Source organism: Phascolarctos cinereus, unplaced genomic scaffold (assembly GCF_003287225.1).
Source record: "Phascolarctos cinereus isolate Bilbo 61053 unplaced genomic scaffold, phaCin_HiC Scaffold_4;HRSCAF=312, whole genome shotgun sequence".
Classification (NCBI taxonomy): Eukaryota; Metazoa; Chordata; class Mammalia; order Diprotodontia; family Phascolarctidae; genus Phascolarctos; species Phascolarctos cinereus.
In genome coordinates, this window is record NW_027555847.1 from 492799643 (window position 1) to 492943821 (window position 144179).

Sequence of the window (144179 nt, forward strand, 5' to 3'; positions counted from 1 at the left end):
ATCTTACCATATAGGGAAGTTACCTATTTATGCTTCGATTGGGTCTTGATATTGAGGTCAAATTTTTGTTTAGTTTTGGTCTTCTCTTTAAGAAGGCTTGAAATCCTTCTGTTTAGCTGAATAGCCATTTCCCCCCTTGATATCTTATGCTTAATTTTACCTGGTAAGTAATTTTTAGTTGTAGTCCTAGCTCCTTTGCCCTCTAGAATATCATGTTCCATGACCTCTGATTCTTTAATGTTGCAGCTGCCAAGTCCTATGTGATCCTGATTGTGACTCCCCAATATTTGAATTGTCTAATACTTTTTTCTTGACCTGATAGTTCTGAGATTTGGCTATAATGTTCCTTGGGGCTTTTATTTTGGGATCTCTTTCCTGAAGTGACCAGCGAATTATTTCAATACCTATGTCACCCTCTGGTTCCAGGACATCAGGGCAGTTTTCCTTAATAATTTCTTGAAAGTTGCTGTCTAGCTCCTCCATTTGATTATGGCTTCTAGGTAGTCTCATGATTCTTTTTTTTTTTGAGTTAAATGATTTATTTAAAAACAAAACAGTTCTATTGTCTTTATACTTCATTATTTTCTCACCCTCTGCCCCTGATTCAACCCGTCATTTGTAACAGAAGAAATAAAAATCAAGCAAAAACACCCAATACAAAAACCTTGTTTGACAATACATATATGGCTCCTGTTGTTGTGCCGTTTTTCAGTTGTATTTAACTCCTTATGCCCCCATTTGGGGTTTTCTTGGCAGAGATACAGAAGTGATTTGCCATTTCCTTCTCCAGTTCATTTTACAAATGACAAACTGAGGTAAACAGGGTTAAGTGACTTACGAGGCTTACAGAGCTAGTAAGTGTCTGAGGCTGTATTTGAACTCAGGAAGATGAATTTTCCTGTCTGGCATTCTATCCACTGCACCATCTAGCTGCCCCAAAAGTCTTACCCTTTCTGTTATGAAGGAGAAGATATGTTTCAACATTTTTTTTCCTGAGCCTTCATTATTTTTTTCCCAATTTCCATGGTGATCTTTTAATTTACATTGCTATAATGGCTAAGGGTTTTGCTCAAGGATACATGGATGGTAAAGTGTTTGATTTAGAGTCAAGCAGACCTGGGTTTTAATCTGCTTGTATTGGGGTTCATAGGCACCCCAAATGTTGGGGTGCACCAGAATAATGAGGAATAGATGCATAGGTCGCAGTATCTTGAATGAATTTTGTCAGAACTTCTTTAAGTTAAATAAAAGGTATTTATTAGGGTGATGTACTCAGTGGACTTTGTTCCTTATGTGAGGAGTGGGCCTTGTTCCCTGTGGGGGACAGAGCACCACTGGGCCTTGATCCCCACAGGAGACAGAGTACCAGTGGGCTCTGGTCGCTATGGGAGGCAGTAGTCTCATGATTCTGATACTGTGTCTCCTAGATCTATTTTTCAGGTCAGTTGTTTTTTTTTTTTTTTCCCTGGGTATTTTATGTTTTCTTCCATTGTTTTCATTCTTTTGAATTTATTTCATTGATTCATGACATCTCATGGAGTCACTAGCTTCCATTTGCCCAATTCTAACTTTTAAGGTGTTGCTTTCTTCAATTAGCTTTTGTACTTTCTTTTCCATTTGGCCAATTGTACTCTTTAAGGAACTGTTTTCTTCAGTGGATTTTTGTGTCTTTTTTCCATTTGGTCATTTCTACTTTTTAAGCAGTTTTCTAAGCTGTTGAGTCTTTTTTCATAATTCTCTTACATCCCAATTTTTCTTCTACCTCTCTCACTTGATTTTTAAAGCTCCTTTTTGAGCTCTTCCATAAATTCTTTTTTGGGGCTTGAGATCACTTCTCATTTTAATTTGGGGTTTTGCCCATAGGTGTTTTGACATTGTTGTCCTCTTCTGTGTTTGTGTCTTGGTCAAAGACCCTTCCCTTCCTATATTAACTTTCAATGGTAAGATTTTTTCTTTGTTGTTTTTTGCCCTTTTTATTTTTATTTTTTAGCCTTCTTTTCTTTTAAATTTGATATTTGCTCTCAGGGTGGAAGGGACTCTGTCTCAGGCTTCTTATGCAGTGGCTGTAGGCCCTAGCTGTTTACCCAGTGCTGCACTGATGTTGCCTTGAGACTCGTGGGGAACTCTAGTGTCTGGTGCTATGTTGAGGGGGTGTGGGGTGGCTCACACTGCTGGAGGCTATAGGGGTCTGGCAGCTTACCTGGTGCTGAGCTGGGGTCCTAGTGGTGATATCTGGTATATGCTGAGGCCAGATGGGGATTTTCTGTGTTTCCCCAAGGCTATCCTGAAGCTGGTGGAGGTCTGGTTCCTGGAGGATACCTGTTTGCCCTGGGTTGCACTGAAGCATGTGGAGGTCTAGCTGCATGAGGCCATTTGCCCTCGTGGGGTTACACTGAAGTATGTGGTAGTTCTCTGAATTGGGGTCTGCCAGTTCTCCTGGCTATGCTAAGACAAGTGTGTGTGTGTGTGTGTGGGGCAGGTCCTGGTTTTGGTGTTTGCCTGCTCCACTGCATTAGGGCTCAGGATCTCCTGCTGGTTTGCTGAGGTGGGGCTTACTGCTGGCTTGCTGAGATACTTTCTGTCCTGGAATTTGCTCCCTTTTAGGTGAGTGAGATAAATCTTTCTTGCGATCCTCTGAGTCTGCGGGGCTAAAAGTTCACTTCACCCTGCCTTTCTGCTGGCTCTGCTGTTCCAGTATTTATTCTGGGTTGCTAATTTGTGATTGTTTGGAAGTGAATATGGGAGTGCTACAGCAATTTACTGCTTACTCTGCTATCTTGGCTCCCAAGGAGTTCTTTCTTAAGTGGCATTTCCAGTATACCCAGTAGCCAGGATGAATGTTAGGTTTTGCTTTCAGGGATAAATTTGTGGAGAAAGACTCAGACACATATTTAGGTAATGCAGTTACAGTTTGGGTCAGCCCCCTGCAGTAAGAGGACAGGGTAGTCTGAGCACTAATCCTTTGAGTCCATGGACACATTGGCATAGGCCTTTCTGTTATTATTTCATAAGGTGAGAGTTTATGGAATCCAAAAGATCTAGCTCTAAGGTTCATAGAACTAGGAGGAGAACCCTTAACCAAAGCAAAGAAAACTGTCTGTCAGTTTCTACAATTACATTTTAATTCTCCCATTGGTTCACTCCACTGATCCTGAGGACTGTGGGTGGTAGGCACAGTGGAGATGCCACAATAATGGGGAAGAGGCAAGCAGACCAGTAAAAGGCTGACCTGGGAAATGAGTACATCAATCACTATGTATTTCCTTGAGAATCTCCCAAAAGGGAATTTTTTTTTCTAATAAGATCTTAGCCACTGCAGTGGCAGTAGACTTCTGAAAAGGAAAATCTTCTACCCACTGAGAGAACACACAAACCATAACCAGAGCAACCTACTGCAAGCAGGGAGTTCAACAAAATCAATCTGCCAGTTCTCAACAGGTCCTTTAGGGAGAAGGAATTTCCCCAGAAGTGGATGAATGGGTTTGGAAGGATCATGGTGTTGGCAGGCCAAACACAGATCCTCCATTTGCTGGGCAGCCTTTCCAAATCTTCAATATTTTCAAGCCAGATCCTTCAGTTTTTTGGGACCTTAGTGATTAAATTGGTGCAAAAACCTCATCTTTGGAAAAGCAAGAACATCAGTGAGTACTATCAGTCCTTTAGGTCCCTTCCACAATCAAGTTTTAGGGTCCAAAGTCCCTCCTTCAGATTTGTCTATTGCTGGTTTAATTATGGTCAATTGGGCTTCCCCGATGTCTTCAAGTGTAAGCGGTTTGATTCCTCCTCAAATTCAGCTGTAACAAAAACTGTGGTGGGTTCTGTGGCATTCTGTGCAGCTTCATCAGCCAAAGACATTTCCTTTGACTTATTCAGTGTTCTCTTTAGTATGTCTTTGGAGCTTTACTATGGCTACTGCTATAGGCAGAAGTAGACAGTTAAATATCTGTTTATTTATTCTTTGTTCTTTATGGGTTGTCCCCTAAGTCAAAAATCCCTGGTGTTTCTAAAGCATTCCAAAGTCGTGAGCTACTCCCAAATGCATATCTGCTATCTTTATAGATGTTTACTTTCTTACCTTGGGCCAGCTCATTTGCACAAGCAACAGCTTCAGTTTCAGCCTGTTGAGCCGACTTGGAACGAGGTAAGTGTCCTCTCTCCACTACCTTGGTGGATGTCACTGTTCCATATCTTGCAACTAATTCACTTTTAGGTTTCCTCAGATGGGAACCATTGTGTACCACACAAAATCTACTTCTTCCAAGAGTGTTTCACTTAAATCTAATCTGAGAGAAAGAATACTGTAAAGAAAGGTCCTACAATCATATTCCTCATCATCATTCTTCTGTGCTTTATCAGGAAGAAAAGTTGCAGGATTGAGGGTCCATACCTGCTCAATAGTTGTATTTGGGTTACTCAAAAGTCCTGCTTCCAAATTATCCAATTGGCTAGTAGAAAAATTTTGAGAATAATGGCTTTGAATAATGCCTATACTGCATAAGGGACTAACACTGTTAAGTGGGAGTCTAGAATCACATCAGCTACAACACCAAGTTCTGCCCTTGCCACTACTGCTCTTAGCAACTAGGAAGTCCTCTTGTTACAGCATCAAGAGTCTTAGTATGATATCTGAGATGGCATAAATGTCCTCTGCGTTTTGAGTTCATACCCTGCATGCATTTCCTCCTTTTTCAGAAACGAACAAGAAAAAAAGGAAGTTTTTAATTTGGGAGACTGAGGAAAGGGAGGAAGATGAAAGAGGATGTATGAAGGCAGCCTTTAAAGTTTGGAAAGCTTCATAGGAGGAGTCAATCAATTTAAAAGGCTCCAGCTGGTCATTTTTAAGTAGATCATAGAGGAGGTGGGCAAATCCATGGATCCATAGGTGACAATATCTGTCAAGTCCCAAAAAGGCACTAAGTGGCAGCTTAGTGGTTGGATGAGGAAATGGAAGAATGCCTTTAAGATGGTCAGAGTCTAAATGAAGTCCTTCAGAAGTAACAATATGGCCAAGGAATGTAACAGAAGTAGAAGAAATCTGGCCCTTCTCCCTGGAATCTTTATTGGCCACTGAGGTTAAAAAGTACAGTGAGTCTTTAACACACATGCCAAATGAAGGGGAACACAATAATAAATCATCAATATATTGGAGAAGATTGGATCTAGAAAAGGATCTCTGTCCATTGTTCCTCATTCTAGTTTCTGGAGCCAAGGAGAACAAATTGATAGTTGATATTTTTAAAATTCGTTGGTAGGGCATAATTTCTATCATTATTAAATTTCTTCTAATTAGTTTGAACCTAGTGTGCTAGAATGTTAAAATCTTTCTGGATGCTGCTTCTGTCATCTTATGCAATAGCTATTCTACCAAGCTTTGCAATATTTGTTAACATGATAAGCACACCAGTTTAAATAGTCAATATGACTATGTAAGATGAAAAAATAACTGTCAAAAGCTTTTATTTGGGGAAGGCTTTGATTTCTTGGGAATCGGAGGCCACTATTGCTTAATGAGAAAACTTTACCTAGTCCAGCTCATGTGAACTCTGATTCTTACTCAACTATTCTTGGGCCAAATCTACACTGCAGACATTTTTCTGGAAATGTGACAATTCTCAGAATTATTCAGTTATCCAAGATGGCCCAACTACTTACTGGAATATTTATGAGGAAAGTTTTAAAGCTGGGCCATTAATACCTGTTAGACAAAAGAAAGTACTTTCCTGCAGTTATTTAACTAAGAGAATGTGAGTCACTGCCTTGCATTCCTCACAGACTGAGCAGAAAAGAAATATAAAAAAGAAGAAAAAAGCCATACAATGACAACAGAGACCAATTGGGTTGTTTTCTCTTCAGAATTTTCATAGACCTAATTTAGTTGGGTCAGAGAGAATTATTTCTAAGGTGATGAAAATGATACTTTACTTTTGCCTAATCCTTTGTAAGACTTTCACATGTTATCTTATTTAATCATCAAACAACCAGATATGTAGCATGTATTATATGTTATGGGCAGTGTGGTACAATAGAAAAAATTCTGGATTTGGGGGCTGAGGACCAATGTTTAAATCTCGACTTTACTTTTTACCAACTTCATGACCTTGGGCAAGTCACTTAACCTCTATGGGCCTCAGTTTCCTCATGTATAAAAGGGAGGGTTAGAGTAGATAACTTCTAAGGTACTTCCTAACTCCAAATCTCCATTTTACAGATGCGGAAACAGGCTCAGAAGCAATAACTGATGATAAGAAATACTGACAGGAAACTCTGAGTTACTAAAAGTACCTCCCATTATTAGTATGAACTCATATTGTACAATTTTGCAATAATAATAATTTTCTCAATGAGTATTCATCTTTTTTTTTAAAGACAGCTGTAACTCTTCCCAGGAATCTTAGACCTAGGATACTGAAAATAAAGTAAAATTAAAAACACACACATACACATGAAACAAATATCTCCTCTGAAACACGACTATCTATATACACAGACACACAAGAACATACATACAATATATATGAATTTAAATGATCTAGATGAGAAAATTGGAGCTCAGAGAAATTTATACAAGTCTATTTCAATGTTATATAGTCACCCAGTATTGAAGTTATATTATTGCTTGAAATTTTAGGAGCTATTCATCATTGCCAGACTGCAAACAATAGGCAATTAATGCTGAAGTCATACAGGAAAGGTAAGAGTAGTTAGCTGAAAGTAAAGAAAGAGTTTCAATTAACTTTTTTCTCCAGTTGAATAAAAAGTGTTTATATAAAGCACTTAAATTCCCACAGCAAAATGATTTTTTTCTAAATAAGCAGAAATTAAATTGGAGTGGTTAAATTCAACTCTAAGGAGAAAACTGAACAGTTTAGGACAGAAGGCTCTTTGTGTGTAATAAATTCCTTATTCTCCTCTGTCTAATACAAATTACTTTCTCATTTTCAATTACTGCCTTCTAGTACTTTCTACATGAGGTATATCTAATAAGATAAGTCAAACCTAAAAATATATCATAAAGCCAAAAAAATGTATTTTGGGGAACTTTTTGGAAGAGCATGATGTCCTTTTGAAAGACAGCAAACAAAGCCTGGAATGTATACACACCTCTGCAGTCTAAAAGTTAAATATGGCATTTTTTCCCCCTCTGTTTGATCAGTTTTGAATGTGTTTTTAATTCTTATTCTGGAGATTCACATATCCTTTCTCTCTGCCCTCTTAGTCCAGTTTTGGAATCTAGAGAGGGAAAAATCCAGAATTTGTGGATTGAATAGTTGTTTCTTAAACGAAGTATGGAAGAATCAATTACAATTTGTTAAAGAAATGAAACAAACAAGAACTGTGGACTTTTTTTAAACAAAGTTTTGTATTTTAATAGTACACTTCTAAAGTACCAGGATGGCAGACCATTCATGCTCAGCTCCCTGCGGGAGTTGCACATCTCACAGAAAAAGGGATTACTATCTGGAAAGTCTTTCTCACCTGGAGACAGTATTCCAGAAAACTGGTCAGGAGCTCAATGGGAGGGACCGCTGTTCCTTTAGTAGATATGTTCTTGACATCAAAATATATGTTGAGACAACGATCCCTTCAGGCAAACTTATTTTTTGTCAGGGTAGCAGAGTGCCAGAAAAAAGGAGGATCTAAGGGAGTCTTTTGTACACCTCTGCTCCATGAAGGGCGGGTTAGTAATAGTGCCCTAAAGATAAACGGGGTGGTGAGAATTGGATTCCTCTGCCTCTGTGAAACAACTGCCCTGCTCAGTTTAATTAAAAAAAAAAAGCGCCAGGGAGAAGATGGCAAGCTGAGACACTTCTTTCCTACCACTACTTTCTCTGTGATAAGACTTGAGAAATCCCTAGGAGGGGCCCCTCAGTGTCTCCTGGGAGTTCTGATGGCTCCCGCCTTACGTCAGAGGGGTGAAGTTCCTGGGGCAGGAAGGATTGGGAAAGGTGAGAGAAACTGAGAAGAGAAGCAACTCTTCTGTTCCTCCTCCTCCTCCTCCTGCAGCTGCAGCCACTTCTCACTCCTACGCCACACTCCCAGTTGGGAAGCCGCAGTTGTGGTCCCGGCTGGAGATTCCACTCGGGGTGACCTCTCTTGCTGTCCCACTTTGCTTTATATTCTGTGTCTCCCCCGGAGGCAGCAGCTTTTCCCTCCTCTGCCCTCGGATCCTGATTCCAATGGCCACAGACTGGCCAGGACGATCCCGGGCTGTAGCCAACTGCCTGAAATTCCTGCTGATCCTCTTGGTGAGTATGGCCGCCGGTTAGTGCACTCCAGGGGAGAAAGGAGCCCATTGCCCCCAGGTAGCCAACTGGGCAGCCCTCCCAGGGAGGGTGGGGTTGGTAGCCCAAGGGCGGGGGATCAGCCTGGACTAGGGGTAGGGGTCAGCTGGACTGGGCGGGGGGAGTTGGGAATGGAGGGGATGGATCGCCCATGCGAACTAGAGGAGCCTGTTGGGGGAAAAGGCGACTGGGGGAAGAGAAGAAGAAGAGCAACAGGCTGGGAACAGAATTTCAGCCTGGGAAGCTGACGGGCGTTTCTCGTAGCCTTCATTCCTAAACTGTGGCCCCTGGATATAAGAGGTGTGTGCGTGCCTGCATGTGCCTAAGATTCTGAAGACTATTCCGCCACTTGGAAATCGCCTAGTTCTTCAGTCTCCCCCCGCCCCCCAACCCCCGCTAGGGTCCTAATCTGACCACTGGGGCGGTCCTGGCTCATTTTGTGGGTGGAACTGCTGAGTTCCTAGCCCTAGCCTTGGTGCCCAACAAAAAGGACACATCCACTCCCGAGATGAAAGAAAAAAGACAAAAGGATTGAGTTTCCTGAAACTTGAGAGCTCCTGGGAAATGCAGGGAGACCTGGAGCTGAGAGACTGAGGAAGAAAAGGGTTAAGGGCAGAAGAGGAAAAGTGAGAAGCTTCCTTTCTTCCCTGGGAGTAACTTAGCGTTATCCTTGGGTGGGGAGAAATGGGTGTGAAATCGGGTGGGGCAAAGCCTCCTAGCGTTCTGGTGAGATCTCGGCTTTTGCTTTAACCTTCGGGGATAATTTTCTTTCCGTCTCTCGGCTTTGCCCCTAATTCAGTGTGCCCAAGGAAAGGGGGGGAAAAAAGCCAGAGGAAAAAAGGAGAGCTTATTTTGGATGGGAAGCTCTCAGCCTAAGCAAAGAGGACACAGGAGCTGGTGGGCAGGAAAGGGAGGGAGAGAAAGGCAGCTGGGACGGCAGGAGTTTGGGCAAGTTCACGCATCCCTAATAAAACTAATAATTCACGTTCATATAGTACCTTAGGCTTCTTAAGACATTTTGCATACGTTATATCATTGTCCCAAGGTTTGAAAATTAGTCTGGTGCGGAATGCTGTCCGTCTGAGTAAGCCTTTAATGTAACATGAATTAATGAGGTGTGTGGGGAAACATTTACATTGGAGGTCAGGATGTTATAAAATAAGCATATATAAAGAGATTAAAAGTAGTTCCTCCTTGAGACTTTATGCCTACCCCTAGTACTTGTCCTGAGAACAAACAAAGCTAAATGGGAAAGTCCTGGATGTGCGCAAAGGCCAAGTTAATAGCTTCGAGGCCGCGGGTTTTCTAGTTGCGCCTAAAAGAAACTGGGGGAGAGGCACCCATAGGGAGCAAGGAAAGAGGCCTAACCTTCCTGCTTTCTTGAGATGAGCTTGGGTTTACCTTCCAGGGCAGTAGAGGCCAATGAAATGAATACCTCGTCCCCGCCAAATTTGTCTGTCTTTTGATACACACATATGGCATACAAATGCCTTGTCTCTCCAACTAAGGCTTCAGGGCAAGGATCAAGCTTGAGACTTATTAGTATTCTTCATGGTGCCTAGCACAGTGCTTTGCACGAAGTGGATAATTAAATATTTGGTAACTGATTGGCTCCTCCATAAAGCCCTTCTTGAACGCCTTCTCTGGGTGTGGAGGTGGCCCTGTTTTCCTGAAGTCTATCCTACTGGTGTGCAAGCTCCAGCAGGTCTTACCAAACTAGAAAGGCTTTGAAATGTCTGTTGTAGACTGGACTGACTAGGTTGAGAGGCTCATCAGCTGCTGGTCATTAGATGATTAATTATTTTGACTACTCTAATCACAAAATTGAAGCACGAGGGATAAAGCCACAAGGATAAAATCGTAGATAATTTGAAAATTTGAAGTTGATGGATCAGTTATTATCTATAGCTATGGAGAACAATGTTCATTTAAAAACATATAAACCTTGCCCAAGTATGAAGAAAACCTCTGCACATGGGTAAATATTTTTTTAATGCTTCCTTGCTTTTATAAATCTTTTGAAAGGTATTGAAACTTTTATTTTTTTTAAATGGTGCTTATGTTGTTATTTCTATTTTAAAGCTGGTGTGTAAAACAGGTAGGGAGTCTGGACTAGTTTGGAGGTAAGATTTTGGTTTTTGTAGGTCCCTGTAGGGAGGGTGGGGAAACAGATCAGGTGGGAATTAAGTCTTAGGAGGGCTGGTCTAGGAGACAACAGAATAATATACAGGTATTATATATTCTGGTTAGTAACTTCCCCATTTCACATTTCCTTTATTTTTTTAAAAGGTCTTAAGGATGTTCTTTACTAAATTACATTTTTTTCTTTAATCTTCTCTCACATATTTACATAATCTCTTCAACAAACACCTGCACTCCTATCCAGATTAATACATTTGCACCTTTACTAACTTTCCTCTTTCTATTAATTATATAGATCCAAATGACACAATATTCCCAATTAGAAAGTTCATTTTCTTTTTCAGTTTAATGAAGGTGGTAGTTCAGTAGCCTTAAAACACGCGCACACACACACACACACACACACACACGTATGTGGCCCTATTTTGTCTAAAAATCACTAGGACTCTGAAAAACTTAATTTTTTTTCTTGAAGAAATCTTCCGAAGGAAGCTTTTTAAAAATAGTAGCCTTAGGCTTTTAAGCTACAGTGGATTTTCTGCATTATTAGCAGATGGAATGGAAAAAATATTGTTTTTTAAATCAGATTTGAATCTCAGCTGTTCTACTTGCTATTTGGCTGGTCTTAGAGAAGTCCTTTAATATCTGTGGGCCTCAGTTTCTTCATGGGTTGTGGAGAAAGACCTCCAATGTTCCTTCCCGCTCTAAATCTGTTATCCCCTATCATCTTCAATTTGTACTATATTTCTTTTTGTAAGTTGAGGAAATTGCTAAGCAGCTTTTTCATTCTAAGATTCTTTTCCCCTAAAATTATGTTTAATATAATTTTACACCTTCCCTGTCCTCAATCTTTAAGATTTTTCCAAAAAGAAAAGAAAAAAATATTACTAGAATAGCCAACTGTTACAAAAATTGTACAAAAGCGAACAGTTGGCTTCCATTTTAAAGCAATTCCAACTTAAAACAGATATGATAAAATGTGGGAAATGGTTTGTGTTTGCTTACTTATGTCTCTTCTGCACACTTTTGAATATGAAAAGAGTTAGAGATGATCTGCCAGTTACTTCACTAAAAGGGCTGAAAAATCTGTTAATATATTTGTTTATATATCATAAAATTTGCAGCAACTCTCCAAGTGTGTACTGAGGGCTGCTTTTTTCCTTTATATGAACTATATTTACTACCTGCTGTTTGTGAAAGTGTGAGGCATAATGAATGGAATAAGCCTCAGAGCCAGGAAAACTTGTGTTCACGTGCTGGTTATGTGACCCTTAGCAAGTCACTTTACTTCTCAGTGGCCCAAGCCAATCTTTTGACTCTGTAATTTGACTTTTTATTTTGACTCTTTAAATTGAAGAATTTTCTCATCAGAAATTCACTACCCCCCAAAAAAAATGTGCAAGCAAGACAGCTGGTTGAGTGTTTTGGGGGATATTGCATTCATTCCCTTCATTTGTCACAGTAAACAAGTAAGACCGACAAAATCATTTAACCAGTAACTCTCTATAACCATGCTAATATTGCCGATCTGAATTAACGAAGGAAGTTACTAAACAAAATAAATTGTGGCATGGTATTATAATCAAACCATTTTCATATTTTCTCCCTTACTGTTTTAAAATGATATAACTCTCTTATAAAGGGTAACATTGTATATAATTGGTGATATTATATAACTTCTGCTGCTTCAAAAGATTTCATGATTTTATGGATTACTTGCTCCAGCCAAAGAAATTTGCAACTCTTCCAAGCCTCTGTTTTGTGAATTGCTACTGCCAAAATAAGTTTGGTGGCCAAATTTCTGGTAATGAATCACAGAGTGTCAAAGATAGGTGAGATTTTATAGATGACCTGATCTATCTCATTTTTCAGATGAGTAGACTGAGGCCCTCAGAGATTGTGCTTTGCTAAAGATTACAAAGCTGTTAAGTATCAGAACAAAGATTTGATGTTAATTTTTCCATCTCCTAGTTCATTGCTTTTGTTTTTTATTTATTTTTAAAATAGCTGTCCAAAAGTAGAATGAGTTGCCTCAGGAACAAGTTCTCAGATTAGGGAAGAAGTGGAGGATAGGGGATCACTTATTGGGGATAGTATAGAGGGGATTCTTGTTCGGATGTGGGTTGGATTAAATATCTTCCAAGTCTCATTCCAACTCTGAGATTTTAGGATTTAAGGGAAGAACATGTAAATTATATGTTTTTTTTAAGCACAGTGGCTTGCAAAGATTAGATGCTTAATAAAGATGTGTCAAATTGATTTTAAATGAAAAGAAGTAGAATAATCTTTAACTGGAATTTCATTAATTTAAACTCATAAATGACACATTTGTAAAGAGGTTAATGCAATAAAAGAAATGATATGATTCATTATTTTAAATACAGCTTTCAGGGTACGTCAAAGTTTTGATACAGATTTCATGTAATTTCTATCACCTATAACGCAAAGATAATGATTGTTCACAGTGACAACTCTGTGAACATGCAAAATTTTGAAGTGCCTTCTGACTCATTCTGATTCATAATTGTAAATCTTAGAGGTTACCTAGTCCAACCCTTTACCCAAATATTTATTCCCAGTTGCAATTTCTGATCTAGCAAGTGGTTATCCAGAATTTTCTTGAAGATGCCTATTGTGTCCGAGCCTAGTGCTTCCACACCCACCCTTTCCAAAAGGCACCCATTTCATTTTCAGAATACACAAGCTGTTAGGAGGTTTTTCACTTACAAGATCATGGAGATAGACCTAGATGGAGTCTCAGAAGCCATCAAGTCCAACTCCTTCATTTTACAGAGGAGGAAAATGAGATCGGAGGTTAAGTGACCTATCTAGGGTCACAAAGGTAATGTCATCTGAGGAATTTGAACCCAGGTTCTGATTCTAGAGTTGTTGCTCCTTCTATTGTATATAGTTTCTTTCTTATGCTGAGCCAAAATCCTTCACCATATAGCTTTTGGCTGTTGTTCCTAGTTTTTCCCTTAAGTACCATATAATTTGTCTATTCCTTCTTCCACATGAGAATCAAACACTTGAGGAAGCTGTCATGACCTCTATAAAAATTCTTATCTCCATGCTGCACATTCCCTGTTCTTCACCTATTCACGCATCAGTACTGAATATCCTCATTTTGGTTATCCAACTATGAATCTACTCTACTCTGCCAATGTCTCTTCTAAAACATGGTACCCAGGATCGGACATAGTTACTTAAGATGTGGATTTATAAGGGCAGAATATAAGAATACTATTACCTCCTTTGTTCTGGGCATTGTATTTCTATTATTACAGCCTAAGGTGCCATGAGTCCTTTTGGCTGTAGCATCACACTGCTTGCTCCTAATTGAGCTTGGATTCCATTAGAACTCCTAGCTTTTATTCCCTCTCAACTACTTTCTAGTCATATTTTATCCATTTTGTATTTATGCAGTTGGTTTTTTGTATCCTAACATAAGACTTTACATTTATCACTATTAAATTTCTTGCTAGCTGTAGCTTGCTCCTTCCACTAGTTGAAGTTTCTTTGGCTTTTTCATCCAGTGTATTAATGATTTCTATGAGCTTTGTGTCATATACAGGTTTGACGAACCACTACAAATTGATGAGAGTTTAACACGTGGTAAAAGCTGAAGAGATTCAATGCTTGGTTTGCGATCAGGGCATGTGAATGGTTCAGATCAGTCAAAGAACTATTTTTACACACTTCCAATATGTCATCTTTCTCCAAATCTCTCAAATAAAAATTGTTGGATAAAACAAGAGCTAAGCTGAGAATCCTGAAACACTCCATCAGAGAATGTCCACCGGGCAGTATTGATAGAGTCAACAATTTCAAAGCCACCTACTATCACCCAGTCCCCATTTCTCTGTCTCATCTGCAAGGACACCAATCAGTCAATCAACAAGTATTTATTATTATATATTAAGAACTTACTATGTGTTAGGCACAAGTGCTAATGATTTTAAAAAGGCAGAAAATGGCCTCTGTCTTCCCTGGGCTTATATTCAAGTGGGGAAAACAATTTGCACATATGTAAGTATATAAAAGCAAAGCAACTTTTGAAGTTACTTCTCCTACCCTCAGATTCAAGGATGAAGATTGTGAGTCTGTTTTATTACTACCTTAAGTCATGAGTCACAATCAACAAGCTCCTCTTCAATAGTTTAATTGTGTCAGCCAGTAGACACAAGGCAAAAGTACTTTCTAAGGCAGCATTATGAGAGTAGTTGCTGTAAAACACTCCCCTTACCATAAACCTAAGGTACATTCTTCTTTGCTGAGGTAAGGTACATTCTCCTTTGCTGAGATGCAACAAAGTATGAATTTATTCTCTGCTGCTTGTGCTAATTTTGGCCCAACAATTAACACCAAGAAAACACAAGTGCTCCATTAGCCACCACCACACCATCAGTTACTGCCAATGGAGAAGTTCTGAATGCTGTAGATAAGTTCACTTATTTTGGTAGTGTACTTTCCAGAAATGTATACATTAATAATGAGGTTGACAAATACATTGCCAGAGTCAGCTCAATGTTTGGGAGGCTCTGAAGGAAAGTGTGGGAGAGAAGAGTTATTAAACTGACTACCAAACTGAATGTCTACAGAGCTGTTGTGCTGAGCTCATTGTCATATGCCTGTAAAACCTGGTCAATACACCAGCACCATGCCAGGAAACTGAATTGCTTCCATTTGAATTGAGATCCTTTCTCAAATTAAGCTGCCAAGCATGCAGACTCTACTTCAGAGAGTACAACTCCAATGGTCTGGCCACATTGTTTGAATGCAAAACATATGCTTACCAAAAAGACTATTTTATGGAGAACTCACACAAGGCAAGCATTCACATGGTGATCAGAAGAAGATACAAGGACACCCTCAAGGTCTCTCTTAACTTTGGAATTGATTATGTGATATGGCAGATGCTGGCACAGGACTGCTCAACATAGTGTGACCTCAACAGAGAAGGTGCTGTGCTCTATGAGCAAAGCAGCATTGAAGCAGCTTAAAAGAAACACAAGATGCACAAATTTAGAGAATCCACCCTAAATGTTCACATGGAGTGTTTGTGTCTGACCTGTGGAAGAGCATTTGGAGCTCATATTAGTCCGATCAGCCACAGTTGGGCACACTGTAACTTGACTCTAGCATAGTGATGTCATTTTGGATTTCTTTGAGAACATCATCATCTATGGAAAGAAGGGGCACAAATGTATAGTATAACACTAGAGAGGCACACATGTATGAAATGCTTGTAGCCAAGGCAGCTCATTCCTTCCATACTATAGGGCTTTGAGTTCTTGCTTTACCCTGGATATAGCATCTCTTCTAAATAGGTTACTCAGCTGGGCTTAGAGTGTCTGCTCATCTCCATGGTCATCTGTCTTCTGTACTGGCAGTGGACACATTCCTTGAAGCTATTTCTTTGCTGCATGTCTGTGTACATTTCTGTCTGTAGAAAGCATGACTGATCCCTACTAGATTCACTGTCTCCTACCAGGCAGGTCACTCCATTGATGGGATAGGAGGGGGATAGAGAAATGCTCTCATCCAGCGAGTTATTCCTTCTCACAGGCCACTTCATTTCCTCTCTTTTCACTTTATTCTAAATTTTCTGCAATTAGGCTTTTGACTTCATCATCCAATTGAAACCATTCCTCCAAAGTTACCTATGGTTTCTTAATTGTCATATCTAATGACCTTTTCTCATTCCTGATCCTTCTTTGCCTCTCTGTAGCATTTGATAATGTTGATCATTATCTTCTTTTGGATATTCTCTTTTCCCTGGGTTTTCATGACACTGATTTCTCTCTGGTCTATGTGCCTGACCATTCCTTCTCAGTCTCCTTTTCTGGATCTTCATCTGTGTATCGCCTATTTAACAAGGCTTTGTCCTGAACCTTATTTCATTTTCCATGTATACTATCTCACTTGGTTATCTCATGACATTCAATAGATTCCATTATCACCTCTATGTAGATGATTCTTAGATCTACATATCTAACCATAGTTTCTCTTCAGAGTCATAGTTCCCCATCACCAATTGCCTCTTGATGGTTTGTAATCAGATATCCCAGAGAAATTTCAAACTCATCATATCTCAGAACTCATTTCCAACCTTCCCTGTTTTTATTTAGGGTAACAACAATTTTCCTTGTCAGCTAGGTTTGCAACCTCGACTGCTTACTCTTGCCACACATATACAATCAGCCACCACATCTTGTTCCTACTTTCACAGCATCCATAGTGTATACTCCTCTCCATTTACATAGCAACTACCACCTTAGTTTAGGCCCTCATCACATGTCACTTGGACTATTGTAGCTAGTTGATATTCCTGCCTCAATCTCTCCACATTCTAACTCAAGTTTCACATAGAAATGATTTTCTTAACGTGTAGGTCTGCGTTAGTACCCATACCTTAACACAATAAACTTCAGTTCATTCCTATCACCTTCAGGATGAAATGTAAACTGTGTCACATTCACAGCTCTTCACAGACTGGCTCCTTCTCACCTTTGCAATCTTTTTAAATTTATTCCCTTCCAAACAGATTAGTATCTAGTTATATTGACCTATTTGTTACTCCTTGTATATGACACTCTATATCTCATATTTATGACTCTGCACTTGTTGTCCACCATACTTTCCATATTTTTCCTGATTCTTAAAATTCCTGGCTTCCTTTAAAACTCAAATCAAAACCACCTTTCTATGGAGGTGTTTCCCATTCCCTTTCCCCGATGCTACAGGTATTCCTTTTAAGGCTATTTTCCATCTAATTTGTATATATCTTGTATTTAAATTTTTATTTACATGTTGTCTTTTATTTACATGTAAGCTTCTTGAAGGGAGTGACTGGTTTTGCTCTTTGTATTCCCAGCCATAGCAGAGTTCATGGTTTGTAGGAAGGGTTTAAAAAAATATTGTTGATTGATTGAATGTAGCTGATAAGCTCAGCCTTTTATCAGCTATTAGGAGTCTGGCCAATGTCTCTCTAGTCAATGGCATTGTCCTTTCCAAGTCAATCAAGGAGAATTTCTTTACAGTTTTCTTAACCAAAATGGATATCAGGTCATAAGGAGGAATTTGTATTTCATTAACATATCAGTTCATAATTACCTCTGTTATATTTTCCTTTCATCTTATGAATATATTAATTAGGGGAAAGGAATCAAAGACTGACTCCCCCTCTTCCCATAAGATATATAGAAAATAAATGTAAGACAACCTTAGAGGGGAAGGCAGTGGTACCTAAGGCCATGGGGAAAGACTTCCAGAGGAAGTGGTGGCAGTGGCTTGTGCTCAGATTTAAAAGGAAGTTAGAGATTCTTAGAAGCAAAGGAGAAAAGGGAAAGTTTCCCAGGCATGGCAGACAGACTGTGCAAAGGTACAGAAATGGGAATTGGAGTGTTCTGTGGGAAGGACGGCAAGTATGCCAAGATAGATGGACCACTAAGTGCATGGCAAGAAGCAAGGTTAAGGTATGAGAATAGGAAGGAAACAGGTTGTGGAAAAATTTAAAATACCAGAGTTTATTTTTGATCCTAGAGATAATATGGCACTGGTCATATTATTACAGTTGAGTGTGTGTGTGTTTGTGTGTGTGTGTGTATGTATGTATGTGTGTGGTGTGGAAGGGGACTGCACAACACCACTTTGGCAGTCGTGTAGTGAATCAACTAGAGTGAGTAGAAACTTTTGAAAGGCAAATAGAAGGCTGTTGTAATAGTCCAAGTGGCAGATCAAAATAGCCTGAACTAGGGCGTTGGCTCTGTGAGTATAGAGAAAGGAACGTGGAGATAGAAATACCAAATTTGGCAATGGACTGGATATGTGGGATGAGTGAGAAGTTGAGGATGGTGAATGTGAATGGGATGAACTCTCCCATAAAATGGAAATGGATTGCAGAATGGATTAAAAACCATAATCCTACAATATGTTGTTTACAGGAAACACATTTGAAAAAGAGTGATACATACAGGGTAAAGGTAAAAGGCTGGAGCAGAATATATTATGTGTCAGCTGAAGTGAAGAAAGCAGGGGTAGCAATCCTGATCTCAGACAAAACAAAAGCAAAAATGGATCTAATCAAAAGAAATAAGGAAGGAAACTACATCCTGCTAAAAGGCACCATAGACAATGAAGTAATATCATTACTAAACATATATGTACCAAATGGTATAGCACCCAGATTCTTACAGGAGAAGTTCAGGGAGTTACAGGAAGAAATAGACAGTAAAACTATACTAGTGGGGGACCTGAACCTCCCCGTCTCGGCACTAGATAAGTCTAACCACAAAATAAACAAGGAAGAAGTTAAGGAGGTGCATAGAACATTAGAAAAGTTAGGTATGATAGACCTCTGGAGAAAACTGAATGGGGTTAGAAAGGAATATACTTTTTTCTCGGCAGTACATGGCACATACACAAAAATTGACCATGTACCAGGGCATAAAAACCTCACAATCCAATGCAGAAAGGCAGAAATATTAAATGCATCATTTTCAGATCATGACACAATAAAAATTATATGTAATAAAGGGCCATGGAAAGATAGACTAAAAAATAATTGGAAACTAAATAATCTAATCCTAAAAAATGATTGGGTCAAACAACAAATCATAGAAACAATCAATAATTTCATTCAAGAGAATGACAATAATGAGACAACATACCAAAACCTATGGGATGCAGTGAAAGCAGTTCTTAGGGGAAGTTTTATATCTCTAAATGCTTACATAAATAAAATAGAAAAAGAGGAGATTAATGAATTGGGCATACAACTAAAAAAACTAGAAAAAGAACAAATTAAAAATCCTCAACTAAACACCAAATTAGAAATATTGAAAACCAAAGGAAAAATTAATAAAATTGAAATTAAGAAAACTGTTGAACTAACAAATAAAACTAAGAGCTGGTTTTATGAAAAAACCAATAAAATAGATAAGCCTTTGGTTAATTTAATTTAAAAAAAAAAGAAAGGAGAAGCTGAGGGTGTCATTGAGGTTGTAAATCTGGTTACCTGCAATGAAGGTGGTGTTCTCAGAAGTAATAACAAAGTTCAGAAGAAGGTAAAGTTTTCTCAATGAGTTAAGTTGATAAGCTGGTGGGATATGTGGTGTGAAATGTCCAGTAGGTAGTTTGTGATGTAAATGGGCCTGGAGTTCAGAAGACAAGTACTGACTATGTAGATCTGGGAATTATCTACATAGAGATAATAACTAAACTCATGCGAGCCAATGAGATCACCAAGTTAACGTACATGAAATAGAAGAGGCCCCAAGATAGAACATTGGAACACACCTTTAGTTAATGGGTATAGCATGGATGATGGTCCAGCAAAGGAGACTGAGAATGAATGATCAGATTGCCACAAGAACCGAAAGAAAAAGAGAATCCAAGAGATACATTTCGTTAATAGTGTCAGATGCTGCAGAAAGGTCAAGAAAAACATCTGTTTTTGTTTTGTTTTTTAGGCAATTGGGTTAAGGGTCACACAGCTAGTAAGTGTCAAGTGTTTGGTCTGAGGCCAGATTTGAACTCAGGTACTCCTGACTTCAGGGCCAGTGCTCTATCCACTGGGCTAAGAAGAACATCTGGAGCAATACTTTCTATACTGCTTTGCTCAAATCCATATTTACCTCATCCTTGGCATTATCTTGGTTTCTGGTCTAGTGATGCTAGTAGAGAAGGAAATGAGGCTAGTCTGGCATAGTTTACTCTCTTTTTTTTGCCTCCATTTTATTTTTGTTATTGATGCCTTTTGCTACTATATTACATTAATGTTTAAATACTCTACTTCCTTTACACAATAAGCTTTCCCGTCTAACAAAGATTAAATAAAAAGAAAAATGCTCAAGAAAATGGTTCAATATATTCACCATGCGTGATAGTATAAACACCATTTTCCAGGTTTACTTGCCCCTAATAAACCCATCCCATCATAATGGTACACCTCATCCTTTCTAGGTATAGTTGGTACTTTTAGCAGTCACTTCTAGAATTTCTTTAGAAATCAGGATTAAACACCCCACCCTACAATCTGAAATGAATACCTTTTTTCCCTTTTTGATAATTGGAACTCTTTCCTGTCTTTCCACTCACAGACCTCTCCTCTTCTCCCTGGATGTAGGTCATTGACAGTGGTTTAACAATTATTTTCACAAATTCTCTCGGGGATGTAGTTTATTTAGGCCAGGTGATCTGAACTCATTAGGAGCAATTAAGACCTTAGGTGGCACCGTGAATAGGGTACTGAGCCTGGAGTCAAGAAGATCTTGATTCAAATTCTGCCTCAGACACTTACTGTGTGACCCTGGGCAAATCACTGTCTGCCTCAGTTTTCTCAATCATAAAATGGAGATAATAATTCTTACCTCCCAGGGTGGTTGTGAGGATGAAATGAAATAATAAAATACTTAGCACAATGCCTAGCACAGAGTAATGGCTTAGTAAATGCATGTTCCCTTCCCCTTCTCCCCCTTTTAATTATTTTCTTATATATCCTATTTATCCTTGGTCTTGGTTTTATTCCATTTTTGCTATCAGAAGATTGTTCTCTTTAATAGAGAAACCAGGAACAAAATGGGAGTTGACCAAATTTTCTTTCACCTGTGATTACCTTCTAATTCAGGGAAGGTATGATGATCTTTATCTTGTTCCTAACAAAGCTAAAAAGCCTTTTTATTGTCTTTAGCATTTTCATAAGCTACCAGTCTATGAAGCTTTAACTATCCTCACCTTGTTTTTGATTCCCTTAATAATGAACATCCTCTATTATTTGTGTGGTATAGGGTAGTGACGTCAAATTCGAAAAAAGGAAGCATGCCATATGGGCTGCATGTTGACTTAGAAAACCACATTAATATTATTTGTGTTCTATTGTATTTTTATTTATTTTGCTAAATATTGCCCAATTACATACTAATCTGGCTCACTTAATCAGAACTGTAGTGTTTTCCACCTCTCATTATAAGGGTTAGACCATTGGTATTGGAGCAGTGTGACTCAATTCAACAGAGAACTTTGGTCTAATTACTCAATGTAGCCTCCATTTTATACTCAAAGCCTTCCACTAAAAATAATAGTTGTTTTAGAAAACCGACACTGATTCTTTGTAACATCATATTTTAATACATATAAAACAATCTCGGAGAGTCTAACTTTGTCTTTGAATTCTATAAATTTTCAAAATTAACAAAGCAAAACAATTCAACTGACTTCACATAATACATTGTAAAATTATTATGGAGAGTTGAATTAATACAAAAAATATAGTCAAAGTGTAGTAGAATGAAATCTAGCCAATTACTATTCACAGAGCATAATTCAGTTTTGTGTATGTGTGAATGTACATATATATGTATACATATACATATGTATGCATAAGTATACCTATAGAGATGTATGCATATATATACATATATATGATAGATCTTATCCATTTCATTTGATGTGGTTTTAAAAAGTTATTTATAAATCAAACCATATTTTAAATGCACTAAAGGTAGCTGTTTAATACAACCTTTTTGTTACATAATCATTCTCCTTGACCAATCAGTTTTATAAATTTTGGATTTTCTTAAAATAACCTGTTTTCATAGTGGTGCTCCTCTAATACATAAGACCTTTCCTTCTTTTTTTCTTTTTGAGGCCATTAAAAATTTCATAAAATTGTGTGGATGTGTATTCATGGGGAAGGGGGGAGAGAAAAATAACAGAACAACAAGAAACTATGACCTTTGGGAAAAAAAACACAAAACATATAATTTAGTTGGCCAGATGTGTAGTATACTTCCCAAAGTGATTACTTTGGGTTATGTTGTTATTTGTTATTGTTGTTTTATATATTATTTGTTTCATATATATTGTTATTTTCTTGGCAAAGATACTGGAGTGGTTTGCCATTTCCTTCTCCAGCTCATTTTACAGATAGGAAACTGAGGCAAATAGTGTTAAAAGACTTGCCCAGGGTCACACAGCTAGTAAGTGAGGCCAGATTTAAACTCAGGAAGGTGAATCTTCCTGACTTCAGGCCAGACACTATCTACTGTGCCACCTAGCTGCCCTAGGATTATACTTTGGGGTTATACCTTTACTTAAAAGATTGTATTATATATTTTTTGGAACCAATGTTTTAAACTGTCTTCAGAAACTATACATTCTTAGCTCAGAATTTTAGAGATGGAAGGGATCATTCTACATGAGAAGAAAGAGGACAAGAGTGGTTAAATGACTTCCTTGATATTATGCAGCAAGTTGATGGCATTATATTTTTTCTAGCAGCCTCATTGATAAATCTGAGTTTTAAAACAAAGCAATTAGATGACAAGTCAGGCCTAGTTTTTCTTCTGAGTACCAGTCCTCCACAAATTGCTTGTTGGTCTTTTCAAACTGGAAACCCTGTAGACATTTAAAATTCAACATAGTGAAAGCAGAGCTTGTCATCTTTCCTGTAAAAGCCATCCCTCTTCTGAATTTCTCTATTTCTGTAAAGAGTACACCATAATTTCAGCCAACCAGGTTTGGAACTTTGTAGTCATTCTTTTACTCCCTACTCTGACTCTACATTCCCAATCAGTTGCCAACTCTGGTTAATTGTACCTCTGTAATATTTCTCATATCCATATACTTCTCACATGGCCACCACTCTGATATATCCTTCCTCCCTCTCCTTTCTCTCTCCACACACACATATGTTTGCCCGTGTGTGTGTGTGTGTGTGTGTGTGTGTAATATGTTGTATCAAAAGTCTTAGTGCAGTTTAATAGCTAAAAATGGTACTAGGACTTTTGGAACACACTGTAAAATTTAAACTAATTAGACAAAAATTTTTCAGGCTTGCTATTCAAGTATATTATATTTTCACTTTGTTTTACTGAAGGCATTTTATTTTATAAATTAATTTGAAAGATTCTCTTGTGCGCAGTTTAAAATAACAATTTTATATCAAGAATAATTATCTCAAATAGTTTTGGTTTTCTTTCTAGGTCCTGAATTTTCCCTGTGAAGCCTGTAATGATGTAACTTTCTATGTGCCTACTAAACTAGAAGCTAATGAAATTGTTGGCAGAGGTAAGATATGCCATAATATTTTATAAATTGTTGTTTAGACTTTATTCTTTAAGCTCCCTTTTTGAAAATGGAAAACAACTATAAAATTATTTACCCTGACCATTCAGAGTGCTATTTGGAAGCAAACAAAAGTCAAAATAATATTGACGATGCTTCTGGTGTTCATAATTTTGTTAAATTTTTTATTTTTAAATCTTGGTCTGTGGTTTTGCTGCTAGTTGTGATTTCTTCTTTGTATTTTTTCCTTTTCAGTTATTATCTTTGTATTCTTCTATCTACCTGTTAATGCTTCCAGTTAAAATCTGAATTCCAATGATAGATACTGCTGTAGCAAGAGGACTAGAAGTAATTCAAGACTGCAGAAAAAGAACTCGTAGATCTATAGGTGGAAGGCACTATAGTCTGAGGGTTCATAATCTTTTTGTCCTCCCCTCCCTCCCCTGCTGTGTGGAAAAGCCCATGCACTCATCAGAATTTTTATTTTTAATGGTCTAATGCTCTACCCAGTGCTCCCTCTCTTATTTGTTTTCATTTGTATTTATTAGCTCAGGCAACATTGTTGTTGTTGCTTGTTTTGTTTCCTTTAGTCTCTGTAAGTGTGTATGGAACTGCTTTTTGTTTATTAGTCAGTTATTTGTGTCTGACAGTTTGTGACTTCATTTGGGGTTTTCTTGGCAAAAATACTGGAGTGGTTTGCCATTTCCTTCTCCAGTTCATTTTGCAGATGCAGAAACTGAAGCAAACAGGATTAAGTGACTTGCTCAAGGTCACACAGCTTATAAGTTTCTGAGGTTGGATTTGAACTCAGGTCATCCCTAGGGTTAGCACTGTATCTAATTTGTAACCTAGCTGCCTCATGGGACTATTTTAGGTCCTGGTAATGGGCATGTATCTCTTGTAGGTTATGTGATATCTTTAAGAAATGTGATTTCCTCAGGTGAATCATAATTTCAAGTCACATACATCATAGTTTAAGTATTTTGTCCTTAGAAATAGATGAAAATTCTCATTTATAAAAATATTTAAAAAGAGCATATTTAAAAGGCTAATAATTGTCTATTCAAAGTAATATGTTTTCACTTGAAATATAGCTGAATCAAAACATGGATTCCTTTTTAGAAGTGCATCTCATTTAAAAATCATTCGCAAATGATTTTTTAAAAATTGGTAGGAACATTTGATGATTCTGGTATGACTGGGTTCTTCTCTCCCTGTCTATCATTCTTGCAAAGTCGCTTGGATTTCTGCAGAAATTCATTTCTATTTTCATATTATCATGAATTTTTATTTTCATACAGTTAATCTGGAAGATTGCTTGAAGTCTCCAAACCTTATTCATTCAAGTGATACTGACTTTGGAATTTTAGAAGATGGTTCATTATATCCAACAAATACAATTTTATTGTCTCCAGGGAAGAGGACTTTTATCATATCTCTTGTGAATACTCAGGAACAGAAACAGAAGGATATAAATATTACATTGGAACATCAAAAGAAGGTATTCAAAAAGCATGATATTATTTTATCAAAAAAATACTAGTGTCTTTTAAAAACCTTCTCCCAAAACTGAAGGATAATTAAAACATCCTGTTATTGCTTCATTTTTTACTTTTACTTCATTATAAAATCTCACATTTAACATGGTAATAAGATCTAAGCATCCTCTTGGATAAATTGATTGTGAATTGATTAAGTGCTGCTGTTAAAATAAGACATGAAATCTTAGCTGATAGAGGCTGATAAATCTTGTGGGATGAAATATAATGGGGGAACACAGAAGTTTTCAGGCACTCAGATAATTTGATCCAGATAGGAGCATCAAAACTGGAGCAACATTGCTCAGAAAAGCATCATAAAAGATGATTTCTGATTGAAGAGATTAAAATTTTGTTGTGATTCCACCTGGCTAGTCTCTGCTGATTTGTCTTTGGTTACCATATATTACTGTATGCCATATTATGTGATGCAGTGGGAAGGTCCACTGTTATAGCTACGTCCTGGGCCCTTATCCCTTTTCAGTCTTTGCTGTTTCACTTAGTGAACTCATTAGCTCCCATGGATTCAATTATCATCTCAGTGCAGATCTATTTATTCAGTCTCTCTCTTTGCTGACCTTTATTCTTACATCTCCAATTCTGTCTTAGATATCTTCAGTTGATGTTTTGTAATAATCTTAAACTCAGTGGTTCCAAAACTGAACTCATTTTCTTTTCCATAATATTCTCTCTTTCTTAAACATTCCCTATTACTGTGAAGGGTACTATTGTCCTCCCAGGCCTCATTCTCACAATCTAGGTTTCATCCTTAATTCCAGTTTTTTCTCCCTTTCCTTTCCTTCCCTCCCCTTCCTACATATCCATTCTGATTCTACCTTCACAATTTCTCTAGAATATACCACCTTCTTTCTGCTGACACTAGTACCAACTTGGTGCAGGCCTTCATTATTTATTGAAATAGCCTCTAGTTGTTTTCGCTGCCTCAGGTCTCTTCACACTGCATCACATTATCTATCTACTCAGCTATCAAAGTGATCTTCCTAAAGTGTAGGTCTGGTCATATCATTGTACACACCACCCCTCCCCCTAGTAATTTCCCATGGCTCCCTATTACCTCCATGATCAAAAAAATCCTTTGGCTTTTAAAGCCCTTCATAACCTGCCTCCTCTTACTTTTACAGTCTTTTTACACCTTACTGTTCTCCACCTACTCCTCAGAGTGCCATTACATTGTCTTCTAGGACTAATTCAGTTCTGTCCTGCTAATAACAGGCAGTCATTAAGGCTGCAACTAAAGACATCCTATGTTTCACCTTAGACCCATTATCCTGCTAAACTTGTTCTCAAGGCAGTAAGTCAGATTCTGTGATAAGTCATCTATACAAATAGCTGTATTAAAGGCATAATGTGATAAATACAAAGAAGCATAACAGCTTCTTTATCTACACAAGATAAACCAACAGAATTCAAAATGATTATATTCCTACTTTATAATAAGAGAAACACCAGAGTCCAAACTTATCTCCACCTATAGTTTGTATATTCTTTAACTTATTATTCAGGGAAAGTCTGTTTCCCTGAAAAAAGGGAAAAAAAAGAAGCTGCCTCTATTTGAGCTATGTGGATAAAAGGTGGTTTTCTTTTAATACAGTCAGATTCCAACTCAACAACAACAACAACAACAACAAGAAGGATTAAAAATAATTCAGGTGTAGGATGTGAACATTCTTGTTTACATGTTGATTCCTCATTCTGTAGAATTAAAGGTAATTAATCTTGAGAAGTTCCCAGGAAGTACAGTTTATTTATCCTTAACTTCACATAGTCTTTAAAACCTGTTCCACTTGGAAAATTTTAACTAAGAATTCCTGAAACCTAAGAAGTTGTAAAAATGACAGTCTCAACTAACAGATCCTTTCCAAGTCTAATTCTACACCTAGCCCTTCCATGTTTCCATGCAGGTTATTAGAGGAAGATGATTGCTATGATGAGGGTTAAATGATCTTTTGTAAGCCTCTCTTTGGTGATGATGTTAGTCAAAGTTTTAAAAAGACTGACTTTTAACTCCTTTAACATCCTACTATTTTGTTTCCATTTCAACCCTAATTATTTGAGGATTTGGGCTTATGGATGTTTAGGAAACCAAATGCCATTGTTTTTTTTCCTTTTCTTTTAAATCTAGAAGCTGAACAAAAGAGAACTTAAAGAAACAATTCTCCGACGTGCCAAGAGGAGATGGGCTCCTATTCCATGTTCAATGCAAGAGAATTCTCTAGGCCCTTTCCCCTTGTTTCTTCAACAGGTAGAGTTTAATTGTACACACACACACACACACACACACACACACACACACACACACACACCATATCCTTTGGCTTACAAGGCTTTTATTCTCAGTAGATGTTCAGTTCAGACATTTAAAAATGAATCTGTATATATTTATCATTTTTAACAAGGCTTCATCACTTCAGGAGTTATATTTCAGGTATTTTGTGTGTGTGTGTGTGTGTGTGTGTGTGTGTGTGTGTGTTTAATCCAGTGCTAATTCCTTAAATTTCTTCTTGTTTCTGTTACTATGCTTTATACTGTGAAGATACTTATATGTATTGTATTTTTGAAATGATCTCTTTCCCATACCATAAGTATATAAACATGTACATTCAAATTTTATCAAAAAAATAACATCATTAAATTCTGACTTTTTCAAATGTATTATTTACTGTCTGTATAGGTCCAATCTGATTCAGCCCAGAAATACACTGTTTACTACTCCATCAGTGGGCCTGGAGTTGACCAAAAACCCCTCAATTTATTTTATATAGAGAAAGATACTGGGAATTTATTTTGTACTGGTCCTGTAGATCGTGAAACATATGAGGCTTTTGAGGTATGTGTTTAAATTATTAATGAGGTTATTCATGGATCATTCTGTTTGTTTCTCAGTGTTCATATGCAATCTTTTTTTTTTTCCTCAGTGTTGCTATCCCTTTGGTATATTATGATCTGAATGGGTTTTAATGTCTATTTCTCTTAGAAATTTGTATCTGCTTCCAATTGCCTCAACTCTAGTGAGGCCATATTGTCTAGTTAAAAGAACTAAGTGTATTTAGAGTCAAAAGGACTTGGCTTTAATTTCCAATTCTATAACTCAGTTTTCATGTAATCTAGAACAAAACACATCATTGTCTTAAGCCTTAATTTCCTCAGCTATAAAATGAAGGAGTTAGACTTAGGGGCCTTTGAAGCTATAATCCCACCATGTTTAAATTGAGAAGTTAATTGGCATGTGACTAAAAAGAATTGTGTATAGGACTATATTTTCTCTTATTTTCTGTAGAGCAAGTGAAGATCTGGAATTAACAATTTGAGTAATACTTGGAAAAAGCCTGAGAAGGGCAACAATAGTGCTTAAGGAATTGGGAAAGAAAAATCTATGTAGGACTCTAAAGACAAAAGAATAGGGAGGCTGAAGAAAATTGTATTTATGGTAACTAGAAAGTAAGGCCTGTGAGATACCAGTTTACTTGCCTCACTGTTCATCTTTTGCATTTTTAAAGTTATCAAAGGCTAGATTAAATGAATTCTTACTCTTCATGTTGACACTAAAAGATGGCATAATTACTTAAATTTTAACATTTTTTTGGTCATAGTTTAGTCTGTTCATCAAGAAGATCTCATAGCAACTCATGATAAATAAACATTCAATACCCTAACAAAACTGTGAAGCTTAAATACCTCTGATTCTAGCTTTATAAACAAGTTTATTGGGTAAACCTTAAAGTTCTTTCACCTCAAAAGCAAGTTTGCCAGTTTGTCATCCAGAGAACATAAGAAAATATAAAATTGGAAAGGGAGTTTGGAGCCTACATTGTATAAGCCTTTAAATGCCAGGCTAAGGATTTTGACCTTTTTTTGTTGGTCCTTTGAAAGATTTTTAGGTAATATGATATCATCTAAAAGAAGTCTACAAACTGTGTGTCATATCAGCTGTATACTAGAATTGAAGACCAATTGCAAAGATTTGTCACCTTCAAAAAAAAAGAATTTATTTGAATACATTAAAGGTAGAAAGTTATCTAGAGAATAAGTGGAGTTAATCTCTTAATTTCTTTGCAAAGAGTGGTCTCAGAGTTGGAAGTGACATTGTTGTTTGTCCTTCATTCTCAAAGAGGACCAATGACATCAAGAAAGTGATGTCCTGACTTGCAAATGAATTGGATTTAAGTGAGGTAGGGCTGTGCAAAGTCACTAGCCTCACTTTCTCCTCTGAAGCCATCTGGGTCCAGTGGCAAGATATGGTTCAAGTTGGCTAGAGATGGCCCCAGTGATGTGGGAGATGTTGGCCTTTTTAAGCTAAGGTCTTTCCCAGGTCTCAGTTTGTCTGAGGCAATGCCTATTCAGTGATTAAGGCTGAGTAAGAAATGAAGCAAAGAATGGCCTCGAAGAATTTACCTAGTCAAAAAAGAAAAAAAAATCATCTGGGAAGGGAAGCCCTCAAGTTTTCTGGCCAAAACAGAAACAATTGCTATTTATACTCACTTTGAGCCATCAGAACCCAAGCGGTGACCAAGTGAGGCTTTATATTTCTTTGGACAGACCACTCACAAGTAAGTGTATTCCTATGAGGCCAGAGGGAGAGGAGGAAGAGTTAGGAAGGAAGAAGAGAGGGAAGGGGGAAGAAAAGAAAGAGAAGGAAGGAAGAAAAGAAAGAAGAGAGGAAAGGAGGAAGGAAGAAAAGAAAGGGGGGATGATGAGTGTAGGGGTAGCTGGGTGGCTCAGTGGATAGAGCATCGGCCCTGGAGTCAAGAGGACCAGAGTTCATATCCAGCCCCAGTCACATCACACTTACTAGCTGTGTGACTTGGGACAAGTCACTTAACCCCAGTTGCCACACACACACACACACACACACACACACACACACACACACACACACAAAGAAAAAAGAACGAGAGAGAAGCAAGGAAGGAAACAAGCAAGCAGTATCGTCCAACTGGAAATGACCAGTTGAGTCCCTGGTGGGGCAACTATTACTACTCACAGGTAGTTGTTTGTCTTTCATTGTGGAAGAGATCCAGTGGTGTCAGGAAGGTGATATGGAGGTGGCATGGTCTATTGTGGGGAAGAAATTTTGGGGTTATTTTAACAGAGCAGGTGGGTGGTCAAATGATGAGGGTTTTAAATAAGTTTGCGGGGGAAGTTTTGGCAGTTGTTTGGGGAAGGGTATGCAGGTCAAATTAGAACTGATCTACCCAGCACAGTTTACTAGAACTAAAAGAAGCACCCAGGAATTTCCATGCGGTAGGATTGCAGAGACGGGGAATCTCTATAGTCAATATAGTAATCTTGAATGGAAATCCCTATATGGTATTGTCTTTCCTTTTCCTTTCCTTTTTTCTTCTTTCTCCATTCATTCTTTGGTATTCTTTCCTCTTTTTGGCCTCATTCTAGATGCTGTATAATTTGTTGCAATATATTACAACAAAACTTTATGTTTTTTGTTCTTAATTTAGAAACTAGTTGACCTATGCCTTTGTATGTTGTCTTCCTTTCCTGTCATCTCCAACTAATAAACTTAGTTGCTCCCACTGCTTTAGGAATAGGAATTTCTGTTTGGTCGAGAAGTTTCCTTGCTAATATTACAGTTAAATATTTTCTGCTTCACTATCTGAACATGGCTCTCAGTTTGAGTTATAAATATCCATCTCTCTTTCACCTTGGTTTTGCTAAGACTGTCATGAGATAAAACAGAGTCAATGTCACGTTAGTAAAGAACTCTCCAAAATATGGAAAACTGTACTTTATTTTTCTTAATTATGTGTACATTCTCTTATGTTATTCCTACTTTCTACCCAATTTCAAAAGATATATTTTATTTGCGAATTTCTTTCTGTCACAAAGATTCAAGGGTATGTTATATAAATGAACCAATGGGAAATACAGCTGGAGAATTCCAGTGTTCAGTTGACCTACTCAGCATAACATAGCTGAGTATGGGCAGAATGTAGAATAGCAGTAGAGTTCATGAACTCAAATGTCATTCTTCATCCTACTATACTAGATCTAATTGACCCCTGGATTACCCCTCTGCATTTCTAGTTTACATTTGAAGTGCAACACTTTCTAAAAATAACCTGATATCTCTCATTGTGGTTGATACAATGCCACTTCCAATTTCATGTTCTGTTAGTTGTGCTTTGTTGTGGTGACAAAAAAGATTTAATAAGGAATGTCAAGACAACATCTCCAAATTTGGTTCATTGTTATCTAATTTACATTGTTCTCTTCTGTTACAGTTAGTCGCCTATGCATCTACTCCAGATGGGTATTATTCAGATTCTCCTTTGCCACTTACTATCAAAATTGAAGATGAAAATGACAACTACCCAATGTTCACAGAAACAGTTTATAATTTTGAGGTTCTTGAAGGCTGTAGAATTGGTAAGCACATTATTAATAATAATTAAGTTTGCTGTGTTTGAGTATTCTTTAAATGTAATTTTTAACAACCAAGTTTCCTATTGATTTGGTGCAGCATTAAATAATGTTTTTTCCACTTGATATTCAGTGGAAGCCTACTCTAAAGGAATGCCTTCAATAGGCAGCTATCAGTTATTTAATCTTCACCATACAGTTTATGCTTTAAACAGATCTATTGCTTCTCTCATTTCTTTGTGTTGCTAGTGTTTCTTAGCCTCTGCAAGAAAGAATAAGAGGATTAGGTGAAATCAGGTTGCTATAAATCAGTGGTTAAACCAAAACCCCAAATATCTACTTTAGCCATTATTTATGTTGTAATTTCCATCTGCTTACTTAACTATCCCTGACAGTTTAGCAAGACATTACTTTAATGAAAATTTACTCTTCCTGCTTGGCCCATCTCTCCTACCCTTTTCACTACCTAACTAAAAAAACCAAAACCGTAATGTGGATTTTATGAAAATTCCTATTATAAATTTCTAAACTCAGTATTTTTTCTTAAATTTTTTGTTATTTTTTAAAAATTGAATTCCAAGTTCTTTCATTCTCTAGTCCTTCCCTCACCCATTGAGAAGGCAAGTGATACAATACTCATTATACACCTGAATTTATGAAAAATATATTTCTGTATTAGTCATATTATAAAAAAGCAAGAAAAATAAAGTGAAAGATATGCTTCAGTCTGAACTTGGGGTTCATCAGTTCTCTATCTGGAAGTTGATAGCATCTTTTGGAATTGTCATGGATCATTGTATTGATTAGAGTAGCTAAGTCTTTCACAGTTGATCATTGTTATAATATTCTTGTCACTATGTACAATGTTCTCTTGGTTCGGTTCACTTTACTTTGCATCAGTTCTTATAAGTTTTTCTGAAACCACCCTGCTTGTTACTTCTTATAGCACAATAATATTACATTACAATTATATACCACACTTTGTTCAGGTTTCTCCCATTTGATGGCTGTCTCCTCAATTTCTAATTCTTTGCCACCATAAAAAAAGTTATAAAAGAAAATATGTATTCTCTTGGGTTCATAGTCTTTCTATTATTTTGATTTTATAATTCAAGTCATTCCCTGACAATATAACATTGTAGACAAAATATACAGTTTTGGAAATGAATGATATAATAGTTTGAACTGTGAATAAAATAGAATGGACTGTGGTTGCTCAATGCGTAGTTATTAACTGATAATTGGTGGCTTTAAAAAATATCTTAAATTCTTCATGAAAATTTGTAATTGGCATCATGCCATAAATAACTGATTTTGTGGCCAGTAACACCTAATCTTAAATTTTGTCTCAGACGCATGCTGACTATGTGACTTTGTGTAAGTCACTTAAGCTCTCAGTGATTTTAGGCAACTCTAATACCATAAATGAAGAGAAATACCAACCTGCATAGGTGGAATGAGTTTCCTAATTTGAGAGTTGCCTAGGCCAATTAATTTACAGATCTATTCCCTATCCATATTTAGGAAAATACTAGGGGCAGCTAGGTGGCGCAGTGGATAGAGCACCGGCTCTGAAGTCAGGAGGACCTGAGTTCAAATCTGGACTCAGACCAAACACTTGACACTTACCAGCTATGTGACCCTGGGCAAGTCACTTAACCCCAATTGCCTAAAAAGCAAAAAAAAAAAAAAGGAAAATACTATCAAAATGTTTAAAGCTATTTCCCTTCAGAATTATGTATCAGTTTTTCCCCTCATATTCTCTGAGTTTTCTAAGTATAGGTCTACCCTCCCTGATAACATGAATTAGTTCTATGAAAATGTAATGTTAACATCAAATGCTATGATAGGAATAGTGGATTTTATGGAAATAATAAATCATTGTCCAATGGTGTTCCAGCAAAATTTTGAGAATTTTTGGTGTGGTTTGGTTATAACACTTGAATAGTGTTAAGGTAAAATAATATTTGTTGAGGCTACCTTATTTGGGATAAAACCATACAGATGAGAGGTATAAGGTTGTATTTTTTGTAGATACTGAAGAGGGTTTTTTTTTTCTCCAAATACTTAGGCACTACGGTGGGGAAGGTATCTGCTACAGATAGAGATGAACCTGATACAATGCATACTCGCCTGAAGTACTCTATTATGGAACAACAGCCACCATCTCCTAAATTATTTTCAGTGCATCCAGTTTCAGGTGTGATCACCACAATATCAAATCAGCTGGACAGAGAGGTAACTTTTAAACATAACATCTAATTGCTGTGTCAAACTTCACTGAAAAGTATTATTAAAAATGATTCCAATTTAAAGAAATCCTTTTAGCTGAAATGTGGGAAAAAAAGTGCTGGCCAAAGTCAAGATCATGTAAAAGAGATTGCACTGAGAAGGTATATTTTATGATTTTCATATTTTATTTAAGCTGGTTCTTTTATTACTTCATTTTAATTGTGTGGGATGTACCATTAAGAGAAAGGAATATGATATTTTGGGGATTAGTTACCAAACGATAGAAGAACAGTGCAAAGTAATCTAAGAAGAGAGGGACTGACTCATTAAAAGCATTCTTGAAACTGTTATTTTGATTTTTCTTGTGGATTGATAGGTTATTTTTTTTTCATGGGTTCAGTTGAAACTGAAGCTATGGTTATGGCTCAAATCTTTGTGCAGGTCAGTTTGTTCTGCTTTATGCAGGGCTATAGCCCAAACCAGTCCAAACCCTTAACCTCCATGAGCTGGTTTGAAATATGTGCTCTTGGTCATGAAAGGAACTGAAAGAGTGAATGTGGATGATGGACCAGCACATGCTGATTGTTCATCTTGAAAGTAGAATTCAGAATACATGTAGCATCTTTTAATATAAAGGTATCATCATCATCATCATCACCACTCAGCCCTTAAATCACAATAGACATTTTTTCCAAATGAAAAGTAATCAAAACAAAAGTAATAATACAGTCAACAATATATTGAACCCTAACTCTTCGTATTGCAATGTCCTGCATTGTGGTGGATAGAAAAAATAATGACATCTCTTCAGAAAGTTATGATTTCTTTAGAGAAAGAAAAGATGAGGATGATGAGGAGGAGGAGAAGGAAGAATAGCATTCTCTCTCCTTCCCCCATCTCTTCCTATTTGGTTTTCCCAAATGAGATAACAGTGCCCACCATATCTGTGGATAACACACCATTGGGAGAGCTAGCTAACACACTGAATAAATCATGATCCGAAAAAAAAATAGCCTGATGGATAGCCTTCAATTGGGCTAAGTATATTAAGATGTAATTTAATCAAAATAAATATAAAAATTCTACATTTTGATCAGAACTTCACAATATGGGGGAATGATGGCTAAATATGAAAAGGATCTGAGGGTTCTGGTGTGTTATAATCTTGATAATGGTACAATATGGCAACTAAATATCTTGAAAGGAATATTGTACAGAATGAGAAGGAGGCTAGAGAGATAGTTTACAGCAATGACTGCAATAAGAAGGTGCTTGAGTTAACCTTTTTGTGACTTTTAATTATATTTTAAATAACATTTTATTGGTTTTTTTGTTTGTATTTTCCTCCATATTATTCCTCCTCCCCTCTTCCAGAGAGCTATCTTACACAATAAAGAATATTTTTTAAAGGAAAAAGAGGAAGAGAAAAAATTAACAAAACTTATATATATATATAAAACTGAAAATATATGCAGTATATCTGTGGACCTTACCCCACTCTGGACAGGAGTAGGGATGGGATGTCTTCTCATTTCTTTGAGGCCATACTTGTTTTTTTTTTCTTTTAATAATTTTTCAACATATGCTTTTTATTGTTTTGTGGTGTTTCTTTCCATTTAAATTGTTGTAGTTGTGTATATTATTTTCTTGGTTCTGCTTACTTCACTGTATCAGTTTGTGAAAGTCTTTCCAAGTTTCCCTGTAGTTATCCCACTTACCCCTTTTTTTCTTTTTGGGTAGGCAGTGAGGTTAAGTAGCTTGCCCAGAGTCACACAGCTAGTAAGTGTCAAGTGTCTGAGGCTGGATTTGAACTCACCTGACTCCAGGGCCAGTGCTCTATCCACTGTACCACCTAGCTGCCCCTACACTCGTTATTTTTTATGTTGCTGTTCAGCTGTTTTTCGGCCAGACTCTTTGTGAACCAATTTAGGATTTTCTTGGCAAAAATGGTGGAGTGGTTTGTCATTTCCTTCTCTAGCTCATTTTACAGATAAGGAACTGAGGCAAACAGGGTCAAGTGACTTGCCCAGGATCATAGAACTAGTACTTGTCCAAGGCTGGATTTGAACTCAAGAAGATCAATCTTCCTGACTCCAGGACTGGAATTCTATCTACTGTGTCATCTAGCTGCCCCATCATTTCTTATAACACAATAATATTCCATTATGTTGATATGCCATAATCTGTTTAGCCATTCCCTAATCCATGGACATCTATCTTGTTTTCAGTTTTGCTTTGTCTTGGTGACTTTCAGTGAAAAAATTGAAAACAAGGCATAGATACTTGATTACAAAGGGCTGAATAATAGTGAGTGGATGATGATGCAGTGGATTATTATAAAAATGATAATTTTTTTCAATAATAATTATGTTAGCATTTATATAGCATAGTAAGGTTTGTAGATACTTTATATGTACTATCTCATTTTATTGTAGCATTTGATTACATATTGAATAAATGTATGATTAATAAGTTCTGGGAAGCGAGATGGTGAGGTGGATAGTGTCAGTCCTGGTGTCAGGAAGACTCATTTTCCTGAATTCACATCTGGTCTCAGATACTTACTAGCTGTGTGACCTTGGACTAGTCACTTAATCCTTTTGCCTTGGTTTCATCAAGTATAAAATCTTTAAGTTCTAGTTGGAGAAGCCATTATAAGATAGGAGTCAGACAACTTTCAAGGAAAGGTAGGCCCTGACATAGGGACTACATAGGGTTTGAATGGGGGGGGGGGCATATAACAGAAACCATAGTGGTAAGCAGTAATGAATCTCCTATATTTAGAGGACAGTAATCAGATAGGAGTCTAGCCAGGGCAGAATGTATATAAGAAATGAGGTAGAAGGCAGATTGGGTTCAGATTATGGAGAGTTTTAAATGCCACTATAAAGAGTTTGAATTGTATCTTATTGACTTTGAGGTATCATGGAAACATTCCTACTTACCAGGATATGAGTTGAGTAATTTAGGAAGACTAATGTATAGGATTAGTTGAAGAGGGAAGAGTGTAGAGATAGGAACATTTAGGAGACTTAGAGTAGTCTAGATTCAGATTATTTGAAAATCTGGCATAGTAGAAATAAGCTTACATTCATCAGGTTCTGGACAATCAGAATGGCAGTGCAAATAATAATTATATATAAAACATGATGAAGGATAAATTAACAGGATCTGGAAACTGATTATTTAAGAGGACAAAGAAGGAGTCAAAGATCTGCAGTTTTGAGGTTTTGGTGTTTTGAAGAAGGTAGCAGTTTTCCCAGGAACAGTTCAGTTTTAGATATGTTTAAGGTCAGGAGCTTCAGTAAAAAAATTTGTAGGTAATTCATTGTAAGGAACATTCACATTAAGGACAGTGGAGGAAAATTCAACAATTAAAGAGGCAGAGAAAGATTTTTCAAAGAGGAGGAGCAGGAGAGTATGTGAATGGTGGTCAAGAGAGTGGTCAGTGCTTCCCAATATAACAAATTATCAAGGAGAGTGAAGATTATGGAGAGGAAACTGAAAAACAGGGAAATTCTAGTGTTTATATGTTAGCTCTGTGCTGCAAATGAATAACTTAACTTAGTATGTATTTACTATTTTAATATTTAAAACATATAATATTCAAAAGTATTTAATAATTAACTTTGCTGTTTTAAAATTTGAATGTATCTTTCACATATTCTACCGGAAAAAAATGTCTGCTGTTATAGTAGCCTACTGTAAAATTTCCCAATGCATTATGAACAAGAGCTAGATCTTTAACTTTGCCTTTGAAACTTGAGCCTTCCATGCTTCCCTTTTTACCCCAACTCTTTTCCTCTTCATCTAATTTTGATGCATACCTTTTTTTTTTCTGAAATGTCCACCATCTCCCAGTACCCAATAGGTCAGAAAGGTCTCTCCTCTCCTTTCCTCGTACATATATGGTGCTGTGCTATACAAATCATGTTAATAGACCATAGGGAAATTATCATGAAAAACAAAGTAGCCTTATGCTATCTAGTGTAAACTATTCATTGTACAGGTGTAGAAACTGAGTTCCAGGAAGTGAAGGGACTTGCCTAAGCTCAAACAGGTAGTAAGCTTTAGAGGCTGGATTTGAACCATTGTTCTCTGACTCCAGAGTCAATACATTTTTTCCTTTGTCATGTCATCAACCACAGTCTGAATCAAAGGGCATAATGGCAATTGAACAAACTTTGGCCATATAGGTTTAAATAAATGATTTAGCCATGTTGTGTAAAAATAGTGCCAAAGGGCAAGATGAGGAGGTGGTAAATTGAAGAAGACATTAGAATTATATTTTTAGTCACATGAAAGCAAGAATCCAATTGTTGTTTTTATTCTTTCTAGTTAGTCATAGAAAGACTTTTTTTCCATGGGTTTTTATAATCTAATTGGATGAAGGAAAAGAAAGACCTTTCTGATCTATTGGGTACTGGGAGATGGTGGTCATTTCAGAAAAAAAAAATTGTATTCATCAAAATTAAATGAAGAGAAGTTAGGGTGAAGAGGGAAGCATGGAAAGCCCAAACTTCAAAGCCAAAGTTTGGTTTGTTTATTTTTCTTCCTCTGAAATTGAGTTGTTTAAATTCTCTATTTCTTTCATTAATTTGGATGTTTTATATTTTTGTAAATATTCACTTACTTCATTTGGCATGTAGTTGAATAATTAGATTTTAATAATTTTTATTCATTTTTCATTTCTTTTGAATTCCCCTTTTTATTTTTGATATTGGTAATTTAATTTTCTACTTTGTTTATAATCAAGTTAATTCATAGACTATCTTTTTAAAAATTCTAGTTTTATTTATCAATTCTTTTTTCTCAGTTTTGTTAATTTCTTTAAAAAAATTTTCAAAGGAATAAATCATCTTTTCCTTAAAATGATAAATATAATGTATCTATTACTTAGAATGAAAAATAATATTGAAATTCATATGGAGAAAAAAAAGGTCAAGGACTTTAAAGAAATGATGAAAAGAAATGAAAACAGAGAGCCTACCAGTGCCTATCAGTGCCATATCTCGATTTATACTATAAAGCAGTTTTTTAAAAAAACAATTTGGTAATGGCTAAGAGAGATTTATCAGTGGAAGAGAGTAGGTACGTAACATACAGAAGTAGATGTGTCTAATACCTTACTATTTGATAAACATAGGCCCTAGCTACTGAGATAAGGACTCACTATTTGAAAATGGAGAATAATGTGGAAGAAATTAGATTTAGACCAATACCTCACTGATAACTCCCAATGGACATGTGACCTAGATATAAAAGGTTACATCATAAATAAATTAGAAAAACAGAAAAAGTTGCTTATCAGATCTAGGGATAAGGAGAAAAATCTGTGCCCAAAGAATGTATAGAGAGTATCATAAAAGATCAAATGTATAATTTTGATACATAAAATTAAAAAAAAAGTTTTAATACAAACAAATCTAATAAACCTAAGATTAATTTACTAGGAAAAAATTGTACAGCAAGTTTCTCTAATAAAAGTCTCATTTCCAAGTTTTACAAGAAATGGATTCATATTTATAAGAAACCAGACCCATTTTGCAATTGATAAATGGTCTAAGAATATGAACAAACATTAGCTTTTCCCACCAAAATTAAATTTTTATTTTTGCTTTCAGGTAGTAGGCAAATACAAGTTGACAGTGAAAGTACAGGATATGGATGGTCAATTTTTTGGTTTGATGAATACATCAACTTGTATTATTTCAATAAAAGATGCAAATGACCATGCTCCCACTTTCACAAAGCCTATGGTAAGTGCTTATACTTGTTTAATGTAAAATGTATTACATCCAATTGAAACATCTAATTTTTCTTTTACCACAAATTGTGTTATCTGAATTAATATAATGTTTAACTTCTGAAAAACAACCACAAAATCACAAAATGGGTAGTATCTTTATTAAAATTCTTCCAAGTAAAATGAAAGAAAGCTTAGATGGCTGACATACATAAGAAGAAAACTGCTTTATCACTTTGATTAGCATGAAGGTTGTATTCTTTGGTCATATAGACTAATTTTTACTCTAAATGCATTATTTAAAAATGACCCTGAATGACCTGACCATTTGAATTCCTTGTTTTAAATCATTTGTGAAAACTGTGATATCAAGTGCTCTTGGAGTTGGGGGAGGGAGGAGAACTTTCACTGCCCTTAACATAGCTTTCTCTCTTTGTAAAGAAAATTACTAATGAGATTTTATTTATTTCAGTATGAAACATCAGTTGAGGAAAATACAATGAAGATGAATATTTTGCGAATAGCTGTACAAGATAAGGATTTGCCTAACACTGCTAATTGGAGAGCTAATTATACCATTTTAAAAGGCAATGGAAATAAAAATTTTCAGATTGTGACAGACCCCCAGACCAATGAAGGCGTTTTATCTGTTATTAAGGTGAGAAAAAAAGAAAAAAATCATAGCTTGGACAGTCTAAAACTTGTCATATTGACTTCACTTAAATGAACTTTGGCATTTATAGAAATAAAACAAATGTTTAGATAAAGTGTAAAAATCTGTGCTTTTCAGTCACATACAAGCACTCCTCCAGTCTATGTGTTCATGAACCTTTTCATCTTAATTAATGACTTCCAGTGCTTCAGAGCCAGAATCACTATGCCAATATGACATTAACTCATGTAATTAAATCATGCGTTTTCTGTTTTAGCAACTGATCCAATCTAACATAGACAAGAAAAGTAGAATCCATGAATATCTTCTAAGGTTATAATTACTTGTTTCAAGAAATGTGATTTTACTATTCCAGTTAATATTGAGAACATTCAGAAAACATTTTCTAGTTTTAAGTAGGCTTCCTTAGGATTTGGATACATAATTGGGAAGCCTTGATTCTTTTGAGGCTTTGCAAGTGCTAACGCAGGAAGAAAAGGGTTTCCAAAGTAAAAGGGAAACCATATTTTTTCTTTCCTTCTGGGAAGCTTGATGGAATTCCAAACTACTAGAGTTCAAAAGCCAGGGCAAGAGTTTCCCAAATCAGTTTATTTAGGTTTCAGAAAATTTCCTAGAGTACTCTCTTAGTTTTGACCAAAGGTATCAAGGAAGAGTAGCTATAGCACCCAACCTGAAATAAGGTTCAACCAATCTTCTATTAAGATCCCCAAAGTTGCTGGCAGCCTCTGTTGCTGAAGAGTGTCATGGCCTTTTCTCACATAATTTTCTGAGACTGCATGACAGCAGTGGAAAAATCATTGAATTTAGAATCATGGAGCATGGTTTCAGATTCTAGTCTGGCCTCTGATTAGCTATATGAACTTTATCAAGTAATTTGGCCTCCAAGAGCCTAAATTTCTTCATCTGTAAAAGGAGACTTGGATTAGATGATCTCTAAGGCTCCTTCTTCCTCCAAAGCAGAAGGTCTTGTGTGTGTGCATGTGATGGACCCTGGTAGTCTGATAAATCCTATAGACTTTTCAGAATAATGTTTTTAAATAATTGAAGAAAATGATAAATTTCATTTAGATGTTAGTGAAAATAATAAATGTGTTATTTTCTTTCAACCAAGTTCATGGACCTCTTGTTAAGGACTCCTGCTCTAAACCCAATGATTCTTAGAACATAAACAAAACCCCCATCGATACCTGTATTTCTGAATTAGTCTTTGTATTTTCAATAGCATTGCAAAAATAAGCATTGGTATTTGACTGTTTCTACTTCTTCATATCTGGTGGAATTCAATATTTAGAGGAGTTTCTGGCTTCTTGAAAAGGCCATGCTATTAGGAAATGATCACATTTCATGAACATACTCAGTGGGCAAAGTTTGGAACCAAACATTTATTTAACCCTCTAAATTTTGTCATACTTTAAGTAAATCCTGGAATCATAGGAACTGAGCAGCCATCTAGTCCACCCCAAACCTGAAAAGAATTTCTACTATACCATATCCAACCTCTGCTTGAAGATCCCTGAGGAAGAGTACTCACCACTTGTAGAGGCAGTCCCTCCCACTTTTGGACAGCTCTAATTATAAGGAAGTTTTGCTGTGATGTCAAGTATAAATTTGCCTCTTTACAACTTCCTCTCTTTTCTCTTCCTTCTGTCCTCTCAGAACAAACAGAACAAACCTAATCCCTCAACCACGTGAATACTCTGCAAATATTTTAAAACTATTACCATCCCCCTCTCCTTCTCTCTGAGTCTTTATTTCTCCAGACTAAACATTCCTCTTTTTTCAATTGATCCTCATGTGACATAGACTCAGAGCTTTGTATCATCCTAGTTGCTCCTTGGACATTGTGAAGTCCCTCAATGTTCTTTTTAAACTGTGGAGCTCAAAACTAAATGCAGTACTCCAGATGGGATCTGATTAGGGAAGAATGCAATGGGACTTTTACTTCCTATCCCTGGAAAATGTGCCTCTCTCAAAGTAGCCCAAGATTATATTAGCTTTTTTTTTTTTTTTAAATTTTGGTTGCAACATCATTTTGATGACTCAAAATCCCTAGATCTTTTTTTTTTTAAACAACAACTGCTATCTAGGCATATTTTCCCATCTTGTATTTATGAAATTGATTTTTGGTACCCAATTATAAGACTTTCCATCTATTTCTATTGAATTTTTATTTTATAAGATTTAGCCAAAATGCTCTAAGTCTGTCATGAACCTTTTGGAACCTGACTGTTGTTGGATGTGTTAACTATTCTTCCCATCTTTGTGTCATCTATGCAGTTGATAAATATCCACTTATACTTTTATTTAAGTCATTGATAAAAATGCTGAATAGCATAGAACCAAGCACAGATCCCTGGGGAACTCCACTGGAGACTTATCATGCAACAACTATTATTTGAATCCAGTCATTTAACCAGTTCTGAATACATCTAATTATATTGTGTCTACTCTATGGCTCTCCATCTTCTCCACAAGAACAATGTGACACTTTATTTAAAGATTTGCTAAAAAATATTAGCAAACTATAACCAAGGCATTTTCCTTATCTACTAGTTTAATAATCCTGTCAAAAAAAGGAAATGAGGGTAGCCTAGCATGGCCTATTTTTGATGAAACCAGGTTGACTCTTTGTAATCACTACTTCCTTTCTAGATACTCACCAACTATCTATTAAATAATCTGTTCTTAAGCTTCCCTTGCCAACATCAGCTCATTGTGAACTTTAGCACTTCTGACACAGTTCATGGGACTTTTGCCATGCTTTTACATTAATCCTCTGTTATCTTCTGATCTTTTGTACATTTTTTCTGATCTCTCTCCTTTACCAAATGCCTCCCATCATGCTTCCCTCCTTTGGTTCCTAGATTTTTTCATCTAATTAATACACAATGTTACCTCATCTCCCTTTTATCTACTCTGTTTCTTTTGAAACAATTATGATCCCTGCATGGATTTCATCCCTCCAAGTCCCAATGATATCTGTGAAGTCAAATTTTATTTCCTCTGTTAAGACCTTTAGTTCTCTTTGTTTCTTAAACTTTAGGCATTTACATATAAATGTTTGAGGTCCTGAGTTTTATACTACTAGTGCTTTTCCTTGGAATTTTTCTCCTGTGAATTTCTGGGTATCTCAGTTACTGTTCTTTTTCCTTTGTGGATACTCTCTGAACCATCTAACTTGGAGGATATACACAGACATCTTAATCCTCCATCACTTTTATTTTAAAGCCCTTTTTGGGGGGAAGATACTTGACAAATATCATTAGACTCTGTTAGGTGTAATCTACGATTGTCAATAAATTGTCACCTCTGTATTGGTTATATAAATATATATAATAAATATATGAATATATATAATAAATATATAATATGTAACAAATAGATAATAAATAAATATATAAGCATATATTTATATAAAATATATGCACTATATATATAAATAAAAATATATATTTATGTAAAAATATATAATAAATAAATATATGAACCATGATCCAGAAATAAAAATCCCATTCTCAGATATAACCTTCTTAGCTGACTGTTCCTCTTTCCAAATTTGTTTTTCTCTTCTGCCTCCCTTTCCTTCAGTGGACAGCAGCAAGAAAAATGCAACCTGTGTTTCTGTGGTCTTCAGTTTCTTACCCAAGACTTTACAATTACTGATATTTTTTTATGTTCCTTTTTGAAGTATCTTTTATGCTCATATGAATATCCAAATGTAGGTAGCTATCATTTGTTTTTGATTAGTTGTGAAATACTCTCTATCATATGGACCCATACCCCAGGGAGACAATAGATATCTCTATTGTTGTTGTCAGGTTGACAAATAATTGCCTCAGTTATCACTTAGAAAGAAATCTCCACCAATTACTCCTGCTATTATTCTCTTCTGACCCTTTGGCTCTAGTCTATCAGTAAATCACCAATTCCTACACTCCTTGAATGCTTAAGTATCTTGGGAAAGAGTTAAGGGGATAAAAGAAAAGGGATTCTGTATACAATCAATAAACAAGCATTTAATAGGAGCCTGACACTCTACATAGTGCTGGAGATACAAAGAAAGGCAGAAACATAGAATATCCATGTTCTCGTGCGCCCCTGCACAAACAAAACAACAACAACAACAACAAAAAACAACCCACAAACAGTCCTTGCCTTCAGAGAGGTCATATTCTAATGGAGGAGAAAATATGCAAATAGTTATATGTGTACGAAATGCATATAATGTAAAAGGGAAGTAATTTCAGAGGCAAGGGATGATTGGGGGGGAGGGGCTAGGAGAGAGGTCTGGGAAAGGCCATTTAAAGAAGGTGGATTAGTACTGAATTTTGAAATAAGCCAGAAGGTGAAGGTGAGGAGGAAGAGCATTCCTAGCATGAACACAGGGTTCAATTCTGTAAAAGTATAGAGTACTTTGAAAGTACAATTCCTTGTGAGTTTTCTTTAATTTTCTAAAACAAATAATATCCTTAATATTGATTAGCCATAGTTAACCTTCCTTATATTTGAGTAGCAGCCTCCCATAATGTCACACTGTTTCTCCCTAAAATTTGGACTTTTCGGTGTTTACAAGCTGTTCATGCATGTTGGAGAAAGAGAGAGCACATTGTAAGAATTATAGTTTAGGGTGTGCATATGATGCTAGCTAGAGCCTCCTTCAGCTAGAGAAAACTAGAAGCAGTAGTAATTGGTGATTTCCCTGTTCAGAGTCAAGGCAGCTATTTGTCAACTTGATAACAACAATAAAGCTACTGTCTTTCTGGGGCATGTGTTCATGACATAACAGAGAACCTCCCAAGACTTACCAAAACAAATGACAGCTACCTATTTCTGGTCATTCCTTTTGGAGCAACTGTACTCTTTTTTTCCCTCCTTCCTTCCTTCTTTCCTTCCTTCCTTCCCTCCTTCCTTCCCTCCTTCCTTCCCACCTTCCTTCCCTCCTTCCTTCCCTCCCTCCTTCCCTCCCTCCTTCCTTCCCTCCTTCCTTCCCTCCTTCCTTCCCTCCTTCCTTCCCTCCTTCCTCCCTTCCTTCCTCCCTTCCTTCCTTCCTTCCTTCCTTCCTTCCTCCTTTCCTTCCTTCCTTCCTTCCTTCCTTCCTCCCTTCCTTCCCTCCTCCCTCCCTTCCTTCCCTCCTTCCTCCCTTCCTCCCTCCCTCCCTCCCTCCCTCCCTCCCTCCCTCCCTCCCTTCCTCCCTCCTCCCTTCCTTCCTCCCTTCCTTCCTCCCTTCCTTCCTCCCTTCCTTCCTCCCTTCCTTCCTTCTTCCTTCCTTCCTTCCTTCCTTCCTTCCTTCCTTCCTTCCGTCCCCACAGAGATATCAGAGGATTATAAGTTTCATAGGCTTTTATAGGAGGTAGAACTGAAGCCACCTTAAAAATAATCCAATAGTCTTCTGATTTGGGATACACACACCCATACCCACACACAAATAAAATTGTGATACAGGATTTTCATATTTCTTATTTTGATGACATTACATTTGTTGTCCAAATTGAATAGTTACCATTAACCTGGCCACAGGTCATGTGGACATTTAAACTGATATGAATGTTCTTTTATAGCCACTGAACTATGAAGAAAATCACAAGGTGATACTGGAAATTGGTGCAACCAATGAAGCCCCATTCCTTAGAGATATACGGAGCATGAACACAGCTACAGTAACTGTAAATGTAATAGATCAGGATGAAGGCCCAGATTGCAGCCCAGCCGCACAAAGTGTTCGCATCAAGGAAAATGTATCTGTTGGGACAAGAGCCAGTGGGTATAAAGCACAGGACACAGAAACCAGAAGCAGCAATGGTATAAGGTACAAATAAGTCCTTATCTACACAAACAGTGTCCTGTCCTGCCTGGGTGAAGGCCAGGGCTTAGGCAAACACTGAGGCTGGGGAAGGGCAGTCCCCTGCTGAGGAGAGAGACAGGGTCTGGGTCAGGAGCCAAGAAAGTATAAAATAAAAAGTCAAGCCATGTCCTTATTAGGGTTTCTTCAGAGGTCTGAAATTCCCAGTACTGTAATCAGTTGAAAAACGGGTTTTAGGAATGGAGCTTGAGGTTAGGACGTTAGTAGTGGATGAGGAAGCAGCATACAGGGCATGTCAGAGAAACTGACCATTTGTCAGACAGACAGTCACCTCCCTGAATTTAAGTCTTTTATGTCAGCTGTTTGCATTCTCCACCCTACCCTTTACTGATAAGAAAGCTGGGTCATAGGCACAGAGTCAGCTCTGTCTTCTCTTCACTCATCCTCTGAAAGAATGCTATGAGCTCATACACCATTCCATCAGTCAGCATACCTCTCTAAACTTCTTGCTGTGGTTTGGGATAGCCTTGGGGGAAAAGTCTCTACCCTTTCTATGGCTTGTACATTTTGTGGGCTGCTTTCCATGTCCTTTCTTCAGTTCTGTACCATTGCCAGTACACAAAATCCTCAAGTTGTCCCGCTGCCTCTGTGAGGTAATGATCATCTGCACAATAGTTTTCCAATCTTTACCCAATTAACTGTAGCAGTCAAGGACCTGAATTCAAATGAACAAATATTTATTAAACACCTACTATATTAAAGCCACTGTGCTAGACACTAAGGGTACACACATTCTCATGAAGGGATTAAAAAATATCTCCCCTCAAAGAACTTTATTTCACTAATGAGGTGATTTTGCTAGACCAAAGGGACAAGGGTGATGGAAAGAGGAGAATAACCACAGCCAATATGAGCCTGGAATTAGAAACTGATTGATGAGAAGATAGCCTTTTATATTAGTTTTTGGGAAGTCTGATGGTGTGGAGATTATGGGAAAATAGACAGACTTGGTCATGGGTTTCTTTGGGGTGTGATAGTAGTCAGATTCTCATTTATGTACCACTTTTCTTGCTATATGTTTGGCCTCCAACATCCCTAGGAACTGCAGTGCATAGAGTAGATGGGTGGACAATAATGGTGGAAATCATAGTTCTTATGGAAGTGTATGTTCTAAGAAGATGAATAGATGATATTAATAACAATTGGGGTGGAACAATCATTCTGATAGGTAGTAAAGGTGGTAGTAGAGATATTTCCAGGATTCAATTCATGTTCCTCTTAGGACAATTAAAATAGGGAAAGTGCAGTGGAGAAGTAAATCCTTTCCGAATGGGTCATGAAAGCATGTAGTTGTTAAATGTGAGAGAAACTATAATGGCTGGTCTGAGGTAATGTGAAAAGGGAACCAGCAAAAAAACAAAAACAAAAACAAAACCCCAAACATATACACACACACATATACACATATATACACACACACACACACACATATACAACATGTAAAATATGTATAGTATACACACACACACACACACACACACACATATACATATATTCTTCAGAAAAAGGCAGGTGGGTTTGGCTGTGACTAGAGTCCAGCATAGGGGAAGAAATGAGGCATCTTGGTTAAAGTCAAAATGACATCTTATGTCTGGGACCAAAGGCAAATCCATGATGAGATTTTAATGCTGCCACCACCTAGAACTGGGAGGAAATGGTAGAGATTACAGCAAGATTGCTCCCCTATCCCTGTGCCCCAAGTTACTTGGCTTGGGCACATATTGGTTTGACATTCTAACATGCCACAGTTGCATTTACCTAGTTATGTCATAGTTTCATAGACATAGACTTTTCATAGACAACCAGGTAGAATGTTTTGAATGATCCCTGTGGCTTGATACTGAGCCATCATGCAAAATACAGCACTTTACACATAAAGCTTCACTAGTCAGGATATATCTAGGCAACAGTGGAGGTATAAGACCCTTTTGGATATTAAAAAATAGCCATCCTTAAGGTATGGCCTATCCATGAACAATTGGAAGTTGGATAACCAAATCTAATTATAAGTATCCTTCACTTCTGTCAGATGCATTCTAATTGATTTGTTAAGGTTTAGTGGATATAGCCTATAATAAGGGTCCAGTTGGGATTTGGCTTTTCATGACAGTACTTCTACCTTCACATTTTCATGGTCCAGGACATAAGTCACAGTGAAAGTGAATCTACTTGATAGTATTGCCCAATTGATCTGGCATTGATGGAGCTATCAAGAGGTCTGAAATTGCCCTGGGTTGTCATGGCAGAGTAGAGATAGAGTGCTAGATTTAGAGTTGGGAGACTTGAGTTCAAATCCTGCCTCAGATACATCCTAGCTGTGTGATCCTGAACAAGTAATTTAACTTCTTGTTAGGCTTAGTTTCCTCATCTGCAAAATGGGGACAACAATAGTATGCACCTTCCAGGACTGTTGTTAGGATCAAATGAGATAATAATTTTGCAAAGTGCTTAGTACAGTGCCTGGTGCATAGTAAGTGATGTATAAACGTTAGGTATTATTATTAGGAGTAGTAGAAGCAGTCAAGGTAGGCCATGGATATATCTCCTTTCGTGAATAGAAGTTATTTTCTGACCAGCAGACCTAAAGGCCCAGAAGCAAGTTGTTCCTCCTGAAGCCAGTAAATCTGCTGCCTGGCTGTTTTAACTCTAAGATGGTAAAGGGTGCACTACTTCCTTTGAACTTCTAAAGGAATCTGTCTACATTGTACAAGGTTTGAAGAGGGTGGTAATTCGGTCAGGTAGGGAGTGACTCAGAAGAAAACCTGCTCAGCTAGTCAGGATACCCACAAAGGTCACCTTGGCTTATTCTCTATGGACTCCTTAGGGGTAGGGGTCCATGAAAATTTTTCACTGGCCTAGAAGCCTTGGGAGATCCACTGTCTGCTCAATGGAAGAACCTAAGGGAGTTCCTGGTGCTGTGTAGATCTAAAGTCTACTGACTCCACCCTCTGTCTAAACTAAAATTTTACTTCTCCCTTCCTGGACCAGTAGCAAATGCATCTCACAAAATAGTGAATTATTCTGGTGTTTGGGTCAAATTTTGTTGTAGCTCTGGAGTCTCCCAAAGAAGGGACAAGCAAGTAGCTCTGCCATTGACAGCTTCAGGTACTGAGTCAGACTAAGTGTGGTATCCCAACCTGGGGAAGGCTGGATGTCATGTGCCAGGGATTAGTAAAAAACTTGGGCAGAAGAACAATACTCTTCCAGGGGAGAAAGGTGGTTTCTAAATGGAGGGCCGAGCAAGTGGAAAGCAAAAGTTCAAGTTTGGTCCCTAACCAAGGTTTGTTCAAAGAACACAGATCTCAGATGGGTGGGTTGTGGGTGTGAAACCAATTAATTGTAGGGACAAAGAGAATCAAACTTCAAAGTCAGTTCTGGATGAGATGACACATAGTTTAGAAGAACCGATCACTCAGTTTGCTGCAACCTGTCTCCCCAAAGCGTCTGTCTTTTATGATGGTCCCTTTAATTCTCTGTCCCTGCCCTTGCTGATGTGCTGGGGTGCATCCCAGTCCCATCTTCATCATGCCTCTCCTCACATCTTCACCAGTAATGCCATTATACTTTCCATGTATTTGTAAAATGGAATAGGAAAGCAATTTAATAGCAATATTACATTTTGGAATGTTTCAAGTTTTTGAGTTTTATGAAATTTTTTGATTCCTTGTTGACAGGTATAAGAAATTAAATGATCCCAAAGGATGGGTCACCATTGATGAAACTTCAGGGTCAATAATAACTTCCAAAAAAATGGACAGAGAAGCAGAGGTTGTTAAAAATGGTGTATACAGCATTACAGTGCTTGCAACAGACAAAGGTGAGACATTTATAATATTGAAAAGGAATCACCATAGAGTGATGCCATAACTCAGGTATCCAAAGTGTATTTGAGTCTTATTATACTGCTTTTTATTATTAATTTCCAATTAGGGTTTATATACTTTACTCTCTATGACTAATGAAACTTAATGTTTGCTCTGTGTTAGCCTTATTTATTGATAATGTACAAGTATCTTTTTCTCATTTCTAATTCATATGCTGAATTTTATCCCTATTAAATATCCCATCTAAGATTTATATGATAAAATATGATCTGTGTGTAGATTGTTCATCTTTTAGATTCTTGTTGTTCAGTCATTTTCAGTCATATCTGATTCTTCATTACCCTATAAAAAATTTTCTTGGCAAAGATATTGGAGTGGTTTGCCATTTCCTTCTCCAGCTCATTTTACAGATGAGAAAATTGAGGTCAACAGGGGTAAATGAGTTGCCCAAATCACATAGTCAATGTCTAAGGTCAGATTGGAACTCAGGAAGATGAGTCTTCCTGAGTCCAGGCCTAGTACTCTATCCACTGTGACACCTAGCTGCCCTCTCTTTTGGATTAGCTTAGGGAAATATATAATAATATTAAAAATATGTATTGAATTTTAATATATGTATTAGGTAAATATAGCATATATATATAACATATACAAGATATACTTATACATACATATGTGCATACACACATATAATATGTGATGCATTATGTTACAATGTGTGTATATGTATATGAGTATATACACACACATATATGTATAATATACCTAGGGAACTATCTCATGTATTTTGAGGCTACCTTCTCTTCAACTGGCAAGTGTTGAGGGAATGCATATGTTGTCATCATTAATCTAAGACAGACTTTTTGGAATAAGAAATTTTTTGTCATTCTTGGTCATAGTCAAACTCCTACATTTTATAGATGATGAAACTGAGGCCCAGAGGACATTTAATGATTCATACTTTTGGAAATTGTAACATGTGAAAATCTACTGTGGTACTTAGATGTGATGGAGAGAAATTGGCATTTGTATGGTGGGAGGAATCATTTGGATGAAAGCAAGGATCCTGAAAGTGATGAGGTAGTTTAACATCAAATATCAGTGGAGTTGATTTTGTTTTCATTAACACAGTAAAAGCATGACATGATTAGGAAAAGCAAACCAGGGCTTAATTCTTTTTTTTTAGCTTTTATTTTCTAAATGAATATATGATCCATTTTTTTTCTTTCTGATCCTTATAAAAATTATCACCCTCACCCCAAGTAAAACATTTTATATGTTCATGGTGGAGTCATTTGAAAACAAACATTATATAAACAATTACATTTGATGAAGATAAAGAATAAAAATATGAATTGTACTAAAATTTTAGATTTAATATTCTTGCTTTGTATATATTTACATGTTGTCTCTCCTATTAGATTGTACATTCTCTGATGGTAGGGACTGTCTTTTGCCACTTTCTATATTGCCAGTGCTTAGCACAATGTCTTGCACATAGTAGGTGCTTAATAAATGTTAATTGATTCCTTGATTTATAAAGTCACTTCTTTTTGAAATGAAAACAAGAATTTTTTTAGCTTAAAAAGTTTTCTCCTTTTAATTAGCTGTGTTTTAAAAGCTTGTAGTGCTTTTTCTCTCTATACTTCGGCCAGCAAACTAAGTTGAAAAGGTATCTTCTTTCTGGTATAACAAACTTTTCAGATAAAAGATAGTAAGAAAATTGCTATCTATTGTCCTATGTAATGCTTTGCACTTAATTGTTTACTGGCTGGTTTCATCCTAACAGAGATTCTTAACCTTTTTGTGCGTCATAGACCTTCTTTGCTAATATAGTGAAGCCTATGGACCCCTTGTTAGAATAGCGCTTTTTTTTTAATTTATTTTTTTTTAGGCAGGGCGAAGTAACTTGCCAAGGGTCACACAGCTAGTAAGTGTCAAGCGTTTGGTCTGAGGCCGAATTTGAGCTCAGGTCCTCCTGACTTCAGGGCCGGTGTAGAATAGTGTTTTTAAATGGACAAAATAAAATGCAAAGGATTGCAAAGAAAACCAATGGTCAGTGAAAATAAAGATATAATTTTTTTCTGATCCAAGTCCAAGCTCCTCCCCATCCCCATAAACTTTGAAATCTACCTATGGTTTTGTAGACCTAGGTTAAGAAACACTACTTTAGAATGTTCCTTCTCATGATTATGGATGAAAGGCATAGTTAAACTAAAGACTCAAAATGAGAAGACTGCTCATATTTCTTAGCAGATATTCCACTACCTTGTTGAATAGAGATAGCAACTGGATAGGGGACTGGATCTGTGACTTCATTGGTATAATGAACTTCAGAGTGGGGAAACATCTACCAACTTGTTGCCTACTGAAAATAAAAGAACATTGCAGTTTAAATGTACATTTTCCCACATTTAAAAGTGTTGATAATAAGGCATATCCTGACATGTTTTATAGTCAACCATCCTATAATGTTTTACATTTTATACATCATTTTACATGTATTATATTAAAAAAGATAAAAGGAAATAAGGAGACATAACTCTAAACCACTTATTATTTCCAAAGCTATGACTTCACCATAGAAGCTATGCCATCTTCTCCTTTTTTCCTCTCCTACTCCCATCCCTGACATTATTTAAAACTTATCCTGGGCTTTTATACTGTACTTCTACTCCTATGAAGTGAATTACTACATAAACATATCTTTTATACAGTATGTGGAAGTAATTTGTATCTCAGTAGACCAGCAAGGTGAAGAGAAAATACAGTATCCATAGCAGTTTATTAACTACTTTGCAGACCTTTTTAGATTGTTATTATCCTAAATGAGGTGTCACCTATCCAGGGTAATGGTCAGCTATAGACTAATCTTCAAAATTACTTGCTTTTCCAGGGCACCCTCTGGCCATGGGCTTCCTGTTGTTCATTTAAGTGCCTATTAACAATGCTTGTAGAAATGGAAAAAACAGAACAAAGTGTTCAAAATAAACTTCAGTATTGCCTTTAATAAGTTCTGACAAAAAGAGGATTTTTTTTGGGGGGGGGATATTGGTAGGCTCAAACAAGAATTTTGAATTATAGGGGCATTCCCTCTAATTCCCCAAATGTGCTTGTATTCCTTCAAAATTCTTTTAAAAACATTTTCCCCAATTACAATGTAAAAATAATTTTTACATTCTTTTTTTAAAGTTTTGAGTTCCAAATTCTATCCCTCCCTCCCCTTCACCCTCTCTGAGGGGTAGGCAATCTGATATAGATTATACATGTGAAATCATGTAAAACATTTCCATGTTAGTCATTTTGTGCAAGAAGACTCAAAAAGAAAGAAAGAAGAAAAAAAAGAAGGAAAAGTAAAGAGAAGAGAAAAATGGTATGCTTCAGGATGTATTCAGACAACATAAGTTCTTTCTTGGAGGTGAATTGCATTTTTCATCATGAGTTTTTTGGGATTGTCTTGAATCCTTGCACTGCTGAAAATACCCAAGTCATTTATAGTTCTTCATTGTACAATAATGCTGCTACTATATACAATGTTTTTTTCTGGTTATGATCTCTTTACTTTGTATTAGTTCATGTGCACATCTTTCCAGGGTTTTTTTTTTAAGCCATTCTGCTTGTCTTTTCTTATAACACAATACTATTCCGTTACAATCATATACCACAACTTGTTCAACCATTCCTCAACTGATGGGCATCCCCTTAATTTCCAATTGTTTGCTACCATGAAAAGAACTGCTATAAATATTTTTGTGCAGATAGGTCCTTTTCCCTTTTTTAAAAAATGTCTTTGGGATATAGACCTAGAAGTGGATCAAAGGATATGCACAGCTTTATAGCCCTTTGGACATAGTTCCAAATTTTTCTCCAGAATGATTAGATCAGTTTACAGCTTCACCAATAGTGCATGTGTCTCAGTTCTCCCACATCCCCTTCAGAATTGATCATTTTTCCTTTTCTCTCATATTAGGCAATCTGAAAGGTGTGAGGTGGTACCTCAGAGTTGTTTTATTTGCATTTCTCTAATTAATACTGGCTTAGAGTTTTTTTTTAATATAACTATAGAGAGCTTTGCTTTCTTTGTTTAAAAACTTTCTGTTTATATCCTTTGATTATTTATCAATTAGGCAATGGCTTGTGTTCTTATAAATTTGAATCAGTTCTCTACTTATTTGAGAAGTAAGTCCTTTATCAGAGACAGTTTTCTGCTTTCCTTCTAATTTTGGTTGCATTAGTTATGTTAGTGCAAAAACTTTTAAATTTTATATAATCAAAATGATCCATTTTACATTTTGTAATGCTCTCTTGTTTGGTCCTAAATCTTATCTATAGATCTGATAGGTACACTATTCCATGCTCTGCTAATTTGCTTATTACTCTTTATGTCTAAATCATATACACATTTTAATTTAACTTGGTATATAGTGTGAGATGTTGGTCTATACCTGGTTTCTTTTCCAGTTTTCCCAGCAGTTTTTTGTCAAATAATGAGTTTTTGTCCCAAAAGCTTGAATCTTTGGGTTTATCAAACACTAGATTACTGTGGTCATTTACTATTGTGTATTGCGTATGTAATCTATTCTACTGATCCACCACTCTCTTTCTTAGCCCATACCAGCTTGTTTTGCTAGGTATTGCCAGGCCACCTTCTTTAATATTTTTTAATTGATTCCCTTGATATTCTTGATTTTTTGTTCTTCCAGATGAATTTTGTTATTATTTTTTCTAGCTCTATAAAATAATTTTTTTGGTAATTTGGTTGGTTTGGCACTGAATAAGTAGATTTAGACATATTTGTTATTTTTATTATATTGTCTTGGTCTACCTCTCAACAATTATTACTTTTTCCCCTAAATGTTTAGATCTGACTTTGTGTAAAAAAAAGTTTTGTAATTATGTTCATATAGTTCTTGGATCTGTCTTGGCAGGTAGCCTCCCAAGTATTTTATATTGTCTGTAGCTATTTTAATGGAATTTCTCTTTCTATTTCTTACTTCTGAACCTTGTTGGTAATATATAGAAATATGACAATTTAAGTGGGTTTATTTTGTGTCCTGCAAATTTGCTAAAGTTGTTAATTATTTCAAACAGCTTTTTTAGTTGAGTCCCTAGGATTCTCCAAGTATACCACCATATCATCTGCAAAGAATGATAGTTTTGTTTCCTCATTGCCTCTTCTAATTTCTTCAATTTCTTTTTCTTCTCCTATTGCTATAGCTAAGCATTTCTAGTACAATATTGAATAATAGTGGTGATAATGGGCATCTTGCTTCACCCCTGATTTTATTAAGAAGGCTTCTAGTTTATCCCCATTACAAGTAATGCTTGCTGGTGCTTTTAGATAAATATTACTTATCGTTTTAAGGTAAGCTCAATTTATTCCTATATTCTCTTGTGTTTTTAATAGGAATGGGTATTGTATTTTCTCAAAGGTTTTTTTCCACATTTGTTGGGACAATCATATGATTTCTGTTGGTTTTGTCATTGATATGGTCAATTATGCTGATAGTTTTCCTAATATTGAACCAGTCCTACATTCCTACTGTAAACTCCAGCTGGTTATAGTGTATGATCCTTGTGATATATTGCTATAATGTCCTTGCTAGTTTCCTTCACCACTCAATCAGAAAGTAGCTACTTCAGTGGTAAAAGTTGAAGTGATTTAGAATAGTGGTCAACTCAAATGATATATTTTAAATTTATATAACTAATGTGTTTACTGCATTATCATCTAAGTCTTTGTTTCTTTTCATAAAGTCTTGTTACTCTGTGGAGACACAAACAGCTGCATAAGATAAAAGTGAGAGTGGGGGGTGGGATACAAGCTCCCAGATGAAATAAAAGGTTTAAGATTCTAGGTGATTAGGATTTAAAATGGAAGCTGATTACCACCAGGAATGAATACAAGAGTAAAAGCTACATTGACATTTTCTCTAATTTTCCTAGATGGTAAAACATGTACTGGTACCCTTGGAATTATCCTTGAAGATGTGAATGACAATGCTCCAGTCATCCTTGAAGAGAATATAGTACTTTGCAAACCAAAGATGGTACATACAACAGTCGTTGCTGTTGATCCTGATGATCCCATAAATGGGCCTCCGTTTGATTTCAAATTAGGACGTGGTTCTCCTGAAATCCAGAAAATATGGACAATCACCAGACTGAATGGTACATGATCTACAACTCAATTTCATGCTTACTAGAAGCCTGATGTGTTGAGTATAAAGAGAGGTACAACACAGATTCTGGTCTCAGGAAACATACAGGAAAGGGAGAGAGAGACAGAGATAGAGACAGACAGACACACACAGATGTATGTTCAGAACTAAACTTGGGCTTCTGAGTAGAAGATAGGTTAAGGTGGGGAAAGATTTGAGGCAGGGAAATCAACCAGAGGTCCATTGCAATAGCAGTTTCTTTTCTTTTCTTTTTTTTTTTTTTTGCTATAAAGCAAGTTTATTTCTGCAAAGGTGGTGCCTTATGTCTGTGTATGTGCAGCAGAGATATGGGGGGGGGAATGCCAACTATCAACCCCTTGCTTCTGTTGGGGAATCCAGACATTCAGACGCCAGCAGCAGAGGGCAGTTCGGGATCTTTTCCGGGCACCAAAGATGCTGGGGTCAAGAAGCGTCAGGAAGTCACTAGCCTTTCAAAGTCAACCAGGGTCCAGGGTGGGAGGCCCTGGGCTTCATGTCCATGGGCTGGCCTGCTGCCAGAGACAGGCTGGTTGAAAGTCAGTCTGATATTGGGGGCAATTGGAACAGTGCCAGGTGTAAGATCACATCCTCTTCATCAGCCTCATTTTCCTTGGCCATATGCTGCCGACCGCAGAGGACCCAGGCATCCCGGAAGCCCCGAAGGGACAAAGTGTGGGAGGAGAGGGGCTGTACAGCCTCTGCTTGCTTGCCCCCTGACCCTTGCACCCCTCCCAGGGCCTCGAAGTGGTACCACCCTGCCGCTTCTCCTTACTTGTGGGCCTGAAGCTCCAGCAGTTCCACGAGGAGACTCTGCTCCGGCAGAAAACTCCCTGGTTGTCCCGTACCTGCCGGAAATCAGTCCAGAGCCCGTGGGGGAAGGGTGATGGAGAAGGCTCAGCGAACGGCGGATGGTTTCATGTGGACTTCATAGAAGGGTCTGTAAGGGAGCAGAGAGAGAAAGTAAAAGGTGTAAGGGGGAGTGATGATGCATTTCCTGCCCCTTCCCCCACCAGCGTCCTTGGTCCCCATTACAATAGTTAATGGAAGATGATGAAGCACCAGGGTTTTGGCTGTACAAGTGCAAATAACAGGACATATAGGAGATATCATAAAGGTAGAAATGACAAGATTTGATAATGAATTGAGTATGAGTTTGAGTATGGAGAGGCAAGGCTGACACCTAGGTAACTGACTGTGTGCTGAAATAGTGGTGGTCTCAGCAATAACAGAAAAGACAGAAAGAGGATAGGCTGTAGAGGGAGAGATGAATTCTGGTTTTGGTGTTTGAGGTACTGTTATATGAAAGAGGGATTAGACTTGTTCCCCACCCCACCCTTGGTCACAGAGAACAAAATTAGGAGCGATGGGTAGAAGTTTCCATGGATAATTTTTGTTAAATGTCAAGGAAAAACTCCTAAAAATATGAGCTGTCTTAAAGTAGAATGGGCTGCCTTGCAGTTTCCTAGCACTAGTGATTTGAAGGTTTGACTTAGTACTCGTCAAGGATTTTGTGGAAGATTTTCCTTTTCAGATATGGGTTGGACTTGATAACCTCCTAATCCATGCAAATGCTAAAATTCTTTGATTTTTCTTAGAATATCAGCCATAGCTAAACTATTCGCATAGTTTCTGCCTAAACTTCCAGTTCTTTTAGAACTTAACCAGTGGCAAGTATTAGTTGTTAATCACTTTCCAAGGTAGTAAACTACTTTATTGCCCTTATTTAATATTAGTTGCCATTCTATATCAGCATATCTCCAAAATCATTATCAGTAGCACAGAATGAAGAATTATATTTAAATTGTTTCTGATGATTTGTTTCAGAGTTACCCAAAATATCACAAAGCTATTTCATGGAAACCTATGAATCTTTTAGTTATAGGTAACGAATGAGTGAATAATCTAGAGTGAAATTCTTGAAAACAATTGATGGTAACAAATATGTGATGCTATATTTCTCTAATGGCATAAAGCCAGAGTTTTCAACATCACAACTAGCCTTGATAATGTCAACTATGTCTACATATCAAAATATATACGAACCCACATGTGTATGTATGCATGTGTTCATCACATGAGAATGAAGTTTTGAATAATGAAGCTCTGAAGTATAGTCATTTTTCTAATACTAAGTTATCTAGAAAAGTAAAATATGTTTGCCATAATATGTGAATATAATAACAACTTATGCAATTTTTGGTGGCAAACTTTCCAAGACTGAAAGGTACTCAGTATTTTGTTAATTTCTCTAAACATGCTGAAAGCTATGGATTGTTCTAGCAGACAAATATGGTGAAATGTTGGTATTTTGGGCTTAGTAGTAGATTTTCACAGAGATAGTCTATAGAAAGATACAAATAAGACTGTTTTGTTTGCAGTTATTTGTAGCTAGAGTTCTAGGTAAAGACAGTTATATTATGATTTAAGCATTTATGGAAATTTAACTAAAATAGTTTTTATTGTATCATTCTTTTGCTCATGCTTCTCAATTTTCTACCCAATAATGACTAAATTCCTTAGTGTCATATTATAGACATTCTTGTAATCCAGTTCCAATCCACCTTTTTAGACTTATCTCAGACAATCCTTTCACATAGTCTTTCCTGGCAAACTGCATGAATCACTAATCCCTCACTTCATCCTCTCATTTTCTACCTTCATTCAATGTTCATCAAATCTTCTATGCCTCAAATACACTTCTCTCACTCCTCTTCCCCATCCCTAATGTTTACCTATTAGAAAAACTATGTATTTTTAATGGCCCAGCTCAATTACCATTTTCTCCATGGAATTTTCTTGTGACCTACCACTGGCCAGAAGTTTCTTAAATTTCTCCTAAGGCTTATTTATTTGCACCTCTTCTATGTACTTGGCATACTTTATTTTGTATTACTGTTATTTTTGCCTTTGTTTCATTTCTCTTCTTAGAGTCTAAACTCCCTGCAGGCAGAGACTGTGCCTTATTCTCCTCTCTATACCTTATTGCCTAGGAAAATGAGTTATATAGGTTAAGCACTCAATAAAAGTCATTGAATGATGACACAGCTCAACAGGGGTCTGATTATAGACAATTGTGATGAAAAATATAGAGTGATAAAAGGATGAGCAACAGTGAATGTAACTGTGGCTTTTTATTTTCTTTCAGATACATCTGCACGTCTTTCATATCAGAATAATGCTCAATTTGGAAAATATTCCATTCCTATCACTGTGAGTGATAGACACGGAATGTCATCAACAAAGATGTTGCATGTTAATCTCTGTGATTGTATTCATCCAGAACAATGTAAATTTGAGAAAGCAGTGTATCCAGACACAAGACTGGGCACATGGGCCATCCTTGCAATATTATTGGGTGTAGCATTACTATTTTGTAAGTCTTTTTGTTTAGTTGAACATAATAATGATGCTGGTTGGACTAGATGGTCTCTGAGATTCCTTCAAACCCAGAGATTCTGTGACAATGACATACTATCAGAATATAGGGCTTTATATTTTACAAATGATCTTCCTCACATCAACCCTGTGAGGGAAAATCATACCACTTTTATCAGTGATAAATCTGGACCTTTAGAAATGGCGACTTTCTAAAGGTCGGGCTGCTAGCAGGTGATAGAGCTGAGGATTGAGTCCAGGGCTTCTAATTGCAAGGCTCCTCCTCTTTGCACTGTACAACTTTTAAGTAAATATCTTTTATACTAATATTTAGGAACCAGGATGAAAATCACCATTATATAAGGCCTTCAAAAATGTTATCACTTTGGCTTTGCTTGTGTTGAGTTCCATACACGGGGATACATATACATATGCATAAATGTAATTTGTGTTTTTCTCCATTTCACTGGTTTCTATAGCAAAAAAAAATTATCACTAAGTAATCAGCTTACTTGATGATAAGCTCCTTTCTGCTTAACTAGGTTGGTCCTCAGAATGCAGAGCTCAGACCATTGTTAGGTGTCTGCTTGAAGACTCTCCAGAATAGTAGAATCTATCAGAGATTAAGCTCTATTTTCCTATTCTTTGAGAGCCTAGTTTTATCTTATACCACAAGGAGGCAACAGAGTAGGACTCCATGAAAAGCAATTACATTTTTCTTTTAAAATGTGAGTATATATTAAATATGTATAGGGTATCTCAGAAGTCTTAGTGCATGGTTATGCTATTAAAGCTTTAAAATGCACTAAAACTTTAGGGACACCATGTATTAATAGAAATGTATAATTTGATCCTTTTGTATTTTGCAGCCATATAAAGATTTGACATAGAACTTAAATCTTTAACAGTGGAGAAATGATGTAGTATTTTTTAATGAAGAGATAGATCAAGAACATTTATTCAGGATAGAATGATCTTTCTTTGCCTTGTATGCATAGAAACAATTTATACTTTTTGTATTCATTAGGATATTTGGGGGGAAAAAAACCTCTTCCCTAAATAGAAATTGTGAAGAGTGTAAATTTTATATGCTGCCCTAAGTTTATATCCTTTTTCTTGTGGAGGTTCTATTAGACTTCGGTTCTATGAGAGAATGCTTAAATTCATGTAAATACATTGGACTGCGGATTTTGAAACCTAAGTTAGCTTGGGTTTGGTCAATTTGGAGTGGCTGAAAGAAACCACTTAAAACACACTTGAAGGGGCAGCTAGGTGATACAGTGGATAGAGCACTGGCCCTGGATTCAGGAAGACCTGAGTTCAAATCCAGCCTCAGACACATAACACTTAACTAGCTGTGTGACCCTGGGCAAGTCATTTAACCCCATTGCCTACCCCCCCCAAAAAAAAACCGCACTTGATGATATTCTTCAATCGTATCCAGTTAATTCATAAGTGGAAAAATGAAGAATTGATACAAGGATCTAAAATAATCAGCTGAACAAATAATCACTATACATACCCTGTACTTCCTGTTTTGCATATTAAACTCAAATGATTCTGTTCCTCACCTAGGTGTCTTATTCACCTTAGTCTGTGGAATTTGGAGTCCCTCAAAAGTAAAAAAACCTTTTCCTGATGACATGGCTCAGCAAAATTTAATTATATCAAACACAGAAGCTCCTGGAGATGACAGAGTGGTAAGTAATGTGCTTTTAGGAACAAATCTTTAATCATGAATGGATTGTTTTGATAATGATGATGATGATGATGATGATGATGATGATGTAAGACTTTGCTTCTTCCCATAAAGAAATTTTGATGTCAGTAAAATTTTTTTTTAATAGCATCGGGTGCCTTGTTAGATAACAGAAGAATATTCGGAAAGCATTTGTTGATGACAGCATTAAATTTTGACATAGTTGCAGTGGCATAATTAAGAGACATTACTAATCAGTTTTCTACTGTAATCAATCTATCAGTAAGCACTTATTAAGTACATTCTGTATGCTAGGGCCAAAGAAAAATACAAAGAAAAGGGTGAAAATAGTCTCTGCTCTCAAGGAGCTTACCATGTAGCTTGGGAAACCAACATATAGATATATAGGTATATAAAACACATATACATAATAGGATATAAGGTAATTTTGAGGGAAACTTTCCGTGCTTATGATTTTAAACCTACTACTTGGGATTGTGTCTTCTTAAGCAATAAAAGTGTTTTAGGTAAAAGAGCTGAACATGTTTTGTCTGATTGTTGACCAGATGATAATGATACCTTTCTATTTTAAAAAAAGCGCTTAATTTACTTTGTTCATTCTACTGGCAGAAAGCGTTTCAGGGAAAATTGAACTCTTTATGGTTCATTTATCCTAGAAATGTCTTTTTAAGTCCTTTCACCCTTCTCTTTAAACATAGGACAACCCTTCCCAAATTCCCTAATAACACATGATAAGAGATGGCATACATATGAGTATATAGCCTTTTTTCTTATAGGATTCAAAGCATCTCCTATATAATAAAATATATGTTTATTGAATACCTACTATATGATCAGGACAGTACTACATGCTATCAGTGGTACAAAAGAAACATGAAACATACTTTCTACTTTCATGGATTTTTAAACTTACATGGAGATACAGGTTGTATCATCATGAAACTAGGGAATGTCAACATGAGGCAATGAATGTATGATTGAATGCTGTAAGGCGAATGAATGTGCAAAGAGTTCAGTGAAGGAAGGTAGGACTGTGTATGGGCATACCTTGGAGATATTGAAAGTTCGGTTCCAGACCATCAACAATAAAGTGATTCTCACAATGAAGTAAGTCATATGAATTGTTTGCTTCCCCAGTGCATATAAAAGTTATATTCATACTATAATGTAGTCTATTAAGTGTACAATAGTATTATGTCTAAAAACAAGGTACATACTCTAATTAAAAAATACTTTATTGTAAAAAATACTAACTATCACCTGAGCATTGGGTCAGTCATAATCTTTTTGCTGGTATAAGGTCTTGCCTCAGTGTTGATGTCTGCTGAATGATAAACGTAGTGGTTGCTGAATGCTGGAATGAGTGTGGCAATTTCTTAAAATAAGACAACAATGAAGTTTGCTCCACCCATTGACTTTTCCTTTCAATTGAACTTTTAGAGGCATTGTAGGGTTATTAATTGGCCTTATTTCAATATTGTTGTGTCTCAGGGAGTAGGGAAGCCTGAGAAGAGGTAGGGAGAAAATGGCTGGTAGATGGAGTAGTCAGAACACATACAATATTTATCAACTAAATTTGCCAAGCAATTTGACATAGATTATATGTGTAGTTATGCAAAACCCATTTCTGTGTAAGCTATGCTGTGAAAGAAAACAGACAAAAAACCCAAGGAAAATGAAAGAAAAGGTATCTTTGATCTACATTCAGGGTCCACCAGTTCTTTCTCTGGAGAGGGCCAGCACCTTTCATTTTAAGTCCTTCATAATTGTCTTACACCATTGTGTTGCTGACAATAGCTAAGCTATTCACAATAGATCATCATACGATATTGCTGTTACCCTGTACAATGTTCTCCTGGTTCTGCTCATTCCACTTTGCATCAGTTCATGTAATTCTTTCTAGTTTTTTTTTCTGAGAGCATCCTGATTGTCATTTCTTATAGCACAATAGTGTTTCATCACAACCATATACAACAATTTGTTCATCCATTTCCCCAGTTGATGGACATCCTCTCAATTTCCAATTCTTTGCCACCATGAAAAGAGCTGCTATAAATATTTTTGTACCTATGCATTCTTTTCCTTTTTTTTTTTTAAATCTCTTTGGAATACACACCTACTAGTGGTATTGCTGAATCAACAGGTTTGCATGGTTTTACAGCCCTTTGGGCATACTTTCAAATTGCTCTCCAGAATGGTTGAATCAATATTCAACTTTACTAATAGTGCATGTGTGTTAATTTTCCCACATCTCCTCCAGCATTTGTCATTTTCTTTTTATGTCATATTAGCCAATCTTATTGGTATGTGGTGGTAGCTCAGAGTTGTTTTAATTTGCACTTCTCTAATCTATAGTGATTTAGAGCATTTTTTCACATGACTATAGATAGTTTTGATTACTTTTTCTGAAAACTGTCTTTTCGTATCATTTGACAATGTGTCAATTGAGGAATGGAACTTAATTCTATAAATTTGACTCAGTTTTCTATATATTTAAGAAATGATGTCTTTATCAGAGACACTTGCTGTAAATTTTTTTTCACAGTAATGATTACTATGTATTTCCCTCCATCTTATTTCCCCTCTGTTTATCCTACTCTCTCCTTTCACTCTGTCCATTCTCAAAAGTGTTTTGCTTCTGACTTTTACCTTCCCCAATGTGCCCTGCCTTCTATTACCCCCCTTTCTTACCCCCTTCCCTTCCTACTTTACTATATGCTAAGATAGATTTCTACACTCAACTGAGTATATATACTATTCCCTCTTTGAGTCAGTTTTGATGAGAATTTGGTTCATGAGCTCCCCTCCACCTTTCCTGCATCTTCCCCTCCACTGTAAAATCTCTTTTATACCTCTTTTATGCCAGATAATTTATCCCATTCCACCTTTACCTTTCTGTTTCTCCCATTGTATTCTTCTTTCTCACCCTTTAATTTTTTAAAGATAATCATTCCATCATATTCAATTCACATCGTGCTTTCTATGTGTACTCCTTCTAACTGCCCTGGTAATAAGAAAGTTTTTAGGAGTTATAAATTTCTTTTTCCCATATAGAAATATAAACATTTTAACCTTATTGAATACCTCATGATTTCTCTTTCCTGTTTACCTTTTTATGCTTCTTTTGAGTCTTGCATTTGAAAGTCAAATGTTCTATTCAGCTCTGGTCTTTTCATCAGGAGGGCTTAGAAGTCTTCTTTTTAATTGAGTGTCCATTTTTTCCCCCTGAAGGATCATACTCAGTTTTTTTTGGTAGATGATTCTTGGTTGTAATCCTAGCTCTTTTGCCCTCCAGAATGTTGTAATCCAAGCCCTCCAATCCTTTAACTTGGAAGCTGTTAAATCTTGTGTTATCCTGACTGTGGCTCCACAATATTTGAATTGTTTCTTTTTTGGTTGCTTGTGGTATTTACTTCTTAACCTGAGAACTCTGGAATTTGACTACAATATTCCTAAGAGTTTTCTTTTGGGATCTCTTTTAGGAGGTGATTGGTGGATTCTTTCAATTTCTATTTTACCCTCTGGTTCTAAAATATCAGGGCAGTTTTCCTTGACAATTTCATGAATGATGATGTCTTTCAGATAGTCTAGTAATTTTTTAACAATATCTCTCCTTGATTTATCTTCCGGCTCAGTTGTTTTCCCAATGAGATGTTTTACGTTGTCTTCTATTTTTCTCATTCTTTTGATTTTGTTTTATTGTTTCTTGGTGTCTCATAAAGTCATTAGCTTCCACTTGCCCAATTCTAATTTCTAAGGCATTATTTTCTTCAGTGAGCTTTTGTACCTCCTTTTCCATTTGCCCAATTCTGCTTTTCAAGGCATTCTTTTCTTCATTGGATTTTTGTGCTTCTTTTAGATTTGCCCTATTCTGTTTTTTAAGGTGTTGTTTTCTTCAGTATTTTTTTTTGTGCTTCCTTTACCAAGCTGTTGATTCTTTTTTCATGATTTTCTTGCATCACTCTCATATCTCTTAATAATTTTTCTTCTACCTCTCTTGACTTTTAAAATCCTTTTTTTGAGCTCCCTCATGGCCTAGGGCCAATTCATGTTTTCCTTTGAGGCTTTGGATGTAAGAATCTTGACTTTGTTATCTCTTCTGAGTTTCTGTTTTGATCTTCCCTGTCACCATAGTAACTTTTTTCTTTTTGAGTCAATTGGGGTTAAGTGACTTGCCCAGAGTCACACAGCTAGTGAGTGTTATGTGTCTGAGGCCGGATTTAAACTCAGGTCCTCCTGAATCCAGGGTTGGTGCTCTATCCACTGTACCACCTAGCTGCCCCGGTAACTTTCTGTAGTCAGGATCTCTTTTTTTTGCTGTTTGCTAATTTTCCAGCCTATTTGTTGACTTTTAACTCTATGCTAAAGTGGGGCCCTGCTTCCAGAATGGAAGAGACACTGTCCTAAGCTTTGGGTTTTGTGGTGCAGCTGTTTTTAGAGGTAATTCTGGGAACTTATAAGTTTTTGGTTCTTCCAGGTTGGTATGATCTAGGGAGAGATGTGTTTGTTACTCTCCTGTACTGTGCACCAGTCTGTGAGTAACCATAAACACTGTTTTCCACCCTGGAACTGTGACCAGGTACTGGCTCCCCTGTGGCCACAAACTCTGGTGTGCAAGTGCTTCTCTTTGCCCCAAGACTGATACCTAGGATTGTGACCCAGATCCAAGTATGGGCAATGCAACAGTACCAGCAAAGGGACCCCTGTAATCACCTTTTGACCAGTTGTCTTACCCCCTTACCATCTGTGAGCTGAGAGGTCTGGAAACCACCACTGCTGGTCACCTCCAAGGCCTGCTCCTCATTTTCTGGGGCCCAGTCTGTGCTGGTCTGCATTCTACTCTCACCCTGGTGCAACAAACCTTTTCTACTGAACTTCTAAGTTGTCTTAGCCTGGAAAATTGTTTCACTACATCCTTTTGTGGGTTCTGCTACTCTAGAATTTCTTTTAAAGCATTATTTAAAGGCAGTTGGAGAAGTTTGGGAGAGAACTCAGGTGAGTCCCTATCTTTTCTCTGTCATTGTGGCTAATCTTCTGTTAGGCCCAACTTGATATACTGATCATTCTCCTTGGTACAGAACACAGAAACAAAATCAGAATTGAGTATTTCTGCCCTTTAACCTATCTTCAGTCAATTACTTTCTCTTTCTTGTGTCAGCAGGATTTTACAAGAGATTAGACACAGATGTGAGAAGTTTCAAATGAAGAACTGACATGTCTTGGTGATTAGTGGAGATCTGAGGGTTAAAGGAAAGAAAGGGCTCAAAGAGGCTGCCCAAGGTTTCATACCTACTTGAATGTTTGTATTACTGAAAGAAAGAGAAGAATTAGTTTGTGGAGTTTATTTGTCATTACATTAATATAGTAGGGTTGACCACAATGGAAAATGTTGTTTTTTTTCCCCCCTTCTTCTATGCTTATGCTTAACTGGTATATTGAACCCACATATAAAACAGTAATATCTTAGCCTCTCTATGTGTTGTTTACAATAAGGTAGATCAATTCTAGGTTTGTCTACCCAAGAAAACATGCTATGCTTTCCCATTCAATTAGACTTTAAAAACTTCTTAAAATAACTAATATTCATGTTTAATTCCTCCTCTAAAGTCCTAACCTAGTAGTTCATTATGGCATGAAGGTGATGCCAAACTTTGGAATGCTATAGTTGCTGGCTGCAGGGCCTACAAAGCTGAAAAGTATCTGGGACTAGTGACAAGACTGTGTATCATGGAGAAGCCTGTCTGTCTAAATTTTGAGGCACTTACTATCAGAAAATTAGTTACCAGGTAATTTATTTTTAGGCATAATAACTCCTAGAGACTATCTACTAAGGTATGGAGGGCATATGCCCACTGATGAAATTATGGCTCTTTTATAGTTTTAAAGTTAAAAATCATGATAAACTAGAAGTTTTAGAAACATTTCAAAGTAGAATATGAAATAAAAAATAATATTTAAGGAAATGAAAGACCTAAGAGTGATTCAATACATTTCTCACATACTGTTTTAAACTATTGTATAAGAAAATGAGAGCTCCTGACAAAGTCATGTGGGAACATTTGAGAAAGAAAAAATCTTTTGCTCAAGAGTTCAAGGAGATCTTTTGCTCAAGAGTTCAAGGAAGACTTCAGGGAGGAGGTGGCATCTAAGCTGAACTTTGGAGGAAGTTGGCTATCCTGAAAGGTCCTGGTGAGCAGGGAATGTGTCCCGGCTTGTGGGTCAGTCCTTATGGAAGAATGTTGGGTTTGGGGGATATATATGTGTGTGTGTGTGTGCACGCATGCACATATATATGTACATTGGTGTATCTATGTGTATATACATGTATATATGTATGTGTACACATATGCATACATATTTATACATTATATAATATATAGTTGTGTAATATGTAAATATATTTTATATTTATTTTATTATATATTCATATTCTGTTTGGCTGTAACATAGCCTAAAATTCCAGGCTGTACAGATTAGCTCTTGTCCTTAGGGAGTCACTAATGTTTTTTCAGCAGTGTATATTGACTTAAGTTTTGGTAAAATTAGGTTGGCATTTGAATGGATAAGTTAGAAAAGGGCGAGACTACAGGGAGTAGAGACTGATCAGGAGCATTATATCAATACAAGAGAACATTAGGGTCTAAATTAGAGTGGTATCATTGTGAGTGGAGAGAAGGAGGAAGAACATGAGAGGCTATGGAGATAGAATCAGTGAGACTGGGCAATTGATTGGATGTATAGGGTATAGGAAAAGGAAAACTTAAAGAATGCCCAAAGATTTTGAGCATGGATAATTGAAAAAAAATGGTGGTATTGTCTAAAGAATAGGGAATTTGGATTGAGAGCCAGATATAGTTGAAAAAGGTGATGTTCAGCTTGAGAAATGAATTTAATGTTCATTATGACATTGAAGTGGAAATTGTCACCAGGAAAAAGGAGATGTGAAGCTGGAGTTTAAGAGAATGGTCTTGATATATAGATTTTGGAGTCATTTGAGAAGTGTGAGGGACCTTAGAGGACATTAAGTCCAAACCTCTGATTTTAGAAATGGGAAAATGGTTTGCCCAAGATCACACAGCTAGTGGCTGAGTTGAGATTTGAACCCAAGTCTTTAGTGGCTTATCCACTACCCTTCACTATCTCATGAACTGGTCATTGAACCCATGGAAGAGGATAATATAATCAAAAGCAAGCATATAGAGAAAACGAGAGTTACAAATACAACTTATCCCAGGAAATGAATTAAAGCAAAAAAGTAAATGAAACATTAATGCTCTTTTAAAACAAATATTTAGAGCAATTTTTCCACGGCAGAAGGTAACAACTTGAGTTTTAGATGTGCTGAGTTTAAAATGACTGAGTAACAAATATCTACTTGAAGATACCACACCAGACCTTGGGTAAGTGGTAAGAAAGGAAAATATAGAAATTTCAATCATCTGCATAGAGGTGTTATCATGTAACTATCAAATGTATGAACCCTCAGGGAGAAGAGAGACTAATAGAAAAAAAAAATAGAAGGTAATAGACAAGGTTGATGCTTAACATCCATTATTTGACAATGATGTAGATTGTGTATATGATTCAGGGTTGTGCTGGAGTCAGTTGGAACCAGATTACCAACTGCTAAATTTTCAATATGAGTCGTAAATTATTAAATTTTCAGTGAATTTATACCTCAGAAATCAATCAGTGCTACAAATTAGGTCTTGGTTTATTGTTTTCTTAATTGTCTAAAACTAAGAAAGTAATGGAGAAAATGTTAATGCGAATTAAATGTAAAAATAGTATCTTGCTGAACAATTATTTTTTCTGGAGAGCTGATTATTTGACATTTCCTAGCATACCACTATTGTTGATCATTATTTTCAAATGTTGCTACACTAAATCAACTTGGCAGCTCCAGGGAGATTTTTATAATGATATTTATAAGCCTAGAAAAAAATGTGAAAGTAGTGCCATCAAAAGCTCACTTCTTTCAAATAAGCTTTCATTGATACTTTTTATTTCTAGTATCACCATAATAGCCTTTCTCTACTCCTCTCCCTGCAAAAGAGCCTTCCCATAGCACAATCTGAGACAGAATGGAGCAAAATCACTTAAGGAGATTGTTGGTCCATTGTTTCAGTTGTGTCTGACTCTGCAGCCCCATTTGGGGCTTTCTTGGCAAAGATATTCCAGTGGTTTACTATTTTCTTCAGCTAGTTTTACGGGTGAGGAAACTGAAGCAAAAAAGGTTAAATGGGTTGCCCAGGCTCACAAAAACTAGTAAGAGTCTGAGACCAGATCTGAACTCACGAAGAGGAGTCTTCTCCTGACTTTAGCACTCTATCCACTGCACCACCTAGCTACCCCAACATTTAGGATGCATAGCTCTTCTTATCTCTCAGTTTAGGTGCCACCTCCTCCTACCCTTCCATTTTTCCCAAATGAAAGAGTTCTCTTCCCTGTCCACTTTTTGTGAAGTACTTTGACTAGATTGCTCCTGACTCTGTCACTTCACAGCTTGTATTCTATTTATCTGCATACGTGTTATGTAACATTCACTCCCACCATTCCCTACAGCAGAATGCAAACTTCTTGTCAGCACAGATTGTCATTTTTTATCACTGTATCCCTAATTCTCACTGTAATATATGATTAACTTTTATCGAAATAATGCTAAGGACAGACCTGCTTTACAATGAATTTCATTTCATAACACATCCTAGGGTACAAATAGTAAAGTTTAATTACCTAAATATTATTGCAAACCAATGTATTCCTCTTTCCTTTGCACCTGTCATCATACGTTGCATTCCTTGATCACATGACATAAATAGCTCTATTTTCTTTCAGTGTTCCACAAATGGATTTGCTACACAGATGCTTAATGGTAATGGCCAAAGTTTTTGTGGCACTTTGGGATCAGGAATTAAAAATGGGGGACAGGAATGCTTTGAAATGATGAAAGGACATCAGACCTTGGAATCCTGTCGAGGAGGAGGAGGCCATCACACTCTGGAATCCTGTCGAGGAGGACATCACACACTGGATTCATGCAGGAGTGGAGGACATGTTGAAGTTGATACCTGCAGATATACATACTCTGAGTGGCACAATTATACTCAACCACGTCTTGGTGAAGTGAGTTTTCTGGGTAGTCTCCAGGCTATAATGTTTGTATTAGAAGTTTTGAGAATATATATGAGTGTGTATATATAGATATATGGATATTTATATCCATATATCTATATGTGTATATATTGACTATATATAGAGATCTCTATATATACACACACATATTTATACAAATATACATATATAATATGTGTGTATACACATGTGTATACATAAGTATATATGCATACATGTACTGAATGGTAGACTTGTAATAATAGGCTAAACTAAATTTATATTTTGGGAAACAGTTATTCTGTATTTTCAGTGTATATTTATTTATGTTTAGTCAGAAACAGATTTTATTTTATCCATTACATTTCACTTAATATGTGTCTTCAGTACCATTAGCATATCTAATGTCACCCATTAAAACTCTTTTATATCATTTAAGTGTTTCGCTGTACAAAGTCACTTAATCAAGTAGAATTTAGAAAAAAGCACATATTTAAAATTCACAGACTCCTTAAGTCTGTGTGTTTTACTGTCTGTACTCCCTCTCTCCAAACAAGTTCATGACACCAATATAGGGCTTTGAGAGGTGAATAGAGAATGAAAAAAGAAGAGATATTCTAACCACTTTCTTCTCTCTCTAAGATTTCCAATGCTTTGATCATTTTTTTATTCATATACCGCAAAGTCCTTAATCTTTTTTGGATCTTTACCTGAGATAGGAAGGATTTATGACTTATCATTGATCTATTGCCTATTGTGGGTAAATACAAGTCTAGGCCTGGTTTTCTTTGTTTTTTGTGAATCTGGTTTTCATGTCACAAGGTAACTCTAAGCTCAAATTGGAAAGAGGGTAGGATAGTGGAACCATTTACCTGTGGTTCTTTGGTTCAATACACTTGGAAGCTTATTCTTTGGGAAAGCTTCTGGTGGTTGGGTGGGAAGAATGGCACTTTACAGCAAAAGTTTTGCAAATCAGTACCAATTATGGACAAGGAAATTTGGTAGACAAAGAACAGGAGGATTGAGACAGAGACTTCTTTTCAAAATGTATAACCTTCAAATGAACTTCGTTTTGTGTTTCTTGTAATTTCATTGATTTCATTTGAACTATGTGGAAAAATTTTCCATTGTTGCTAATTGTTTGGGGGAACTTGATTTTGATGTACAGAGATATAGTTCTAGATTATTTACCAAATGTACTGAACCAAAACTGCAAAGATCTGAGTCCTGGTTCTACCTACATTTCGTGAGCAAATACTGCTTTTAGTTGTAATTTCCTGATGGAAACATGATTATGAAGAACACATTTGTGCACAACCTTCTAACTGCATGATTGCTATAGATCTGCTAAATGTTGATTTTATAGTATGCTTATGATACAGGCCAACCATGTACATTTTTTGTGTGTAGGAATCCATTAGAGGACACACTCTGGTTAAAAATTAAGCAATCAAAGGTAAATAAAAATAATTTTTACATTAATCTACTTAGGTGCCTCTTTAAAAATAATAAAATGTGTTTTCTTACTTTGTAGAAATTGCATCTCTGCAACCAGAATGAAGACAACACCAATGCTCAAGACTATGTTCTTACATATAACTATGAAGGAAGAGGCTCCACAGCTGGTTCTGTAGGGTGTTGCAGTGAGCGCCATGAAGAAGAAGGGCTTGAATTTTTAGATCAGCTGGAACCCAAATTTGCTACATTAGCACAAACATGCATGAAGAGATAAATGTGTTGCTAATAGTTCTACACTTTTTTCCAAATAGTTTGGAAGATTCCAAAAAGTACAAAAAAAATAAATTTGATGACTATCATGAGGGTGAATTTTTCTTCATTTTGAAGGAGGGTTTACTTGCTCACCCTCACATTTTTTTTCCTGCAAGTCTATTTACCTCTTCCAAGATGCCAACATATGGCAAAATGAAATAAATTATCTTGGGGGCAAATAGAGAAATGACTGTTTCTAAGGCTCCAATATAAGAATTAAAAGTTCTGTATTCACTTGTATAATTTTTCCTCTCTCCTTCCCTCATCCTAAAAAGCAAAAACATTTTGCCATTAAAACTTTGTTGATGGTGCTTTGACAGCATACCAAGTGATTTCCATGCCAACAGTCTTGTAGACTATAAGAATTTCAAACCATTTCAATACAATAAGACAGTACTTGGAACTTTTGTCAGGTGATGTGGCTTGATCATATAGAAGGATGAGAGAAAGGGGAGAGAGAGAAGGAGGGAAAGAGGACAGAAGAAGAGGGAAGTGGAGGGGGAGAGAAAGACTTTTATACTCACTACCTTAAAACAGTAACAATAAAAATTAAACTAACTGAACATAATACTGACTCTTGAGGCAGAGGACCTGTACTCAAATTCTCCCTTTGATGCTTACTATTTGTATGACCTTTGGTAAGTCTCTTAACCTTCCTGTGCCTCAGTTTCCTCATCTGTAAAATCAGGGGCCCAGCACCTTAGCTATACTCTTACATTAAATATATGGAACTACTTTTTCTTTAATCTCTCTGTGAGTTAGAAGCCCTTACTCATTTCTCTGACTTGGTTGTTCCCTTCCATTCATTGGCAGAAATCAGAATGACCTTTCAGTACTAAAACTACAGGATGAACAACATGATTTTCTCTTTGAAGAGGTGAGAAGAATGACTTGTTTCTGATTGGACAATCTCTTTTCAATATGAAGCTTACCTCTAATAATGTACAGCATTGCAACATGCTAAACTCTCTTTTACTGCTTATCAACAATGATGTAGACAGTAAGTTTTAATAGTTGTTTAGTTTTCCACAGCTCCCTTGAAACTTGTGCAGAGTGACTTATAAATTTTTAAAAGAGTTAGGATTATACAACTGAACTTAGTAAGCCACAAACAGCAAAGACTGAATACATGTGGAGTATTTTGCGTCATAATCAGATCAAAATAGCCAATCTTTCATGATATAATTATTATTTTCATGGCGATTAGTCATAATGAGTAAAGAAAATGTAATGGTTGCTTTTACATGGCTAAAGCAAGTTTTTGATAGTTCCCAGAATAGTTGGGGTATGAACATTCTCTAAACAAAGAAGTGTGGAGGTCGAGCTACCTGTGTTCCCCTGAGTTTATGCATTATGAGGTATATAAATGGACCTCAGGACACCTTCTTTCTTGGCCTACATATCATTTCTTTCTTTCTCCACTTCTACCTCCTTTCTATGTGAGCTGGACTTCTACAAATGTTCCTTTATCTTCTCCTGCTTCAAGAATCATTGTAATTAGGGGCAGCTAAATTAGGGGCACAGTGGATATAGCACCAACCCTGGAGTCAGGAGGACCTGAATTCAAATCCTGCCTCAGACACTTAACACTTACTAGCTGTGTGACCTTGGGCAAGTCACTTAACCCTAATTGCCTCACCAAAAAAAAAAAAAGAATCATAATTTAAGAGAAGTCACTGCCTCCTCCTCACACTTTATTTCCTAGGACTACCCCACAAACACTATCGATTTGAGATTTAATTAGAATAATAAGGAAATTAGCCACTGGAAGATTGAGTTGTCATAACTTAAGTTTGTCCTCATCCGATGTAAATTAATGTGACCAGATTGTTTCCTTTGTGATTGCAAAGTAAGAGAATGAGGGTTTTGAAGTAGATAGCATAAGAATCCAGAGAAAATTTTTTAGCATGAGAAAACTGGGAGAGGGAACCTGAAATTTTGGAGCAGAAGAGGTTTCAGGACATGAGAGAAAAGCAGGGGAAAGGAAAAAGAGGGAATAGGATGATAAAGACTACTTTTGCCTCCTTATATATTGTGTAGGACTTATCCTCCATTCTTCCTCTTCCTCCTGGTAGCCAAGGATTGCTGTCATTTAACTTGGCATAGTGAATAGAATGTCAGGCCTGAAATCAGGCAGATTCATCTTCCTGAGTTCAAATCTGGCTTCAGACACTTACTAGCTGTGTGACCCTGGGCAAGTCAATTAACCCTGTTTACCTCAGTTTCCTCATTTGTAAAATAAGCTGGAGAAGGAAATGGCAAACCACTCCAATGTCTTTGCCAAGAAGACCTTAAATGGAGTCATGAGAAATTGGACACAGTTAACTAAACAACCAAAACTCTTGTAAGGTCCCTTTTATACTACCCAGCCCCTCCCCTTTCCCCTGTATCCCTTACTTTCCTCTGCTCTGGAACTTAAATAAATTTAAGGGGAAAAGGGTTTATGTAAGCTTGGTGGGGTAGCTTAAGTAAGATTGGTGAAAAGAGGGAACTACAATTAGCTATATTCATCCCAAAAGTGTGGGTATTTTATATATACAGCTTAGTGGGAGCTTTTGTAGGAAATATTTATGTAGATGCAGTATTTTGCATTGGATATGCATTTTGTACTTTGAATTAATTTGCTGTTGAAATGTCCATTTAAAATTCAAACTTTTGAAAGTATGTTATATCTTTTTATATTTTAAAAAAGTTAATACCCTTTTGGTCAATTGGTATTATCTTTATACTGTATAATCCTAAATTGTGTGTTACCTTAACCAGATAGTATGGATATTTAAAAGGAAAACTTCAAAAACTTTTTTTTAAAGAATTACTCTGCTTTTTATGCAAATGTACAGGTTAATTTTCTTGGTTTTATAGAAATGTATATACTTAGAATGTAAATTGTACATCCAATGCTCTTTTTTTTGTGGGTTTTTTTTTGAGAAGTCTATGTTAGCAAAGAGCCTTTCATTACTAAAATTAAAGTTATTCATTGTTATGTTACCTACAGCTTTATAGGATTGAAAATGAATGAGAAAATAAAACATTTATTATATACTAATAAAAGGACTTTCAGCTAACGATGCATTTCTGTTTAAAGAATTACACTGCAGATAATCTTTCCCATAAAGAGTTTACCATCAAATAGGCAAACAAGACAGACTAATTTATAATGACAAATGTGTATTGAGGATGAATAAGTATGTCAAAAATGGTTCTAAAAGATTGGAAAATGGTTTGGTTTTACCTCAATAGACTTTGTAGATGAGAATTATATGATATAATGGCCAGGAGGAAAAGAAAAGTTAAGATATAAAATATTATAGACTTTAGGAGGGTAAGAATCTGGGGACTGGAGGAAGGAAAAACCCTTTGTAAGGTTTCCTCACTGGAAAGTTCTCATCAAATCTGACAGGAGTGGCACAGGATATTAAACCATCATTGCTACAGAGGGTGACTTCAGAGCCACCAAATACAATGTTTCCAGTTGTACCAATGGATTTTTCTTTATCACTTCTCTTTGTTTTTTGCCACTTATTATTTTTTGTGATTTCCTATTCCAGTTCTGTTAAAATCATGTCATCTTATAATCATCTAGAACCAGATGGTATTTATACATTAACTTTTTAGAATTTTCTACTTATTTTCACATGGCTAAGTCTTCTCCTGCTCCCCACCAGATATATAAGATATGTCAAATCAGGGACCATTTCTTATACATCCTTACTACCTCTTAGGCACATTACTGAGTGCTCAAAAAAATTGAACATTCAAAGGAGGCAGGAGTATTAGTATCATCTACTCCCACTCATTTACAGATAAAATAGAATAATTTGCGTTTCTATTTTTTTTTTTAAATTTGCAAACATTTTCCTCACAGGAACCATGAGGTAAGTAATACTTTTTTTTTTCCCATTTGAAACTAGAAAAGAATGACAAACTAAGGTCCATGTATTATGCCCGAGGTCTAACAGCTGGTTAATGGAAATCCTGGGCTTGGAATCTGATGCTATCTACTGTGTTTTATATCATAAAAAATAAATTGAGTAATTAATTCCTTGCTAGCAAAGAACAGTTTTTCAAAAGGGAAGGACTATGTTATCAGAAAAGATCTAGGACTTCTCTCAAGGATTCTAAGGAATGCATAATGTATAAGCAAGTGAGGAGGGAAAAATGATTTTTTTTAATGGTCTACAAGGTGTTTAGATGTTTGGAGGGACTATGATGAGATAGAAGAAATTAGCTTTTCTCTTCATCTTTTGATATCTGGTTTTAATATTATGTAATGGATATGTCATTGGATGATAAAAAATTTTAGTAATTAGTAAACGTCATTCATTTTTGTCAAGGAATAAAAACTGATTATAGTGTCCAGAATCTCATAGCTAAATAATAAATTGATTTCAAATTTTAAACAACTCATCTAAATTGGAAATGATATTGATCTCTAACAGTTTAAATAAAATTATTTAATAATAGCTTTTTAAAAAATAGACTCATGACTTGTTCTGTTCTACAAAGCTTATACAGATTTGGATATGTTTGTTAATCACTATTTTTAGGGGCAGCTAGGTGGCGCAGTGGATAGGGCACTGGCCCTGGATTCAGTAGAACCTGAGTTCAAATGTGACCTCAAGCACATAACACTTACTAGCTGTGTGACCTTGGGTAAGTCACTTAACCCCATTGCCTAACCAAAAAAAATCACTATTCTTTTTTACTCTTTTTTTGGAGGAAAAGCAGTATCAATATCCTCACAAAGTTATAACATGTCAGTTTCTGTATCTTTTATGATAACCAAAGTTTAAAAAAATAGTTTTTCAAATTGAAACAAATTTAGCAGAAACAGTATTTTGCAGCTTGATTTTATAACTCCAGATGAATTGAAATCTTTTTTCAAATTAGAAGAGAACTATTCACTCTTTTAAACTACAAGGGAGATTCTGAGATCTTTTTAGTAAGTGTTGTTCAATTTCATAGGAAAAAATTTCAAACTCAAACTTATTTCAAAGACATTTTTACCACTAATAGCAGAGACTTTTAGAATCAATTGATTCTACCTGCCAATTTCTTTTATCACTATAACCAGAAGGGGCAGGGAATTGTGTTCCTTTTTTCCTTCTTAATGTGAACATGAATAACTTTCTCATAACATTTTTTTTTTATTAAAACTGGTATCGACATAAAGAATCATGTATTTACAGATGGAAGAAATCTTAAAAGTTATCGAGTCCAATCCTGTTGTTTTTCAGACGAAAAGACTCAGGCCTAGAGGTCATGGGTAATAAGTGGGTGAGCTAGGAGTCAACTCTAGGTCCTTGACTCCAAAGCTGGTGCTCTTTCCCATGTATCATACCTTTGGGGCAGTCTGAGTCAGCTGTTATAATTGTCTGTCTTTTCCCCTTTCACATTGTATTCCTCCTTCCCTTCTCCAAACAAAACATAGCAGAAACTAAGAACAGAAGGTTTTTGGCGCACACTACTGTTACATTGCTCAGATAGTTGATCAGTGGGCATCCTCCAGGTATGGATACCTCATGATGGGGGGGGACTGAGTTGGAGGGGTCTGGATTTGGCACAGCTTAGTAAGTACTGATGAATTGTGCCAAACCAAATCAAGTGCTTCCAATGTCCATGTACTTCCAATTATCCATGTCTGAGCCTTACACAGCCTTGTAGCTTCTGAAGTAGTTTTCAACACCATCGTCATCATGTCATTCACCAAGATTTATTGAATACTCTAGATACCCTGCCTGGTGCTAAGGGAAACAAAACCACAGTTTCTGCTCTCAAGGAGCTCTTGTTTCTTGTTCAATCTCTGCCTTTTCCAGGTTCCTCTCCAGGTAGACACTTGCTATTGATGACTGAACCTTTACTTTGTACAGTCAGCTTTTCCTTATTCCATGTGTAACCCAAAACATGTGGGTGTGAATCACCTAATTAACTATGACTTAAACAAGACCTTTGTATCTTTTTAAAAAAATATATTTCTGTTACCTAATATGGATTTTTAAAAAGCTGCCCTATATTTCAAATGCAGTTTGATAGTTAAGAGGCTAGTACTTTTTAATTAATACTCTTTTATGACTGATGTAGATTTTTATGTAGTTTTCTCAATCAGTAAAGAGAAACTATTATGTTTCTGCCAAAAAATAGTGTTTTTAAGGAACTTCTCAACACCATCCAGAAAATGGAAGAGTTGATGAGATAGTATTTTAACAATTTACTATTGTAGCATTAACCTAGATTTAGGGGTATTATAGGAATGATAATGAATTCTTTAAACTGTGAATCCCTCATTCTGGGCTCGGATTATTAGTTCTATATTGCAAAGAAAAAAGGCTTTTTCTTACTATTCATGATAAAGTCTATCACTTTTGTGCCATTTTTTTTTTGTCCACAACAGCACTTCGGGTAGACAGATGCTTCCAAGGAATAACCTGCAAATCCACAATTACTCCTTGATCCCTTTCCTGACTGATATTAGATAACTCAGAATCCCTCATTAAATAATCACAAAATCAAAGAATTTCAAAGCTCAAAGGGACCTCAGAGACCACATAGTCATAGTTTCTGAAAAAATATTCCTTCTTGGATATAGCTGACAAGCCTTGTCTCTTTGTCATAAGACCTCTAGTGAAAGGGAACCACTTCCCTGGGTAGTCCATTCCACTTTGGGATAACAGCTCTGTTAATACAAGTTTTTTTTTTCTTAAGTGGAATACATGAAGCACCAGAATTTGACCCTAGTTTGGGACCACCTTCCCTTGTACTTCCAGGGGAATGAATCTATCCATCTCCCTACCTTCCCTAGGGCCATCCTGAAGCTCAGCTGGGTCTTTTGGGGTCCTTTAGCAGAAGCATGAGGGGTGGTGGGGATAAAATACTGCTTGTGTACTTTTTTGCTTACATAAAGTGAAGATCATATGCTCCTACTTGGTCAGTTTTCATTCAGTTTATCTCTACCAGATTGACATTTTACTAACTTGGAAACACTTAGGATGGGAAGATAGGTGGCATATGGATAGGATGGAGGGCCTAGAGGCAAGAAGATCTCTGTTCAAATCTGGCCTCAGACATTAGCTATGACTCTGGTTAAGTCACTTAGCCTCTGTTTCCTCATTTGTAAAATAGGGATAATAACACCTACTTCCCAGGGTTGTTGTAAGGATCAAATAAGATACTTGTAATAGTACCTGGCACATAGTAAGTGCTATATAAATTTTTTAACTGTTATTATTATTATTTGGAAATATAATTAGGTGAGTGACCCTGAGCTGATAAAGTGAAATATTTCCTCCTGTTATAAAAGGGAAGATTGAAAAGGAAAGTCTATCAAAGGGAGAATGGAAAATGACCTAACGTGGTTTATTCTATTCAACAAGCACTTATTATTATTTTTTTCTTAGTGAGGCAATTGGGGTTAAATGACTTGCCCAAGGTTACACAGCTAGTACATGTCAAGTGTTTGGTCTGAGGCTGGATTTGAACTCAGATCCTCCTGACTTCAGGGCTGGTGTGCTATCCACTGCGCCACCTAGCTGCCCCCAACAAGCACTTATTAATGCCCGTTGTGTGTCTGGCACTGTGCTAGCTTCAGGTCAGGCAGAGAGACCTGACCCTGAAACCTTCCTTCTGCTCTGGCATTACTCCATCCTTTTACAAAGTACAGCTGTATTTTGGAGGAAGCAAGGAGCAAAACACTCCAGATGACATAATGGAGCACATATTTAGAATGACACAGAAAGACCCCTAAGAGATTACCAGAATTTTTTTTTCCACTCAACCTCTGAGAAACATACATTCAATTTGCTTCCCATTTAAAAAAAAAAGTCAGGTTGCGTTGGCCTTTTGTACCTGCCTTCTAATGAGTGGACTGAATAAGTGGACCTATAAAACAAACAAAGAAACAAGCAAACAAACGAAAAAACAGTTGGGGATTTACCTATCAGTCATTTGGTTCACTTCTTTTACAAGAAATCGTTTGATGAGTCTATGAACCATCATGATTGGTGTAAGGATTGTGCCGAAACAATGAAATCGTGTCTCTTGAACTGGGCAGGCTGCTCTGACATGAAGAAATGAGTTTGAACCAAAGGACTCTTTTACAGAAATTCCTAATTAGTTACAATTGCCATTTTTTTTTCTTGTTTAAAAATGAATCATCAAGAACAAGTTAGAGCAGAAATGTAATAGTATCACTTGAGCTGGAAAGATCATCTAGTACCTGTACCTGAACCAAAATTCTCAGACAAATGGTTGTCTTCTAGTGATAGGGAACTTGAATATTTAATTGTTATGAAATTTCCCCTTCTACTGAGTCAAAATCTGCTTCTCTGCATCTATTCTCCATTCTGCCTTCTGAAGTTCTGCCTTCTGAGGCTAAGGAAACCAAGTGTACTCCCCTTTCTATCAGATAGCCATACTCCCTCTTCTATCAGATATTCCTTTAAATACTTGAAGATAGCTATCAGGCCCTCTTCCAATCTTTTCTCCAAGGTGGACATTTCTAATTCCAGGTATAAAATTGCACTACTACTGCCTGCACCCCACCCCCACTCCCTAAGCAGCAGCTAAACTCCCAAGTTCTTTCCTAGGTTGAATCAGATTGAAATGTAATTGGGGAAATGTTTAAGAAAATAAATAAAACTACAATACAGCACAGATAATATTAATTTGTGGGTTTTTTAAAAGTCAATACAGCCCCTAGGGATTTATTTCTATTTGAGTTTGCTATCACTGAACACATATAGTTCAGAGTACTCTACATTCTACTCTACAGAGTAGTCTACAATCTACATCCTTATTTGTGATGATAATAAAACATTTATTAAGTTCTTATTACGTGATAGTCACTCCTAAATAAATATAAATCACATGAGAAGCGTGGATATAAGGGTGTGGTAGGGTGAGAATATAATACACGTAGCCACGTCATTTGGAAATAGCTTGTAAATGAAGTAGAGATCTGGTCCCAGATAAGCTAAGGTGAAAGCTTACATCTCAATTCAGGTTCTGGTGAGAAGGGATTGAAGTGGTTATCTGAAGCAGACTCAAGCTCATATGGTGTGGCTTTCTTCTCTATGACTCTACTGCAGTTACTCACTCTAAAATTGCCTCTTAGTTGACAAATCAATTTCCTCTTCTCTTTACTCACCTTGATTTTTGTGCAACCTTTGACACTTGATCACTCCCTTTTTGATAATATTTCCCCATGTACTTATAGGATGTTCTTTCCTGGTTTTGCTACCTGTCTCATCATTTTTCCATTTCCTCTGCTACTTCAACTTCCTCCTCCTGCTCTCTGTTCTGATATCCTCTGCCTTCTGTCCTCTCCTCTGTACACCCAGTCTTTTGCTGATTCATTTATTTCAATCATCACCTCTATTCAGATGAATTCTAAATCTACATATTCAGATAAGGATCTCTTCCCTCATTTCCAAATGCCCTTTGGGTAATTCACTATATGTTCTGCCAAGATCTTAAACCCAACATGTCTAAAATTGATTGTGTGGGAACCACCTCTTTCGGCACATTTAATTTGAGCTGAGTCTTGAAGAAAGTCAGAAAAACTCAGAGGCCCAGGCAAAGAAGAAAAACATTTCAAACCTTGGAGACAATTAATTCAAGTCTCAGTTACCACCTCCTTCATGAAGTCTTCCCTGATTCCTCTAGTGGAAAATCGTTTCTGTGTCCCTTAAATTTCTGTTAATACTTCCTTCAAACATATGCTGTCATGTGAAAAAGACTTGCTCAAAGTTTGGGTACAAGTCAGTAAAAACAAAAGATTTTATTCAAATTATTACTAAAAGCCATAGCAAGGGGAGGTTATTTGATTCACAGAACTAAATCCATCAGTAAAGGAACCTTTTGAGTACAATTTCCTAGCAATATGTATACTGTAAGTCAGCTAGATATGCATAGGACCTGGAGTCAGGAAGACCTGAGTTTGAATTTGGTCTTAGGCACTTATTAGCTGTGTGACCTTGAACAAGTCACTTAATCCTATTTGGCTCAGTTTCCTCATCTGTCAAAATGAGCTAGAGAAGGAATGGCAAAGCATTTCAGCATCTTTGCCAAGAAAACACCAAATGGGGTAACACAGGGTTGGACATAACTGAAACTACTGAACAATAGCAAATATATCATGTAGGAAGCAGAAGTAATGGAACAAGGGGTTCTACATTTGGACCGAGGGACAGAAATTTACTAATCTGTACCAGGATTTGAGAAATAAAAAGAATTGTTTCTTTGTAATTAGCTTTGCCCAAGGAATGTTAGTCAGAGGCTAGTTCAAAATGGAGTCACACACACATATGCACATATATATGCCAAACATGATTTGACCATTTGATCTGTGTATACTACAAAAAGTCTATTAACTCCCTCATGGAGGTAATACTTATACATTATACTTCTTTTTTTTGTTGTTTTTTTGCTAGGCAGTGGAGTTAAATGACTTGCCCAGGGTCATGCAGCTGTAAGTGTCAAGTGTCTGAGGCCAGACTTGAACTCAGGTCCTCCTGACTCTAAGGCTGGTGTTCTATCCACTGCACCACCTATCTGCCCCAGGGATGTTATACTTCGATTCCAAGATTACGCTAACTTTTTTTTATTGGACAGATACCATTGACTCAATGGATTTGTGGTATGTCACATGAATCATCTAGTGACATCTCCATAATCCTGTACTTATACAGTGAAATTTGGGGGCCCACATTGTAGAAAAGGTGCCGCCCTTTTCATCACCACTAGTATCAAGTGTTAAACATCTGCCGACAGCAGTCAAATAACAAGAAGTCTGGGAGCGTCCTCCAGACCACTCATCCTGCTTACCCTGCTATCCCAGCTCTTATAGCTATCATCAAGGAAGAAGCTCATGTGGAGACAGGATCAACCATCCCCATCAGCCGCTGGCCAACCGCCAGTCATTGGGCAGGCAAGCCAGCCCAGCTGGAAAAAGCAAGGCGTACTGTGGGAGGGCAAGAAGGCAGTGTGTCCAGGCATCACGCCACTACCACCACTTTGACTGCTGTCCCCAGGACCCTCAGCCCAAGAATGTTTGAAATAGCAATAATTTCAGGGCCCACAGTCATTATCCTGGGAAGCAATCCCAGGACATAGCATTTCTTGGCATTGTCGAATGATTTGACATCAGAAACTGAAAAGATTGTGTCAGTGGAAATTATGCTAAAAAAAGACGCATTACTGTTTGCTTTGCTGTGCACCTTGAGGATCATGGGACCTTTTTGAGCTAGAACTTTTCGTATCATATGTGTTATCTCTGCAAATTAGAATGTGAGAACTGTGAGAGTAGAGACTCTCTAACTTTTTCCATTTATATGCACAATTTTTAGCAGACTGCTTTGCATATAGTAAGCTCCTAATAAATAAATGCTTCATTCATTTATTCATTCATTCATTATCCCTATTTATCCCATTTCATGTTATTGAATTCAAACCATCTATGTATCCTGTTGAGATAATTTTCTATACAGATTCTATCATTCAGTGCATTTACTGGTCTCACACATTTGTGTCATCCATGTCATGTTTTATAAGAATGTTATCTATGCCATTGATTCGTTGCTAACAAAATTTGAGCAGAGAAAGGACAAATGCTAAGCCCCAGTGGCATGGTCCTAGAGAGCTCCCTCTAGGTTGACATTCTTTCCGTAGTTGCTCCTTAGGTCCCAATATTCAATCAATTCTGAACTTACCTGATTGAATTATCATTTGGCCCACATTTTTTCTATCTTGTTCACAAGAAGATTGTAAGAGGCTTTGGCAAAGGACTTGTTGAAATCAAAGTGTATTATATCTATGGTTTTTCCCTGATATACAAGCCTAGCACATTTTACCAGCTATCACCTTACAGTAGTAGCTAGCATTTTTATATTACTTAAGGTTTACAAAGTGCTTGAGGTATTATTTCACTTGAACTTCATAACAACCACAAGGTAGGAATCATCATTAACTTCCTTTTTGCAAATGTGGAAATAAACATGAAAATGTCAGGTCATGAAGACCTTAGTCTGAATTCTGTTTCAGGCAATAGCTAAGTAACCCTGGATAAGTCATTTGATTTCTCTTAGCCTCAGTTTCCTCATTGGTAAAATAGGAGTAATCTTAGTACCTACTTTGCAGGGTTCTTGTGAAGATCAGATGATGTAAAGAGCTTTGCAAACTTTAAAGTCTATGTAAATGGTATTGTTGTTATTGTTGTTATTGTTATTTTATGAAGACAATATATTAAATTTATAAGACTAATGAGTTATCCAAGACAAGTTCTGTGGAGTAGGCAGTAAGTGACTGAACAAAATGGATACGAAAGCAGATTAAAAATAGCAATTCTAATTGGGGACTGACTAATGAAGATCCTGTCCTGCTGTCGGTCCAACACACGGAAGCTTGGTGAGTCATGAGTAACTTTGAAACTTGTTCTGCATGGTGATTTTTCTGGAATTTTCTGGTTGGCTTTGGACCCAGAAGGACTGATGATGGAGTTATAAATGTGTTCAAATATAAAAGGTTAGATATAACTCTCCCTTAGCCCTTTTCATATTCCTTTTCTTCCCTCTAGGTTTTGAATGAGGAAAGATTGCTGTGAGCCTCCAGGTAGGGAAAGGAACAGAGGTTGTGGCTTCCTTGTTGCCCCACGTGGACATCATGTGGCTGTTATGACAATGTGCAGATGGATTGATGGACTGCATTATCTTACAAGGAGTTATCTATATAAGGATAATGTCTGCAAGGATGCATTCACTGTTAAATGTTGTGTTCTTTGTTCATGTAAACAAACATGTTCCTTGCTAGCAAATTCATGTATATACATGTAATACTGATGATCCTGGCTCCCTCTTTCTGAAGGCCAGGTGTGTTAGATTTCATCCCCCACCACCCCAGGACTCTCCCATACCCTTCAGAAGGTTTGAGGCATGTCTGAGCTCTCTGTCAATGGCTCCAGTCCTCACCAATGTTGTTCTACCAAATGTAGAATGTGTGGCCCCTGTACTCCAGTTCCATTTAACCATTAACATTCAGATTAGCTTTACAAAGGAATATTTACTCCTAAAGATATAATCCCAAGCATACAAACTTACTCCCCCAACATGTGGCAAGCATAATTCCTCTCTCCCTTTACACTTCAGCCTTGGCAGGGTAAAAGTCTCACTTTCTATAAAGCACAGTCCTAGTTCCAAGTCCGAACCCCTCTTTTCAGTTCTCAGGCACCCTGGCTTCTCTGAGTAAGGCTTCCCTGCCAACCTGGCTGTCTATACCATCCAACCCGGAATCCTGGCTCCAAGGTCAACTCAAATGCCTAGATCTGGTAGAGATCATCAACAACACCTAGAAACTGAGAAGGATGAACAGCGCTACAGAGATCCCAGGTCCATTTCTCATAGCTAGGGTCAAAACAGAGGATATATAGGGGAAGAAGAAAGTCTTTCCCTTTTCATTGGTTCACTTCGTGGTGCCTATACTATGAAATGAATTGTAATCTTTACCCTCTGAATAGAGAAGGAAGGAGAGGCAGAAAGCCAGAGCAACCATCTCAGTCCTTCCAATTTTAAAGATGTAGCCTGTTCTAATTACACAGTCAATCAAAGGAGGTTACATTGACGCATGTGGCAGGGGTTGCAGTTTCGTGGTTTGTTGTGGGGGTCATCTTGAATGAATCCAGACTCAAACGACCTCTAATCCAAGTATAGGCATTTATTGGGAATGACACCTCCAACAGGCTGAGTTCCAGGAGGAACCAGAAACTTAGTAAGACAAGACAGACAACTTTATAGTAATGATGCTGATTACACAACAGAAATCATGAATATTAAAAAGGCAGGAGGCTAGGTAAAGAGCAGTGGCTATATTGTTCACTTAGGCCTGTGATTGAGTCTAGGGGCCTTTGGGATAGTTAAATCCAGATTGTATGGTTAAATCTGGACATGCCTGTTGTCAGTGAGGCCCATAAGGAAGTTAGACTATTGGGGCTAGGAGCAGCTTTATTAGGATTCCATCAGTAGGGGATGAAGAAGCCTCTGAGTTAGACAAAGTGGATATACTCCAAAAGCCCTTCAGAGTGCCTTTATGTTAGGTGTACCCAGACAGGCCTAGGTTACACACACACACACACACACACACACACACACACACACACACACATACACACACACAGAGTAATTGCCTTCAGGCACATCTGATGAATCAGAGGAGACAGCCTGAATTCACATATATGAAGTACTGTACAGAAAGTCCTGAGTGAATGTGAACCTGTTTCTTAACAGAGTTGAGTTAAAGCAGAAATTCAGGACATTAGGAAATTTAATGGCACCTTTGTTTTTGTTTTGTTGTAAGGCCTCCTACAAGCTCATGTAAGGCATGTGGGAGATGGGGGTCAGCAAGTAGGACAATTAGGTTGGAGCATAGAGCTGATGAAAGGAAGAAACATTTAAACATTGTGGAGAAAGAAGGGAGCTATATTGTGAGGCTACCTAGGTGCCGAAGAGAAGAGTTCATTTCTTTTTTTAATTCTAGAGGCAGTAGAGTGCCACTGAAAGGAATGAGGTCAAAAGTATTATAGTAGAGCATGATAACTGTCTTCAACTATCAGAAAGATGAATGTGGAATATGGATTAGATTTATTTTTCTTGACCTAAGAGGGCAGAACTAGGAGCTCTAGATAGAGAGGCAAATCTCAGTTCAATAGAAGGAAAAAGTGCTTAACAATTAGAGCTGTCCCAATTTGGAACAGACAGCCTTGGAAGGTGGTCATTTCCCTGTCACTGGAAATTCTTTAAACATTACTTGTCAGGCATTTTGGAGAAGGAATTCTGGTTAAAGGACAGGTTGGACTAGGTGACCTTTGAGGTCATTCCCATAAATACTAAATGACAACCACAAATAAAATTTAGACAATTTTAATGGAGCCTACTATCTTCAATTTTAACTATATCTAGTCATTAGAACTGCTAATTTTAATATATAGCTTACTGCTTTTGTTTTATGTTAATCATTTACCAGTCTCTCTCAGGCATCCAAAATAATTTCTCAATAGTAAAAAACTAAAAACTACACCTGAATTACAAAACGTTGTTAGCACATTATTATAACATACTGAATTGCACAAGAAAGTGCTTTTAGAAGCATTTTGGTCAGTTTAGATTAGGTCATTGCAATTAACATGAGCTAAAAATCAAAACTGGCAAAGCTCTGATGTTGTCTAGTTTCTCCTACTGCATGGGAATGGGACCACCAGAATCTAAAGTCCTGTTAAAAAAAAAATAAAAATCACAGGCAAACAGCAACAACACCTCTGGAATACATCTCCAGGCTGGACTCAAGAGTCTGAGATTCCTGGTCATTGACCCAATTTTATTGGGGAGGTTCATCCTGATTGGAATCAGGTCCTTCTATATGTAGTGAGTTCCCCAACAAGGGAGGTACTCAGGAAGAGGCCTGGCAGCCACTTGTTAAAGATGTTGAAGGTGTCTTTATTGCAGTTGTGTCTGAGTCTTCATGACCGCATTTGAGTTTTTCTTGGCAAAGATACCAGATAGCTTGCTGTTTCCTTCCTAAGCTCATTTTACAGATAAGGAAACTGAAGCAAACAGGGTTAAGTGACTTGCTCAGGATCATACCTCTAGGAAGTATGTGAGGTGAGATTTGAACTCAGGAAGATGAGTCTTTGTGACTTCAGGATTGATGCTCCATCCATTGCAGTACCTAGATGCCCCTATTTAGGTATAGGTTGGACTAAATGGTTTGTGGGGGTCCCTTCTTATTCTAAGACTACCTCATTTATCTCAGTATATAGCATTCAATAAAAAACAAAAAAACATTTTTTTTAAAAGCGCTTACTACGCATAAGGAAGGTACTGGGATAGGATTTGAGATACAATATAATGAAATTTAAAATTCCTTCCCACTCAAAAATTTTTGATTCTATAAAAATGTGTGAGGTCTGGGGATAAGGTAGAAGGAAATGTGTTCTTCATTGCCAGGGGTTAGAAGAAGGAGAGATACATTTGGTATATTTTTCCTTGCTATTTCAAACTTACAAAATTCAGTTTAAATGAATGTGGTTAACATTTAGTGGCAAAAGGATTAATAATATTTTATTTATTAATAATTATATTATTAATTAATTATTGAGAATTAATATTATTATTTAATAATTTTAAAATTATTATAAACTTGCCATCCATCAAAGACAAATGACCAAAGGTGGCTCAGGTCCTCTGGTCTTCTGCTGAATTGCAACTGCTCTGTTGCCTCTGGCCTGCGTGGTAGATTCTCAAATCTTTCAGAGCTCTTCTGTGATTTAGACCTGTTGCCATACCCAGTCAGTAGGCAAAAGTCAGCAGAAGTCCTCTCTCTTTTCTTCTATCACTTTAAATTTATCCTGCTCTTAGAACGTAAAAATTCCTTTAAATTTCTATTTTATGCCTTCGATGCTACCCAGGTACATGCAAATCAGCTGAGAAGTTGCTTACTTAAGAGGTCTGGGGCAGGGTAGAGCTTGTGACTTTTTGTTCTACTTTTATGGTTGTCACAAAGTTGTTGTCCTCTCCAGGTTAATAAATACAAAGATAGGAAATAAAATGTAGAATAAAAACTGTAGCATTTAATGGAGTAAAACCAAGGAAGTAACTAAAAATAAACAAAGAAGAAATACATTTGTTAATTGAGATTTAGCTTCTTTCTACATAAGACTCATTGATCAGTTATTTTGGCTAGTCAGTTCAAATAAGTGGTTCATTAAGTCAGACAAGTTACCTGTATTCCTCTTCTCCAACCTTTACTGACAAAGCTAAGAGTAGTGCATGGAGGTCTCAGAGGCAAATTTGAGAAAAATCTTCATAGAAATGGGCACCATCTGGAGAAGAAATGGACTGTCTTGGCTAGGTGATGGGGGTGATTCACATTCACTGGAGTTCTTCAAGGGGAGGCTGTGGATGACTAGTTGGTGATTTCTGATTGTGCATAAATTGGACTAGATGGTCCATGAGATCCCTTTTAACTTTGTGATTTTGTAAATAAACTGAACTAACTGGCTCTTTTAATGTTGTACATGTAGATAGATGGCACGTTATAACGTCAAACTTAGAGCCAGAAATAAGTAGATTTAAATCTTAACCTTTGACATCTAATTCTTAATCACCACTCTTCAAGAAGAGAGGACTTAGTGTCAATGAGAGAAGGGACAGGGAGGTAAATTTGGGATAAACATGAAAAAGAAGAGGTTGACTTATGAGGGCTGCATTCCATTTCTCTGGAGGTGTTAAGCATAGACTGAAGAGCCACTTTTCAAGACCTCATAGATAGGTCTTGTGCATTGAGAATGAACTTGAACTTAGATGATAGTAATCATAATGGCAGTCATTTCTATAGTGCATTTCAAAACTCCTTACATGCATTATCTCATTTGATTTTCATAAAAAACCCCGTGAGGTAGTTATTTGTAGATAACTACAAATGTTATCACCCCCATTTTACAAATGAGGAAACTGAATCTTAGAAAGGTCAAGTAATCTTCCCGTGATCTCCCAGCTAGGTCTTATGGGAATGAATCAAATGCAGGTTTTGTGACTCCAACCTCAGCTACAATCCCTTTCAAATGACTTCTAATAGCCATTCATTTCTGACATTCTTTGAAGCATTTTTTTAAATTGGTGATCCAAGCATAGTATAATTTCATTAACCAGATGAACACATTTTCAAATGTTACAGGCAGGACAGAATTTTCTGTGCTAAGGAAAAATCTCCTGTATAATATTCAGCACTAAAAAGATATGGAGCATTAAAGATTAAAATTACATTTTAAAATTATACTAAGAATAAATAGGAGTCAATGTATGTAGCAAGAGCTAAATATATTACGGGCATGTAGCTCAGTCCATCCATTCCCAACCCCCTCTTACTACGTGTGTTGCTGAAAGCTATGTCTAGCTTCAATTCATGCCTTTGGGTCAACATCTATTCAAAACCCTAGCTCAAGAATCCATATCTTAAGCATGCTTTTTATTTACCAGACCAGACCAAATTTAACAGCAAAGTAGTCACAAAGGAAATATGCATCCCTCCCTCATAACTAAAGGAGTGTACTTTCTCATAAATTTCCATGCCTCTGACGAGAAATGGAATGTACCTATGCCAGACAACTCACATTACTGGGGCTGCATCAGCTGGAATTATATTTCTAAAACACAGGTCAGGCCATGTCAGTCCTCTAGTCAAGGAAATTTAGTGACATTATTTCTCTAAGAGACAGATTTCTCACTATAACCAGAAACCCACTTGTTGCTTCGTGGACATGACATTACATCTCCTACCTTCATCCTTTTGCATAGGCTATCTCCCATACCTGCAATGTTGTCTTTCTCATCTCTGCCCATTGAATTTCCTAGCTCAAAACTCAGCTCATGTCCTCTACCACATAAGACCTTTCCAGATCCTCCAGATGTTAGGCCTTTCCATTCCACCTCCCCCAATTACTTTGCATTTTCTTTGAGAAGTTGTTTGGTATGATGGTTAGAGAACTGGCCTCAGCCAGAAATAACTGAGTACAAGGTTCGCCTCCGACACAGATCTACTGTGTGACCCTGGGTTAAGTCACTTAATCTCTCACTGCCACCATGTAACTATCTAAGGCTGTAAGACACTGAGTTGTTGGCAAATTGTGTTAGTAGAGTGAATTTCCTCACCATGAGTTCCTTACAGTGTTCAAATCACAGGTCTAGATAGCCTTCTGCCCACTTCCCTTCAAAGAAATACATTGACATACTTTTGCATATTTACTTTCTGCTGGTAGACCATAAACTTCTTGAGTACAGGGACTCTTTTTTTTTCTTTCCATTTTCATCTTTATATCCTGAGCACTGAGCACAATGCTTGGCACATAGAAATAACTTAAAAATATTGATAAATTGAACTGGGGAGGCATGATAGCACGGTGGAAAAGACATTGATTTAAGAATGATAGCACCTGGGTTCAAATCCTGCCTTTGACATTTACTTATTTGACTTTGGACAAGCCATTTATTCTGTTTGTACCTCATCCTTCTTACCTGTAAAGTGAGGAAATTGGACAAGATGGCAACTGAATTACCTTCTAGGTTTATGGTGCTGTTAAAACAACTCTGCCCTCAAAACTGCTATGTGTTGCCCCTCTGTAGAGTTGCTTAAACCATTTCCTGGGAGGTTTTCTCCAGTGCTGATTTTCCATTGAGTTGTAGCTGTTATGTTCCCTCTTCTTTGCAGGGAGCTAGTCAATAAGCATTTATTAAGTGCCTACTATGTGCTATGCAATGTGACACATGTTAGGGAAAAGAATAAAGGCAAAACAGAGTCCCTGTCTTCTAGGAGCTCAGAATCTAATTGGGGATTAGATTCAACGTTGTACAATCTACATGCAGGATAAATAAAATACTTTAAGGTAAGTAAATATCTTACCTTAACAGAAGTAAGATATTAGAATTAAGAGGTATTGGGAAAAACTTCCTGTAGAAGGCGGAGTTTTACCTAAGACTTGAAGAAAACCAGTAGAGAGAGCTTTCTAAGCATGGGAGACAACCAGAGAAAATGCCTAGTGCTGAGATGAAGAGAATAGCAAGGAGACCAGTGTCACTGGATTGAAAGGGCATGGCAGGGAATGAGGTGTAAGAAGACTGCAGAGGTGGGAGGGGTTAGTATGTGAAGTACTTTCTCTGGAGTCCAGAGAATGCTTCCAGCTGCCATTGCTGCTATTTATGCTCCTGATCAGACCCTGTGCCCAGTGTCCACAAACCTCTCTGTCTGTCTCCCTAAGCTCACCTTGTTTGGAAAAATGACTCATTGTGACTTTTTCTTGGTTTGCAGATGCAGAATCTGGTTTGGTGCATTTTCTAGATCCTTGCGGAAGAGGTGTGCTGGGTAGATTAAGACAAGAAGGCTTCTTCTCATCCTGCCATCTCACCTCCCTCCAACTCATTTTATCTTTAAAAAAAAAGTCAAGACATTTCATGCTTGCCCCTTGACAAAGATCCAAATCTTGGGCAAACAGCCTATTGTTTTGGGTTAATTACCTGTCACTTTGAATAAATTCCTTTCTCTTCCACTGGGGAAACTATAGAAACATTCGAAGTCTTTATTTTATTTATTTCTAATTTATGGAATAAGCCTGGTATTTTCATAACATGGTACAATTAAAAAAAAAGATTGTACATGAAACTGCAAAGCTACTATGCACAACTTGCTATTCCTTTCAAATATTCAACAAAATTATCATGTAAATTCCTTTTTTTTCTTCCCTCCCTCCCACACCCCACCCTACAGATGGCTACCATTAGACACAAATAGGTACGCACACACAAGTAAAATTATTTTCTACATACTTCTATTTATCATTTTTTTCTCTGTATGCAGATAGCATCTTTCTTCACATGTCCTTTGTAGTTAATTACGGTATTTATAATAATCAAAATAACTTATTTGCTTGAAGTCATTCTTAAAATAATATTTCTATTACTATACACAGTATTCTCTTGGTTCTGCTCATTTCACTTTTCATTATATCATGCAAATCTGTTCATGTTTTTCTAAAATCATTGAGCTTATCATTTCTTATAGTGCAGTAATATTTTATCACAATCATATACCACAACTTGTTCAACCATTCCTCAACTGATGGCATCCCTGCAATTCCAGTTCTTTGCCACCACAAAGAAAGTTGCTAAAACATTTTAGAGCATATAGGTTCTTTTCCTTTTTCCCTAATTATCTTTCGAAATAGATCAAGTAATGTTATTGTCGGATCAAAGGGTATAGGTCAGGAGTGGGGAACCTGTGGCCTCAAGGCCACATGTGGCCTTATAGCTCTTCAAGTGTGGCCCTTTAACTGAATCCAAACTTCACCAAACAAATCCTTTTATTAAGGGGATACCTATACTATAGGTAGTTTGATGTTGGGCGTAATTCCTGATTGCTCTCCAAAATGGTTGGATCAGTTCACAATTCTATCAACAATGAATTAGTATCTCAATTTCCCATATCCCTTCCAACATTTGTCACTTTCACCTTCTATCATGTTAGCTAATCTGGTAGGTATAAAATGATATCTCAAGATTGTTTTAATTTGATTTTCTCTAATCAATAATGATTTAGAGCATTTTTATATGACTATAAATTGTTTTGATTTCTTCACTGGAAAACTGTTCATATCCTTTGACTATCAATTGGAGAATGACTCTTAGTTTTATAGATTTGACAAAATTCTTTATATATTTTAGATATGAAATCTTTATCTGATAAACTGTCCATAGAAATTCCCCCCCCTCCCAATTTTTTGCTTTCCTTGTGATCTGGGTATATTTGTTTTATTTATACAAAAACCTTTTAATTTAATACAATCAAAATTATCTATTTTACACCAATCTTCACTCTCTATCTCTTGTCTATTCATAAATTGTTCACCTATCCACAAGTCTGATAAGTAATATGTTCCATGTTCCTCTAATGTTCTTTAAAATTCTTTCTTCATATCTAGGTCATGCATCCATTTTGACCTTATCTTGGTAAATGCTGTAAGATATTGGCCTCTGCTCAGTTTCTGCCACACTGCTTTCCAGTTTTCCCAGTAATATTTTACTAAATAATGAATTCTTATTCTCAAATCTTAAGTCTTTACACTTGTCAAATACAAGATTATTGTTTATTTGCTGCTATAAATTGTATGTCTATTACATTGATTTACCTTTCTATTTCTTGGCCAGTACCATATACACTCAAAGTATTAAACCTACGTAAGTGTAATTGTACAAATAATGTGGACTATTCCTACTTCACTCCCCACCCTTTTAGCTTCTCAGTTATGGAAAGATGAAGGACTGCTTTGTTCGGTAAGTGTAGCTTTCACATCCATTCCCAATTTAGCTATACCTCATGCGCAACTGGATTGTGTATATCTACTTCATGTTCCCTCAATAGAAAATGCCAATGGTAGTCCTATCTTAGTGGATACTATTTAGAAAATGATTTCTAATCCTGCCCCCCAACTATACATAATTTATTATGCCTATTATCTTCATCTCCTTGAAGGGAGACTAATATACCTTTGGATTTCAGTTACTGTAAAATGTCCTTCAAGTATCACTAACATTTTCCTTCCATGAATAAAATTATTTGCATTCAATTTGCAGTAAAGAACACAAAGCCCTACATATTACAGGGCAATTACCAATAGTATCTATCTACTTGCATTTTTTAGGCTGTTTAATGTTTTCTGTCTCAGTGAACTTCTTACATTATTTCTTTTTCTGCAAAGCAAGAGCTTTTCAGTAGTGAGAGGCTATAATATTCATATATGGAAGCAGTCTTTGTAGGGTAAATTTCATCATCATACTGATTTCATATAATAAAGTGTCGCAAGTATAAGCCATCCTCACAAATAGGCTTTGAAGTTGATTTTTGCTTCAAAGGTTAGATTTCAATCAACTTAGAAAAGATTCATGGAAAATAATTTAGCCAAATAATATCTTTTGAATAAAAAAATAAAATTTTGTGAGGGTATTCATCAATGTATACTTATAACACCTTCAAAAGCACCTTCATTTCTGTAACCTTCATACACTTTCTGGATGTCAGTACCAGGCCTCACCTGCAGTCTCACCCTATAACCTTTCTTAGTTCCTGGAGCCTCCTCACTCTGGAACATCAAACTTGCCCTGTGGCCTTCTCACAATGGAACATCCCTCCCCCATGCCAGCTCTCTTCTTCCATTGTTGAGTTTCTCTTAGGGCCTGAATTATGAGGAAGTCCTAGGCTGGCCATTCTTCACCATGCTCCTCGGCTAACAGATATCTTTTGTGCTCTGCTTTTCAGCTTCTTTTTTGTGTGTCTTCCAACATTACAACGTAAGCCCCTGTAGAGGGGGGGCTGTTTTTTTGTTTGCATTTGTATACCTATTGCTTGGCACAGTACCTGGCACATAGGAAGCATTTAATAAAAGCTTTTTGCCTGATGACCAAAGACAATCAAGGAGTGAAGATCCATGTAGTGTTGGTAACGGTACCATTAAGTGTATGGCAAAATGTCGATATCCCAGCAAATGAATTTAATAATCTCCCTCAATATGTATCCTGGTATAACAGGAGTTGTACCATGGAGGATTAGTGCTGACTCCTTGAGGAAGGACATGCTCTTTTGACTCCAGCTGAGTGATAGGTATTTCACTCTACTGAGAAGATTCCACAATTCTTGATATGTCCCTGTGACTGGGAATTGTGTCAAAGTTGATTTGTAATTGAACCAAGAGAAGCTGTTTTCTCAGTAGGTTCTAAAAGGAGAGGAGAAACTCTGCCTCTCTATCCCTTCCTGTCTTTTAAGTGAATCAATTTGGGTCTCAGGGTTCTTCTTCTTTGGACTTCCAGCAAAGATGGGTGCAAATTATCTTTCCTTTCCCATCCTGTAACAATGGTATCTACAATTAGAACGTAGGGCAGCAAGAACACATGCTTGCCTAGGTGAACATTATACTAGACCTTAAGCCCTGGCTGCATCTGCTGTGTTTCTTTCTCTGAGCCGTGTCACCAAACACTGACCCTGAGAAACTGACATTTCTGCTCCATGAGATAGCCACATGTGTTCAAGAGGTTGAGAATTCCCAAGCTGATATTGTCTATCCAATGGGAGCTATTTCTTGGTACTCCATTAATTCTGGAGTAGAAGATTACAATTGACATAATTTTCCAAAATCCGAAAGGGATTAACGATGTATGCCTTGCTGGTCAATAGAACTGCACTTCTAAGTGACTTGGACAGCCCACCTCTGAATTGAACGTAAAGATATGTTTTTCAGTCCTATAAAGTTGGCTTTGCCTCTTGCAGTAGTATGATGGGTTACTGTTTTATAATTTAATATTTTTTAGTAGTATGTGCTTATTAATCTTTTGTATTTTAGTGATGGAGGAAGTAAATAGCTATCTTATACTTGATATAAATTTTATCCATTAAGTACTTTTCTATAAGAGACAATTTCTTTTATGGATGATAATAGACATAAGCTTTATTGAAGAACTTTTCCTCCAAAACTCCTGGGTGGGGCTATAGCAGGAGAAAGAGAGAGGAAAAAGCCTCATTCTTTTCTTGACAATCCAGTCCATACATACACACACACACACACACACACACACACACACACACACACACACACGTGTGTGTGTGTGTGTGTGTGTGTGTGTATATATATAAATAAAATGTATACAAAGCATTTTATATATGTTATCTCATTTGAGCTCTATTCCAATCATAATTTTCATTTTGCAGACCAGGATGTTGAAGCTCAGAGAAATGAAGAACCTCATGCAATGTCATACAGCTTAGAAGTAGTAGAATTGGAACTCAGAACTCAGGTGCAAGTTCTGTGCTCTTTTTCTTACACCAAGATGCTTTTTTCCCTGACTTACTCCATTGAGTCAGGGATGATAAAGTGGAAAGTCAGTAGAGTTGGGTGTTTGAGGAACTAGGTTTTAGTACTGATTCTGCTACTGAATTTCTACATGACTTTAGCAAGTCTCAATTCATTCAGTCATTCAACAAACATTATAACAGGGACCTGGTCAATGACTCCAGCCCTTATGAGCAGGCATAAGTATGTTAACATGGTTTTGAGGAGACAATGTTGTCTCCATAAATGAAAGCAATATTCCAAGTGAATTAAGGAACCAGTATAGTACCATCATCAGATATGCTTCCTTTTTTCCCTACATAAACATTCATGTGGAGCTTGGTCTGAGCTAGTAAACAATTCTGATTTTTACCACAATTAGTTTAGAAACAATATAGCTTTGTCTACTTTTGGCAAAAAGATCTGGGTGAAGTTTTTTGTGCAAAATCAGCCACTAATTCAGATATTTTGCCTATGCAATGAAAAACATCTAGATGTTTCTAAATATATATATTCATATATTCATTCACTCATTCGTCAAATATGTATTAAATCATTATTAAGTGCAATGTTGTGTTCCAAGGTGTTAGGAGAGATATAAAGATAATTAAAGACACATGAGCCAAATCCTCAAGGATCTTAAAATAAAATAGGGAACTATTTAGATGATGGGAATCTTATGAAGATGTATAAGTCTAATGAGTCAGAGTTTATTTAGTTGAAATCCCACAGCAATTAGTGTATGTTGGGTTTTTTTTTTCTGTAGCAATCTAGACTATACACTTTATCTAGAAAGGCTAGTTCTACATTTGTTATTTAATTATGATTATTCTGTGTTGAACACTAGTGAAGGAAATCATATTATTTTGCAGAGAGGGTCTACTATAAGCAAATGCGATCTAAATTTAGTTGGTTCTTTACCACCATATAATTCTTCCATTCATCCAAACTTTCCTCTTCTTTTCTAGAGTTCCCAATTCTATATCATTTTGAGTGAATTTTCCACTTTGAGTAGTTTGTCCCAAACATCATTCCCTCTCTCAAATCTTCATTCTCTTCTTATCTGATTCCTTCCCTATGGTCTTCAAACATACAGCCGTCATCATCTTTACTCAATTTTCACTACTCTTGTCCATCTCCTTGAACTACTGTCCTATATCTTTTGTCTCATTTTCAGCAAAACATCTTGAAAAATCTGTCTATGCTTTCTGCCTTTACTTCCTTTCTTTTTACTCACCGCTCAACCCAATGCAATCTAATTTTTGACTTTATCACCGAACTGAAAATGCTCTTTCCGAAGTTAAAATTGACTTCTTAATTATCAAATCTTATATTTCTTTTTGATTCCCATTCTTTCTTGACCTATTAGCTACAATTAATACTGTTGACTACTCTCTTCTCTTGTTTACTCTCTTCTCTGGGTTTTCTAGGCACCACTCTCTCCTGTTTCTACTCCTACCTGGGTGATTACTTTTTAGTCTTCTTTGCTGGCTTATCATCCATATCACACTTACTAACTGTGGGTGTTCCTCAAGGCTCTGTCCTAGGTTCTCTTTTCTTCTCTTTTAGTACTCTCTGACTTGGTAACCACAACTGCCATAGCTTTAATTAACTTTGTACAGTGACTCAAAATGTATATATCTTGTCTCAGTCTCTCCTCTGAACTTATTTCCCACACCAACTTTACTTATTTAAAACTTCAAATTAGATGTCCTGGGAACATGTAAAATTTAACATCCAAACCGAATTCATTATCTTTTCCCATAAATCTTTCCCTCTTCCAAGGCTTCCCTATTTCTACTTTCCCATTTGTAACCTTGGTATTATTTTGGTTTATTTATATTAATCAGTAATCAAATCTTGCCATCTCTACCTTTACATCCTGTCTATTTACATAGCCCTCACTTTAGTTGGGTCCCTTATCATCTCTCACCTATATTACTGCAACAGTCTTTTAATTGATTCTCCCTGCCTCATTCCTTCCCTCCTACACACTGTTGCCAAAGTGATTTTCCTTGAGTACAAATGGACCATGTCAACTCCAGTGTCTTACATAATTTTCTCCAGTGCCTATTGTCTCTAGAATAAGATAAAAACTCCTCTGTTTAGCTCTTAAAGTCTCACAGCCTTGACCCAACCCATATTTCCAGCCTCATTGTATGTTACTCCCTCCCACATTCTGGGTTCTTGTCAAACTGGCCTTCTCTCAGTATCTCACGTTTCTTATCTGTGCCTTAGGCAAGCTAGGTAGCATAAAGGTGAGAGGGCTGATCCTGGAGTCACATAGGCTTGAGTTCAAATCTAGTCTTAGATACTCACCAGCTATGTGACCCTAGGCTTAAAACTCTTAACCTAACACCTAACCTTTATTTGTATCAGTTTCCTTAACTGTAAAATAGGGATGACAATAATATCTACTTAACAAAGTTGCTGCAAAGATCAAATATGATAATATTTGTAAAGCATTTAGCATAGTGTCTGGCAAAAAGTAGGCACTTCATAAATATTTGTTCATTTTCCTTCCCCTCCATCCTCCTTCTTTGCACTGGCCATCTTCCAGTTTAAAATATATTCCTTTCTCACCTTTGAAATCACTGAGTCCTTTCTCCAATAGACTTCAAACACCATATTCTACATAAAACTTTCCCTGGTGCTTCCCTCAACTAAAGGAACCATCTCATCTAAACTACCTTGTATATATATATGTTAGCTTGATTTAATTTTTTTCAGTTAACAAAAATCTATTTCCTTCTCTCCCACTCCCCATACTTGAAACAAGGGAGGAAAAAAGAAAAATAAAACCTTTGTAATAAATATTCATAGTCAAGCAAAATTAATTCCTGTATCATCCATGTTTGTATCTATATCTATCTATCTATATCTATCTATCTATCTATCTATCTATCTATCTATCTATCTATCTATCTATCTATCTATCTATCTCTCTCTATCTATATCTATCTATCTATCTATCTCTATCTATCTCTATCTATCTATCTATCTATCTATCTATCTATCTATCTATCTATCTATCTATATCTATCTGTCTGTCTGTCTGTTTATCTATCTATCTATCTATCTATCTATCTCTATCTATCTATCTATCTATCTATCTATCTATCTATCTATCTATCTATCTATCTAAACCCTGAGTATTTTGCCTCTCTGTCAGGAGGTAGATAGCACATTACATCTTGGGTCCTCTGGTATTTTGATTGGTTATTGTATTTAGCAGCATTCTTATGTTTTTCAAAACTGCTAAACTACCTTATATTTAATGACTTTGAATTTATTTGTATTTATTCTCTTTATTTTTCATTCTGTATATATACATACATACGTACATACAAATAGATAGATAAATGATATATAGATAGGTAGATAGGTAGATAGAGATATAGAGAGGAAGACAGATGTCATTGTCTTCTCCATTAGAATGTAAGCTCTTTGGAAGGAGGTATTATTTCATTCTTTGTATTTGTGTCTCCAGGACCTATAGTACAGTGCCTGGCAAATAGTGGGCACTTAGTAAATGCTTACTGATTAATTAATGTCTCCAGGATTTTGTCAGTCATCCCTTTTTTCATGTACATCTTCACTCTTCCTCTCTATTAGCTCTATCCTTTCAGTCTACAAACATACTCAACTACCCTTATTCCAAAACTCTTGTCTCTTGACTCTGATGACCCTCCAACTGTTTTCTTTTTTCCTTCCTCCCTTCTACTACCAAACTCCTAGAAAGGTAATGAGTTCCATTTCTTCACTGCCCACTAATTCCTCAGCCTTTTGAATTTTGTCTTCCACTCTGTGAAACGTTCTTTCCAAGGACAAAAGCAACCTTCTAATCACCAAATCCAATGCCCTCATCTCCCCCATCTTCCTTGACCACTCCATTTCATATGACACTTTTATCTACCTCTTTCTTGATACTCTCTCCTTTGGCTTCAAATATCTGACTCTTATGGTTTTCTTCTTCAACTCCGAACGGATCCTTTTGTGATTTTGCAAAAATATCCACTCCCCACAAAGTGAATGTGACTTTAGAGTTGCCTTTCCCCTACTCTACCAGATAAGGTTCCAAGAACATCTTCATTGAAATGTACATGCAGATTAGGCATTTTTTCCTGTTAGACACCCAGACTTAAAATTTAGGTATCATCTTAGACTCCTTACTCTATCTCACCACCCCCTATATCCAACATGTTACCACATCTTTTCAATTTAATCTTTTTAAACATCTCTTACATATGCCTTCTTTTATCCTTTAACGCTGCCACCACAATGGTTCAGACTCTTTTCTCCTCATACCAGGACTATTGTAATAACTTGCTGGTTGAGCTTCCCATCACAAATTTCTCCTAACTCCAGGCCATCCTCTACATGACCAACAATGTGATCTTCTTAAAGCATAGGTCTGACTATGTTACTTCCCTCCACTTACTCGATAAACTCCATTGGTTCCCTGTCACCTCTAAGATCAAATACCAAATCTTCTACTGGGTGCTCAAAGCCCTTTAAAACCTAGCCCTCTTCTCCACTACCTTTCCAGGGTTCTTACATCTTATACCCTTCTACTTGGTCTTCAATGCAGTGACATTGGCTTCTTTGTTGCTCCTTGAATAAGACATTCCATCTCCCAACTCCAGGCATGATATACTCTTCTTCCTCATCTTTGCCTTGTGGATTCCCTGGCTTCCTTCAAGTCCCAGCTGAAATTCTACCTTCTACAGGAAGCCTTTCCAGATCTCCTTTAATTCTAATATCTTCTTTCTCTTGATTATTTTCAATTTATCCTGTATATATTGTATACTTAGTTAATTACACACTCTCTTCTCCATTAGACTGTAAGCTCCTTGAAGTGAGGGCCTGTCATTTGCCTTTCTTTATATTCCCAGTGCTTAGTAGCATCTGGAACAAAGTAGACACTTAATAAGTGTTTATTGACTGATTGAATTGACTCCCAAGACACAAGTCAGGATTTACCTTTTATCTGTAGATGTATATGGCAAATATTTAAATAAGTGTTATAAAAGATGATATTCAAGCAATGAGCAGTGATGAAGGAACGTATCTTCAATTGGACCAAGGAGGACTAGATATGTGAATTGCTAAATTATTCTTGTTGAGGGAAGGAAAAAAGATGGAACCTGGGAAAGGAAAGGTAAACTGAAGAAAGCAAAGAGATTACTAGTTCAAGGCAAGAGAAATGCAATTAAATGGCATAGTGAAATAAATGCCAAGAAAATTGAAATAAATCACAAGAAAGAAAGTTTTCCCTATAGGTTGTTATTCCACATTTTGAGGAAAGCACATATACAGGAAACATATGATCAGGGAACATGTGTTAAGTGGGGCATATTCCTAGGACAATTACAATGGGAGGCAGACATAGAGAGCACCTGCATGTAGCCAGGACTACTCATATCTTCTACATTGTAGAATTACAATGTCCTCTAGTGATATGATCATGCTGCTTTCTGCAAGGCATCTTAGCTGAACAGATCCTTCTTACTCTTTACAGGTTTTCATTTGTGAGATGGGAGTGGACTAGGGTGAAGAAGTAATGCTTATGTAGGAGTCAGGGAAGTAAAAATGGAGGGAATCAAAATTCCTAAGGCAGAAGAAAATGGGGTACACCAGTTTTGCCACAGCAAACAATGTCAGTGGAAACTAAAGTAGAAGATTTAGCCTAGGGGAACCTGACCTTGGGGGAGGGGAAGAAGGGAATGTTGGTGCCTGCCAAGCTTAAATGAAGGGTATGATCAGATGGGAAAGGCTCCAGACCTGGGAAATCATTGCCAAGACATTAAATGTTCACGTGCAGGGGATGGTGGGTGATAAGGAAGACAAGGACTAAGATTGGGCAAAATTTCTGGTCAGGCTGAAGCTGAGGGGTTATTCATAGATAGGGGTTCACGACTGCCTCAGTGAGAATCACAAGTATAGTCACAAAAAGGATCAAGATTAAAGCAGCCAGTCAGGCATACTGTGGCTTAATAGATGAGAAGATGATGTCAAGATCAGGAAACAGAGAAGCTACTGGGGTGGGGATCTGAGACGGCCACACAAATAAGCTCCTGTCTCATGCTGAAAAGAGGGTGGAGCCAACTACAGACTTTCCTTTGAGCTGACTGAAGTTTTCACTGGTATTCCTCCCTCTTTTCCTCAATTCCTTGAGCAGTTCTTTTAAACCTTAAAAAGTGGAGGCCATTTAGGTCAGGTTCCCAAAGTCAGTAGCTATATCTGTGTAGATATGATTTTATAGTAGGTAGCATATCAATGATACTACTCATGTTGAGGGTTAACTGGTGAGTAGGTTGGTTTCTCTGTGTACCACGAGGAGAATCATTCCTCTAAATATCTGAGGCCTTTATCATATTCTTCATTCAGGGATGAGGAAGTGGTCCTGAAAATGGGTTTTTACTGGAGGTTCTAATAGCCTTCTGATGAGTTAGTGAGGGAGATGGCTGTTGCAGAAAGATATTGCTAAATTTTTAACAACCAGATTAAAAAAGAGTTTGATTGACAGAGTTTATGTTTATTATGTTTAATATACATGATTAGCATTTTCTATCACTTTCATAACTTAGAATTCAATTAAACCCTGATTTGGAGTATATGATGATATCTGAGGTGCAAATTCTCACACCAAAAATTAGATTTATGAGTGAAGGACCAGGCCTATAGCTAGCCTCCCAAGGCAGTTGCAGCTATGTGGCCAGGTAAACTGAATCACTGTAGAGAGCAAGTCTGAGAGATACAGCTGAACCACGTGGCCCCTTGGAAGGGAAATTCTGAGGAATCACACCTTAGAATGAGGGTTTGCCAATCTTGAGGACTGTATTCCTAAAAAACTGGCTAAAGGCAATAAATCTCACAAGTCTGACTAGGATATCCCACGAGTCAATAGCTCTCTTCTATGAGAGCACTACTGTGGGGTCCCTTGTGGCAATCTTCCCTAATTAAGCCTCCTCAGAGCCAGTTGTGATTGTCTGCAGTTGTTTTTCCATTTAATATCCCTTTAAAGGATGACAGTGGGAACAGAAAACAATATTCCTCCAGGAGTCTCCCTGGAAAAGTTACTGAAATCCTGGAGTCAAGATAGCCTGTTGGTGCAGCCAGGGATGACAAAAGCATATGCTGTTAACCTAACTAAAAGTTAGTCTAAGACTGCCAGGGACTCAGCCAATGAGCTGTTCTGGCCTAAGTATGGCTGTTTGGATTATTGTATTTTGGAAAAATTGAGACTGTGTGTTGAAAACTCTCACGCATATCAAATGAATTATTGGTTCTACTGGGTAGCTCTAAGTGACAAATCTTGTATGCAACAATAAAAAGGGCCCACTTCTTTTTTTCCTGTTTGGTCTTACACTCTTTTCACTCAGCTTTCTTCTACCTTTCTCCTACTTCTCCAACTTATTCTTGTATTTCAAAGAATCTCATTCCCTCAGTGATGGAGAAAGACCTACTGGTTTAGTGTCAATTCAAGGAAACCTAACTAATAATGCTGCTATGGTAACTGTCTTAGGGAACAGCCTACTGGCATTTTTCCCCTTCAAGACATGCTTGTTCAGGATATCACTAATGGAGGTTTAGCTATTATTAGAAATCATCACTCTTTCAGAGCCTCTGATATTGACATCTAGAAAATCCCCCAGTTTTGATGAGGAACCTACAGCTGTTATTAATCAAATCCAGGCCATTTTTAGATAGCATAATCTCACTTTTTTGGGTAGGGGATTCTATGAATTTAATGGACACTTTGCCTTCATCTGGAGAAAGGACAGTTGTTACAGAAGCTGCCAACAGAATTCCAAAAGCTTATGCCTCTCTTAGACCAGGAAATCTTACCAATCAGTCTTTGCAAGACTATCTTTGGAATCCTAGTGACCCAGGTGATTTTGGTAGGTTAACATAACCTAGGAATGATTTGATTAGAGAAATGGAAAATTGCAAAGCACATCCAGAGAACTGGAGTAAGTTGTAGGAAACTGTCCAAGAGGAAAATGAAACTTCCAACTGCTTTTATGACAGATTGTGTAAAAGTGGAAAGAAATGTGCAGGGTTACATCCACTTAACCCTAGGGATGGCAAAATAGTTAATTCCACTTTTGTTAATCAGTCACAGCAAGATATTCATAATTATTTTCACAAGATCTGTTCAGGTTAGCATGAAAAGAACATGAATGAGTTCAAAGCCATTGTAAAGTGTGTCTATGAGGGTAGGGGAAACAATGAAAGGCTCCAAAGGAAAAAACCAAAAAGGAAGTCCCTTCTCTTTTTGATTGCCTTTTTTTTGCCCCTTCTCTTTTAGCAATTGCCCAAGCAACTGTGATTCCATCTTGTAAGGTTGTATGTTTCAATTGCCACAAAAGGGTACATTTTAGAAGACACTGCCAAAAAAAGTAAGTGTGATCTGCTTTTTCACAGTAGAGAGGTCTTTGGTACTCCTTATTTCTCAAACAATGGTGGATTTGTGAGGTTCCCAAGAGATGAACTTATTAAGCCTCTGAGAGAAGAATTTTCAAAAATGGATGGGGAACCTGCAGCCTCAAGGCCACATGTGGACCTCTAGGTCCTCAAGTGAGGCACTTTGAATCCAAACTTCACAGAACAAATCCCCTCAATTAAAAGAATTTGTTCTGTAAAACTTGGATTCAGTTAAAAGACCTGAGGACCTAGAGGGCTACATGTGGCCTCGAGGCTGCAGGTTCCCCACCCCTGCAGGCCTAAGAAAACCTTTAGTATGAAGATGTGGGGGAGAGAAAGGAACTATGGATGTTGGTGAAGACCTTTTATTTCTGTCTTGAAAGTCCTTGCCCCTATTATCCCTGTCTTTGCCTTTCCCAGGTTACCTCATGTTACCCTTAAGGCTGAGGATGTTTCTCATGATTGTTTGATTGATACTGGTGCTTCTAATTCAGTCTTAAATGCAATACCAATTTCTCAGTGTATTGCTACTGGACTTCAAACAGTTGTAGGAATTGAGGGGACACCCTAAGATGTTCTTATTTTATCATTGAAAACTCTCACTAAGGGCCCTCTTTTAGTACAATATTCTTTTTAATTAATGCCTGAGGTGCCTCTTAATGTGTTAGGGTGAGATCTTTTGTGTAAATTAAGAGCCACTATTTAATGTCTTTCTGATAATTACCAATCTGTTCACCTCCCTGAAGATTCTGGTTCTCTAATCTCTGTATTAATTGATCTTTCTGATGATAATGATTATGATGACAGTTTTGTTCCCTTGTTCCTAAATTTGCTTCCTGCTAACTCAAACTAGTCTTCCACCAGATATTCCTGACTCTTTATGGCTAACTAGTCCTTTGATGTAAGACTTTTAAAATCTGCTGTCCCAATTACAATTACTACCAAGAAGGGACCCCATCATCCATAACCCAGTACCCTTTATTTCAGGAAGCAATTAAAGGAATCACTCCTATTAACTTTATTTTACAAATGAACATTACAATATTATGTAGATCCCCTTGTAACACTCCTGTTCTACCTGTAAAGAAGCCTGGTCCAGATGGAAAGCCTGTTTACCATTTCATTCAGGATTTATATATGAGTGCTCATACCGTACCTAGTCATCCAGTAGTACCTAACCTTGCTGTTTTGTGTCTCATATTTCTTGTAAGGCTACCTGTTTTACCATGAAACATTTGTGTTCCATTTTCTTTACTGTTCCTGTCTACCACCCAGATTCCCAATACCTGTTTGCCTTCATTTGGGAGAATAAATGGTGGACTTGGACTCATCTGCCTCAAGGGTATGTAGAAGACCTCATCTTGTTTTCCCAGTTATTACAGATTCAGCTTCCATTACTTTCAAGGGCTCCATCTTGATCCAGTAAGTAGATGACCTTTTTTTAGCCTCTCCTAAACCAGAGATTTGCCAGGAAGATAGCCATCTTCTTCAAATTTAGCTATGAGGTCATAAAGTCTCCAAACCTAAGGTATAGTGGTGCCACCCACAAGTAGAATATCTGGGTTTCATTTTGTCTGCTGTTACTCACTCTATTTCTCCAAGGTTTATGCAGGCTCTTCAGTAGTTTTCAGTGACAAGAACAAGAAAAAATTATGGGCAATCCTAGGAGCAGCAGGATATTTCAGATAACGGATTCCTTCATTTGGTGAGATTATGACACCCCTCACAGTATTGACTAAGGAAGAAGTAACTGAACCTCTACAATTAGAATCTGAACACACTACTGCTCTTATTGATCTCAAGAAAATTTGGCTATCTGCATGTGTCCTAGGGATCCCCGACTACAGTAAGCCTTTTCCTGTTTTTGTTCATGAACAAAGTGGGTTAGCCTCTGGCATCTTGACCCAGACTTTTGGTCCTTCTTCACACCCCATTTCCTGTTATTCTGCCCAATCAGACTCTGGGCTACATGCTGCTTAAGAATAGTTGCTGTGACTGTCCTTTTAGTAGAGAAAACTAATGGCTTGGTTCTTCTCTATCACCATGTCAAAGCCTTTTTGGATCAAACATTAGTAAGATATGAAGTGACTTTGTTAGGAAAGGAAAATGTGACTTTAAACGTTGTTCTATTCTCAGGTCTGCAACAATCCTTCCTGACTTACCTATTTCTATTCAAGCTTTGTGTGACTGTGCCTCTGTGGGGGACATGGCTGAATAGCTCCATGAAGACCTTACAACACTCCTTTCCAGGAGTGTCTATAATGACGACTCTTCTTACATTACAGATGGCATCCACTATACTTGTGTAGCTGTAGTCTCAGATCATAGCACTGTTTAAGCAGCCTCATTGCCATCCAATCTCAGTGCTGGAGCTATAGAATTGGTGGTTTTGACCCAGGATTGCCATTTTGCTGCCAACAAAAGTGCTACTATCTATACTGACTCCTGCTGTGCTTTTGGGGTCTGCCATGCAATTGGAATGCTGTGACTACAGAGGGATTTTCTTACATCATCTGGAAAAGTCATTGCTAATGCCAAACTCATTGAATGTCTCAGCCGTTTGGCTAAGGTGTTGGCTGTTGTCCATTGTTGTGCACACACTGTTCTGACACTATTTCTTATGGCAATAATAGAGCAGATAAGACTGTGAAGTTTGCTGCTTTAAAGGGACCATGTCTTGTATGTCCTTTGGCAACGGAACAAGGGCACCTTTTTCATTATAACAGCTCTGAAGAGGAAAAATGAAAACAGCTATATAAGGCAAAGGACAACATGGTGGATAAAGTGTCAGGCCTGAAGTCAGGAAGATTCCTCTTCCTGCATTCAAATCTGGCCTCAGACACTTACTAGTTGTGTGATCCTGGGCAAGTCATTTAAGTCTATTTGCCTCAGTTCCTTACCTGTAAAATGAGCTGGAGAAGGAAATGACAAACCACTCAAGTATCTCTGCCAACAAAACTCTAAACGGAGTCATGTAAAATTGGACACAACTAAACAACAACAATATATAAAACCAAGCAGGTTTCCAGGGTCTTGGTGAGTGAGGATGGTAAGCCACTGCTTCTGGGAGTTTCTATCACCAGGTATATCTTTTTATACATAAAGGTGGCCATTATGGCACACAAACAATTGTAATTGAGTTGCTCCAGATATTATTTCTGTTGCCTCCTGCATATGCACAACATGTCCCATTTGTCTATCTTTTAACTGACATTCTTTTAGAAATGTAGCTGCCTCTTGGTAGGTTGCACAGTGGATAGAGCACTGGCCCTGGAGTCCGGAGGACCTGAGTTCAAATCTGGCCTCAGATACTTGACATTTACTAGCTGTGTGACCCTGGGTAAGTCACTTAACCCTGATTGCCTTGGGGGAAAAAAAGAAATATAGCTTTTGGTGGTTGCCCCTTAGCTTATATCTTTTGAACATTTACAGATTAACTTTATTAACATGCCTGAAGCAGGTCATTATCAAGTTTGCCTCGTGTTTCTTGAGTAATTCACTTGTTGAGTGGAAGAGTTTCCAGGCTGTAAAGGCACAACTGCCTTTGTGTCCAAAACACTTCCTGAAGAGATATTACCTATAAAATGCTTCTTAAAGAGATATTATGGTTGCTCTGATCAGATAAACTTTGGCCATGGCCCTCATTTTATAGATTCTGTTCTTTCTTAGATCAATTCTTTTTTTGGGATTTCTCCGAAGTTTCATACACCTTATCATCTTTAGAGTTTGGGTCAGGTTGAGCACATGAACAAACAGTTAAAATCCCTCATTGGTAAACTGTGTTCAGAAACCCACCTTAAATGGCCTGGTGTCCATTCCTTTGCCTTGTTCCACCTACAAAGTAGGCCAAGGCAGGAATTACATGTATCCCTACATGAAATACTTTTTGGACATTCTTTCATAAAAGCAAAACTTTTTTTTCCTAGTGTGTACATCACTGCTTATGGGAGATACTTCTGTTGCATCATACACAAGAGAACTGTAACATAGATTGAGAAAACAGTGTGATACAGGAGTAGCAGTACAGGCAGAGTCTTTGCACTTTTTGCTTCGTGATCTCTACCCGAGTGACAAAGTCTATATAAAGAACTTTCAGTGAACTAAGGAAACTTAGATGACTTGGGAAGGACCATTTCAAGTGCTATGGACTACTTCATACTGCCATCAAGATTGGGGAAAGAGATTCTTGGATTCATTGATCACGCGCGAAACCTATTCCATAATGTGGTATGTGATACACTTTCTATTCTGGCTAATTCTGTTAATTACACTTGTTATATTACAATAACAGCACTATGAAAGGCAGGATATAGAGAGAACATGTAGTTGTATGGTTTGCCTTTATCCTGCTAGTTATGATAGGACTCATACTTTGTGGAGTTTTGATTTACAGTTTAGAGTGACAATCTTCTGCTCACATTTTTGCTTCATTACTGATAGGGTTGTCATTTTTTTTAAATTTTAAATCTTATATAAGTTGTAGACCATGAACTGAGGGTGTGTGTGTGTGTGTGTGTGTGTGTGTGTGTGTGGTAAGGTGAGTTTTTGATCATTGAGGTATCATTGACCTCTATTATTGGTAATTGCTAGCCTTGTCAAGAAATAGATTATGCTTGGATTTTAATGTTTCAGTTTCTCTTAATCACAGACTTATCATGGTAACCCTGGGAATGGGGGTACAATTCTCCTTCCTCATTGTCCTCTAATTATTTCCTTGAAATAGAAGTGAGAGCTGCATTTGCTTTTGCCATATGGCCTAGGGAAACCCCAGGTTTTGGACCCAGTTTTTGAAAGGCAGTCTTATATCTGAGATATTGAAGCAATATAGAAAGGAACCATTCTGAGATATTGAAGCAATGTTGAAAAGAACCATGTAATTTGAATGGTCTCCCCCCCCCTTGGTTATTCCTCTATCTTTAGCAACCCCATGTTTGAGAGTTATAGAGATATAGAGATATAGCCTTTTATAGAGTTCTAGAAGCATCAATGATGAAGAATTGTATGTCTGGCTACAAAGCTGGAGGAGCAGAAGAGAAGTTTCAACCATGATATAAGAAGAAAAAGCCTGAAATTTGCTTCACTATTACCAAGGAGTATTTAGACAGGGAAAATTCAGTGATAAAGAAGGTTGCCTTTCTTTTTAACAATACTGTCAAACCTCATTGTACTTCACTTTATTGTGCTTCACAGATACTGTATATTTTTTTTCTTTACACATTGAAGGTTTGTGATAACCCTGTGTTGAGCAAGTCTATTGGCACCAATTTTCCAACAACATTTGTTTACACAGTGTCTGTGTGTCACATTTTGGTGATTCTCACAGTATTTCAAACTTTTTCATCATTATTATATCTGTCACAGTGATCTGTGATCAGTGATCTTTGTTATTATTATTATTATTGTTTTGTGGGATGAACCATGCCCATATAAGATGGCAAACTTTATTGATAAATGTGTATGTTCTGACTGTCTCTCTCCTTCTCTTCAGGCCTCCCTATTCCTTGAGAGAGAATATTGAAGAATATTACATAAACTTAGTTGACAAAGCAGTGGCAGGGTTTGAGAGGATTGATTCCAATTCTGAAAGAAGTTCTACTATGGACAAAATGCTATCAAACAGCATTGCATGCTGCAGAGAAATCTTTCATGAAAGGAAGAGTCACTTGATGCATCAAACTTCACCATTGTCTTATTTTAAAAAATTGTCATAGTGACTCCAACCTTCAGCAAAAACCCCTTTCCTGATTCCCCTCTAGTGCCTTCACTTTATTATCTCTATTTTATCTTATGTAATACATAGCTTATCTATATATTATTGTTTGCATGTTGTCTTCCTCATTAAACCAGAAGCTCCTTGAAAGCAGGGACTATCTTCTACCTTCTTTGCAGCCTCAACATTCAGCACAGTTCCTGGCACATAATAGGAAATTAATAAATACTTATTGACTAATTTTACTATCATACAATTGACTGAAAAATAATAAGATCCTGCTAGTGTTGCTTATAAGAAAGTTTGATTTAGTTAAAGACTTTCCTCCAAAAAGGAGTCTCCCATAAATACCACAAAATCTTTAAAGTTTCCTTGAAAAAATTAACAGCTAAAATATACTTTCTCAATCCTTTGATTGTTAATATTAAATAAAGCATAAAACAAAGAGATGCATACTTGTTAAAAGTATTAACTACTCTCTTGGAGGAGATCTGGTCCCAAGTTCATGTTGAAGAAGAATTCTCCATAGATGGTGAGGTTCTTCGAATGTTCCTGTTTGTGAAGAACGTTGTGTAGGTTGTATTAAGCCCCAGAACACAGAATAAATTTAAGATGAAATACATAACAATTGAAATGAAGTTGGCCTACCCATAGAAAAAACATTTGAAGAATCCCTGTTCTCCAAACTGACATGCAATTAGATGGACAATCTATAGAACTTTTCCATTCATATAAATATCTTTTACAGGTACTGCAAATGAAGAGTGAGGTGGGAATAAAATTGAGCAGGAAGGGAAACAGGCTGGATTGTTTACTTTAGCTCATGGCAAAATCCCTTTAATAATCACATAATTCTTCCTGAAACAAATACTCATTATGTCAAATCCCATATTTCTATACCTAGAAGTCATGGAATACTATAAATCTGAAGTACAAATGAGTATCACCTGGAGAAGAATGGAAACGTGCATTATGAATGTGTATTTGTATGCAACAAATAAAGAACTACAAAGAAAAATGGAGAGAAAGAATGCTATCAATGTATGATTGGAGAAGAAGATGGGGTGGTCACGCATTGAAAGTCAGGCCTAAATGGTCAATACTCTGCATGATCCACTGGTCTAAGTATACTGTCATGAGAAAAGAAAGAGGGTGCCAACACATTGAGTAGTCCCCTTCACCGACCTATAAAGGCATGGAAAAGAATTGGATTTATGGACAATTATAAATGGGTTGTAATCTCTATCACTTGAAGGACTTCAACTGATGACATTGCATTTGAATTGATTAAATTGATTAAATAAACTTGATTAAATAAACAGCTACCACTAAGCCCATGTTATTTTTTTCTCCATTTTCCCTTTTTGGTGTCCACTTTAAAATGTGGTTAGTAATTTTTAGGGGTTCAGATTAGTGCTACATGCCAAATATCTTAGACCAATAAAGAAAACAAGACTAGTAATCAGAAGAAATTTTGCAAAAGTCTGAACATTGGTTCAAACTGAATTTGATGGGGGATAGTGTTTTGAAAGCATCATCTCTCTTAAAGGCAATTTAAAGTTCATTAACTTGATAGGGGTAGAAAAAAGGCATTAATTATATTGCAAGTGTTATATGTGAGCATACATGTATGTTTCATCAGCTTATGCTTTTGCAATAATAATAATAACATAATAAGCAATTCATTGTATGTAATTTTAAAATAAATTTTGTTGAATGAAAATTAAGATACTCTAGAAGCTTGAATTTTTAAAAATGAGATTTTGTTGCCTAAGAATAATATTCACAGATTAGTTTATTTGCTATGTTATAATGATGATGATTTTATTAAGTTCAATGATGTTTTATTATAGAATTATACCTCCTTTTTTAATTATAGCACATACACACACTGCATGTTGCTAGTGATTTTACAGCACAGTTTGTACTTTAGCCGTTGGTCACTGGATGGCAGTAGAGATTGAAAAATTTGACGTTTTCTAGCGCATTTCTCTAGGTAAATATGGTGTTCCTTTCACAAACTTTGGAAAGAAGGATTTCAGATGAATTTATCTATTGCTTCATCAAGATTTTTAAAGAAATAGAAAATGTGGGTTTATATGAGAAAAAATTTCAGTTGGAAGATGTTTGTTTTGTTTCAAATAGTCAAGTATTGCATTGCAGGCAGTGTAGTGAAATAGAAACCATGTTAATTCAGAATTCCTTACTTGTATGCCCCTCCATTCTTGTGTCCTAGCTACCTGCATCAGTACATATTAATACACCTGCCTTCCGGCTAAATGTGCTCCTTTCTTGTGCATCTGTATACATTGAGTTCCTTATAGATGTCCCCTTTTCCACTTGTTTTATATGTTTGTAGGAGATCATAACTCAGACTTATTAGGAAATTGTTTTGTTGGTATTTCTTTTACTATGACATTCATGAAATGCCTTTGCTTTGAACTAATTGCCTCTTTTCACTGATCAGTAGAGATAAACATATACATGGGAGCTTGCATTAGGGAATCCAGACCCTCAGAGTATATTTGAATCTGGCATAAGAATTTTCTGGGGAAATCTACCCAAAAGTAAGAGGGTACCTTCAGGCACTAGATAAATATATGATAAGCTTAGTTAAATGAAAATCTCATTTATATAATCTTTTATTAATAGAATCGTAAGCAAAAATGTCACACTTTAGTCACAATAAATGGATTTTGAACCTTGGAATAAATGAGAAACTTGAGTCCATGAATTCTAAATAATCTCAAATTAGATACCAAGAACTTTCTAATTTTTTTATCTCTTTGCTTCACACTGACTTTTAAATTACTTAGTTCAGGTTCATTCATTTTAGCTATGACAGTAATTAATAATTGCCACATATACTTAGTTGTGGTCATCAATAGAGGTCATGAAGGTAGCTGAAAAATCCAGATCAAACAAAGATCTTGGATTTAGAGGTTGAAAGAAGCTTTAAGGTCATTAGGTCCAACTCCCTTCTTTTATACATAAGGAAGTTGTCACTTGCTCAATGTAGCATTTTAAGTAGCAGAGTTGGATTTGAACCTATATTCTCTGACTCCAAGTCCAGAGCTCTTTCTCTCCCACCATTCTACCTCCTACTACATAGAGAATCAATGCTAGTCTGGAATTTAGTATTTGTAATACCTCTTCATATGACCCCATCTTTAACCTTACCATCCTCTTTCTGTCCTCAGTGGAAATGGAGAGCAGCTGGTCACTATCTACATAACAATATCCAGGTACAATTTGTCTAAGCAAAATCACATAGTGTAGCAAAAACTGCCTCTTGAATCAGAGAAGCTGGCTTTCCCAGCAAGGTATTTACTTCCGTGACCTTGTACAAGTTTTGTAACCTTCTGGGCCTTTGTTTTTTCATCTTTAAAAATGAAAAGATGGAACTAGAGCAGGAGTTCATAGATGTGAAAGGTATCTGTGGATAGATTTCAAGGAGTCTGTTTTATTTTAATAAATCTTTATTTCATCTTTATTTCAATACAATTGCTTTCCTTTTAAATCTTATGTATTTTGTCTTACGCATTTAAAACCATCATTCTGAAAATTATTCACTGTTTCCTAAAGGGGTGCATGACACCAAAAAGGTTAAGAACCTTTGGACTAGAGCGTCTCTGAGGTTCCTTTAAATTCTATGATCCAGTCATTATCAGAAGAGTGTGATTCTGAATAAAACAATCTATTCTGAGCTCCTATCCAATGCTGCCATCATGTGGTCAACATAGAAAGGAGCACAGTTAAAAACAACATTTCATGAAATAAATCAAATAGTTACTTTTTACTTCAAAATTTTGAAGAACGTACTAACAAGAGTGGTAGGTGTTTGCGTATCTGGGGGATTGTGGTCATCTTGTTCCTTTTTCCTCCAAGGAAGGTCAATGTTTGTTTTCCTAGTCTTTTTGGCTTTGCTTTCTTCCTTGTTCCTCAACTTTCAACTAGCACAGGGATGTGTGTTACACATTGTAGAATGAAAAATCTGAGAGCCTTGAAACTGTTTCAAAAGAGATCATAGGCTATATCAAACTTTAATATTTCTGTAGAGAAGTCATTTCACATTGCCTTAGATTGTTTTAATTGAAATTTTTATTGTGAACTTAATTATTAACAAACACAACCTTTCAATAAACAAAAAAAAGGCTTTAATAAGAAACTGTAAATTTCTATCATGTACAATTTGTTTTTAAAGAAGACTATATATTCTGGCAAGAAGAGGTACAAAGATAAATGCCACTTAAAATAGCTGCAAAATGTATAAAAATACTTGGGAGTCTACTTGCTGAGATACATACAGGAGCGATATGAATACCACTGGAAAACATCTTAAAAATATGGATCTAAAGAAGTATTTTTCTCTCTCCTTTCTGGTCATGTAGTCAAATAGCACATTTATTATTTGTCATCATCATCATCTCCATCTCTCTATATCTGTCTGTCTATCAATCCTTCCTCCATCCATTTATCTATTCATTTCTCTCTGTCTCTGTCTATCTCTCTCTCTAAGGTAGTAACAAAACCACTTTTCTTAGCCTTTCCTGCATAAACATAACCAATGAAGAAATCCTAAAAAAAGTTCTGAAAAAATGTTAATCTTGTTCACATAGCTAGAAAAAAGCACATTTGGAAAAATATGTGTCTTCTCACTCATTTCACAAAGTAATGACTCTGGTCTTCCTCTTGCTGCTATCATTTAGCTAATGTTTCCTTATTTGCAGTTGAAAGTTTAATAAGAAGCACCCATATCTGCTAGTTCAATGAGAAAACAGATACTCCTGTAACGTAGATGATGAGCTGTGTAGTGAAAGACCATGGTAAGATTATGATTACCTATTTCCCATTAAGAAAATAATTGCATGTTGTTTCATCAGTATGGCAGAGTATGATAATAAAATATTTCTGTAATAACAAATACCCAAATGATTAAAATTGAGAATTCATATGATGGTAAAAAATCAAATCATGTAGAACCATCAAGCAGTTATCTTTTTTTTTTTTAGGCAATTGGGGTTAAGTGACTTGCCCAGGGTCACACAGCTACTAAGTGTCAATGTTTGGTCTGAGGCCGGATTTGAACTCAGGTCCTCCTGACTTCAGGGCCGGTACTCTATCCACTGCACCACCTAGCTGCCCCATCAAGTAGTTATCTTAAATGATATGCTTGTTAGCTTATTCTTTTTTTATATATAAATTTATTTATTTTTAGTTTTCAATATTTACTTTCACAAGATTTTGAGTTCCAAATTTTCACTCCATCTTGCCCCTCCCCACCCAAGATGGCATGCATTCTGAATACCTCTTCCCCTAGTCTGCCCTCTCTTCTATCTCTCCCTCCCCTTCTCTTTTCCCCTTCCCCTTCTATTTTCCTGTAGGGCAGAATAGACTTCTTTACCCCATTACCTGTATTTCTTATTTCCTAGTTGCATGTGAAAACATTTTTTTAAAACATGTGTTTTTAAAACTTTGGGTTCCAAATTTTCTCCCTTCCTCCCTCCCCACCCACCCTCACTGAAAAGGCAAGCAATTCAATATAGGTTATACATGTGCAGTTATGCTAAACACTTCCATAGTAGACATGTTGTGAAAAACTAACTCTATTTCCCTTAATCCTATCCTGCCCTCCCATTTATTCTATTCTTTCTTTTGACCCTGTCCCTCCTCAGAAGTGTTTGCTTCTGATACCCCCTTTCCCAATCTGCCCTCCTCTCTATCATCCCCTTGCTCTCTTGTCCCCTTCCCCTCTTATTTTCCTGTAGGGTAAGACAGATTTCCATACCCAATTGAATGTGTATGTTATTCCCTCCTTAAGCCAGATCCTATGAGAATAAGATTCACTGATTCCTCTCAACTTCCCTTGTTTCCCTTCCACTGTAAGAGCCTTTACTTTTCTGTTTTTTTTTGTGAGATAATTTACCCTGTTCTACCTCTCCCTTTCTCCTTCTCCTAGTATAATCCTCTCTCACCCTTAATTTTTTCTCCAGATATGACCCCTTCATCTTCAACTCACCCTGTGCCTCTATCATCTATCTATCTATCTATCTATCTATCTATCTATCTATCTATCTCTATCTATCTATCTATCTATCTGTCTATCTATCTATCTATCTATCTATCTACACACATATAATTTTTCCCCCTCCAACTACCCTAATACTGACAAAGGTCTCATGAGTTACAAATATCACCTTTCCAGGAATGTAAACATTCAAGTTTAATAAGTCCCTTATGATTTCTCTTTCCTGTTTACCTCTTCATGTTCCACTTTAGTCTTGTATTTGAAAGTCAAATTTTCTATTCAGCTCTGGTCTTTTCATTAAGACTTCTTGAAAGTCCTCTATTTCACTGAATATCCACCTTTTCCCCTGAAAGATTATGCTCAGTTTTGCTGGGTAGGTGATTCTTGGCTGTAATCCTATCTCCTTTGCCCTCCAGAATATTATAGTCCAAGCCTTCCAGTCCCTTAATGTAGAAGCTGCTAAATCTTGTGTTATCCTGATTGTGTTTCCACAATACTTGAATTGTTTCTTTCTGGCTGCTTGCAATATTTTCTCCTTGACCTGAGAACTCTGGAATTTGGCTACAATATTCCTAGGAATTTTCCTTTGGGGATCGCTTTCAGGAGGTGATTGGTTGATTCTTTCAATTTCTATTTTTGCCTTCTGGTTCTAAAACATCAGGGCAGTTTTCCTTGATAATTTCTTGAAAGATGATGTCTAGGCTCTTTTTTTGATCATGGCTTTCAGAGAGTCTAATAATTTTTAAATTCTCTCTCCTGGATCTATTTTGCAGGTCAGTTGTTTTTCCAATGAGATATTTCACATTGTCTTCTATTTTTTTAATTTTTTTGGAATTTGTTTTACAGTGTCTTGATTTCTCATAAAGTCACTAGCTTCCAATTGCTCCATTCTACTTTTTAAGGAAGTATTTTCTTCAGTAACCTTTTGGTTACTTTTCCATTTGACCAATTTTGCTTTTTAGGGCATTCTTCTCATTTGCTTTTTGGACCTCTTTTGCCATTTGGGTTAGACTATTTTTTAAAGTGTTGTTTTCTTCAGTATTTTTTGGGTCTCCTTTAGCAAACTGTTGACTTGTTTTTCACGATTTTCTTGCATCACTTTCATTTATCTTCCCAGTTTTTCCTCTACTTCTCTTACTTGCTTCTCAAACTCCTTTTTGAGCTCTTCCATGGCCTGCGACCAATTCATATTTTTCTTGGAGACTTTGGATGTAGGAGCTTTGACTGTGTTGTCTCCTTCTGGTTGTATGTTTTGATCTTTGTTACCAAAGAAAGATTCTATGGTCTGACATTTTTTGCACTGTTTGCTAATGATCTCAGCGAATTATTTGATTTATAAACTCTTTGTTTAGATAGGAGTCTGCTTCCAGTGTGGAGAATGTACTGTCTCAAGCTTCAGAGGTTTTGTGCAGCTGTTTTCAGAGATACTTTGAGTGACCTGTAAATTTTCAGTTCTTCCAAGGGGGTATGATCAAGGGCAAGGTGTTTGCTTCTTTCCTGGCCTGTGCTCTGGTCTATGAGTGACCACAAGCACTCTTTTCTGCCTTGGAACTGTGAGGATGATTTTCTCTTCACTATCACTACAAGTTCCACCACGCCAGCATTCCTCCTTGCTCCAGGATGTCACCCAGAACTGTGACCCAGATCAAAGCACAAACAAAGCAAGAGACTGCTGCCTCAGCACCAGCAAAGAGATCCCTGAAATCCTCTTCTGATCAGCCACTTGATTCCCCCTCAGTCTGTGGGCTGGAAGCTCTGGAAGCAGCTGCTGCCTTGGGGCCACACTCAGAGACTGGGGATGGGACCAATCTTCTCTCTCACTGCAGTCACAGAATTTTCTAAATTGTCTTTGGCATTCATGGGCTGAGAAGTCAGGAAACCACCACAGCTGCCTGCAATTCAGTCCTCTGAGGCCTGCTCCAGGTTTGCTAAGGCCTGTTTTGCCTACATGCCCACACTGAACTACATTCCTCTCCCTAAATGGCAAGATAGAACCTTTTGATCAACCATCCAGGTTGTCTTGGGCTGGAAATTTGTTTCACTCTGTCTTTTTGTGGGTTCTACTGCTTTACAATTTTTTTAGAGCCATTGTTTACAGGTATTTGGAGGGGTTTGGTGGAGAGCTCAAGCAAGTCACTGCTTTTACTCCACCATCTTGGTTCCACCCCCCTGTTGATGTCTTTTTGTATTTTTATTTTGTCATCCTAAAAGTTATCAATCCATGTCAGATTTGTATGACCTGCAAATTTGATAATCATTGTATCTATACTTTCATCCAAATCATGGAAAACAATTTTGAACAGAATGGATATAAAGATATATCCCTGCAGCGTTTCATGAAAGAATTCCCTCCAAGTTAATATTGATCACTATTCTTTGGGTCTGGTGATTTAATTAGTTATGGCCCCACCTATCTGTACTATCACCCAAACAATATTGCTCCATTTATTTTTAAAAATTTCATTGTTAAATGACTTGCTGATATTCATATATAAGATGTCTGATATTCCCTTCTACTATTACTAGGGTGATGATAAACATTAACTTTAATAATAAATTTCAGAATTTTGCCAGTAATCAGTCAAGCTTATCAGTCTACATTGTGAGGACCCCCCCCTCCATTTATGTGAAATACACACAGAGACATATACACACATATTTATGTGTATTATATATGTCTGTGTGTAGGTATATATGGATGTCAAAGCAGCATTTGCTTCTCTCCCTTCTTCTTCTTCTACCTCTTGCATTCTCCATGATTTTTCAAAGATCACTGACAATGACTCAGTAATCCAATCAACCTGTCATTTCAGTGCACTGGGATGAGATGGCTCATTTGGACATGACGACTTGAAGTGAGCTAGATGTGTCATCTTATCTTCTTTGCATTTATCTTATATTTCTACTCACTGTAACTTTTTCTACCTTTCCTGGTATAAAGATTATTTTCTTTGGCAGGGAACACAGAAGCAAATTTATAGTTGAATAATTCTGTTTTCTCTTAGTTTTTTTTTGTTATTGACTAATTCAGTTCAGGAAGCACTGAAAGACATCCTAGTGTGCTATATAGAACAAAGACATTTACTTTGATTTTACCTTTACCAAATGAGGTAATATTTGTAAAAAGCATTTAGCACAGTGCCTGTTACATTGAAGCATTTTATAAATTATTATTCCCTTCCTTTATTCCCCTTACTTGCCTTGGTTGAATCAATGGAATTAGTTTTAGGACTCCTAATGTATTCTTACAAGACTGTGCTACTCATTGCCTTTCTTCCTTTATTACATGTTCTTGCTTCCATCTTTTCAAAATCTCAGTTGATTGATGAATTTTGGGTGCATTCACATCAGTGTCTTTAGTTATATATCTCTGTTCTTTCTCATTGAACTTATTTGATTGTGCTGTCAGATTCTGATTTCTGAGAGCTTTCCATCCCCTTGGATTGAATTAACCTGTAGAATTTTCTTCTCTGGATATGTTGAAATCCATGTTTCCAAAAGTAGTCTGTCTGCTAGAATGTGCCTGAGTTTCTGTTCATTCTCTATCTCAAGCTATACATAAAATTGGTTGTTTTCTCCCAAGATTCCTACCATTTCTACATTAGGAACTGGTTCTTCCTTATTGATTCTAGTCAAATCTGGAATAACATTTTCCCTCATAGTTTCCTCTACCTTTGGAAGACTCAGATTCTAATGGAATCAAGTAATAAAGTTACCAGTTGTTCTGCTTTTACAGAGTGAGAACTCCATGAGATTTTGATAATTGAAGTCACCCACTATAAACCTCCCCATATGCCTCTTTACCATCTTTGTGATGTAATACTCAAATCCATCATATATTTTCTCCTTTTGGTTGAGTACTTTGTCCCAAGTTCAACTCTGTTTTTCCCCTCTATTCATACCACCTAAATAGTCTCCACCATGCTTCCAACCTCTGATTATTTCCTCACATGATATTGTACAATGCTACTTAATTATCTTTTATGTATTAGTTTTTACATAAGGTCTACCTCTTTGTAGCTATATGCTACCAATTGTCATAGATTGATAGAAAGTTTTTTCTTCCTGCAATGAATACATGCCAAGAGCAAAAGAATGGAAGGGATCATTTGAAAGAGCTTTGTTAATGGTATTATGCTATAGTCCTTATAGCTCACTCAAAGTTATCATATCATGTGGCCCTAATTGGACAATTTGGTAGTCCTAATCCTTGACTGCATGCAAATTAGGCTGGTTTTTCTTTAAAAGATATTAAAACTATAAAGATCTAATTGGTTTAGAGAACTAATATATCAGGCAGGTGACATCCCTTCATTCTAGCCTGAGTACAAAAGAGCTATAAAGAGAACTCTCTGATGCATGGCTAAGAGATCACAATGGGCAAACATAGACAAGATCTCTGAAAGACTCATCTTCCTGAGTTCAAATCTGGCCTTAGATATTAACTAGCTGTGTAACCCTGGGCAAGTCACTTAATCTTGTTTGCCTAGATTTCTCATCTGTAAAATGAGCTGGAGAAGGAAATGGCAAACCACTTCAGTATCTTTGCCAAGAAAACTCCAAATGGAGTCACAAAGAGTCAGACATGACTGAAATGACTGAACAACAACAATAACAGATGAATCAACTTGTGATATCCTCAGCATATAGCCTTATTGAATATTCTTCTATGAATCTGTAAATCACTCTTGGTAACTGTTAAGTGATTTATGAGTGTATTATTCTGTTCCAGTATTGAAATAACCTACCAAGTTAGGCTTAGCCCCAAGTAAACAATATTAAAGAAGAATGAGAAAGTTAAGATGACTGTGAACTATTGAAACCTGGATAAGTACAAAATCCGTGCATTTTGCAAGTATGATCTGTTTTCCTCAGTAGAGGAAAATAATGAGATGACATTCATTTGTCCAATGAAATCACATCAATTTGAACACAGGTGCTAAAAGATTTTTGGGGAATTCATTTTTTTGAGTGGTTCATGGCGAAAGTGTATAGTGATACAAATACAAAGAAGTATTGCTCTATTTGGATGAATTAATGATAAGGGGGTAGATTTTGATGAAAGACCTCTAAAAGTTTAGATTAGTTGGAGACTGTTGACCTAAACCTTCTAATGAATAGTGTTAGTTTTCCTTAGCACCATGCAAATAGTTGGGTCACATATATCCCAAAGAGAATTGTTATAGTCCCTGAGAAGATAAAAGCACTTATCATCTGAGTACATTTAAAAAAAAGTTAAAAGAAATTTCTAGAGTTCGATGATTAATGTCAGAGATTTGTGGGGAAACTATGTTAGTATTTCAATGGCCCTTAATGAACTCATCCATGAATGTAGAATTGGGAGGAACCATAAGTAAAAAGGCAGAAGGAAAATTCAGATTGACTTAATCACAACATCCCAATTTGGTTTTATCTTTGGATAAAGAATGCCAAAGATTCTGGTAGGATTCTGGGATGACAAATGTCACAAAGCCTTGAGGACTTCATAAGGCTTTTATGACATAGGCTCTTGTTGACCTAAATAATATTTTTTTGTTTTAAAGTCAACATCAGTCTGCATGGCTTGGGGATATCTAGAGACCAATGGCTATCCATCTTTGCCAAATGGGTATTCACTAACAATGAAACTCATAATCCCAACAACAATTTGTTGTTTCTGGTCTTGCAAAGTTCTAAGTCCATGCATGGAGCTTGGCTTCATTTTTGCATGTATGATAACCCATTGAAATATTCTTATATATGTCAAGTTGAATGTCATAAATCATATATGAATGTTCCTCCCGTGGTAAACTATAAAATGAGTTAAGAATTCATTATATGAGGGGGAAGCAATGTGTATGCTGCTGCCCTAGCATTTAGCCCTCAAGCTTCAGAGACCATGGTGAAGAGAAGGTGAAGGAAATCCACTACTCAAAGGTAGTAAGACTTCTGAAACTGGAAAGTGTAGCACAGTCTGGGATGTATGCCACCAGTGGAAGTAAATTACATCATTCAGAATTAATTCTTTGTTCCTAGGCTGAACAGAAATAGCTAGAATTGAGCAGAATGAGATGGCATGGATTGTGGTGTTGTCCAAAAATGGAATTAATCCCCCCAAAATTAGACCTAGCTGCCCTTAAAACAGATTTCTGTAATGGGAATTGGAACTCAATAATGGAATAGTCTATTCGACTAAAGGACATCCTTTGTAAAGTGTAAGAAGACAATTAATATTACCCAGGTCTATTAATTTACAGTTATAAAAGTTTTCTATGATGATCTAGATGAAAGATTTTGTATAGAACAGACTCTACTGGCCCTGAATGGCAGCTGGTTTATCTAAGAAGTATAAAGTTTATGCCAGGTATGTTCAAAGGAAAGCATTGCCAATGTGAGCTCTCTCCTTGGAGACCATAAGCAACAACACACCTTTGAAATTGATTTGAAATCAGTCAATTGGTCAGCAAACATTTATTAAGTGCCTACTGTGCACCAAACAATATCTCAGGTAATGTGGATGCAAGAACAAAAAACAAGAAGTACAAAATATTTACAAAGTCATTTCATGGAGGGGGAGGGGGCAAAAAAACTAGAATAATTAGGAAAGGCTGCAAATATAAGGTGTCACTTGAGCTGAGCCTTGAAAGAAGCTATGGATTTATGAAGAAGAAAAGCATCCAAGACACATGAGACACTATGTTCAAAGACCCAGAATATTGTGTATGGAGAATAGCAAGTAAATTAGTTTAGCTGGAACAGAGAGTATATAAGAAAGAGCAATGTGAAATTGACATGGAAAGATAAATTTAAGCCATATTAGGAAGGGCTTTAAATGACAAACAGAAAAGTTTATATTTTTATTGCAGAGGCCATAGGGAACCCCTTGAACATGAGAATGACATGGTCAGGCTTTAGGGATATCAGTTTGCCAGATAGATTGGAAGAGAGACTTGAAGCAGGGAGACCAATTAGAAGGTTATGACATTAGTCCATGTATAAAATGTATATATATATAATTATATGAAATAACAGTGATGATGATAACTAATATTCACATAACACTTACTATGTGCCAGGTACTAGACCAACCACCTTACCATTATTATTTCATTTGAACCTCACAACAACCTTGGGAGGTAAGTGCTATTGTTATCTCCATTTTGCAGATGAGAAAACAGTCAAAAAGACGCTAAGTTATTTGCCATGGGTAACACAACTAGTAAGTGTTAGAGGCTGCATTTGAACTCAAGGCTTCTTGGCCTCCTATCCAAGGCTTTCTTCTATCCACCATGCCAGCTAGCTTGTGTGTATGTATATATACATATATCCACACATAAAACATACATACATACATGCATACAAGACAATACATATATGTATATATGTGTGTATCAACCCTCATTAGAGGTACTCTGTGATGAACAGCTGTTATTTTTAAGATTGACTTGTGAATCAAAGAAGACTGAGAATAAATGGTTAGATAAGTAGGAGAACCAGGAGAAAGTAGTGTCATAAAAAGAAAGAAGGAAGAAAGTATCAAGAAGAGGGTGATTGACAGTGTCAAAGAACATAAAGAGGTCAGAAAGGATGAAGACTAGAAAAAGGCCATTAGGTTTGACAATTAAGAGAACATTGGCAACTTTGGAAAGAATAGTGAATGGTAAGGTCAAGAAGCCAGACTATAGAGAGTTAAGAAGAAAGTGAAAGAAAGTGCACACATCTGTTTTAGATGACCTTCTCAACAAGTAGGGATGTATGGATTAGGTGAAATTTTTTTTTTTGAGGATGAGGGAGACATAGGCATATTTATAAGCAGTGGGAAGCAGTAGTAGGAAGGTAGAGCTGGAAGATAACTAAAAGGATTGTCTTGCCATAGTGAAGGACCATTTGAGGTTATATTGCATAAAGTTTTAGTTTACTCGGTCAGCAGTTTCACGATTTTCTCTAGCTTCATTCAGTAGCATGTGTGTAGGACGAAAAGCAGTGGGTGATGGAATTGATCCAAAGATGAGGCTTTGCAAGGCAAGTTCTGCAATACAATAATGTGGCAAAAGACTTTAGAGAAGAGGACAATGTAGAATTGAATTAGTTCCCCAAGTGCTCAAGATGGGGAAGGAAGGAGAGTGTAGTCAATATAGGGGAAATGGCCTGGGAAAGAGCTGAGGAGACAAAGCACTGGAAGTCATGGTTTGCTTGAAGAGCAGAGTTTGGGGTTGCAAGACAGAAAGAAAGATGTAATGGCAATAGATTGTGAAAAAATAAGGGAATTTCAAAGTTTATGAACATCAGATGTGGCTGAGAGGGAGTAGGTGATGTTAACTGAGTAAGATGAGGAACTGTGAGGTTAGGGTATTTGAGCGAATGTCAATGTGTATATTGAAGTTCCCTAGTATGAGCACAAGAGTTAAAGAGGAGAGAAATACTGTGGATTAGGAGCCAAATTCATTGAACAAAGAAAGGTAGTGTCCTAGAAGCCAATAGATAATGGCTATAAGGATTTTGAATAGGTGATAGATATGAATTGAATGAACCTCAAAGAAGAAAAGATTTCTAAGTGATGGTGGAAGAGGGAGAACCCAAAAGTACAATGGAGAGGAAAGAGTATTTTTACTCATCCATCTTGACCAGTGAATCAGAGAGAATGAGTGAAAGTGTAGCTGGTTCTGCACAGGGAGGCCAGGGAGTATGGTTTGTGTCATGAAAAAGGAGTCAGTTCTCAGTAAGAGTGAGAAGATGGAAGGAATGGGAAAGGAAAAGACTTAGGATGAGAGCAAGTTTGTTGCCTATGGAGCAGGCCTTACAGAGAGCACAGCGGAAAGGGTGGGTAGTTTTAGAGTGAGACATTATAGGAATTGGGTTCAATGGAATGGGAATAAAGGATCAGGCAGTGGTGGATGTAAAATGGCACTTGAATGATGACAACCAAAGGTTCAGAATCCCTGGGATGGGAAGAATATGACCTAGGATAGTTTGTTAATCATTGCAATGGTTTCAGGTAGGTGTTATTGTCCCTAGGTATTTTACTTTATGGATGAATTCTCTCAGGGCCTTAGGCAGTTGAGGTAAGGGGGCAAGTGTTAGGAGATGAAGGAATGGTGAGACTCTTTTCCCTAAGGCAGGAGACCAATCTATTACCACTTTTCATCATACTTTTGCCTAGGTCATTAGGGCACCTGAGTGAAGCTGTAGCTGCTGCAAACTTTCCAGTCTTTCCCCTTGCATACTATCTTCAAGCTTGATTACTTTACCACTTGCAGTTGATCTCTAATTAGAAGATTCCTGCTAAAGTCTTAAAACAAACAAAGCAAAAAACACGAGACAACTAGGTGGTGCAGTGGATAAAGTTCCTGGTCTGGTGATAGGAAGACCTGAGTTCAAATTCTGATTCAAACACTGATGAGATGTGAGGCCTAAGCAAGTTACTTAATTTTTGATTGCCTCAGTTTCCTCATCCGTGAAACGTGAAAATAATAGCACCTCCCGCCCAGGGTTATTCTAAAGGTCAAATGAGATAATAATTGTAAGGCACTTAGTGTAATGTCATGCACATAGTAAGCACTATATAAATGTGAGTTATTGCTATCATTAATAAAAATGATAATCATTATCTGTAAGAAAGTATTATGTAAAATCTAATTTCTAATAACTTTATTCTTTTATCTCTTTTTTCAGCTATTCAGATTTCACAAAACTTCTTACTCCTATATTGCTTCTTCCCTGCCTCAGCATCATCTTAGCTGCAGGTAACAATGTGAATGATGGATTAGACAGACTGGTGGCACAATTAGGAAGCTATTACAATGGTCTAGACAAGGAAAGATAATGAAGGCTTGAACTATGGTGGTTTCAGTGAGAGTGGAAAGATTGATGTGAGAGGTATTGCCAAGGTAGAATCAATAGGACTTGACAATTAATTTAATGTGTGAAACAAGAGAAGTGGAAAACATTGAAGTTTTGTTTGAGGTTGCTAGTCTGTGATTAAGAGAATGGAAGTTTCATAAAGAGAAATGAAGAAGGTAGGCTATGAGTAGGGGGTTTTTTTGGGAGGGAGGAACATTTATTTTTGGAAGATGACAATTTCCATTTTAGATTTGCTGAATTTAATGTGTCAGAAGGACACTTAAATAAATGAACAGATGAATAAATAAAGCATTAATTAAGCATTTATTATGTGCAAAACATTCTTCTGAGACTGCACATAGAAAAACAAGACTGTTTCCCCTTTCAAGGGGCTCAGATTCTAATAGGGAATACAAGCATATGGAAAATTCCAGTTATAAGTCAACAGAAAGAATCCCATGGTCTTTAGGGTAGAGTGGTAAAACAGATATTAATGGTTCAGTGTATTTCCACTGACAAAATCATATCAGTTTCTGATTTTAAACTGTATGACAGTACTGGTGGCAAAAATTTTGGTGGCCAGGGTACCAGAAATCTGTGCAAGATGCTCCGTAGAAATGATGGAAGATAATATTCCAGCTTACAACTGAAGAGGTAGAAAGACGTCCAAACTAGCATGACAGGTAGGTCTTCATTGGCTGTGGCTGCAACACCTGCAGGTAAAGTTGCAAAGACTTTGATTTCCTATATGATGCCTAAGGGCCATTCTCAAGGCTCTTAATTTCAAGGTCCAGTTCTGTTTCCAACAGGGTCTAAGGAGTGATGGCAGTCAAAGTGATCTCTCCCTCAGAATGTTTTGCTTTCCTTCACTATATGTGGCACTTGGTTGACAATGTGTATGGCTGGCTGGCCCCTCCTTCACCAGAGTTGCTTCATAGTATGATGGCTATGAGGTCTTTGTCTGGGGTGGAGTAGTGGCTGCTGCTGACAAGGATCTTGGGCCTTTTGGTGGCAGTTGGTCAGTAGTTGTTGGTAGATAAACTGTGGGTTGCCACCCTATATGGGGTCATGACCCACAGTTAAAAAAGCACTAAAGAGGTCACAAGTGGAAAAAGTTTAAGAAGCCTGGATTATGAACATATTAAATGAAGCTATTAAGTGAGCATGCCCTATAGGAAGTTGAAAAGAAGGGACTTGAGCTCTGGAAACTACTTTTTTGGAGGTCGTCAGTGCCAAACTGGAAGAGACATCAGGGGCCAGTATAGTCCAACATACTCTTTTCATAGATGGAGAAATTGAGGAAATAAATTGCTCAAGATCACACAAGGGGTAGATTTGGAAGTGACATTTAAACCCAGGTCCTCTTATTCCAGAACCTGCCCTCTTTCTACTGTGTCACACTGAAGATGAAACTGAATGACATTGCCAATAGAGACAATGTGGAAGTCAGAAAAGAACAGAGTTGAGGACAGAACCCTGGAGGATGTCTATGTTTATATTTAAAACATATGAAGAGAGCAAAATCTGATAAAAGTGAGTTTGTATGTTCAAGAACTTGCTCGACGTCAGGTAGCCAACCTTTAGCTGAGTCAAAATTAAGATTTGGAATTCTTGAATCAACCATATACTTTCTTTTTTATTTCACTTCTCTCTTAAGGTCAAAAATATCCATATACCTTTTAACAATAACTTCAGACACTTTGGGTTTCTTTTTCACAGAATCTAATTTATAATTTAAGGCTTTTAAGACTTAAATGTCATTGCCAAAACTTTGTGTTATCCTTAAATAGAGATAGAGTAGTATTGTTTACAGGCTACCGTCTATTCATACTTCTTAATTATTTCTTGAACCAAAGGAAAATTTAATTGTCAGGCATTGCTGTGTTCAAGCAACTTAATGTCCTGCCAATCCACCCCCAATTAGGTTTTATGACCTTCTAAAATTCATAAAATTTCCTTAAGACTCAATAGGACTTAGTAGAATATCAAAGGCTACACAAGCCTTCTTATCTGTGATATGTATTGAAATAAACATATTAAAAGGCAGCCTTCTTATCAAATGTAACCGTAAAGTTGCAATCATCATTCCAACTGTACTTCATTTCCCTCTCCAGGAGAAAACCATATGATATGCATAACAAATCAATATGAAACTAAAGAGGGAAACAACAGCTTGCTAAATAAATAACATAAAGCAATTCTCCATCAAAGCTTCAGTAATTACTTTGTGGAACAGGCTGCCCTTAATACAACAATTAATTAATTTTTCCAAATGAATTATGCAAGCCAATATTTTTTTCTTCATTAATGTTTTGTCGGAGTCATTAAGTTTCATTAATGGGTAACAAAGAAACAATTGGGATTTTATTCTGGCTGATATGTGTTAATGTGCTTAACTTGAACTAAATGTGTTTCTAGTATGTAATCAAATTTGAATCAATCAAATCAATTTACCAGTCAAACGGTTGCTTGGAGCTGCAGCTGCTTCGTGTGATGGCTTCACAAAGAACATGCAGAAAATGGACTCTCTCATTTCTCTCGCATGGCATAGTATCATATCAAACCCTAACCTCAAGCTGTTTGATTTTCTAAAAAAGGCCACTGCTTCCTTGGCTCTGATCCTTACATTGGTTGGTCTTTGTACTTGGAAAAATAGCTCTGTCCCTGTCACTGTTAAGATGATTCTTACTGTATCTGTAGTGTCTGATCAGCCTGTAGTAGAGAATGATAGGTGAATGCAAGCTTATGCTTGCTACATAACATAGAATTAATTGTTCTGATATAAGCCTATTTATTCTGTGATTAATGTATATATTTTAATGACTGAAAAAATACAAGAGAGTAGTCCCCACCATCATTCCTTTGGTACTTTATGACATTCTGCCCAAGAGCAGTGAAAATCTCGGCCAAGGAAATCACGTCTGGTTGTTTGGAGGCACCTGTATATGGAAACAGGTCCTACCACAATGACTGGCACATGGTAGACACTCCATAAATGTCTGCTGATTTGATTGACATGTGAAATAAAAGTTGGAAATAGTTCCTGTTCTATATCCTAACTCGATCATCACTATATTGACATTAACTATTTGTTTTTACCTGTATACAAGTTTCCTAGTGAGCAGAGTGGCAGCAGCCAAGTTTTAGTATCTTTTGTAGTAATACCTCAGGCATGCTTAACAATCATTTCTCACCCACTCCTCTGGAGTTCCCCATCAGGTCCCAAGAATGTCTTCTTCTTGGAAGATCGCTTCACTCTCGTATTGCTAAAGCAATGATTTGTATTGCAATGCACTGTGACTGAATTTTGCTTTTGGTTCGGATCACACTCACAATAATGCACACTTCAGCCAGATTAGTTATTATAAAGTACCATTAATTGATTATAAGCCACTAAATTATATATATGAGTGTATACATAAATATGCATACATACACACATTTATACATATGTGTACATGTATACACACATACAAACACACACACATGTCAACAAAGTAGAGAAGCACCTACATCTGGGTCAGTCAGCTGGGAAGTCCTGTTTCAGCCAGAGTCCTGATTGGAAAAATTCCCTGACAATGTGTCCCTCCCACAGCACCAGGCCAGGTACCTCTTCATTTTCCACTCAGCAGCACTCTGCTGGACTTCTCCATCATGTCCCCACACTAGATAACTTCTCTCTATTCCTTCTCCCTTTTCAGTTTGCTTTTGTGTGTTGTCTTCTCCTCTTAGAATATTAACTCTTTGAGAGCAGGGACTTTTTTTTTTACTTTTATTGTATCCCTATGTTTAGTATAGTATCTGGCACATAGTAGATTCCTTTTTTTTTTTTTTAAGGCCATTGGGGTTAAGTGACTTGCCCAGGGTCACACAGCTAGTAAGTGTCAAGTGTTTGGTCTGAGGCCGGATTTGAACTCAGGTACTCCTGACTTCAGGGCTGGTGCTCTATCCATTATGCCACCTAGCTGCCCCACATAGTAGACTCTTAATAAATGTTTATTATTGACAACTTTGACTAAATTGTTGTGGATTTTTACCTTCATATTGACTAATAGTAGAACAATTTCTATCATAATTCAATCCATTTATCACTTATTAAATATTCACTATGCTCAAGCTACTGTGGGACTGATCTAATAAAGCAAGAAAGTGTAGGGGAGAATATTTTGAGATTGATTATGCAATCAATTAATCAACAAACATTTATTTAGTGTCTATACAAAGCAACTGAAAAACACATGGCTCTTACAAAACCAGCCTATATCGAATTTTATAATATAATGTAAACATTCAGAACAATTTGATAATCAGGACATCTATAAGGGTTGAGCAGAAAATTTATTAGTCAAAACAGGTGAGTGACCTACCTCAGAAAGTTAAGTGTGTCATTCAAGTATCTCTCTAAAGGTCAGTTCAGAAAGATTCAAGCATTTAGATTTTAGCTGTACCTATAAAATGATTTAAAAAACTTTATTAAGGGTAAAAATTCAGTAAGTCATCCAGATATTTTGAAATATCACCATGTTGTTGGGGGAAAAACACACTGAATGTTTGACTTTTCAGTCTGTGGCAAATAACCCTCTCTCCAATTGTGAGGGTATGTTGTAGGACTCCTTATAGTCCTTGTTGTTGAACTTATTAGACAACACTCACAATCATAGCTTTCTTTCCTAGTTATAAGGAGGCATAACCTATCCTGGCTAATAGAATATAAATCTAAAGGCAAGGATTATGCCATAGAATTCAAAAAGAATTCAATGACCATTAGTTAAGCATCTTTTCATTTAAAGCACTATCCTAAGAACTGAGAAAATTAAAAGTTTTGATAGAATATGCACAAATAGTTATGATAACGATAGTAAATAATTGTTGTTTTGAAGGGATGCTCTATGCTGATGAAATTCCTAGTATGTGGGAAAAAACAAACAAACAAAAAATGAAACGTAGATTATAGAACATGGAAATCCTTTAGCTAGAGTTCAACTATATTTTAACACTCTATTTGATGTTATTTTTTCCAGATTTGATGCAGAGGTATGTGTTAGACTATGCTCTAATTAGGTGAATGGAGGTGGGGAAGGGTTAGGAAATAAGCATTCATATAGCATAGCAGAAGACATGTGCAATTATTATCTTCATTTTTGTGTTGAGAAAACTGAGATAAACAGAGGTTTAAGTGACTTGCCCAGTGTAACACAGCTAGTTAGTGTCTGAGACCAAATTGAACTCAGGGCTTCCTGACTCCAGGCCCCAAGTTCTATGCACTGCACCACAGCTGGTGGGAACTAATTGAATGGCTTAAACCAAAGAATAGCATTAATTGTTTGATGTTAATTTGGAATGATTTAGAGAGTGTCCCTGGATGCTTAACATTTTAATCAATGATTTCCCCAAAGTCATACATGTATATTCATTAAATTTGCTGACGATAGAAGTCTGGGTGGGATAGCTAGCACACTGCATGCCAGTCAGAACATAAAATGAGCATAGTTTCTTTGAACTCAAAGAAAGAGCATTGGGGCTGAAGGCAGATTGCAAGGTGTGAGAAGAAAATGGACACAGAGGAGTGGAAAGCTCATCATTTAATTCTTTCTGGTGCAACTTTTGTAATGGGTCATCAACATGTCATGTCATTAATCAGACAATTTGAATGTAAACAGTATTAACGTATAAGGAATACCAAGGTACAAACTGATAATTGCGAGAGCCTCATATTTTCATTATCTAATAGTTTAAGTCACACAGACTTAGGGCAAAGTTTAGTGTTAATGATAACAAATGTAATTCCACATTTTAAATAATTTTCTTGAAATATCAAATGGAAGTAACAAACTTCTTGCCAAACCTGCTTAGATTATTATTGTTTTTAATCTTAGAATGTGATGGATGAACAGCTTGATAAGGAGTGGGGGAATATAGGCTTTGCCATTTTCTTATTGTTCCTTTGTGCATATATAATAACATTATCTTCTAGCATCATTCATGTTTTCTTTGCATAAATCTTTTTAAAGCCACTTGTACATTGTGTGAGGGTTAGTTTAGATAAAACTGGGTTATATAGTACACACATTTATTTAACTAAGCCTACTAACCTATGCTGCATCTCAATACACTGAAAGCAAATGAATGAATGAGCACACTACTGTGAACCTCCTCAGGGTTGTGAATCTCTTACTCTTTCCTTGAGATACTTCATGTAGTGGACATGACCCCTAACCACCTAACATATAGAGTGTCAGTATCAATTCAAATAAATATTAGTAAGGTTTAAATTTTTTTTATATTTTAAAATGTAAAAATGTAACATAAATAGTACTTTTAATGTTTTTTTTTCCTGTACTTTTTTGGATCATCTTACTTATCCAACTTTGGAGAGAAGTAATCTAAATAATTACATGGGTAGTTAGATAGTAAACTGAGTGACTATACACGTAACTAGTTGAATGACTGATGTCAAAGAATAGTGATTAATGGATTCATGACAAAAATGGAAGTATGAAACATAGAGTGCCCTAAGGATCTGTGTTCTGCCTTGTGCATTTCTACATTCTTGTTGATCAATCAATCAATAATCATTATTAAGCACTTACTGTGTACCATGTACTATTCCAAGTATGACTTCAATTAAGATGTAGATGACATTCTTGCCAATCACATAGAAATGAGAAGGGTAGTGAACATGTAGCAGGACAGAATCAGGATCTCAAAATATCCTAGCAGGTCAAAATAATCAGCTCAATTTAATAAGAAGAAATTTATTAGATTAAATGCAAAGTTCCATACTGGTTCAGAAAATAAAGTGCAAGGACAGGTAGTGGTGGTGGGGTCAATGCCTAGATAACAACACTTGTGAGAAAATTTGAAGCTTTTTAATGTCCTTGGGGTCAGTAGGACCAGAGTTTAAATCCTACCCCTGACAGATTAAAGATCTCAGAGTTTTCCAGGCTTTCTTAAACTTTTTCCATTTGTGACCCTTTCGATGCTTCTTCTTCTTCTTCTTCTTCCTTGGCAATTGGGGTTAAATGACTTGCCCAGGGTCACACAGCTAGTAAGTGTCAAGTGTTTGGTCTGAGGCCAGATTTGAACTCAGGTCCTCCTGACTTCAGGGTCGGAGCTCTATGCACTGCACCACCTAGCTGCCCCTCCTTCAACGCTTCTTAAACTGTGGGTCATGACCCCATAGAGAGGCGTCTCTTAAGACTATGAGTTGCAGAATAGTTACAGATTAGCATTGTTAGAGTATGTTTCCTTGCCAGGAGTCCCCATACCAGTAATATTATATGCATTCAGTTCATATGGACCATGAGTGTGACATGGTATCCAAAACAACAAATCCAACTAGAGACTACATTAATAGAAACTTTATGTTCAGAATGAAAAATATGGTATTCTCTCTCTATCTTCCCCTGTCAGGCCACCAGTAAAGTATGACATTCAGTTTGAGAGTCCGTAATTTAGAAGGGATAGTAAGAACCTGGAGTACACTTAGAAAAGGTGACTACAATAGTGAGGACATTGTAGAACATGCAATGATGGCATAATTTAAAGGAACTGAGAATGTATAATTTGAAAGATTATTAGTAGAAGAAAGATAAGACTGGTTCTTTGACTTGAAATGAAAGAATACAGATCAATGGATAGAAATTATGGAGAGGCATATTTAGGCTTGATGCAAAGGAAAAAGAAAAAGCAAGTATTGTTAAAAAAGAAAGTTATTTCAAATTGAAATGGGCAGCATTGGGACACAGTCTTCAAAATTACCGGAATTCTTCAAGCAGTAACAGGATGGCCACTTGTTCAGGATATTAGGGAAAGGATATCTATTTAGGTATGGTTTGACTGGATGGTCTTTGAGTTCCCTTCCTTAGTCTTTGATTATATTTATTTCATTTACTTTTCTATTACCATTCTTTGTTAAGCTATTTGTTATGTTGCAAGGAAATATGGTTTTAATATCACTAACTGTGTTTTCCCCAAATCTAACCCAAATATCTCAAAGTAAAGTTCCTATAGTCCAGGGGTGGGGAATCAGTCGCTTTGAGGCCACATGTGGCCTTCTAGGTCCTTGGGTGTGGCCTTATGACTGAGTTCAAGTTTCATTAATGAATAAATCCTTTTATGAAGGGTATTTGTTCAGTGAAGTTTAGATTTAGTCAAAGGGCTGCACTTGAGGACCAAGAAGGCCACATATGGCCTTGAAGCTCGCAGGTTCCTCACCCCTTCTAATCTATTCTACACATTTTGTAAAAAATTTATTTCAGCTTTTTAACATCAGAATTTTATTCTGCACTGCTCTTTGTCTCCACCTTATTCTCTTGCCTTATTTTTTCTATTTTTATCCTTTATGACTTTTCTTTTTCCTTTATTTCATTTATTCCCCAATCTTTCCCCATTATTTGACCATGTAATTTATTGGTTAATATCATTGCTTTTTTTGTATCCTGAAATGATGATTGCATTGATAATAACTATTTAGAGTTGTAAATTCTATCTTGTTTAAAATATTTAACTTGATAGATCAGATCTGTTTTAGTAACTCTTTACTTTTTTTTTTTCCTTTTTAGCCTATATGCCATTCAGGGATATTTTGTTCACTGTTTCTTCCCTTTTAAAAACTAAAATCTGTTTTCAGTTTTTATTTCCTCCTATTAGAATTGCTCAGTCATCTTTATTTTGAAGTGTCCATCTTTTGTTTTCTTTTAAAAAAATGCTTAACCTTGCTGGGAAACAGTCATTTACTAGAATATAAGCAACCAGAGATCATGCCAATGTCAGATTCCCAATCTTTCACAGGAAAAACAGCTTGTCTGCACACACAGATGCAACCCGTCTTTTTGTGGCACATAATGAAACCCAATGTAATCCACAGGCTTCATCTTCAGTGTAGGTTTTTCTGTGTCCCACTAGTGCCAATGTTTTTCTTCCTGACTGCCTGCAGGATTATTCCATTGCTCTTTCTTTGAAGGAAGTTTCTCCTGATTCCATGTATTGTTAGTTCATAATATCCTTTCCTCAAATTATCTTATCATTATTCTTTTTCAGGCTTCATTCCAGACTCCACAGTTTTTCCATCCTTCATGTCACAGAAAATTCTTCATCCTGGATGTTCATTTCATCTCTAAACTTCCTTCCCACACTGGGAGTACCTTTTTTTTGAGGCATTTTGAGGGTTAAGTGACTTGCCTAGGGTCACACAGCTAGTAAGTATCATGTATCTGAGGCCGGATTTGATCTCAGGTCCTCCTGACTCCAGGGTGTTCTATCTACTAGGCCATCTACCTGCCCCTTGGAAGTACCTTTTAACCCTGTGACCTCTTTCTTTGATTGGATGATTTCTTCCCAAGTCTCCATTGAAAGGAGCATGCTCAAGCCAGTCATGGCTTCATTCTTCTCCAGGCTATGCCCCTTACTCTTTGGACTTTGTCTACCATGCGCCCAAATGGATACATCCCCTTCTCTCCTCCCTTCCCTGCTTTTCAGGGTCCTTTTATGTATTATCTTCCTCCATTAACAGGAAAACTCTGTGAAAGCAGGGTCTGTATTTCTATTTGTATTTGCATTCCCAGTGCTTGGCACATAATAATTGCTTAATAAATACTTGTTGATTTAACTGTATATATGTTGTTTTGCCTCAGTACACTGTAAGCTCCCTTATGACAGGGGTGTTCTCATTTTTGCCGTTTAATCCCCAGTTACTAGCAGAATACCTTGCACATGGTAGGTGTTTAGTTAATGCTCAGAGTTGAATTTTCTATTCTTCCTTCTTGGTAGTCCAGTGAATTATATCCATAATATATTACTTGTTTTCAATGCTCCTTGGAAATTTTCACATCTTTTTTTTGAAAATTTAGAGGTCAGCTTCCCTTTCCTCCAGTTTGCTGAAGCCTAATGTTTCCCTTCCTTCATCTGCTATTTAGTTCTTTCCCTTTCTTATGCATTTTTCTATAATCTTTTAAAATTTGGTTATCTACTGGCCTTGTTTGTATTCCTGTTTTCTCTGTTTCTACTGTTCTCCAGTATAATAAGTCTACTTTGCAAATCTTCTTTTGATGTTGGCATATTTTCATTACAGTTTTCTAAACTTCTAAATTTCATGTAATCATCTGTCCTGAGGCTCCTTAGCTGTGCCTGTTCTTTTTATTTCTTCTATTGTGTGCTTATTTCTTTTTTTGATAAATCCATTTCCTTAAAAAAATCCCTTTATGTTAATGATCCATTTTGTTGTATTATAAAGAATTCTTTGCTTGTTTCTGAAGCTATAATCATGATATTTCACTATATAGGTTTTTCATCTGGCATTTTTTATTTCACACCTTTTCATTCATAGCGTTTTTCATTATTGTGGAATTCTTTGGTTTTCTCATTCTTATCATATCACAAACTTTTATTGTGACGATTTGGCTTGTTTTACCTATTTGAAGCATTACAACTGTTGGGTTTGAGGGAGGCATTGACAAGATGGCCTCTATGGCTCCATTGTGGCTTCCTAGTCAGTTATGTTGACACAAATCTTAAATACAAATACACAAATTTAGATGTCAGTTTCAGTAATGTGAAAGTTGTTATCAGAGAGAAGTTGACTGAGATGAAAGAGAAAAGCAATGAGCCAAAATGGTTAGGAAGCCTAAATCAAAAAACATAATGCCTAGGGCAGGTGATGTCACACACTGTGGACACGCTGAATTTGTTCAAGAATGAGGTGGAAGGTGTGTGTGTGTGGGGGGGCAGAGCCAAGATGACAGAGTAAAAACAGTGAATTGCTTGAGCTCTCCCCCAAACCCGTCCAAATACCTGTAAAAAATGACTCTAAACAACTTCTAGAGCAGCAGAACCCATAAAAAGACAGATTGAAACAAATTTCTAGCCCAAGACAACTTGGATGGTCAACAGGAAAGGTCTGTTGCATAGGGCTAGGAGAGGAGATCAGTTCAGCATGGGCCATGCAGGCAAAGACTGGGCCTCAGTGAACCTGGAGCAGGCCTCAGTGAACTGAATCATGGGAAGCTGTGGTAGTTTCCAGATTTCTCAACCCACAATGACAAAGACAACTTAGAAGGTCAGTAGGAAAGGTCTGTCAGACCTCGATGAGAGAGGAGCCTGGTCCTCCCTCAGTCCTGGCGTAGCTCTGGGGCAGTGGCTGCTTCTAGAACTCTTAGCCCATAGATAGCAGGGGGATTGAGTGGCTGATCAGAGGAGATTACAGGGATCTCTTTGCTGGTGCTGAGGTGGGGTTCTCTTGCTTTACCTGTGCTTAGATTTGGGTCATAGTTCTGGGAGGCAGTCCTGGAGCAAGGAGGAGCACTGGTGTGGTGGAGCTTGTAATGGTGGTGAAGAGAGAATCCTCCTCACAGTTCCAAGGCAGAAAAGAGTACTTATGGTCACTCATAGACCAGAGCACAGGACAGGAAAAGAGTAAACACCCCATCTTTGATTGTACCACAGGTCTCTAGAAGTATCTCTGAAAATAGTTGCACAAAATCCCAGAAGCTTAGGACATTACGTTCTCCACACTGGAATTAGACCCCCACCTTAACAAAGATTTTGAAACTCAGGTACTTGTCTGGGAACATGAGCAAACAGTGCAAAAAGAGTCAGACCATAGAATCTTTTTTTGGTAACAAATAAGATCAAAACAGAAAAACCAGAAGAAGACAACAAAGTCAAGGCTCCTACATCCAAAGCCTCCAAGAAAAATACAAATCAGTCCCAGGCTATGGAAGAGCTCAAAAAGGATTTTAAAAAGCAAGTAAGAGCAGTAGTGGAAAAACTGGGAAGAAAAATGAGAATGATGCAAGACAATCATGAAAAACAAGTCAATAGTTTGCTAAAGGAGACCCAAAAAAATACTGAAGAAAATAACACCTTAAAAAATAACCTAACCCAAATGGCAAAGGAGGTCCAAAAAGCCAATGAGGAGAAGAATACCTTAAGAAGCAGAATTGACCAAGTGGAAAAGGAAGTCCAAAAGATTACTGAAGAGAATACTTCCTTAAAAATTAGAATGGAGGAAATGGAAGCTAACGACTTTATGAAAAATCAAGAAATTATAAAACAAAACCAAAAGAATGAAAAAATAGAAGACAATGTGAAATATCTCCTCGGGAAAATAACTGACCTGGAAAATGGATCCAGGAGAGATCATTTAAAAATTATTGGACTGTCTGAAAGTCATGATCAAAAAAAAGAGTCTAGACATCATCTTTCAAGAAATTAGCATATTCTAGAACCACAAAGTAAAATAGAAATTGAAAGAATCCACAAATCATCTCCTGAAAGAGATCCCCAAAGGAAAACCCCTAGAAATATCATAGCCATGTTCCAGAGTTTGCAGATGAAGGAGAAAATATTGCAAGCAGTCAGAAAGAAACAATTCAAGTATTGTGGAAACACAATCAGTATAACACAAGACTTAGCAGCTTCTATGTTAAGGAACCAGAGGGCTTGGAGGGAAATACATACATACATACATACATACATACATACATACATACATACATGTATATATATATATATATATATATATATATATATGGAATGGAGACTTGAGAAGAAATCATACAATATTATATATTTATATATATGTATATGCTTAGATAGATAAATAGATGATAGATAGATAGATAGATAGATAGATAGATAGATAGATAGAGGGTACAGGGTGAGTTGAAGATGATGGGATGATATCTAAAAAATAAAATTAAGGGGTGAGAGACGATTATACCGGGAAAAGGAGAAAGAGAGAGGTGTAATGGGGTAAATTATCTTACATAAAATAGATAAGAAAAAGCTATTACAGTAGAGGGGAAGTGGGGGAAGGTGAGAGGGAATGAGTGAATCTTACTCTCATTGGATTTGGCTGAAGGAGGGAATGATACACACTCAATTGGGTATGGAAATCTCTTACCCTACAGGAAAACAGGGGTAAGGGGATAACAGAGGGGGGATGATGGAAGGGAGGGTAGATTGAGGGAGGGGGTAATCAGAAGCAATCACTTTTGAGGAGGGACAGGTTCAAAGGAGAGAATATAATAAACAGGGGGTGGGATAGGATGAAGGGAAATATAGTCAGTTTTTCACAACATGACTATTATGGAAGAATTTTGCATGACTACACATGTATAACTTGTATCGAGTTGCTTGCCTTCTCAATAAGGGTGGGTGGGGAGAGAGGAAGAGAGAGAATTGGGAACCCAAAGTTTTAAAAACAAATGTTAAAAATTGTTTTTAGGGGCAGCTAGGTGGCACAGTGGATAGAGCACTGGCCCTGGATTCAGGAGGACCTGAGTTCAAATCTGGTCTCAGACACATAACACTAGCTCTGTGACCCTGGGCAAGTCGCTTAATCCCATTGCCTAAAAAAAACCCTAAAAATAAAAAGCGATTGTTTTTACATGCAGCTGGGAAATAAGATACACAGGCAATGGGGTATAGAAATCTATCCTGCCCTACAGCAAAATAGAAGGGGAAGGGGATCAGAGAAGGTGGGGGCAATAGAAGGGAGGGCAGATTAGAGGAAGGGATATTCAGAATATACACCATCTTGTGGTGGGGAGAAGGGAGAGATATAGAGAAAATTTGGAACTCAAACTCTTGTGGAAGTGAATGTTGAAAACAAGAAAGAAAGGAAGGAAGAAAGAAAAAGAGAGAGAGAGAGAGAGAGAGAGAGAGAGAGAGAGAGAGAGAGAGAGAGAGAAAGAAAGAAGGAAGGAAAGAAAGAAAGAAAGGTGGAAGATTTGCTATAGAAACTTAGGCTGAAAGATTTCAGAGAAATATGATGTTAATAGAGTGTGGGTTTGGTATACTATGAAGGAAAACTACTAGCCTACCATGTCAAGTTGTTCTGGGGAGATGTTTCATTATAAAACTTAAAGTTGTGCCTGTAACTCCCCTAGGAAGGATCTTGTTTTAGTCAAGGACTGTAGGATGAAAGGAATAGTCAAATTTTGGGGGGAGGTGGGCAGGGGAGAATGAAACAGGTTGCAACTGAGAAGTCCAATCCATGTGTTTTTGTCAGACAAAAGTTCTTTTCTGTAATCAAGCTGTGTAGCTATATTTTACCTTCCAATTTGTACTCTGAGGTTCCTTACTCTGGGTTTTGTTTGTTTGTTTGTTTGGTTTTGCTCCTATTAACTGGCCAGACATATCATATTAGATTGGAGTATATCATATATGTGAATATGACTAATACTTGTCCTACATTTAATGTCATATAGTTTGTTTGTTTGTGAAGGAGCTGAGGGACCTTTTTGACGGAATAGTCAGTTGGAATGTTCAGAGAGGAAATTGTGGGTTGGGCCCATTGTGACATGGAATGGGGGCCATCTGACATCAGTTACATGCATATGTAAACTTATAACTTGCAGAGCCTTAGCCTGTCTGCATTAGTAGAAAAAGTTACATCACTAGAGGTTTCCAGTGAAATTATAGGGCTGGAAAATATGCATACACAGATATGTGTATATATGTATGTGTAAATAAATCTTCATGTATATATATATGTGTATAATATGTATATATGTATTATCTTTAATATTTGATACAGTTAACCATATATATACTTCACTTTATGATAATATCTACAGATTATTGAACAAAGTTGTCTCCCTGGTCACAGCTGTCACTGAATCTTGTGTTACTCAAACAAATGCAGGAGAGACAACTTGACTAGGGAGAACTTTCAAGGCTGCATTTCATATTATTTTGTTCATGCTTTTCAATTTGCAAAACAAATAGTGATTTTATATTTTTTACACCTCTCTGTGAGTTATGTGACTGAAAAGGTGTCTTGTAGAAAATTATCTGTGGAGGGCTTCCCATTTCTTTTGCATACATGCATTAATTATATCCTGGATTGGTACATAGATCATTAAAGATTTCCCAGGAATGAAAAAAGTAGGCACATGGGTTAGTAGTAGCCAATATTTTCCAGTTGTCTTTTTTAAAAGAAGCATCTCCATTTTTAAATGTTTGTTATTATTCTTTTGAATGACAGATACTTTTTCTTTAAAAAAAAAATAAGGAGGTAGCTTGGTACATAGAGAAAGCACTGGGATAGCAGCTACTTTCCTAGATGATGGTGCTAAGACCCAGACGGGAAGGTGGGACATCTAAAAACCTGTGGGCACTTTGATGCTTACAAAGCCCTCCTTTGGCCAAGATGAGAAGTGAGGTAGGCAAGGAGGCCAAGGCTGGAGCCTAAATGTTCTTTCCCCCCAAGCAACCTCTTGGTGGTGGTGTACATTTTTGAAATTCTCTCTTCTTATTGACTACTTACTAGAATCCAAATCAATTGAATACCTTTATTTCTGAGTTATCTTTTTATTTTATAGATGACATTAGAGCATGACCAAGTCTCCTCAGCCAATCCAAACATTGATGCAGTTCATTTCACTGCTCATTAAAGGCAACTATATTGATTGAGGTCTTTTTCATACTTAGTTGCAGTGCTTTTGATTGATTTGACTCAGATAAGACATTTCCCTGGTTAAGATACCAAGTTGTTGCCTTTTCTCATTTTCCTTAGTTGGAGTGGGATAATTTGATTAAGATACTCAGTATACTCCCACCCTGATAAGATATCTGCTCTTTTGCTTAATTCTTGGTGATGGAGCCATTCCTGAGCCCTTAGTCATTACAATGGTTAAATATACAGAATCATCGTCAAACTAAGTAGTTCAGGACCTTCACAAGCAGATTAGTCACTAAAGTCAGGCTGGTATATTATACACCACATTCCATTTGAGCAGTTGCTGTCTTCTAAAGAACAATTGAATTTGAAGATCTCAAAATATTCAATTCCACTTTAAGTTCCCTTAATGGTAATATTACAGTATATTAAGGATGGATGTTATTACCGTCTACAATTAGTTTACATTTATCAAAGTAAGGATGACTTGCTATTGTGTTTACTCTTGCATTAATTTGATTATAAATGCCATGAATAGTACTTATAAAATATTTATTTGCTCAAAAAGACACATTTAGCATGAGGTAATTATGCCGAAATTTCATAATTAGTTGTAAGGCTAATATGTAATTATTATAAAGTAAAACTTAATGCTCAAAAGTAAACAGCCATTAGCACAGAGGTGTTAGAACTCATTAGATCCCTAATTTTAATTCTTTGTATTGCCATAAAAGAAATCAGGTTTGTAAATGAATACTTTATAGGTTTGGGGAGAGGGGAGAAGATTTTACTTCCCACGTGCCATTTGCAATCTTTATAAAGGAAAATTTTCTAACACGTGATGAAAATCACTTTTTAGTAGTTATAACACTCCTCTTTGTCCCCCTGTACCCATGACCACCTGGCCCATTAACTGTATGGAAAATTAAAATTCTCTTCAGATCAGAAATTATGTTGTGGTTTCCAAAGAATTGCAGATACATTGCTGATACCAATTGGACAGGGCAAATGAGCTTTTCTCCAGGGCTTCCATAAGAGTTTAGGAGGTATGCTTGCTCTTCATCCTCTCAGTCAAACTTGTTGTTTTTGTTTTTTTGATGTATTCTGTCTAGTCTTCCTGGATGTTCCTTTCTCCTTGGATTTTTGTAGTCCTCCTCTCTCCTGGCTCTCATATCTCCTTCACGACAAATTATTTTCTCCAGCTACGTTGCTAGGTTTTCACTCATGTCCTTTCCACTCACTTTGGATGGACCCCAGAACTTGTGTGGATCATTTTCTCTTCTCTCTTAGTGATCTTGACTTTCATGAGTTCAGTTAAAATCTCAATGAAAATTAATTCTGAATTGCTTTTCTTCTGAGTTTCAGGACTATGTCACCAAGATTAATTCTGAATCATTTTTCTTCTGAGCCTCAGGACTATTTCACCACAGGTGGTAAAAGTACCCAGATTCAATTCAAAACAAAAGCTCTTTATCCAAAATTTTACCCATTTTTTCCTAACTTTTATTTCTTTTGAGGCTACCACCCTTTCTTTCTAGTCATCTTGGTTTATAATCATTCTGAAATTTGTAACCATTCTGAAATTCTTTCCTCTCCCTTAACACCCTCACCTCTCAGATTCTTTTCTATAAGGCAGATTTATTTTAAAAAAATTGGTCTACATTCATAGTATTTCTATAATTAGAAGTGTAGTTATGAAAGGGCTCATGCTTATGTTCCCAGTTAAAGAGAAAAGTTCTCTAAAAATGGCCTGGGGATTGAGCTACCAGCCGTGCACCACCCACCTGTGTTCCTCCTATTGTGCCCTCCTATTACAAAGAAAGGGGCACCAGGCTACACAAGGACAAGATAAACCAGAGGTATTCATAATAACTTCACATGTATTCTTTAATGGAAAAAATAGGACAAATGGAAAAAAGATCTGTGGCAGGGGAGGCACTGCTTATTCCTTGGTCCTCTTTTTTCATATCTTTTTTTTTTCTTTTGATGTTCCTGGTGTTGGAGTGAGTGTCCAGAACTCTTGAGTTAATACTTACACACACACACACACACACACAACACACACACACACACACACACACACACAAACTCATGGACTCAGTTACAAACTCACTCTGCCACACACCTCTACACTTGTCCATTTAGAAGACATCTCTCAGGGTCCTGAAGAGGAGAAATCACAGTTGTGACAGATACTGGCTGCCACTGCTGCTGCCTTGGGACTACAATCACCTCTCCCTTCTCTCCATACCCTTTAAATTAAAATCATCTGCCTTCCCAATTGATGGCTGATTTAGTAGTAATTTTCTCTTTTTCCAAGCTTGGAAGAATTGCAAATCCCAAGGCTTTGTGGACAGCCAAAGCATTGCCAGAGGTTATTACATTCAGATGTGTATAGGTATAGCGTGTTTGTAAAAACAAGAGAAAACAAAATCAATAT

At 36.8% G+C, this 144179-nt stretch overlaps 1 protein-coding gene and 1 pseudogene across 3 annotated transcripts; one reads left to right on the plus strand and one right to left on the minus strand.

The window, feature by feature from the left end:
- Window positions 1-7833: 7833 nt before the first annotated feature.
- On the plus strand, window positions 7834-73596 carry LOC110212570 (desmocollin-2-like). 3 transcript variants are annotated; one of them, XM_078153446.1, is made up of 17 exons: window positions 7834-8246; window positions 23411-23495; window positions 24794-24993; window positions 27174-27293; window positions 27723-27878; window positions 31288-31432; window positions 33498-33664; window positions 39283-39417; window positions 39877-40062; window positions 45636-45883; window positions 49612-49754; window positions 55708-55932; window positions 59107-59334; window positions 60912-61036; window positions 69895-70182; window positions 71581-71626; window positions 71726-71810. In XM_078153446.1, exons 1-16 carry the CDS (start codon window positions 8178-8180, stop codon window positions 71614-71616), a joined length of 2556 nt encoding a protein of 851 aa, XP_078009572.1. In that variant the 5' UTR covers window positions 7834-8177; the 3' UTR covers window positions 71617-71626; window positions 71726-71810. The 3 variants fall into 3 exon arrangements, with proteins under 3 accessions (XP_078009572.1, XP_020848238.1, XP_020848237.1); XM_020992579.2 differs by having other exon boundaries at window positions 7835-8246; window positions 71705-71792; XM_020992578.2 differs by lacking the exon at window positions 71581-71626 and having other exon boundaries at window positions 7837-8246; window positions 71705-73596.
- Window positions 56243-56990, minus strand: LOC144457194 (ran guanine nucleotide release factor pseudogene; annotated as a pseudogene).
- Window positions 73597-144179: the final 70583 nt, after the last annotated feature.

What these genes read in the sequence shown, in the direction of transcription:
- LOC110212570 (XM_020992578.2), top strand. Translation starts at nt 8,178, where the DNA reads ATGGCCACAGACTGGCCAGGACGATCCCGGGCTGTAGCCAACTGCCTG. An exon ending in TCTTGAAGGCTGTAGAATTG is followed by an intron (nt 31,433 to 33,497) that starts GTAAGCACATTA and finishes CCAAATACTTAG; the next exon opens with GCACTACGGTGGGGAAGGTA. An exon ending in AGTGCTTGCAACAGACAAAG is followed by an intron (nt 49,755 to 55,707) that starts GTGAGACATTTA and finishes TAATTTTCCTAG; the next exon opens with ATGGTAAAACATGTACTGGT.